The sequence below is a fragment of the Stenella coeruleoalba genome, assembly GCF_951394435.1.
Source record: "Stenella coeruleoalba genome assembly, chromosome: 1".
Taxonomy (NCBI): Eukaryota; Metazoa; Chordata; class Mammalia; order Artiodactyla; family Delphinidae; genus Stenella; species Stenella coeruleoalba.
In genome coordinates this window covers 108,014,898-108,133,964 of record NC_137169.1, presented here as the reverse complement: position 1 = coordinate 108,133,964, position 119,067 = coordinate 108,014,898, and the positions used below count along the sequence as shown (strand labels likewise).

The 119,067-nt window shown below is 37.5% G+C and overlaps 3 protein-coding genes and 1 pseudogene across 8 annotated transcripts; all 4 read left to right on the top strand.

The window, feature by feature from the left end:
- Window positions 1-2,891: 2,891 nt before the first annotated feature.
- Window positions 2,892-5,397, top strand: LOC307196498 (serine/threonine-protein phosphatase PP1-gamma catalytic subunit-like; annotated as a pseudogene). The gene is made up of 2 exons: window positions 2,892-4,371; window positions 4,504-5,397. The product of its transcript is annotated as a serine/threonine-protein phosphatase PP1-gamma catalytic subunit-like (transcript).
- Window positions 5,398-14,877: 9,480 nt separating this feature from the next.
- On the top strand, window positions 14,878-43,546 carry CTSS (cathepsin S). The gene is made up of 8 exons (XM_079934725.1): window positions 14,878-15,004; window positions 15,965-16,091; window positions 18,930-19,052; window positions 19,890-20,039; window positions 21,583-21,810; window positions 22,675-22,840; window positions 23,727-23,829; window positions 42,634-43,546. Exons 1-8 carry the CDS (start codon window positions 14,979-14,981, stop codon window positions 42,731-42,733), a joined length of 1,023 nt encoding a protein of 340 aa, XP_079790851.1. The 5' UTR covers window positions 14,878-14,978; the 3' UTR covers window positions 42,734-43,546.
- A 10,479-nt stretch (window positions 43,547-54,025) lies between these two features.
- On the top strand, window positions 54,026-71,864 carry HORMAD1 (HORMA domain containing 1). Of its 3 annotated transcripts, XM_079940684.1 has the most exons (15): window positions 54,029-54,416; window positions 55,038-55,100; window positions 55,805-55,949; window positions 57,328-57,391; window positions 57,826-57,862; window positions 60,047-60,067; window positions 60,334-60,360; window positions 61,921-61,988; window positions 62,867-63,018; window positions 64,453-64,712; window positions 66,198-66,264; window positions 66,342-66,418; window positions 67,150-67,233; window positions 69,487-69,558; window positions 71,233-71,864. In XM_079940684.1, exons 2-15 carry the CDS (start codon window positions 55,068-55,070, stop codon window positions 71,311-71,313), a joined length of 1,188 nt encoding a protein of 395 aa, XP_079796810.1. In that variant the 5' UTR covers window positions 54,029-54,416; window positions 55,038-55,067; the 3' UTR covers window positions 71,314-71,864. The 3 variants fall into 3 exon arrangements, with proteins under 3 accessions (XP_079796811.1, XP_079796810.1, XP_079796812.1); XM_079940685.1 differs by lacking the exon at window positions 60,334-60,360 and having other exon boundaries at window positions 54,026-54,416; XM_079940686.1 differs by lacking the exon at window positions 55,805-55,949 and having other exon boundaries at window positions 54,030-54,416.
- A 1,217-nt stretch (window positions 71,865-73,081) lies between these two features.
- GOLPH3L (golgi phosphoprotein 3 like) lies at window positions 73,082-110,523 on the top strand. 3 transcript variants are annotated; one of them, XM_079936610.1, is made up of 5 exons: window positions 73,082-73,150; window positions 75,152-75,346; window positions 96,725-96,856; window positions 98,319-98,433; window positions 108,126-110,517. In XM_079936610.1, exons 2-5 carry the CDS (start codon window positions 75,164-75,166, stop codon window positions 108,551-108,553), a joined length of 858 nt encoding a protein of 285 aa, XP_079792736.1. In that variant the 5' UTR covers window positions 73,082-73,150; window positions 75,152-75,163; the 3' UTR covers window positions 108,554-110,517. The 3 variants fall into 3 exon arrangements, with proteins under 3 accessions (XP_079792736.1, XP_079792738.1, XP_079792737.1); XM_079936611.1 differs by lacking the exon at window positions 73,082-73,150 and adding an exon at window positions 73,176-73,743 and having other exon boundaries at window positions 108,126-110,518; XM_079936612.1 differs by lacking the exon at window positions 96,725-96,856 and having other exon boundaries at window positions 108,126-110,523.
- The last annotated feature ends 8,544 nt before the right edge of the window (window positions 110,524-119,067 follow it).

Here is a 119,067-nt window from a genome sequence, read left to right as displayed (position 1 = left end):
ATCTGGGTGAGCAAAGGCACCAAGAAAGCTGTGTGTGTGAATGGTAAGAGCTGCAGTGGCTCTAAATATAGGGTGCACATTCATATACATGGTAGAGCTGAGGACAGAAAGTAGGTTGGAGGTGAGTCCTGGAAGGCCTTGAAAGCCTCTCATGTCCCTAGAAGTTCATATTTTATTTTATAGACACTCAGGCATTTAGTGGGCATCAAATATTTTTTAGTAGGAGAAAGACACTATCAGATCTATATTTTAGCAGTATTCCTCTGGCAGTGGTGTAAAGAACAAATAACAGATGAAGAACAAAATGGAGATGCAAGAAATTGGAAAATCAACATTTAGGAGACACTGCACATACTCTATTTCTTCTCAAAGAAAGAATACTTAATGGAAGAATGACTCCTGAACTTTTTTGAAGCTTGGGTATGGGTTTGGCAGATTGGGAGCTGTAAAATGGCATTCAGACACAAAGAACAGTATACTGAAATGTATAGGCATGAGAGACCACATTCGATAATCTGCAAGTAGTTTTTGTTGAGCTTTGTAAAGACCAAAGACAAGCTTGAGAGATGTCTGACTTCCAACTAGGCAAATTTACACATTTCTATTATTTTGATTTCTTTTTTTTTGTCTTTCTGCCTAAAGAACATCCCTTAGAACTTCCTTTTGTATGGATATGTGGGCAACAAATTTATTTCATTCCTGTATGTATTTGGGTTTATTTCTAGATTTTCTATTCTGGTACATCAATATGTATATCTATCCTTGGCCAGTATCACACATTTATAATGTTTTAATATCTAGTCAGGTTAGTCTTCCTCTTATTACTCTCTTTTTTTAGATTTTTTTCCTGAAGATTCTTGCTTTTTATTTTTTCCATGTGATCTATTGAATTAGCTTGTCAAGTTGTCTAAAATTCTGCTGGTATTTTTATTTGGATGACATTAAATTTATATCTCTAATTAGGGAAAATTGACCTCTTTATACTATTGAACCTTCCTATCTAAGAATAAGAGGTACCTTTATATTTTGTCAAGTATTCTTTTGTGCCCTTCTTATAGATATTGCCCATTTCTTGCTAACCTCTTTTCTAGGGAGTTTATCTTTTATTTTTGCAGTTTAAATGGGGTCTTTTCCAATATAATTTTTAATTGGATGTATATTTGAAAGCTATTGATTTCTATTATATTAGTTTTTGTACTCAGCTACCTTACCTTGAATTCTCTTTTGGTTTATACATTTTTCAGTTGATTCTTTTGATTTTTTTTTTTGAGTATGTAAGCATATCATCCACAGAGGTAAATTTTACCATTTTCTTTCTCATTTTTACCTCTAATTTCTTTCTTGTCTGTTTGCATTATGTAATATCTCCAAATGATGCTAAGTGATAGAATTGATAGGTCTTGACTTAGAAATATGATTATTTTTATAGATGCATGAAATTCCCTTATAAAAATGTATATAATTTATTTAATTAAACTCCAGTAAATGAACATCTATATTGTTTCCAGTGTTCTCAGTTACAAATTATACTGTAATTAATGATTGATATTTTGACACAAAGAAGTTTTAAAATTACTGTAAATCAAATCTGTTATTACATATTTCTTTCATAATAACAACATTAGCTAACATTTATTGAGCTTAACTATGCAGCCCATACTGTGTTAAATGCTTTACATATCCTTATTATTGCCATTTTACAGATATCGAATAGCTTCCCCAAGGTAACCTAGCTAGTAAGAGGCTGAGCCAGGAAGCAGACCAAGTCTTTTTTGTTTCTCTCTCTCCTTTTATATATTTTATTTTTTATTTTTATTTTTAACTTGGTTATAGAATATTTTAAACATATATATGAAAGGTGAGAGAGAGTAGTAGAGTGAAGCGCCATGTACCCATCATCCAGTGTTAACAATTATCAACATTTTCCAGTCTTGTTTCATCTATCCCGCCTCATTTTTTTTTCAGTATTTTAAAGCAAATCCTGGATACTACTTTACTCATATAATGAGGGATTATGTGTAATCCCTCATTATACATCTCTGAGTCAGAAATTTTTTAATATAACCACCATGCCATTAGCACATCCAACAAAATTAATAATTATTTCTCAATATCATTTAATATTTAGTCCATTTAAAAGCCTCTCCAATTGTTTAAGGTGTCTTTTTACTGTTCATTTACTCAAATTAGTATCCAAACAGTTTTACACACTGCATTTAGTTGTTAAGTCTACTGTATTCTTTGACAGTCACCTCCTCACCCTACACTCCCCCCAGACACACATACTTTTTTTTCCCTTGTAATTGATTTTATGGAGAAGCCAGGTCATTTGTCCAGTAGACTCTCTCATGCTCTGGATTTGGCCAATTGCTTGCTCTTTCTGAATCCAAGGTCCTAGTGCTCTTAGCTACCACAGTATACTCTATTTCTCATTATCCTTCATAGATGTTGTGAGGAGTAAATGAAAACTTACAAGTGACAGCCCAGTAACTTTTTTAAATTTAATTTTATTTGTTTAGTTTTGGCTGCTTTTGGTCTTCCTTGCTGCGCGTGGGCTTTCTCTAGTTGTGGTGTGCGGGCTTCTCATTGCAGTGGCTTCTCTTGTTGCAGAGCATGGGCTCTAGGCACACGGGCTTCAGTAGTTGTGGCATGCGGGCTCAGTAGTTGTGGCTTTTAGGCTCTAGAGCGCAGGCTCAGTAGTTGTGGCGTACGGGCTTAGTTGCTCTGCATCACGTGGGATCTTCCCGGACCAGAGATTGAACCCGTGTCCCCTGCACTGGCAGGCGGATTCTTAAGTACTGCACCACCAGGGAAGTCCAGCCCATTAACTTATAGTGGTACAGGTATTATAATACTCCTGGGCAATTTTATTTTTTTACAGTACATATCCTTTTTGCTGAACCTTTAGGCTCTAATGCCATTGAAAAGCCTTTATGAGTCAATGACAGCCTTCATAATACTTACAAACTAAGTTTGTCCACGGACTTCAAGAATCTAATTCTTCACCTCTGGACACTTATAGCCTAAGGTCTTCTTTCCTGTGTCGACTTAAAGAAAAACACACAAGGTAAAAGTTGTGAGTTAAGTTAAGCAGTAAAGAGGCTATTAAGTCATTTATATAGGGCAGTTCTTCGGGGTCTTTGTCTTCCTTCTGGCCAATCCTGTCCCCCCTGGCTTATTTGTTTCAGGACCCTCCCCCTAGGTGCACACATACCTCTCAGCCTAGATGGATCTCGATGAAAAGGCATCTGGGAGAAGCAAGACTCATTATGGCCTGGCATTGTCCCCGGACTTTTGACCCCCGAAGGAGCCTTTCTGCGCATGTATAGTGTCTCCCTTGCCCCAACGAGAGGGGGGGAAGCTGAGACTCTTGATCCTTTACTCAAACGAGGTTTTGCCCCTCTTTGTTAGTGCCATGACTGTTATCTTAAGGTGTCCACAAGAGACAAAGCCTGGCTATTTACCCTGTTTCTGTTGTTACTTCCATTTTGGAGGGCAAACAGGAGGCTGATTGTAAATGCCTAACCTGGAGCCCACCTACCTCCTGTCTCAGGAAATGCAAACAGGAGGCTAGTTGTGAGTGTCCGACCTGAAGCTCGTCTTTTTCTCGCCCCAAGAAATATAAATAGGCGGCCAGTTGTAAATGTCTAACCTGGAGCCCATCTATCTCCTGCCTCATGGGGATATAATGTACAGGATAACAACTATAGTTAATAATACTGTATTGCATATTTGGAAGTTGCTAAGAAAGTAGATCTTAAAAGTTTTCATCACTAGAAAAAAAAATTATGTAACTGTGTATGGTGATGGATGTGAACTAGATTTATTGTGGTGATTATTTTGCAATCCATACAGATGTTGAATCATGACGTTGTACACCTGAAACTAATGTAATGTTGTATGTCAATTATACCTCAATTAAAAAAAGAAGAAAGAAAAAAAGAAGTGCAAAACTTATACTCTGAAAACTACAAAACACTGTTGGAAAGAAATTCAGAAGACCTAAAAAAATGGAAAGACATTGCATGTTCATGGACTACAAGATAATATTAAGATGTCAATACTCTGCAAAATTGATTGATCTATAGGTCCAAAACAATCCCTATCAAAATCCTAGCTGGCTTCGCTCTCGTGGTTCCTCTGGGGAAATAAAGATGAAGCAGGGAGCGGGGCGATTGCACAGGGGGCGGATCCAGCCATGGCTTCTGCCACCTGCGCCACCACCATCTCTGTGCTCGTGGCGTGGGAAGGGAGATGTGAATCCCGGGCGCGAGACGGCGGCTGCGCTGCTGCTGCAGGGTCGGCGGCGGGAAGGCGATGGCGGATACAGATAAACTCAACATCGACAGCATCATCCAACGGCCGCTGAAAGTGAGAGGGTCCAAGCCTGGTAAGAATATGTAGCTACAGGAGAATGAAATCAGAGGACTGTGCTTAAAGTCTGGAGAGGTCTTTCTCAGTCAGCCTATCCTACTAGAACTTGAAGCACCACTCAAAATATGTGGTGATATCCATGGGCAATACTATGAGTTGCTTCACCTTTTTGAGTATGGTGGTTTCCCTCCAGAAAGCAATTACCTGTTTCTTGGGGACTATGTGGACAGGGGAAAGTCTCATTGGAGACTATCTGCCTCTTACTGGCTTACAAAATCAAATATTCCGAGAATTTTTTCTTCTTAGAGGAAACCGTGAATGTGCCAGCATCAATAGAATTTATGGATTTTATGATGAATGTAGAAGAAGATATAACATTAAACTATGGAAAACTTTCACAGTCTGCTTTAACTGTTTATGGATAGCAGCCTTGGTGCATGAGAAAATATTCTGCTGTCATGGAGGTTTATCACCAGATCTTCAATCTATGGAGCAGATTCAGAGAATTATTCGACCAACTGATGTACCAGATCAAGGTCTTCCTTGTGATCTTTTGTGGTCTGAAGCCAATAAAGGTGTCTTAGGCTGGGGTGAAAATGACAGAGGAGTGTTCTTCACATTTGGTGCAGAAGTGGTTGCAAAATTTCTCCATAAGCATGATTTAGATCTTACATGTAGAGCCCATTTGGTGGTTGAAGATGGATATGAATTTTATTTTGCAAAGAGGCAGTTGGTCACTCTGCTTTCTGCACCCAATTATTGTGGAGAGTTTGACAATGTGGGTGCCATGATGAGTGTGGTTGAAACACTAATGTGTTCTTTTCAGATTTTAAAGCCTGCAGAGAAGAAGAAGCGAGATGCCACGAGAACCCGTAACACCTCCAAGAGGTATGATCACAAAGCAAGCAAAGAAATAGATGTCATTTTGACACTCTTTGTTGGGACTTATAATATACAGTATATAACCTTCATTTTTAAAACTGTAATGTGTGTTGGTCAGCTTGCTCAAATAGTGTTTGTGGCCCTGCCCCCTTCCATTTTTGACTTAATAAATGGTATTTGCTGGTTATAATAGCAAATGACTCTCCACTCCCAAGGAAAAATGTTTTGTTTTGTTTAGTTCTTTGTTCCTTTTGCAAACAACTTTAATGAAGGTGTTAAAGCTGTACACCCCAGGACAGTTTATCCTGTCTAAGGGGTGAGTGTACAACTGATCTTTTTTTAATTCAGTACAGCCCATGAATAATGTAAATGCTCATTTTCTTTAGGATATAAAGAGAGCCCTAGGGTGCCCAATCTGTTCCTGTTATTGTCATAAAATGCATACTATTGGATAAAAAAAAAATCCTAGCTGGCTTCTTTGTAGAAATTGACATGCTGACCCTAAAATTCATATGAACATTAAAGGGATCCAGAATAGCCAAAACAATCTTGAAAAAGAATAGAGTTGAAAGAATAAATTTCTTGAAAAAGAATATACTTCCCAGTTTCTAAACTTACTACAAACCAACAGTAGTAACCAAGACCATGTATTACTGGCATAAGGATAGATTTATAGATCAATGGAATAGAATTAAGAATACAGAAATAAACTCTTTTATTTATGTTCAGTTAAGTTTCAGCAAGGGTGCCAAGACAATTTGACAGGGAAAGGAATAGTCTTTTCAACAAATGGCGCTGGGACAACTGGATGACAACATGTAAAAGAATGAAGTTGGAGTGGTACCTCACACCATATATAAAAATTAATTCCAAATGGTTTAAAAAAACTAAATATAAGAGCTAAAACTATAAAACTCTTAGGAAAAAACATAGGGTCTTCCTGACCTTGTCTTAGACATGACACCACAAGTACAAGCAGCAACAAAATAAATTGGACTTCATCAAAATTTAGAACTTTTGTGCATTAAAGTGTCTCAAGTGAGACACTTAAAGTGACTCAAGAGAGTCAAAAGACAACCCACGAAATAAGAGAAAATGTCTGTAAATCATATATCTGACTTTAAAAGTAATATCCGGAATATATAAAGAGCTACAACTCAAAAAACCCAATGCAAAAATGGGCAAAGGATTTGAACAGACTTTTCTCCAAAGATGGACAAATAGTCAATAAGCACGTGAAACTATGCTCATCACTAGCCTTTAGAGAAATGCAAATCAAAACCACGATGAGATATTACTTCACACCCATTATGGTGGCTATTACAAGAAAAGCAAACAATAGCAAGTGTGGGAAGGATGTGGAAAAATTGGAACTCTGGTACATTGCTGGTGGGAAGATAAAGTGGTGCAACTGTTGTGGTTTTGAAGCTTCCTCCCAAAGTTAAACATAGAATTACCTTTTTTTTTTTTTGCCATGCTGCTGGGCTTGTGGGATCCAATTCTCCAACGAGGGATCGAACCCCGGTCTTTGGCAGGAGAGCATGGAGTCCTAACCATTGGACCGCCAGGGAATTCCCTATAAAATTACAATATTGATCTAGCAATTTCACTCCTAGATATACATCCAAAAGAATTGAAAACATGGACTCAGACAGATACTTGTACACCAGTGTTCTTAGCAGCATAATTCACAATAGCCAAAAGGTAGAAACAAAGTGTTCATCACCAGATGAATGGATTAACAAAATGTGGTATATACACACAATGGAATATTATTCAGCCTTAAAAAGGAATGAAGTGTTGATACATACTACAACATGTAAGAACAGTGCAAACATAAGTGAAATAAGCCAAACACAAAAGGACAAATGATTCTACTTACATGAGGCATTTAAAATAGACTAATTCATAGAGACAGAAAGTAGAATAGACTAGAGGTATTATCAGGGGCTTCAGGGGGGTCAAAATAGGGAGTTATTTCTTAAAGGGTGTAAATTTTCTGTTTGGAATGATGAACAATTTCTAAATGAGGGAGGTTATGAGTATGTGGGGTCGAGGAGTATATTGGAACTCTTTGTACTTTCAGCTCAATTTTGCTGTGAACCTAGAACTATTCTAAAAAATAAAGTCTATTTTTTTTTAAAAAAAAGTTCTGGAAATAGACTGTGGCAATAATTATACAATATTGTGAATGTACTTAATGCCACTTAATTGTATACTTAAAAATAGCTAAAATGGTAAATTTTATGTTATGTATTTTTTACTACAATAAAAAAAAGAACCAAAGAGAGAAGTTCTAGTAACTAGTTAAAGCTTTATTATCTAGCCATGTGATTTTGAATTAAACATTGCTGCATGTTTAATAACAACTGTTTTGTTGTTATTCCTGTCTTTTCCGCTTCTCTTACAATCCATATTAGAAAATTCCGTCCCTCTGTCTTCAAAATATAATATGAATCTGGCCACGACTTTACATCCACCACAACCCACACCCTCCAGTTTAAGTCCCCGTCACTTCTCCCCTAGATTCTGTGGTAGGACTACTAACTTCCCTACTTCCACACTACACTTCCTCTACTGTAGGCACACTACAGTCTATTCTCTGGACAGCAAGCAGGTCATATCACTCCCCTGTGCAAAGCCCTTCCATCATACTTTCATTTATTTAACATGCTAGACTGTTCTGGGACAGTGACAAAAATCCATGACCTCATGGAGCTTATATTTTAGTGAATTTAGAATATAATACAAAATTCTTAAGCGACCTACAAGTATGATCTGGTTCCAGCTTACCTCTCTGACTTCATTTTAGCCCATGGCCCTGTGGAGAGCATTTCTCTAAACAAGATTAGAATTCTGTTGGAAAGGAAGTAAGGGGTGAATGGTTGTTAAAAAATGTTCATACCTACATTAAAAAGTGCTTACCAAAGTTCCCTCCCCAGTGAGACAACCCAGGGCCTTATCTGGTTACTGTGTTCAGCTCCAAGACCAGAATTTTTGGCTGATGTATATAGTCTTCCTCGTCAAGTTTGGATATGGCCCCTTGAGGCCTGGCAACCTAAAACTTAAGTTATCTATATCTAAGCTATCTTAAAAATGATGGAGAAGAAGAAATAGTATAACTACAGTGAAAGTCTAATTCTGGAAAGGGGAGAATGGATGAAAAAATAGTTCACAGTTATCATTGATCCATAGCATACCTTATACCAACTAGGCAGGAATACGGAAGACTCCCTCCCTGGGGGTGGAGTGAGTTTTTTGGCCAGCCAATTGGGAACCTCCAAATTTGTTCTCTGTGGGAATCTTCCTTACTGCCACCATGGCCCCTGTTTTTTCCTGCTAGATAGATGGTCTTGCTTGTCCTTATTCTCCATGGCTATACCAGAGGTGGGCATGGAGTAAATGCCTTTTCTGGAGATGGACTACTCAACTTTAGCTGTGGTACAAGTTGGGAGCCTAGAAAGGCAATAGACTGTTAGGCTTAGGGATTCTTTGGCACTAGTTTCTGTGACAGCTCAGTAGCCTTTGGTTCAATTCCTTCTGCTAGTTCCCACAGCCAAAGATTTTTTTTCCTAGTCACTGTAGCCAGAAGGATACAAAGCTCTGATGGGCTAGCCTTGGGACCTACACGTACCACTGGAACTAGGGGAGAATGTTGCTTCTCTCTTAATCCCGTGAGTGTGTGTGGGGGCGAGTTCCCCATTTTAAAATCAGGATGCTATTGCCACAAGAAGAGGAAATGGAGGCTAGGTGGCAAATAATATACACTTAAAGACATGCTTTAGCTCAAGTGTTCTCCACCTCTATAGAGAAGACTGATATTCACATTTGTGACACATTTCCATGGATACACTCACAAAATAATGTCAGTCTCTGGTAGCTATCTATAAACCCCCCTATCCTCTCCCAGAAAGCATATTGAAGTGTACTTATATCAAAGTGATGTTATTACAGAGATAACCTTAATCTACTCTAATTTTTAAATGTGTCACTTGCAAATTTTGACACTTTATCATTACTAACAAATTTCTTGTGACTTACCTTGTGTTACCTTGTGACACAAGTGTGTCACAATTGTTATACATTTGTTGGGGGAAGGGTCTTATCTGTGGCACCCCAGTACTCCTGAGTTATGTCTTGTTTTGATCTCTTAATAAAATTAACCTTCCTTCTTTGAGCACACATTGCCACGTGACAGAGAGAGGCACCCAGGATAATGGGGGATGTCTATTGGGATCAAATATCTCCAGAATAATGCACCAAGCAGATAATCTATACAGAAAGTATTAGAAATACCGTATGTTTTCAATTAAAACATTCCTATCTTTCCCAATGATTCAAGAATCCTATTTTCTTTCTTCAGAAAATATAAACTAGATAATTAATTAATTTTCTAGTCTCCTATACTCTATTAAGGGTGTTCTTCATCTCACATTTGTGTACTTCTTGGGCAAAAGGGTCAGTAACAAGCGAGCTATCTTAACTATAAAAATAATGTACGTTATTAAATTCCTAGCATAAAGTTAGTCACTTGGGTAAATTAACAGAGAGTAAAACTAACATCAGCCTCATCCTAAAATTCAGAGTCCTTTTCTTTAAGACCAAGTAAGATAGTTCCTCAAAGAAACTTGAAGCAGCTAACTTTCAGGGTCCATAAGCCTGAGAGATGGTGACTTTAAACCCTGGAGAAGGGGGATTTCCCTGGTGGTGCAGTGGTTAAGAATCTGCCTGCCAGTGCAAGGGACACAGGTTCAAGCCCTGGCCCAGGAAGATCCTACATGCTGCGGAGTAACTAAGCCCGTTAGCCACAACTACTGAGCCCACATGCCACAACTACTGAAGCCCACACACCTAGAGCCCATGTCCCAACAAGGGAAGCCACCGTAATGAGAAGCCCGCACACCGCAAGGAAAAGTAGCCCCTGCTCACCGTAACCAAAGAAAGCCCTAGCACAGCAATGAAGACCCAATGCAGCCAAAAATAAAAATAAATAATTAAATTAATTAATTAAAAAAAAAAACCTGGAGAAGGCACTAGGCTTCCTTATTTGGCTTTCATTTTCCTTTTTGATATCATTCAGGAAATGTTTCCTCATCTGTGATGGAAGGGAGGCAGCATTCTAGAGAAGATTAAGTACTATACTACTGCAGATTTCCTCTCTTTAAAAAAAAAAATCTCTAGTTAAATTTGCAACAGCAAGTTTGCCCCATTTCAAAGGAAACTAATGTGCAAAAATCCAATTTACAGGTTTAGAATGTTCCAGAATGAGTTTTAATTTTATGAAATGCACTAAGTGTACCTGAGGATAGACTATATAATGATGTGTTCCCCTAATGTTTTTAAATACTGTAGTATGATTGTTTACAGACTTTTATATACGAAGAGGAGAGCAAAAGAAGCAGAGAAACCTAAGGCTAAAAGCCTTAGAAGCCATGGCCGAATGGGTGATGAATCAGAAGTGAAGACAAAACATGTAGAAGATTATAATTAGAAAATTAATCCAATAAATATTTATTTGTTTTTGCCTAAACATGTATTAAACAGAATACAAAGATAAGTAAGACAGGATCCTGTATTCTCAAGTCAGCTGGTGAGATGAAACCATCTTATGTGATGCAAATAGAGAATAAGTTCAAAACTGCATGGTACAATTTGTTTCTTAAAAGTATATAGAATATATGGGCTTCCCTGGTGGTGCAGTGGTTGAGAGTCTGCCTGCCGATGCAGGGGACGCGGGTTCGTGCCCTGGTCCGGGAAGATCCCACATGCCGCGGAGCGGCTGGGCCCGTGAGCCATGGCCGCTGAGCCTGTGCGTCCGGAGCCTGTGCTCCGCAACAGGAGAGGCCACAACAGTGAGAGGCCCGCATACCTCAAAAAAAAAAAAGTATATAGAATATATGTGTATGTATAACTGAATCACTTTGCTGTACACCTGAAACTAACACAACACTGTAAATCAAATATACTCTAATATAAAATAAAAATTAAATTTTAAAAAAGTATATAGAAATGGAAGATGGTGAGGTAGTCAGAGAAGACTGGGAAAGGCGATACTTGAAGTAGAACTTGCAAAGTAGAGAGGCCAAGGAATAGAGAGAGTCATTTCAGAAAGACACGAATGACCGTGCAATGTGGGGGCCCATGAGACCAGCTTGACTACAACAGAGGGTGAAAGTTTAAAAAAATCTACTCTAAATTGAATTAAGTGCCTAAGGATGGGCCAGATTATGGGGAAATGCAGCAGGCAACAGAGAGCGTTTGTAGAAAATAGCTTGATTAAATGTGGTGTTTTTTATTTTATTTATTTATTTATTTATTTTTGGCTGCATTGGGTCTTCGTTGCTGTGCACTAGTTGCTGCAGGTGGGGTCTACTCTTTGTTGCGGTGTGCGGGCTTCTCATTGAGTGGCTTCTCTTTGTTGCAGACCATGGGCTCTAGGCGCGTGGGCTTCAGTAGTTGTGGCACATGGGCTCAGTAGTTGTGGCTTGCAGGCTCTAGAGCGCAGGCTCAGTAGTTGTGGCGTACAGGCTTAGTTGCTCTGAAGCATGTGGGATCTTCCCGGACCAGGGCTTGAACCTGTGTCCTCTGAATTAGCAGGCGGATTCTTAACCACTGCACCACCAGCGAAGTCCCTAAAAATGTGTTTTAAGAGAACAATTTGGCAGTGATGTACAGAATGAGATTGCAAGGTAAGAAGACAAAAGACCTGTATGCAGAAAACTATAAGACACTGATGAAAGAAATTAAAGATGATACCAACAGGTGGAGAGATATACCATGTTCCTGGATTGGAAGAATCAACATTGTGAAAATGACTATACTACCAAAGCAATCTAAAGATTCAATGCAATCCCTGTCAAACTACCAATGGCACTTTTCACAGAACTAGAACAAAAATTTTTACAATTTGTATGGAAACACAAAAGACCCCGAATAGCCAAAGCAATCTTGAGAAAGAAAAACGGAGCTGGAGGAATCAGACTCCCTGACTTCAGACTATACTACAAAGCCACAGTAATCAAGACAATATGGTACTGGCACAAAAACAGAAATATAGATCAATGGAACAGGATAGAAAACCCAGAGATAAACCCACGCACATACGGTCACCTTATCTTTGAAAGGAGGCAAGAATATACAATGGAGAAAAGACAACCTCTTCAATAAGTGGTGCTGGGAAAACTGGACAGCTACATGTAGAAATTAGAACACTTCCTAACACCATACACAAAAATAAACTCAAAATGGATTAAAGACCTAAATGTAAGGCCAGACACTATAAAACTATTAGAGGAAAACATAGGTAGAACACTCTATGACATAAATCACAGCAAGATCCTTTTTGACCCACCTCCTAGAGAAATGGAAATAAAAACAAAAATAAACAAATGGGACCTAATGAAACTTCAAAGCTTTTGCACAGCAAAGGAAACCATAAACAAGATGAAAAAGCAACCCTCAGAATGGGAGAAAATATTTGCAAATGAAGCAACTGACAAAGGATTAATCTCCAAAATATACAAGCAGCTCATGGAGCTCAATATCAAAAAAAACAAACAACTCAATCAAAAAATTGGTGCAAGACCTAAGTAGACTTTTCTCCAAAGAAATATACGGATTGCCAACAAACACATGAAAAGATGCTCAACATCACTAATCATTAGAGAAATGCAAATCAAAACCACAATGAGGTATCACCTCACACCAGTCAGAATGGCCATCATCAAAAAATCTACAAACAATAAATGCTGGAGAGGGTATGGAGAAAAGGGAACCTTCTTGCGCTGTTGGTGGGAATGTAAATTGATACAGCCACTATGGAGAACAGTATGGAGATTCCTTAAAGAACTAAAAATAGAACTACCATATGACCCAGCAATCCCACTACTGGGCATACACCCTGAGAAAACCATAATTCAAAAAGAGACATGTACCCCAGTGTTCATTGCAGCACTATTTACAATAGCCAGGACATGGTGCCAACCTAAATGTCCATCGACAGATGAATGGATATAGAAGATGTGGCACATATATACAATGGAATTTTACTCAGCCATAAGAAGAAATGAAATTGAGTTATTTGTAGTGAGGTGGATGGACCTAGAGTCTGTCATACAGAGTGAAGTAAGTCAGAAAGAGAAAAACAAATACCGTATGCTAACACATATATATGGAATCTAAAAAAAAAATGGTTCTGCTAAACCTAGGGGCAGGACAGGAATAAAGACGTAGATGTAGAGAATGGACTTGAGGACACGGGGAGGGGGAAGGGTAAGCTGGGATGAAGTGAGAGCGTGGCATGGACATATATACACTACCAAATGTAAAATAGATAGCTACTTGGAAGCAGCCGCAGAGCACCGGGAGATCAGCTCGGTGCTTTGTGACCACCTAGAGGGGTGGGAGGGAGACGCAAGAGGGAGGGGATATGGGGATATATGTATACATATAGCTGATTCACTTTGTTATACAGCAGAAGCTAACACAACATTGTAAAGTAATTATACTCCAATAAAGATGTTAAAAAAATTGTTTTCCATAATAAAAATCTTTTTAAAAAAAAAACTAGATGGGGGACTTCCCTGGTGGTCCAGTGGGTAAGACTCCATGCTCCCAATGCAGGGGACCTGGGTTTAATCCTTGGTCAGGGAACTAGATCCCACATGCATGCCACAACTTAGTTCGCATGTTGCAACTAAGAGTCCGCATGCCTCAACTAAGAGTCCACATGCCGCAATGAAGATCCCGCGCGCCGCAACTAAGACCCAGTGCAGCCAAAATAAATAAATAAATAAATAAAAATCTTTTTAAAAAATAAATGAATAAATAAAAATTTAAAAAGCTAGATGGCTACAAACATGAAAATGTCTGCTACAGGTAAGAATATTCAACATTGTAATGATACTGAGTCTCCACAAATTTATCTATATGTATGTGTATTAAACTTTATTTATAATACATATAGTAATTTAATATAAATATATCAATTTAAATAAAAACTCAGAATTTTTCAGGAAGCTTGATAAACTGATTTTTAAAACTCATGGAAAAGTTAACAGGCACAAAATGTTAAGACAACTTTGAAAAAGAAGAACAAACATAGGAGTGGCAGGGGTAACTTACCCTATTAGACATCGAGACATATTCAAAGCTATTTTAATTAAAACTGTATTGAAGGGACAATAGATTAAAAAAACAGATCGGTGGGCTCAGAAACTGACCCATGTATAAATGGGAATTCTCACCTGGGTGAGAATTAGACAACAGTAGATCATGGATGAGTTGTGTTAAAAAGAATAAGGTGGATTTTCCTAGGAAATCATGGAGGAAGCTGGGATTTCAGGAACTTAATCCTAATCTCTTCATAGCTAAAGTTTTCCATCTGAAAATTGTTGTTTCTAGGTAAAGTGAATAATCAAAATGATGAAAAATTAAAGGGTAAACATGTACTGGTGTTATTTTGCTGAGCTTTTTCTACTGATCTCCTCTACTGGGGGCTCTTTTTGATGGTTTACTGCACCTGCTTTATCTCCAAAACTGCAGCAAGAGAGCCAGATGTAGCAAATCTAGTTAGATTTTAAATGAAACTGAAATGAAAGTTCACTTCCTCATTGTGGATACCTCATGTGACAAGTTCCAATTTCTTTTTAAAGTCACTTTAACTGAAGTGTCTTGCTGCCTTTGAAATCTTTGGAGAGAGCCCACCATCAAGCATTCTTAGTATGGGAGCACCTGCTGGTTCTATCATGTACGTACTGTCTGTTCTTTTTCTCCTACTTGGTCCTTAAATCCTTCATTTGTGTTTTTAGCTTACTCTGCCTGCCAGGTTTTACATCGTTTGTTACAGGAAGTAAACTACAAAAATCATTGTTGCTCAATTTGCCTCTTCTTTTTTTGACTAAAAAGAGTCTATTTTTGAAAAGTTAATGTCTGCTTAAACATCTAAAGCCTGAGGCGGACACATAGCTTTCTTTGGAATATAATTTGAAGAGTTACATGGTTAAAAATCCAGCTGTTTTGAATTTTAAAAAGTGGAAAAGAAAGTAGAATCCAGTTTGAGGGAGTTAGTCACTGAATTTCTGTTGAAGTCTCTTTGTATTAAATATACAAGTGGTGTTTTCAAAAGCAGTTAACCTCTTCTTTTGAAATAGATATTTTGATTTTTAGGGGAAAAGAAAGGTTAAAAGGTAAAAATGATCCAAGTATGGGAAAGCAATACACAGGAGTTGTCTTTTAACTATCTCTGAAGGTTGTGGATAGACCAGTTAAGAGGAGCTTGTGTATTCAAAAATTATGAAGATAAACTGATTTTTCAAAGGTATGCCTTCTTCTTAAGGATTTTTTTTTTTTTCTGGAAAGGAGGAAAGAGGATTTCCCTTGGTTAGATTTGTTGTCAAATCCTGTCAAGTCCCTGCTTCCTCATCTCCACATCCCCCCAAACTTAGATGTAAATTTGGCTTACCAGATATCAGGAAACTTTTTGAAAATCACTTTTAAAGTGCTACTAAGAATTGGAAGTGGTATTTCAGACAAAAATCTGCGTTACTCCCTGTCACTGTATAATCCAGAAAGTTTCCTGCATAATTCTGCTTTGTAATATTCTGTCCCCTTGACAGACTCTGCATTCCTACTTTTTGTTGTGAAAAAAATATGGTCACAATAGATGCAGCTAACAGCTACTCTTCCTATGTTACCTTTCCCTTAACAGAATGAAATGGCTGGTGTGGCTGCTCCTGCTGTGCTCCTCTGTGATGGCACAACAGCACAGAGATTCCACTCTGGATCATCACTGGGATCTCTGGAAGAAAACCTATGGGAAACAATACAAGGAACAGGTAGATGGGCTGCCACTTGAGCAATTTGCTTTTACTCAAGTACCCTACATATTGTGACAAGCAGTGTTTTCAATAAATGTTACACACCCCTCTCTTGCCAGATTCTGTTCTTGGTACTAGAGATACAACAGGAAACAAAATAAAGTTCCTATTGTTTTTTTTAAAAAGTAAATTTATTTCTTTTTGGCTGCGTTGGGGCTTTGTTGCTGTGCACGGGCTTTCTCTAGTTGTGGTGAGTGGGGGCTACTCTTTGTTGCGTTGCGTGGGCTTCTCATTGCGGTGGCTTCTCTTGTTGCAGAGCACGGCTTCTAGGTGCGCAGGCTTCAGTAGTTGTGGCATGTGGGGTCAGTAGTTGTGCCTCACAGGCTCTAGAGCTCAGGCTCAGTAGTTGTGGCGCACAGGCTTAGTTGCTCCGCAGCATGTGGGATCTCTCTGGACCAGTGCTCGAACCCGTGACCCCTGCATTGGCAGGCAGATTCTTAACCACTGCGCCACCAGGGAAGTCCCAAAGTTCCTGTTTTTATGGAGCTTATATCCTAAAAGGAGAGACAGGAAAGAAGTAGAGAAAAATAAAGCAAGGCATGGGGGAGTTGGAAGGGTCCTGTGTGATGGCTGTGAGGGGTTGGGAGTGATTATTTTATACATATGATAGAATGGTCAGGGAAGGCTTCACATATAAGGTGACATTTGAGCAGAGAATGGATAGAAGCCAGGGAGCAAGCAAAGTAGAAAACTGGAGTGAGAGTCCCAGGCCAAGAGGGAAGGAGTGCATGTCTGAGGAGCAAAAAAGGCCTCTTTCAGTCCCTGGCATAGAGAAGCACTGGCAGATATTATTTCTTGACTCTCACTTCCCAGTTTTTACTTTTATTTTTATTTCAAAACATACTTCTTGATTGATTTTAAGATTTTAACCCTGGTGCTTCAAATAACTAAGTCCTATAACTGTATAATATTTCTGAGTTTGTAAGCAAGGATTATATATTTACTTATTTGATGTATGGTTTTTGTATAAAAATGGTCTGAGTTGTTTTCTTAGTACTGATGAATTTCACCCTCACCCACTCCCCTTTAGGACCAGACCTCTAATTTCAGCGTTGACTAGAGTTAGATGTGCAGTTAGCACTACTATTTGGTTAAATGAATATTATCTCACTTTTTAATGATTCTAGTCCATCAGGAGGAATGAAAATGACTTTTGATTAGTATCCTACCATTAAAATGTATCTCAAAGTTCTCTTCTTTTTTTTCTTTCCTATACTTCATTAGATTTATTTTTTCTTTATTTCATTTTTTCCCTCTAGTGGTTTGGAAGTATATCTGTACATGTCCATTACTGGGGTAACAGTAAAATCTTGCTCCAAGACAGAGTGACTGCATCCAGACTTACTACCTAGAGCCAGGGCCTAGGCCTGGGTTCTAATACTCAATGAAATGAGGCAGAAAAGAGTTATTGCTGACTGCTCATTGGGCTACGGCTTGTCGTAAACTCCGGCCTTGGGGGTGGAGGTGAGGGTCCGCGATTCTAGGAGGCACCATGTACATTGCATTCTATGTAAATGAAGCTCCTGGAGGGCAACAAAATCAACAGTCTGAATATGAATTCACTCTGGATAAAATTAGGATAATAGGACCAAAATTATTTTTAAAACTATGTATAATGGAATAACATCTGCATGAATGAACAAGAAATTGTGAAATGTATTAGAAATCCAATTAGAAATCTCAGAAATGAAAAAAATATAGTCATTGAAATAAGAACTCAATTAAAGGGATAAACTCCAGACTGGAAAGAGCTGGATAGAATCAGCAATCTGCAAGATAGTACTGAGGCATTCATCAAGAAGGCAGCACACAAAAATAAAAACGAAAAACTATGAAAATGTAGGTAAAGAGATGAAAGAGAGTTTGTGGCTCCATCTGATGGAATGGTAGAGAAGCAATATTTGAAGAGATACTGGTTGAGAATTTTCCAGATATGAAAAAACATGTTCCTGAGTCCTCCAGTCAAAAGTGCTTTCTGGGCATCCCTGGTGGCACAGTGGTTGAGAGTCCGCCTGCCGATGCAGGGGACACGGGTTCGTGCCCTGGGCTGGGAAGATCCAACATGCCGCGGAGCAGCTGGGCCCGTGAGCCATGGCCGCTGAGCCTGCGCGTCCGGAGCCTGTGCTCCGCAAGGCCGCAACAGTGAGAGGCTCGCGTACTGCAAAAAAAAAAAATTAAAAAAAAAAGAGCTAGGAATTTATAATCAGCTAAACTATTTTTCAAGAGTGAGGGTAAAAGAGAAAATATATATATTTATTTTTATTTTTTTTGCAGTACGCGGGCCTCTCACTGTTGTGGCCTCTCCCGTTGCAGAGCACAGGCTCTGGACGCGCAGGCTCAGCAGCCATGGCTCACGGGCCCGGCCGCTCCGCGGCATGTGGGATCTTCCCGGACCGGGGCGCGAACCCGTGTCCCCTGCATCGACAGGCGGACTCTCAACCACTGTGCCACCAGGGAAGCCCAAGAAAATGTTTTTAAAAAACCTATAATCATTAAGTGAGTTACCACTTACAAAGGATATACTTCAACAAACTGCAACTTCTAAAAAAAACTTTTTAGCAAATTGAGGAAGTTCATTGTGTATATCTAAAATGATATTAATCGCCATCAGAGCAATTAAGAGGAAGAGTTAAGATTACTGTGCAATTTTACCAGTTATATTGGATATATTCATTTATTTGTATGCTCCCAAACAGATCCACACTTAATAGAATGCTTCATAATATGTTTATTTTCATTATTGAACACATTTTTGAAGGATTCAGTATAACTATGTTCTTCTTCGTTATATTTTAGAATGAGGAAGTAGCACGGCGTCTCATCTGGGAAAAGAATCTAAAAACTGTGATGCTTCACAATCTAGAGCATTCAATGGGAATGCATTCATATGATCTGGGCATGAACCACCTGGGAGACATGGTAGGTAAATTATAAATAATCCTATTTTATCTCTGGATAAACAGGATTTCTGTCGCCCCAAAGGCAATTTGAAGGCAAACAACAAAGGAGTGTTTTCTGTATGTGTATAAAATTAGAAAACAGAATTTAAGGACATAAGAATTTGTACAGATTGCTTCTTTGGTCCTACTGTGATCACTTTCCTTAACAAATCCCTTCTTTAAAGGAGTATTTTTAACTCGCAGACCACTGTTACTTTTATTTTTAGTAATTCTAGAAAGCATTGCCTAAAGGCTACTCAAAATATTTTAGAATAAGTTAACATAGTTATGTAAGTCTAAATTTATAATTTAATATGGTCCACTTGCTTTCTTAATGGGGGAGTGTGGGTATTTAATATCACAAATCATCTCCCATTAGTTATTAGATTCTGTTCTACCCTACAAAACTTTTTCACTGTGGCCAAAATTAAGAATCATAGTACCCCTTGGAAAGGAACACCCTAAGTAGATTAAATGCAGGAATCTCTTTTATAATTCTTTCTCACAAGGAAAACCAGTTTAGTCCACTTTTTAGACAATGCTTTTATAAAATTCTGCCTTGCTTTGAACCAAAAATCTGCCTCTCTGTAACCTAGTTTTTATCATTTTCTTCTTCTCCTTCCCAATGCCTAACTGTGATGCTAATGGCAAAGTGTAAGACTAAAGAGACCCAGATAATTCACCTACCAGATAGTTACCTATGTTAGTCACAGCTACCACTTGTTTCTCTCAGTTGTTAAATATATTCACAGTTACAGTTATCAGGATATTGAAAAGAAGGGTATAAGTGAAAGGAGCTATGTATATATCTTTGTAGACCAGTGAAGAAGTGATATCTTTGATGAGTTCCCTGAGAGTTCCCAGCCAATGGCAGAGAAATGTCACTTTCAAGTCAAACCCTAATCAGAAATTGCCTGATTCTCTGGACTGGAGAGAGAAGGGGTGTGTTACTGAAGTGAAATACCAGGTGAGTATTGTCATCCCAGGCCTCTGTACCCCAGATAGAGATCTCTCTTCCTTAAATACTGAGTCTAGCTACATAATCTGGCAGTGAATCTCATAGTCCCTTAGGTTCCTTTCTAAGTATGTTTGCTATTCTTGTCTTCCCAACTACATTGTGAGCTCCTGAAGGGCCAGGACCACATATGATACTTTTTGTATTCCCCACAGTGCTGAGAACATCAAAGGTTAGAGCCATCAATATTAGACTAAGCAAAAAACTGTGAATTAAGCAAGTAGGTCTTTAAGACAGACCTTTAGCGTTCATGCTATCCATCAACTGCACTGGACCCTCCACCAAGCCGATTACTTGAGAAATAGTATCATGTGTGTGAGAGAATTTCAATCAGGAAGTTTATTCCTCCAACTCACTTATGAATTTCAGGGTTGAAGGAGAGGAAAAACTAGAGCTAAGGGTGGCCTGTAAATTGTAGTGGTCAAGTTAATTCATGACTAGGCTTATGTTGTTAGAATAAGAAATATGGACTTTATAAATTTGTTCCTATGTTTTTGTATTTCCTTTAATTTGCTTGTAAAAAAAAAAAAAGAAAGAAAGCTACAAAATCCTAAATTAGTTAGGGATATCTAAGGATAAAACACATGTATCACCTTAGAGGTCAGGATAAGGGAAAAGAATCAGTGTCCTGAGCAGCTGCCCCAGCTTGTGACCAAAGAAGAATAGAAAAATTAAGAAGTGAATGATACTGCTAATCTCTTATTCTTTTCCACCTAGATATTTTTCTTTCAACTAGTTTTGGGTTTCTTACTGGAGCTTCCCTAAAACAAAAGTATAAGAAGACCCAATAAACTACATATCTAAGTGTTAACTATAAATAATTTAATGAGATCCTTTCTCTGGGTGCTTGCATTTTAGGGGGTGATTTTGCTTTGACCAAAGGCAAATTGAATTTGCTTCCTTCCACTAGAGAGCAGAGTGGGATGAGGTGGAGAGAGAGAGAACAATTATGATGTGGCTTAGAACACTCTGCACCTTTTTAAACTAAAGCAACTTTGTGTTTTTCTGTTTGTTTATGCTTCCCTGTAAAATATCTTATGACCAAAAAAATTCTATAGCTAAAAATGTCTGAAAAATGCTAACCTTATGTTTCAGGCATTATTTGGCAGAAGGAAGAGTATTTTAGGTCAAGGGAATCATCCCAGTTCCTCTCAAAAATCACTTTACTATTAGCATTTATCTCCCTTACTATGGGGTGAAAATAGCTGGGATTTGGTACATGCTCAGTAAGTACTGTTTCTTAATATATTTGAATATGGCAATTATGCTCTGAGCTCAGCCATTCATAAATATTTATTAAGGTTAGACCTTGCCCAGAGAACAATCAAGTATTTGGTCTTCATTGCCATGGCCTAAGGGAAGAGGAAACTGTAGTGGGGGGAGCTCTTCCTGGATCTGCTGAAAGTGCTGACATGTTGGGAGTTGCCCAGTTTGTGTTATGGAGGTCATCCTTACTGACTCTGTGATTGCCTTTGTGACTTTGTCTCTGTTTTAGGGCGCTTGTGGTGCTTGTTGGGCTTTCAGTGCTGTGGGAGCCCTGGAAGCACAAGTGAAGCTGAAAACAGGAAAGCTGGTGTCCCTGAGTGCACAGAACCTGGTGGATTGCTCAACTGAAAAATATGGGAATAAAGGCTGCAATGGTGGCTTCATGACAGAGGCTTTCCAATATATCATTGATAACAACGGCATCGATTCAGAAGCTTCCTATCCCTACAAAGCCATGGTGTGCCACAAACAAACTTTTTGTGCCGCCCCTTGACCTCATGCTATCCCTCCAACTCACTGTACTAAACTTATCACCAAGCCAATTGCTTGAGAAGCAGTGCTGCTTGGTGTGTGTGTGTGTGTGTGTGTGTGTGTGTGTGTGTGTGTATGAGAGAGAGAGAGAGAGAGAGAGAGAGAGAGAGAGACTGAACCTCCATCAAGAATTCCTAAATTCTCAAGAGTTCTCTTTCTTATGCAGCAGCCTACTTAATTTATCAGTGGCACAATGATTTTTAAACAAGCAAGCAGAGTTCATGATTAAAAATAGATTTTCAGGGACTTCCATGGTCTAGTGGTTGAGAATCCACCTGCCGATGCAGGGGACACGGGTTCGTGCCCCGGTCCGGGAAGATCCCACATGCCGCGGAGCGGCTGGGCCCGTGAGCCATGGCCGCTGAGCCTGCGCGTCCAGAGCCTGTGCTCCGCAACGGGAGAGGCCACAACAGTGAGAGGCCCGCGTACCCCCCAAAAAAAATTTTAAAAAAAAGATCTTAAAGCTCTAGTCTCGAGTCTTGATGTAGTATGCCCCTAACAATCCCCTTAGAGTCTGAGAGACATTACCCTGGCAAATTTGCACATATGAAGATGTATACAATTTAAAGCAATAGAACGGTTCTGTATTTCCTCTTTTATTGGTGAAACACAGAACTATTAGGGTTTGGAAGATTTTATGTTTCTTTCTTTAAAAGGAAGAAGGATCCTTAGACACTTGAGAAGACTAAATGAGGAAAGAAAGCATATTTGAAATCCAGACTTAGGATACTGTCGATTTATAAAGGAAGTTGAAGTATACTTCTTTATCTGATTTATCCTTTTCCCACAGGATGAAAAGTGCCAGTATGATGCAAAAAATCGAGCTGCCACATGTTCAAGGTATATTGAACTTCCCTTCGGCAGTGAAGATGCCTTAAAAGAAGCTGTGGCCATCAAAGGACCTGTGTCTGTTGCTGTAGATGCACGCCATTCTTCTTTCTTCCTCTACAGAAGTGGTAAAAATCCAGACATGTTATCCTCATGCTCTATACTGCCCTTGCACCATAAGAAAGAATATTCTTCTTCCCCATCACTATGTCTCTGGATGCTTAGATTAGGTTAAATGGAATCCTCCACCTCATATCATTTCATATACATATTTTTATACCCAGTTCTAATTAGTAAAGTAACAGTTGTCAAAATTTACTAAGAGTACAGGCCAGGTACTATGCTAAATTCTTTCTGTGCATTATCTCATTTAATCCTTACAATAGCCCTATTTTACAGATGAAAAAATTAAGTCTTAGGTTAACTTGCCTAAAGTCATACAGTCTGCAAGCGGTCAGTTGGAATTAGAAACCGTGCTGCCTGACTCCAGAGCCTGAGCTCCTAGCTGCTGTAGCCGCTGTGGAGTGTAGGTACAACACAGTAGTGTACAAGGAGGGCGCCCACTAAGGGTAGAGAATTGTATTAGACAAACTAGAAGGTTATCATCTTTTTTTTTTTTTTTTTAAACCTCACCTTAAAGATCATTTAATTTAGTAAAGGATGACAATGTATAGAACAAACAATTTAGGAATATATACATAGAAATACAACAATATAAGTTAAAAAATAATCAGGAAAAGGTGGCAGTTCATCAAAGAAGATTTCTGAGGGAGCTGTGATTAGACTGATGCCAAACTTGGCTAAACAAACAAACAGACAAACAAAGCAACAACAACAAAAAAACCCTGACAAATACAGCATTGATGGCAAAGAATCATGAACTCTAAATAGTTTAAATGTGAGAGTATATGTTCCTGACATATACCCAAAACAGTCTAATAAAATAGCATTTTCAAATGTCCTTCATTGCCACACATCACTTACTCTTGTTCTCTACCCATATTTTATTCTCAGGTGTCTACTATGACCCCTTGTGTACTCAGACTGTGAATCATGGTGTACTGGTGATTGGATATGGTAACCTTAACGGGAAAGACTACTGGCTTGTGAAAAACAGGTACTCACACTTTAATGTATATTTAAGTAAAATCAGGAATTTGAGGGAACCTCAACCAATGCTTTCTTGTGATTATGATGATCATCATCATGATACTGAAAATGGTGAATATTTATAGCTTCTTATAAAGTGACATTTTAAATTACTCAGAATTCTTCACTTCCTATTCTGCAGTCAGCTCTTGGTTTTCATGATTTATCTTCTACAATACTTCTCTGATCATTCCTTGTTGGTCTCCTTTATGAATACCCATTCCTCTGCTTAGCCCCCAGTTGTTGGTCTTTCCTCCAGGGCTCCATCCTCTGCCCATTACTCTTCTTATTCTACATCTTTCTTGGATACAATCATTCCATTCTTATGATTTCAGCTATAACTATATGCTGATGGCTTTCAAATCTCTAGCTCTAGCTCTGACCTCTGCCCTGAACTTCAGACTTATTTATCTGGACACTTGCACTTCCACGTATCTTAGTTTCTCCAAACTCAGCATGTCCAGGGAACCCAGTGCCCTCCCTACCATTTCGTTCCTTCTCAGAACTTCCCATCTCACTAAAAAGCAACACCACACAACATAGTTACCCAATTAGGTACTATGGATTTGTCTTAGATCCTCCAGATCCAATCAAGCAACAAGTCAAACTAATTTTACCTCATATCTGTCCTTGATTCTGCCCCCTCTCCATTTCTTCTATTATTGCTCTAGTTGAGACATCTCTTGCCTGGACTCTCCCTGTAGCCATCTAACTGGTCTCCTTTACTCTTTCTTTTTCTTTTTAATTAAAAAAATATTTCATTATTTTACACAATTTTTAAAGGTTACTTTCCATTTACAGTTATTACAAAATATTGGCTATATTCCCTGGCTTGTACAATACACCCTTGAGCCTATCTTACACCCAATACTTAGTACTGCCCACTCCCCCACCCTGCCACTGGTAACCACTACTTTGTTCTCTATATCTATGAGTCTGCTTCTTTTATGTTATACTCACTAGTTTATTGTATTTTTTAGATTCTACATATAAGCCATATCATACAGTATTTATTTTTCTGTCTGCCTTATTTCATTTAGCATAATGTCCTCCAAGTCCATCCACGTTGCTGCAAATGGCATAATTTTCATTCTTTTTTATGGCTGAGTGGTATTCCATTATATATATACCACATCTTCTTTATCCATTCATCTGTTGATGGACACTTATGTTGTTTCCATATCTTGGCTGTTATAAATAATGCTGCTATGAACATTCGGGTGCATGTATCTTTTTGAATTAGTGTTTTTGTTTTGGTTTTGGATATATACCCAGGTCTCCTTTACTCTTTGTTTGTTTTTTTTTTACGGTACGCGGGCCTCTCACTGTTGTAGCCTCTCCTGTTGTGGAGCACAGGCTCCGGACGCGCAGGCTCAGCGGCCATGGTTCACGGGCCCAGCCGCTCCGTGGCATGTGGGATCTTCCCGGACCGGGGCACAAACCCGTGTCCCCTGCATCGGCAGGCGGTCTCTCAACCACTGCGCCACCAGGGAAGCCCTCCTTTACTCTTAAATCTGTCTTTTATACTGCTTCCAATCTGGTTTGTCTAAAATATAAGTCTGGGCTTATACCTCTTATACTTAGTACCATTCATTGTGAGATGAATGTTCCCTAGTAGAAAAGATGAGTCGCCTATGTCTGGTCCCTACCTGTCTTGCCAGCCTCAATTCCTGGCACTTGTCTCACATTTTTCATTCTAGTTATATTGAAACATACACAGTTATAGTTCCCATACATATCATTTTACCTTTAATATCTTCATATCTTGGTTATGCTGGCCCCTCTGCCTGAAACATCCTTTCTCCTCACTTGGTTTATTCCTCCTTTCCCTTCAAAACCAGCTCAGGCATTATCTATACCAGAAAGTTTTCCCTAAATTCTTGGGCTAGGCAAAATGTCTTTTTTTCTATGCTCCTAAAATATCCTATGCATACTGGAATATTTTACACATTATATTTAAATTGTATGTTCACCTGTCACTCCACTATTCTGTATGTGCCTTTGGGGCAGAGATTATGTCTTGTCTTTGAATCCTCAGCACAGTATGTGGCACCTAACAGCCCCTCAATACATGAATTAGCTGACATCCATAAAACCCACAAACAAAAGTAATGTAGCTTTCAGAGGGAAAAAAAGAGGAAATGTGAAGAGTTGAGAATTAAACGTGTCTCCTTGTATTAGTTTCCAAGTTTCTCCTTGTATTAGTTTTCCAGGGCTCCCATAACAAAATATCACAAACTGAGTGGCTTAAACAACAGAAATTTATTGTCTCACAGCTCTAGAGGCTAGAAGTCAGAAGGGCTGTGACTTTCCTCTAGCTTCTGAAGTTTTGCTGGCAGTCTTTGGCTTTCCTTGGCTTGTAGAAGCATCACCTGATCTCTGCCTTCATTTCCACATGACATTCTCCCTGGTGCATGTGTATTTCTGTCCAATGTTCTCTTTTTATAAGACTGGTCATATTGGATTAGGGCCCACCCTAATGACCTGTTCTTGGCTAATTGTATCTGCAATGCTTCTATTTCCAAATAAGGTCACATTCTGAAGTACTGGGGGTTAGGGTTCCAACATATTAATTTGGAAGGGACATAATTCAACCCATAACCCCCCTCAAATCTTTACTGGAAGTACCTAGTCTACAAATCATAAATAAACAAACAAAAAGGTACTTTCTTATCTTTTTCATGTTGTGGCCCACAAAGATTATAATATTTGCATGGCCCATTGGGAACGTAGTTGAGGTGATTAATATCTTGGTTCATTTATAACCCATTCACAGTACTGATCAGCTTGGGTCTAGACCGGTGATAACTTTTTAAAATGGAGCAATACTTTCACTTATATATATATATCTTGTTTACTCCCTACAGTAGGTATTGTAAATCCTCTTCTCTATTGAAGTTTCTTCTTGAAGATTATATATCTTTTAGGGTTTTAATTCAAAACCTCTTCTTAGCACTTACTAATTTAACAAGCATTTTCTAAGCATCTACAATGTGACAGACATTATCTAGTCCTTGGAAATACAAAAATTAATGAGAAATCATCCTATCCTGTAAGGGCTCACAGTCTACTTGGGAATTAGATATCTTTAAGCAATAAAATACAACACATCATGGTATAATATGTCTAAATGGCTATGGGGCCATAGAGGAGATGCCTAACTGCCTAAAGCTCCAGAGAGAAGGCACTACTTGCACCAAGTTTTCAGATGAATGGAACTGCTCATGTGTTGGAGGAGGGAAGTAAGTTGCCCAATGACCCAAAAAGGATATGCAATGGCACAGAAATGTGAGAGACTTCTCTGCTTTATAAACTCTCTATTGCATTTAGTTCTATGATATCTATGACATATCACTTTCCTGGCTTGTTTTGCTATATCAGCTTTAGCCTCATTTCTTAGGTTATTTTCTTCCACCTGTCCCTTACACTCTAGCTCTAGCCATGCCAAAGCAAACTCCTCTGATCCTTGAGCTTCATCTATCACCATTATGTGCATTATACCCAGTTCACAATTTCTAAAAATTACCTTTCTACTAAGCAACAGACTTCTATGTCCAACTTCCAACTTTAGCTCTTCTTTAAAAATCAAAATTCCCCACCCACCTGCCCTACTTCCACTTACAACACACACACACACACACATTCTCTCTCTGTCTCACTCAACAAATCTAAAATCAAATTCCCCCTCTCTGTATCCCAACTTGCCCTAAATCCCCCATCCACAAAAATGATTTCAGAGTAAGTTCAAGGAAAAATTATTCTCTATTTTGAGTAATACATCATCATCTTCAGATCATCAAAGCCTTGGTATCATCTTGGGCTCTTCCTTCTCTCCCTAAACCCACACAGCCCTGTCCTTTAGGCCTCTGAATCATACTTTATATGTATTTTCTCTTTTCCATTCCTAATGACATTAATTCAGATTCTCTTCTCACCCAGCTATGGAAGTATCTTCTTAAAATATGTATCATCCAAACCCAAGGTCAAAATTCTAAACAGTCTACCATTTTCATCAAAATAAAGTCCAAACTCCTGGCCAGGCATTCAAGGGTCTCCACTAGGTAGCTTCCAACGTAGCCGTTTACACTTTTCTTCCACTGTATTCTCATGTACCCATACTCACACTCTGGCCACAGCAAACTACTTTCTCATCATTCTTTAAGTTTAGAGACACTTAGCTATTTCTTTTTTCTTCTATTTTTTTCTAATGATATTTTATTTAATTAATTAATTAATTTTTGGCTGCATTGGGTCTTCGTTGCTGTGCATGGGCTTTCTCTAGTTGCGGCGAGCGGGGGCTGCTCTTTGTGTGGTGCACGGGCTTCTCACTGTGGTGGCTTCTCTTGTTGTGGAGCATGGACTCTAGGTGCAGGCTTCAGTAGTTGTGGCACAAGGGCTCAGTAGTTGTGGCTCGTGGGCTCTAGAGCACAGGTTCAGTAATTGTGGCGCACGGGCTTAGTTGCTCCAAGGCATGTGGGATCTTCCCAGACCAGGGCTCGAACCCGTGTCCCCTGCATTGACAGGCATTTCACCACCAGGAAAGCCCTACTTAGCTATTTCTAATTTGTTACTTGTGCCGTTTCATCTTTCTGAAATGCCCTTAAAGCCCATTGCTGCCTACAGAAACCCCACTGTCTGTGATGAAATGGGCACCCTTATACATTCTGGTGGAAGAGTAAAGTTTTACAATCCTTCTTGAAAGCAGTTTGATAATATGAATCAAGAACTTTTTAAGTGTTCATATTCTTCATCCAATTATTTCCATTTCTTGGAATCTATATGAAGAAAATAATCCTAATTTGGGGCAATCTTCACACCTGACTTATGTAAATTGTATAGCATTCTTCTCCTTTAATAGTGAAAACTAGTAAGCAACCAAAAATGCCTAACAATAGAAATAGTGTTAAATAAATTATGACATAATCATTCCATGTGTTAGAAATTGTATTTATTCAGACCATTATTAATAACCTAATAAAATACTTGGAATATATGTTTAAATGAAAAAATACATATAAATACAACATTTATATACAGTATAAGTATTAAGTTTAAAATAGTATACATCATTTCTCTGATATATGTTATACTAAAGGACCAGAAGGAATTATACCAAATGTTAATAATGGTTGTCTTTGGGACCTCCCTGTTAGTTCAGTGGTTAAGACTCCGCACTTCCACTGCAGGGGGCATGGGTTTGATCCCTGGTCAGGGAACTAAGATCCCACATGCCACAGCTTGGCCAAAAAAAAAAAAAATCTAGGATCCCACCTGCCCCGCGGCACAGCAAGAAAAAACAAAACAAAAAAACAAAGGTTTTCTTTGTCTGCCTATACGTATTTTCAAAATTGTCTTTAACAAACCACTTATTACTTTTAAAATGAAAAAAACCTTAAAAATCCTTAAAATATCATTAAAATCCTATTCATTCTTCAAAAAAATACCTACCTCAAATGCTGTCTCTTCCATACCCCATTCATTTACTCAGAATTGTTTCTCTAACTTCTAAGCTTTAGCAATGCTTCATAAATTCTATTATAGCATTTAACAAATTGTACCTTCTGTTATAGCTATTTCTATAAATCATGTTCCATTCACTAAAATATAAACTCCTCAAAGGTAGAACAGTCTCTTTTGTATCTTTGTTCATACACTGATTCAACAAACATATATTAGTACCTACCATGTGCCAAGCACAGTGCTAGGCAATGAAAAATACAGCCTTCCTATCATCCTTCAAGATACTCACAGTTTAGTATGTAGAGTCAAGGAAACAGGTGTGTGCATGTACAGACAATTGCAATAGAATGTAATAAATGCTAAGATGGAGGTATGCATCCATTGCAGTGGAAGCACAGAATAAGAGTACCTGGCATAGCCTGGGGAGTCTGGGAGAGCCTTTTAGCCAGATTATTTGATTGAATCTTGAAGGATGAGAAAGAAATAACCAGACGAAAAAGGGCAATCAGAACAGAGGAAGGTAAATGTGACAAAGTCTAGAACTGAGAGAAAGTAAATGAGTTAAGGGAACTGCATGTTCTTTTATAAAGGTAGTAGTATAAGAAGCCTATTAGAGAGAGACGTGGGTTAGGAAGGGAACAAATTATGAACGACCACAGCGATCCTGGCACTAAATCCCAGCAAGGACAGATTGGATATGGTCATGAATTCCAGGCTCCACAGAGGTTGACTCAAGCAAAACCCTCTTATATTATCAAACTTGTTCTTAATGATCTCTTAAAAGGTTAGATTCTATGTCATTCCAGTGCTACCAAGTTAACCTTAAGTAAAAGAATGTGGAGTCTTCCTCTATTTGGCCTCTTCTTTTTTATCTTCCTTTTGTTTACACTTAATCTTTTTGGTATATATATAACAATGATCCAATGTCCCTGAATTTTTCTCCCTTTCTGGACATGGGTATTTAGCTTCTTTTTATAATACAGTATAGCATAGCAAGTAAAAGCATTTACTTTGAAGCCAGGCAGAACTTGCTTAGAATCCTAGCTCCTTTACTGTCCATGTGACCTTAGGCAGGTTATTTAATATCTTTAACTTTCAATTTTCCCATTTGTAAAATGGGAATAATAGTTTCAATATTACTATAAGGATTTAACAAGATAATGTATGTAAAACACTTAGCACATAGTGTCTGGCACATAATATGTCCAATAAATCATAGTTATTATTTTTATTATTATTCCTCCTTTGAAGCTGTATAAAGAGAATACAATCTAATGCAGAAAACTATGCCCTTAGTAATATCCCAACAATAAGTGCAGCTAGAAGTTTTACAGAATGCTTTCAGAATGTCTAGCACATAGGCAAATGATTTAATACCAAGCATAACTGAGTAAAAATTATTTTATGGGGACCAAAATAATGCAAAATACCTTATTATACAACCCTCTGATGGTTTGACTTAATTCAGGAATAAAACTAGAGCATCTAAGTGAGGAACGATGAACTACATATTTTTCAGGGACATCTCCCTAAATATTAGGCAGTAGAGATTTTGAGGTTAAACTATCTGAGAAGATCCTTAAGTATTTGGATAGTCTATGTTTCACTGATGGGCAGATCTATAAATTTAGAAAGCTAGCTGAGCTAGAGATACAACTGCTATGTACTTAGAAAAGTTTAGGAGCCTAAACTTGGTCAGAAGGCCACCCCAGTCTAAGGGACTGCCCACAAGATGGGCCAAGATTGTCTTTGCAAAAAAAAGGGAGGAGTTTAATTTAACATACAGATCAATGAGTAATGAAGGTTCCACAGTTACTGGGCATGAGACAACTTTGGCCTGAGGAAAAAATATTAAAGGTATTAACTATGTGCCCATTAGAACCTTAAACTCACACACACACACACACACACGCATGCATGCAAACACAAATACACATTCATGCATGCAAACACACACACCAAAAAACTAAGTAAGCACCCAGGACACCTTTAAGCAATATCTGGTGAACTCTCTAAAATAAACAGTTGCAAAATAGATGGGCCTCTAGGTCATGCGGTAAGTTGATGGATTGAGTTGGGGGTGGGTACAGAAATGACTCTTCTTCATCCATAAGTGGCATTAAGTTATTAAAATATAAGTTAGAAGAAAGAACATATTCCATTTTCCTTCACTGAAAACTGTTGAATGATCTTTCAAGAGAGCCTGATTTTTTTTTTTTTTTTTGGCTGTGTTGGGTCTTTGTTGCTGCATGTGGCCTTTTCTCTAGTTGTGGCGAGCGGGGGCTACTCTTCGCTGGGGTGAGCGGGCTTCTCATTGCAGTGGCTTCTCTTGTTGCGGAGCACGGGCTCTAGGTGCGCAGGCTTCAGTAGTTGCGGCACGTGGGCTCAGTAGTTGTGGTTCACAGGCTCTAGAGCGCAGGCTCAGTAGTTGTGGCGCACGGGCTTAGTTGCTCGGCGGCATGTGGGATCTTCCCAGACCAGGGCTGGAACCTGTGTCCCCTGCATTGGCAGGTGGATTCTTTTTTTTTCTTAATTTTTAAATTTAATTGTATTTATTTTTTTATACAGCAGGTTCTTATTAGTCATCAGTTTTATACACATCAGTGTATACATGTCAATCCGAATCGCCCAATTCATCACACCACCACCACCACCCCCTGCCGCTTTTCCCCTTTGGTGTCCATATGTTTGTTCTCTACATCTGTGTCTCAACTTCTGCCCTGCAAACCAGTTCATCTGTACCATTTTCCTTGGTTACACATACATGCGTTAATATACGGTATTTGTTTTTCTCTTTCTGACTTACTTCACTCTGTATGACAGTCTCTAGATCCATCCACGTCTAAACAAATGACTCAATTTCGTTCCTTTTTATGGCTGAGTAGTATTCCATTATATATATGTACCACATCTTCTTTATCCATGCATCTGTTGATGGGCATCTAGGTTGCTTCCATGACCTGGCTATTGTAAACAGTGCTGCAATGAACATTGGGGTGCATGTGTCTTTTTGAATTATGGTTTTCTCTGGGTATATGCCCAGTAGTGGGATTGCTGGATCATATGATAATTCTATTTTTAGTTTTTTAAGGAACCTCCATGCTGTTCTCCAGAGTGGCTGTATCAATTTACATCCCCACCAACAGTGCAAGAGGGTTCCCTTTTCTCCACACCCTCTCCAGCATTTGTTGTTTGTAGATTTTCTGATGATGCCCATTCTAACTGGTGTGAGGTGATACCTCATTGTAGTTTTGATTTGAATTTCTCTAATAATTAGTGATGTTGAGCAGCTTTTCATGTGCTTCTTGGCCATCTGTATGTCTTCTTTGGTGAAATGTCTATTTAGCTCTTCTGCCCATTTTTGGATTGGGTTGTTTGTTTTTTAATATTGAGCTGCACAAACTGTTTATATATTTTGGAGATAAATGCTTTGTCCGTTGATTCGTTTGCAAATATTTTCTCCCATTCTGAGGGTTGTCTTTTCGTCTTGTTTATGGTTTCCTTTGCTGTGCAAAAGCTTTTTTTCTTTTTTTTTTTTTAAAGTGAATCACGCTGTATGGACACAGCAGGGTTTTTTTGTTTCTTTTGTTGTTGTTTTTTTTAAGAAGATGTTGTGGGTAGGAGTTTATTAATTTATTTATTTATATTTGCTGTGTTCAGTCTTCATTTCTGTGTGAGGGCTTTCTCTAGTTGTGGCAAGTGGGGGCCACTCTTCATCGCGGTGCGCGGGCCTCCCACTATCGCAGCCTCTCTTGTTGCAGAGCACAGGCTCCTGACGCGCAGGCTCAGTAGTTGTGGCTCACGGGCCTAGTTGCTCCGCGGCATGTGGGATCCTCCCAGACCAGGGCTCGAACCCATGTCCCCTGCATTAGCAGGCAGACTCTCACCCACTGTGCCACGAGGGAAGCCCCAGTGCAAAAGCTTTTAAGTTTCATTAGGTCCCACTTGTTTATTTTTGTTTTTATTTCCATTACTCTAGGAGGTGGACCAAAAAAAGATCTTGCTGTGATTTATGTCAAAGAATGTTCTTCCTATGTTTTCCTCTAAGAGTTTTATAGTGTCCAGTCTTACATTTAGGTCTCTAATCCATTTTGAGTTTATTTTTGTGTATGGTGTTAGGGAGTGTCCTAATTTCATTCTTTACATGTAGCTGTCCAGTTTTCCCAGCACCACTTATTGAAGAGACTGTCTTTTCTCCATTGTATATCCTTGCCTCCTTTGTCATAGATTAATTGACCATAGGTGCATGGGTTTATCTCTGGGCTTTCTATCTTGTTCCATTGATATATGTTTCTGTTTTTGTGCCAATACCATATTGTCTTGATTACTGTAGCTTTGTAGTATAGTCTGAAGTCAGGGAGTCTGATTCCTCCAGCTCCATTTTTCTTTCTCAAGATTGCTTTGGCTATTCGGGGTCTTTTGTGTCTCCATACAAATTTTAAGATTTTTTGTTCTAGTTCCGTAAAAAATGCCATTGGTAATTTGATAGGGATTGCATTGAATCTGTAGATTGCTTTGGGTAATATAGTCATTTTCACAATATTGATTCTTCCAATCCAAGAACATGGTATATATCTCTCCATCTGTTGGTATCATCTTTAATTTCTTTCGTCAGTGTCTTATAGTTTTCTGCATAGAGGTCTTTTGTCTCCCTAGGTAGGTTTATTCCTAGGTATTTTATTCTTATTGTTGCAATGGTAAATAGGAGTGTTTCCTTAATTTCTCTTTCAGATTTTTCATCATTAGTGTATAGGAATGCAAGAGATTTCTGTGCATTAATTTTGCATCCTGCAACTTTACCAAATTCATTGATTAGCTCTAGTAGTTTTCTGGTGGCATCTTAAGGATTCTCTATGTATAGTATCATATCATCTGCAAACAGTGACAGTTTTACTTCTTCTTTTCCAAGTTGTATTCCTTTTATTTCTTTTTCTTCTCTGATTGCTGTGGCTAGGACTTCCAAAACTATGTTGAATAATAGTGGTGAGAGTGGACATCCTTGTCTCATTCCTGATCTTAGAGGAAATGCTTTCAGTTTTTCACCATTGAGAATGATGTTTGCTGTGGGTTTGTCATATATGCCCTTTATTATGTTGGGGTAGGTTCCCTCTATGCCCACTTTCTGGAGAGTTTTCTTCATAAATCAGTGTTGAATTTTGTCAAAAGCTTTTTCTGCATCTATTGAGATGATCATATGTTGTTTTTTTTTTTTTGCGGTACACGGGCCTCTCACTGTTGCGGCCTCTCCTGTTGCGGAGCACAGGCTCCGGACACGCAGACTCAGCGGCCATGGCTCACGGGCCCAGCCGCTCTGCGGCATGTGGGATCTTCCCGGACCGGGGCAGAACCCGTGTCCCCAGCATGAGCAGGCAGACTCTCAACCACTGCACCACCAGGGAAGCCCGATCATATGGTTTTTATTCTTCAATTTGTTAATATGGGGTATCACATTGATTGATTTGTGTATATTGAAGAATCCTTGCATCCCTGGGATAAATCCCACTTGATCATGGTGTATGATCCTTTCAATGTGTTGTTGGATTCTGTTTGCTAGTATTTTGTTGAGGATTTTTGCATCTATATTCATCACTGATATTGGTCTGTAATTTTCTTTTTTTGTAGTATCTTTGTCTGCTTTTGGTATCAGGGTGATGGTGGCCTCATAGAATGTGTTTGGGAGTGTGCCTTCCTCTGCAATGTTTTGGAAGAGTTTGAGAAGGATGGGTGTTAGCTCTTCTCTAAATGTTTGATAGAATTCACCTGTGAAACCATCTAGTCCTGGACTTTTCTTTGTTGGAAGATTTTTAATCACAGTTTCAATTTCATTACTTGTGATTGGTCTGTTCATATTTTCTGTTTCTTCTGGTTCAGTCTAGGAAGGTTATACCTTTCTAAGAATTTGTCCATTTCTTTCAGGTTGTCCATTTTATTGGCATAGAGTTGCTTGTAGTAGTCTCTTAGGATGCTTTGTATTTCTGTGGTGTCTGTTGTAATTTCTCCTTTTTCATTTCTAATTTTATTGATTTGAGTCCTCTCCCTCTTTTCTTGATGAGTCTGGCTAATAGTTTATCAATTTTGTTTATCTTTTCAAAGAACCAGCTTTTAGTTTTATTGATCTTTGCTATTGCGTTCTTTGTTTCTATTTCATTTATTTCTGCTCTGATCTTTATGATTTCTTTCCTTCTGCTAACTTTGGGTTTTGTTTGTTCTTCTCTCTCTAGTTCCTTTAGGTGTAAGGTTAGATTGTTTATTTGAGGTTTTTCTTGTCTCTTGAGGTAGGCTTGTATAGCTATAAATTTTCCTCTTAGAACTGCTCTTGCCACATCCCATAGGTTTTGGATCATCGTGTTTTCATTGTCAGTTGTCTCTAGGTATTTTTTGATTTCCTCTTTGATTTCTTCAGTGATCTCTTGGTTATTTAGTAACGTATTGTTTAGCCTCTATGTGTTTGTGTTTTTTTACATTTTTCTCCCTGTAATTCATGTCTAATCTCATAGTGTTGTGGTCAGAAAAGATGCTTGATATGATTTCAATTTTCTTAAATTTACTGAGGCTTGATTTGTGACCCAAGATGTGATCTCTCCTGGAGAATGTTCCATGCACACTTGAGAAGAAAGTGTAATCTGCTGTTTTTGAATGGAATGTCCTATAAATATCAATTAAATCTACCTGGTCTATTGTGTCATTTAAAGCTTCTGTTTCCTTATTTATTTTCATTTTGGATGATCTGTCCATTGGTGTAAGTGAGGTGTTAAAGTCCCCCACTATTATTGTGTTACTGTTGATTTCCTCTTTTAGAGCTGTTAGCAGTTGCCTTATGTATTGAGGTGCTCCTATGTTGGGTGCATATATATTTATCATTGTTATATCTTGTTCTTGGATTGATCCCTTGATCACTATGTAGTGTCCTTCCTTGTCTCTTGTAACATTCATTATTTTAAAGTCTATGTTATCTGATATGAGTATTGCTACTCTAGCTTTCTTTTGATTTCCATTTGCATGGAATATCTTTTTCCATCCCTTCACTTTCAGTCTGTATGTGTCCCTAGGTCTGAAGTGGGTCTCTTGTAGACAGCATATAGATGGGTCTTGTTTTTGTATCCATTCAGCAAGCCTGTGTCTTTTGGTTGGAGCATTTAATCCATTCACGTTTAAGGTAATTATTGATAGGTATGTTCCTATGACCATTTTCTTAATTGTTTTGGGTTTGTTTTTGTAGGTCTTTTTCTTTTCTTGTGTTTCCCACCTAGAGAAGTTCCTTTAGCATTTGTTATAGAGCTGGTTTGGTGGCGCTGAATTCTCTTAGCTTTTGCTTGTCTGTGAAGATTTTGATTTCTCCATCAAATCTGAATAAGATCCTTGACAGGTAGAGTAATCTTGGTTGTAGTTTCTTCCCTTTCATCACTTTAAATATGTCATGCCACTCCCTTCTGGCTTGTAGAGTTTCTGCTGAGAAATCAGCTGTTAACCTTATGGGAGTTCCCTTGTATGTTATTTGTCATTTTTCCCTTGCTGCTTTCAATAATTTTTCTTTGTCTTTAATTTTTGCTAATTTGATTACTATGTGTCTCGGTGTGTTTCTCCTTGGGTTTATCCTGTATGGGACTCACTGCGCTTCCTGGACTTGGGTGGCTATTTCCTTTCCCATGTTAGGGAAGTTTTTGACTATAATCTCTTCAAATATTTTCTTGGGTCCTTTCTCTCTCTCTTCTCCTTCTGGGACCCCTATAATGTGAATGTTGTTGCAATTAATGTTGTCCCAGAGGTCTCTTAGGCTGTCTTCATTTCTTTTCATTCTTTTTTCTTTATTCTGTTCTGCAGCAGTGAATTCCACCATTCTGTCTTCCAGGTCACTTATCCGTTCTTCTGCCTCAGTTATTCTGCTATTGATACCTTCTAGTGCAGTTTTCATTTCAGTTATTGCATTGTTCATCTCTGTTTGTTTGTTCTTTAATTCTTCTAGGTCTTTGTTAAACATTTCTTGCATCTTCTCGATCTTTGCCTCCATTCTGTTTCCAAGGTCCTGGATCATCTTCACTATCATTGTTCTGAATTCTTTTTCTGGAAGGTTTCCTATCTCCACTTCATTTAGTTGTTTTTCTGGGGTTTTATCTTGTTCCTTCATCTGGTACATAGCCTTCTGCCTTTTCATCTTGTCTATCTTTCTGTGAATGTGGTTTTTGTTCCACAGGCTGCAGGATTGTAGTTCTTCTGCTTCTTCTCGCCCTGTAGTCTACTAGTGTTGGAGGGTCTCCTGCAGAGGCAGGGGGTGGCTGTGGCTCACCGCAGGGACAAGGACACTGGCAGCAGAAGTTCTGGGGAGTACTCCTTGGCGTGAGCCCTCCCAGAGTCTGGCAGGTGGATTCTTAACCACTGTGCCACCAGGGAAGCCTGAGCCTGATCCTAAAGTAGAGTTAGGGTAAATGTTTTATACTAAACATTGTAGGAATTTATATTAAATTAATACATACTGCCTCTTCTCCATGGAATCTAAGGCTGAAAAAATGATGTAAAAAGAAAAAAGTTATAGCCTAGTGGTTTTCCTTAGAGATTTCTCTATAAAGAGATTAAGAATGTGCATATTGGTTTATAACTCAGAACAGGTATTTATTACACCACTTCACTGAAATCACTCTTGCCTAGATTGCCACTCACTTCCATCTTGCCTCATTAAACAGTTTTCAAAGTCTCACCTTACCTGTCCTCTTAACATTTGATATATAATTACTCTCTCCTTTCGGAAACACTCTTTATTCGACTTTCAGGGGACCACATTTTCCTGGTTTTCTTCCTGCTCTACTTACTTCTCAGTCTCCTGAGTTCCTTAGTTCCTTTTATTACTTCTTGCTTATAAATATTAGACTTCCCCAGGCCTCAGTTCCCCCTCTCTCTAGGCTCACTCCTTAAGTAATCTCATTTAGTCTCATGGTTTTAAACACCAGGTATGTGCTGATGACTCTCACCTTTGTATCTTTAGCCCTAATCTCTCCCCTGAGCTCCAGATTCCATGTCCAGCAGTCTACCAGCTGTGTGTCTATAGGTCTCTTTAACTTAACATGTTCAAAATAGAACTCTTGACTCCCTGCTACTGCCCCAATTTTCCCCATCTTAGTAAATGCCAACAGTACTTACCCCAGGCCAAAAAACATTGGAGCCATCTCTTCTTTCTTCATATGATACCCTACATCTAAACCATCAGCAAATCCTGTCATTTCTACCATCATTAAATTATCCCAAACCTTATCACTTCTCAGTATCTCTACTGTTACCACTCTAGTTCAGGCCACTGTCCATCTCTCTTTGTCTATTGCAGTATATCTCCCAACTGATAATCACTTTCCCTCTTGTTTGCCTGTAGTCAATCCTCTACACTGTAGCCAGAATGAGCTTTTTTAAATCAGAAAGCAGATGTTATTACTCTCCTACTCCAAACCCTCTAATGGCTTTCCTTCACACTCAGAATAAGACCCACATGTGTTAAAAGTGGGACATTATCTGGTTTCAGCCTGCCTCTCCAACCACCTCTCCAATTGCTTTCCCCTCTCTCACTGATATCTAGGTACACTAGCCTTGTTGTTGTTTCCCAGACACACCAAGCTGATTCCCAACTCTTTTCCCAGATTTTTGCATCACTTGCATCTTCAGTTTACTTAGGTCTTTGCTCAAGTATTTCCTCAGATAAGCATCCCCTGACTACATCATCTAAAATGTAGCCCTGGGGACTTCCCTGGCGGTCCAGTGGTTTGAACTCTGCGCTTTCACTGCTGGGCCCTGGTTCGATCCCTGGTTGGGGAACTAAGATCCTGCAAGCCACACGGCATTGGCCAAATAATAAAATAAAATAAAATAAATAAATAAATTTTTAAAAATGTAGCCCGGATTCCCAACACTCTGTATCCCTTACTCTTTATTTTTCTTTATAGTACTTATCATATCATATCATATCATATCATATTATGTATTTCTTTGTTTATTATATGTTTCCCATATAGAATGCATAGGCTTCAAAAAGACTTTGTCTACCTTGTTTACTTCCATAATCCTAACGCCTAGAATAGTGTCTGGCACAGCCTAAGAAGTTCAAGGCTGCAATTTATTACAAAGGAAATTGGCATATATTTTAGAAGGAATATCTAATAAGTTAGTAGTCTATAATATGCAGGGAGAAGGTAGGGGGACAAACCGTCTTGCTTTGTCACTGACTAAGGGGTTTCCCAGGCCATAGGACTTTATTTTTAAAACCAGGACAATCCTAGGGAAAGTGGAACTGTTGGTCACCCTAGAAAAACACTACATACTTTTAAAGGGGATGGACTCTACTTGAGTCAAATCAGATGGACTTATACTCGGATAAGAACAAAAATAGCTACCTCTACTTGTTGAGCATTTACTACAGACACTGTGCAAGCACTTTAAATACATTTTCTCATTTAATTTTTAAGGTAATCTATGAGATAGCATTTTATCCCCATAACACAGAATAGGAAACTCCTGATACTGAGAGAGTTAAGAAACTTGCCCAGAATTGAACAGTTTGAGTGAAAGGGCTATAGAGTTGATAAAAATAAACAACTTGGTAAGGACTGGAATGAGCATTTGGAACTGACCTTGAACAGTTCTGAAGACAAGAATTTGTCCTCAAATATTTTTTTAGCTTGAGATTTTTAATCAGCTGTATTTTTAAAAGGAGGGTTAGCAGTACTCCGCCAAAAAAGAAGTCTGGGATCTACAAAGTTTGGGACAGTTGATCTTGTCCAGATACAGAGTGGGATCTAGGACTCCTAGCTCTCACTGACTGAGTTCATATTACTACTCCTAAGAGCCTCAATTCAACTTTCATTACCAGAACTTAAGTCTAAACTCAGCTTATCTAAAATTTTTTACCTTGTTTTTAGGCAGTGAAATAACTATATAGTAAGATATAGCAATATACTAATTATATAAGATCCTGGATGTTCTAGTTTGAATTTCATTCCCCATACTACCTCTCTCACAGGAAGAGAGTATAAAAGTTAGAGTAGGCTTTGGAATAAAACAACCCTAGATTTGAACCCTTGATTCACAATTAACCATCTGTGTGACTTTGGGCAAGCCACTTTACCTCTGCCAGTTTTTCTCTTTAGTAAAAAGAAGATAATACCTACCTCACAGGATGATGATTAAATGAGATAATATATGTTAAGCTGCTTAGCACAGAGTAAGTGCTCAATAAGTGGTGGCTATTGATATTAATAATAATAGCTTAGCCAGAATTTATTATTGCTTTTGCTTATCAAACTGGATACTAAAAAAGCACTGCACATCCATTGATGAGAGGTGACAGCAGAGTTTGGATTTGATTCTCAAGGTGTTGGTGAGGCATTAAAGGATTTTGAGCAGGGGAGTGGCAATAAATGAAAGGAATCAAAAAAAGGAGCCCAGGGAATTCCCTGGAGGTCCAGTGGTTAGGACTTGGCACTTTCACTGCTGAGGGCCCTGGTTCAATTGCTGGTCAATCCCATAAGACGCTTGGCGCGGCCAAAAAAAGAAAAAGAAGGGAGCCCATAAGAGAGTTTAAGAAAGAGTGACCATAGAGAGAAGAGAAAATCAGGACACAGTAGTATCTTAAAGCCAAGAGAGAAGTGAGGTGAGAGTAGACAACTGTGTTAAATGGTACAAGAGAGAGACAAATAAGACCAGAAGAGTCCAGTGAATGGCTGATACATAGAACATTTAAGGCCTATTGAAGCACAGTTATTTTAAATTATGCCACTTGTCTTCTTCCAATAGTCCAGCATTTCTTAGTTTCTCCACTGCATGCAAAAACACAACCTTCCTTTGAGTCCTGAGCAAAAGTTTGCAATGGCTTCCCTCTGCCTATGGACTTAAACAAGTTCCTCAGTCTGCTGTTCTAAGCTCCGCACAATACGGCCCCAAACCAACTTTCTATCTTCTTTTCACACTACTCCCCTAAAGATGTTGTTTTCCCTTCAACTAAATTTCCTGTTGCTCTCCAAATACCAACACAGTATTTCATGCTTTTATTTGTATACTAGTTATAGCACAATTCATACAGAATATGAATTCTGCCTCATATTATAATTATTTGTACACCTACAATTATAAAATCTCAGAATCATAAAAAACTTCACAAGTCATTTCTCTTACAAGAATTTTGTCAATTTTTTCACTAGTATGTGAAAAAGGGAGAAAAAAGAATATTTTGGTAAATCTTTCATAAATCTAAATTTATTTGTCTCAAAGGACTATACTTAAATTAGAGGTTATGTCCTCTTAAGTTTTGTTTTTGGTGTTAACATGTCCTTTCTTTTACAATTTGATGGTGATAATAAAGGGTTTTGGTTTTTTTAATGTCTGTACTTGCTAACTTAAAAACTGGTAACTTGATGTCAATCTGCAAAATTTTTTGAAATTCTCAAAGTCCATGAAATGAAAAAGTGAGGAACCACTGATCTCCTCTAACCCTTATCTGACCCATGAATTCCCCCTGCAACATCTCTGACAAATTATGTACATCTCTAATTGAACACTTCCAGTGCCACGGAGCTCATCTTTTCCCAAGGTAGCATATTCCATTTTTACAGCTTTAACTATGAGCAAGTCTTACCTTATCTCAGCTCCACTTCCAGGTCAAAAAGGTGTTTGAGGGCTTCCCTGGTGGCGCAGTGGTTGAGAATCCGCCTGCAGATGCAGGGGACATGGGTTCGTGCCCTCGTCCGGGAAGATCCCACATGCTGCAGAGCGGCTGGGCCCGGCCCCGCTGAGCTTGCGCGTCCGGAGCCTGTGGGAGAGGCCACAACAGGGAGAGGCCCGCGTACCGCAAAAAAAAAAAAAAAAAAAAAAAAAAAAGGTGTTTGAGAGCTCTCTTTTTGAGAATCCCCTGCCCTGCGCCTTTTCCATAGTGGTCTCTCAAAAATCTTTCTTAATTGACACTCTCTAAAGAAATTGAAGTTTGACAGAGAATCATCACCTATGATCCTATTATGCAAAAACACTTAAAGATGGGGTCTTGGAAAGGATAATAAAACTCTTTCCCTGCAGAAGTAGGAGGATTTAAAGGTTTAGGATGGAGCTTATATTGTTTTCCTTAGGTATTAAATCTATTCATTAATATAGCATTAAAACCTACCAAACCATCCTTTGAAAATTGCCTAAAAGCCCTGGGGAAATTATTATATTATTTTGTTCTAACTTTGTTTTACAGCTTTTCATATATAATCTCTTTAGGAGAAAAGCAATCTAAGAGATAAAAAGTTGATAATGTGATTTGATTATATTCATTTGTAATTTTGTGTTACTTCTTTTTCTAAAGCTGGGGCCTCAACTTTGGTGACCAAGGATATATACGGATGGCAAGAAATAGTGGAAATCACTGTGGGATTGCTAGTTATCCCTCTTACCCGGAAATCTAGAGGACCTCTTTGTTTTATAACAATTCAAGAAAGAAGAAACACTTTCTCACAATTTAATTTTACCTGCTGTAACCAGTAGAAATGTGTGTCATGATCAATGTATATTTACTGTACTAACAGAAAATATAGTTTGATTCATCTACTTTTTTAACTTTGCAGATCTTGGGGAAAAGTTTGCTAAGTAAATTAATAATGTACTATAGATATAACTGTATGAAAATTGGTCAACCTGAGATAATCTGTCATGTTTTTCATTGTCTTATTTTATTTGTCCTTTTAAGTCCCTGATATCCTGCTGAACCTCGATGGCATATAGATGCTTAATAAATAACTGCCTTTTCAACTTTGTATCATTACCATGAGGCAGGAGACAGATGGGCCCCCAGGGCATGGGAATAACAGGACAATTGAGAGAGGAGTCTGGGCCCTGCCCAGATAGAAGATAAGAGACCACATATTTCTCATTCCTGAAGTCAGGAGAACCCCCCCCCCCCCACTACACATGCGCAGAAAGGCTCCTTGGAGGTCAAAAGGAGAGTGATGCCAAGTGGCCAAATCTACCCATAGGCCTCTTCGGTAGAATCCATCTTGGCTAAGAGATGTGCATGCACACATGGGAAAATCCTGAGCTATACCAAATTCAGACTTTGAATCAGGCAAATCAAAATGATTGGCCTAAGGAAACCTGGAAAAAATGCCCCATGTAAGTGATTTAAACTGCCACCAGGGCACGACTCTTTCTGAGCCCGCTCGTGTGTCTATCCACACGTACTGCACTTTTTTCTGCAAATAAATACTTGTTTCACTACTTTCCATCTTTGTGGGAATTCCTTTTCTGCAACGGCGCAGGGCCCGGGCCTTTCACTGACCACTGATCTAGTGCCTAGGATTCAGTGCTCTCACCACCGCGACCCGACCTCAATCACAGGCCTGGAACCAAAACCCTGCATCAAGCTGCTGCAGGCCGAGGCCACCCAAGATCAACCACATACCATTCTTTTCTTATTCGTAGGTAACTATTATAATCTATCATGAGAATATAAATTGTAGTATGCTGGTGATATGCTATGACAACTTTTTTTCTTTTAATAGATCTTTAACGGAGTATAATTGCTTCACAATACTGTGTTAGTTTCTGTTGTACACCAAAATGAATCAGCCATATGCATACATATGTCCCCATATTCCCACTCTCTTGAACCTCCCTCCCACCCTCTCTATCCCACTCCTCTAGGACATTGCAAAGCACTGAGCTGATCTCCCTGTGCTATGCTGCTTCTTCCCACTAGCTACCTATTTTACATTTGGTAGTGCATATATGTCAATGCTACTCTCACTTCGCCCCAGCTTCCCCCTCCCACCCCGTGTCCTCAAGTCCATTATCAATGTCTACATCTTTATTCCTGCCCTGCAACTAGGTTCATCAGTACCTTTTTTTTTTATATTCCATATATATGCATTAGCATATGGTATTTGTTTTTCTCTTTCTGACTTACTTCACTCTGTATGACAGACTCTAGGTCCATCCACCTCACTACAAATAACTCAATTTCATTTCTTTTTATGGCTGAGTAATATTCCATTGTATATATGCACCACATCTTCTTTATCCATTCATCTGTTGATGGACATTTAGGTTAGTTCCATGTCCTGGCTATTGTAAATAGTGCTGCAATGAACATCGGGGTGCATGTCTCTTTTTGAATTATGGTTTTCTCTGGGTATATGCCCAGTAGTGGGATTGCTGGGTCATATGGTAGTTCTATTTTTAGTTTTTAAAGGAAGCTCCATACTGTTTTCCATAGCAGTTGTATCAATTTACATTCTCACAAACAGTGCAGGAGGATCCCCTTTTCACCACACCCTTTCCAGCATTTATTGTTTCTAGATTTTTTTATAATGGCCATCTGACCGGCGTGAGGTGATACCTCATTGCAGGTTTGAATTGCATTTCTCTAATAATTAGTGATGCTGAGCATCTTTTCATGTGCCTCTTGGCCATCTGTATGTCTTCCTTGGTGAAATGTCTATTTAGGACTTCCACCCATTTTTTAATTGGATTGTTTGTTTTTTTGATATTGAGCTCCATGAGCTGTTTGTATATTTTGGAGATTAATCCTTTGTCTGTTGTTTCATTTGCAAATATTTTCTCCCATTCTGAGGGTTGTCTTTTCCTCTTGTTTATGGTTTCCTTTGCTGTGCAAAAGCTTTTAAGTTTCATGAGGTCCCATTCGTTTATTTTTTGTTTTTATTTCCATTACTCTAGGAGGTGGGTCAAAAAAGATCTTGCTGTGATATATGTCAAAGAGTGTTTTTTCTATGTTTTCCTCTAAGTTTTATAGTGTCCAGTCTTACATTTAGGCCTTTAATCCATTTTGAGTTTATTTTTGTGTATGGTGTTAGGAAGTGTTCTAATTTCATTCTTTTACATGTAGCTGTCCCGTTTTCCCAGCACCACTTATTGAAGAGGCTATCTTTTCTCCATTGTATGTTCGTGCCTCCTTTGTCGTAAATTAGGTGACCATATGTGCATGGGTTTATCTCTGGACATTCTATCCTGTACCATTGATCTATATTTCTGTTTCTGTACCAGTACCATACTGTCTTGATTACTGTAGCTTTGTGGTCTAGTTTGAAGTTGGGGAGCCTGATTCCTCCAATTCTGTTTTTCTTTCTCAAGATTGCTTTGGCTATTCGGGGTCTTTTGTGTTTCCATACAAATTGTAAAATTTTTTGTTCTAATTCTATGAAGAATACTAAAGAATTCTGTGAAGCATGCCATGGTTTGATAGGGATTGCATTGGGTAGTATAGTCATTTTCACAATACTGACTCTTCCAATCCAAGAACATGGTATATTTCTCCATCCGTTTAGGTCATCTTTGATTTCTTTCATCAGTGTTTTATAGTTTTCTGAGAACAAGTCTTTCACTTCCTTAGGTGGGTTTATTCCTAGGTATTTTATTCTTTTTGTTGCGATGGTAAATGGGATTGTTTCCTTAATTTCTCTTTCAGATTTTTCATCATTAGTGTATAGGAATACAAGAGATTTCTGTGCATTAATTTCGTATCATGAAACCTTACCAAATTCATTGATTAGCTCTAGTAGTTTTCTGGTGGCATCTTTAGGATTTTCTACGTATAGTAGCATGTCATCTGCAACCAGTGACAGTTTTATTTCTTTTCCAATTTGTATTCCTTTTATTTCTTTTTCTTCTCTGATTGCCGTGGCTAGGACTTCCACAACTCTGCTGAATAAGAGTGGCGAGAGTGGACATCTTTGTCTTGTTCCTGATCTTAGTGGAAATGCTTTCAGTTTTTCACCATTGAGTATGATGCTTGCTGTGGGTTTGTCATATATGGCCTTTATTATGTTGAGGTAGGTTCCCTCTATGCCCATTTTCTGGAGAGTTTTTATCATAAATGCGTGTTGAATTTTGTCACAAGCTTTTTCTGCCTCTATTGAGATGATCATATGGTTTCTATTCCTTAATTTGTTAGTGTGGTGTATCATATTGATTGATTTGCATATATTGAAGAATCCTTGCATCCCTGGGATAAATCCCACTTGATCATGGTGTATGATCCTTTTAATGTGTTGTTGGATTCTGTTTGTTAGTATTTTGTTGAGGATTTTTGCATCTATATTCATGAGTGATATCGGTCTTCCCTCCACAGCCTCCTCCAGGCCGCATGGGTCCTGGGGGCATAAGAGGGAGGCTGAGGAGATCAGGAGAGGCAGGCAGAAGGGGCCCTTTGGGAGGAGCAGGAGAGGAGTAGATGGTGTTTGCCCCGCCCACTCGAGCCCAGGAAGGCTGCTGGGCTCCCAGGTGAGGTTCCTCCACCCTCTGAGACCAGGGGTGGGGGGTATACCTGGGCCCCTTCTGTTCCTGTTGAGCCTATGCCCTATCCCCCACAGCCCCCAGCGCCTTTTCCAGCCTTGTGGATCCCAAGCATAGGCCCCACCCACCACCCAAACCTCACCCTTGCTTAGGCCCTGCCCTCCACAGCCAAGCCTTCCCCCCACCTTTTTTTTTTTTCCCCTCCTCCTCTTTTTTACTATTGTGGTACTGTTTTACCTTCTGGTTTTTGATTCATCTATATTTTTATTTTTATATTGTTTCTAACATATCTGTTAGTTTCCTAGTCTAATTTTATTTTTTACTTTGGTACTGTTCTCTTTTTTTTTTTTTTGCTGCCCCACATGGCTTGCAGGATCTTGGTTCATGAGCTGGGGGTGGGGCCGAAGCTCCTGTGGTGGGAGCTCTGTGTCCGAAACACTGGACTAACAGAGAACTTCAGATCCCAGGGACTATTCATCAGAGTGAGGTCTCATGGAGGTCCTCACCTCAGCACCAAGACCCAGCTCTACCCAACAGCTTACAAACTCCAATGTTGGAAGCCTCAGGCCAAACAACCAGGAAGAAAGGAACACAATCCCACTCATAAAAGAAAAAAAAAAGAAAGAAAGAAAAATGAGTGAGCAAAAAAAAATATATGTTACAGATGAAGGAGCAAGGTAAAAACCTACAAGACCAAATAAATGAAGAGGAAATAGGCAATCTACCTGAAAAAGAATTCAGAGTAATGATAGTAAAGATGACCCAGAATCTCGGAAATAAAATGGAGGCACAGATTGAGAAAATACAAGAAATGTTTAACAAACATCTAGAAGAACTAAAGAACAAACAAACTGAGATGAACAACACAATAACTGAAACAAAAAATACACTAGAAGGAATCAATAATAGAATAACTGAGGCAGAAGAATGAATAAGTGAGCTGAAAGACAAAATGGAGGAAATAACTGCTGAGGAGCAAAATAAAGAAAAAAATAATGAAAAGAATTGAAGACAATCTCAGAGACCTCTGGGACAATACTAAACGCACCAACATTTGAATTATAGAGGTCCCAGAAGAAGAAGAGAAAAAGAAAGGGTCTGAAAAATATTTCAAGAGATTATAGGCAAAAACTTCCCTAACCTGGGAAAGGAAATAGTTACCCAAGTCCAGGAAGCACAGAGAATCCCATACAGGATAAACCCTAGGAAAAACACACCAAGACACACATTAATCAAACTAATAAAAATTAAATTCAAAAAAAAATATTAAAAGCAGCAAGGATAGGGGCTTCCCTGGTGGCGCAGTGAGAGTCCACCTGCCAATGCAGGGGACATGGGTTCGTGTCCCAGTCCGGGAAGATCCCACATGCCGCGGAGCAGCTAGGCCCGTGAGCCATGGCCGCTGAGCCTGCGTGTCCGGAGCCTGTGCTCCGCAACGGGAGAGGCCACAACAGTGAGAGGCCCATGTACCCCTCTCCCCGCAAAAAAAAAAAGAAAAGAAATCACAGCTGACACTGCAGAAATACGAAGGATTATAAGAGACTACTACAAACAACTATATGCCAATAAAATGGACAACCATGAAGAAATGGACAAATTCTCGGAAAGGTACAGTTTTCCAAGACTGAACCAGGAAAAATTAGAAAATATAAACAGGGCTTCCCTGGTGGTGCAGTAGTTAAGAGTCCGCCTGCTAATGCAGGGGACACAGGTTTGAGCCCTGGTCCGGGAAGATCCCACATGCCGCGGAGCGGCTAGGCCTGTGCACCACAACTACTGAGTCTGCGTGACACAACTACTGAGGCCCATGTGCCTGGAGCCTGTGCTCCGCAAAGGGGGAGGCCACTGCAATGGGGGGCCCACCCACCGCAGGGAGGAATGGCCCCCGCTCGCCACAACTGGGGAGGGCCTGCGCGCAACAACAAAGAGCCAATGCAGCCAAATAAATAAATAAAAGAAATTTTTTAAAAATAGAAAAGCATTAAAAATATACATATATCTTAAAAAATATATATATATATATATAAACAGACCTATCACAAGTAACGAAATTGAAACTGTGATTAAAAATCTTCCAACAAACAAAATTCCAGGACCAGATGGCTTCACAGGCGAATTCTACCAAACATTTAGAGAAGAGCTAACACTGATCCTTCTCAAACTCTTCCAAAAAATTGCAGAGGGAGAAACACTCCCAAAGTCATTCTACAAAGCCACCATCACCCTGATACCAAAACCAGAAAAAGACGTCACAAAAAAAGAAAATTATAGACCAGTATAACTGATGAACACAGATGCAAAAATCCTGAACAAAATACTAGCAAACAGAATCCAAGAACACATTAAAAGGATCATATACCATGATCAAGTGAGATTTATCCCAGGGATGCAAGGATTCTTCAATATATACAAATCAATCAATGCGATACATCACATGCTATGGCAACTTTTTTAAAAAAATACATTTATTTATTTATTTTTGACTGCATTGGGTCTTCATTGCTGCACGCGGGCTTTCTCTAGTTTTGGCAAGCGGGGGCTACTCTTCATTGCGGTGCGTGGGCTTCCCATTGCGGTGGCTTCTCTTTGTTGCGGAGCATGGGCTGTAGGCACATAGGCTCAGTAGTTGTGGCACACGGGCTTAGTTGCTCCATGGCACGTGGGATCTTCCCATCCCAGGGCTTGAACCCATGTCCCCTGCATTGGCAGGTGGATTCTTAACCACTGCGCACTATGGCAAGTTTAATGGAAGAAACTATTAGGTTCTTCATGTCCTGAGATTGTATCTTTTCACATAAAAGGATTCAGTAAATGTTTTTAAATAAATAATGTCAAAGTAGACACATGCTAAAGAGACAATCTATTTTCAAGCGTTTTGTAATAATTATTTTAATGATCAACAGTAATTATACTAATTCAAATTATTTTTACCTAGTCATTAGCAATGGGCCAGTATCTTTTGGGGACAAATTATTAGTCATCCTGAAAAAATAACCAAACTGCATTTCTTTAAAAATATTCCATTACTCACATTTTTATGAGTAATTAGATTGCTGCTCTAGATTAGTAGACAGGTTCTGAAGAGGTAGCAGGAATTTTAAATTTTATAAGTTCATGTCTATGACATGAAAAATGTATGGGATGATGTCATTAATATATATTAAACTGAACTTAAACTAATTTTACTATCTTTGGTTCCCTTTCCACAAAGTACATTTTAAAGAACAAGAATTGCTCACTATAAAAACATGGTAATAATATATGAATATTATCAAAAGTGTAGAGAAATATTGTAGTTAAAAAGTATTTAGTTGGACTTCCCTGGTGGCACAGTGGTTTAGAATCTGCCTGCCAACGCAGAGCACACAGGTTCGATCCCTGGTCTGGGAAGATCCCACATGCCCAGAGCAACCAAGCCTGTGTGCCACAACTACTGAGGCCATGTGCCGCAACTACTGAAGCTCGTGCACCTACAACCCATGCCCCGCAACAAGAGAAGCCACTGCAATGAGAAGCCCACACACCACAACGAAGAGTAGCCCCCACTAGCCACAACTAGAGAAAGCCCGTGCACTGCAGCGAAGACCCAATGCAGACAAAATAAATAAATAAAATTAAAATAAAAAGTGTTTAGTTGATTATTCTTTAATTTTTATTTTGCCCACAATTTTTCAAGCACTGTAAATGGAACAAAAACATAGGTTCTTAACCTTTGTCAGTCTCATTAAGCCTATGGACACCTTCTCAGAATAATGTTTTTAAATCCATAAAATAAAATACATAGAATTACAAAGGATGCTGATTATATTGAAATACAGTTATTAAAAATTTTAAATATAACTTTGTGCTATAGTAATAAACATGTTTCTTTTTTTTTTCAAGAATGCTTTCACCTTGATTTTTCTTGATATACTCAAGATATAGACATTTCATACAAACAGGGTTAAGTGACGTGTGTATGTTTTACATAAACCGGAGGCACAACCATGGCTAAAATAACACTTGGCTCAGCAACTTACATCACTGAGAAGGATCCTAGGAAGTTCACCATAAACATGCTTCTTTAAAAATGCATTAAATAACAAGAGTTAATAACTATCTTAAATTTAAAAGAGTGACAAGTATAAATGATATTTGAAGATACCTGAAAAAACTGTAATGTGATACAAAAATATCTGAGTTTTCTTTGGGTGATAGAATTACAAGTATTGCTAATATTACTGTGTTTTATGAACTATGTTCAGAATTGAAGGAAATGCTTTCAGTTAGAGGTTGATGAAAATAAAGATGTTATTGTTTTCCCCATAAAAATCCACAGATTTTCTGAATTCTATCCATGGATCCTTTAGGAATCCGTGGATCCCAGGTGAAGAACCTCTGAACTAGTAAGTAGAATAATGAAATATTTAACAAAAATCTTTATTGTATGTGTAATATAAGGAGAAATTTTTAGCCGTAAGTAATTTCAAACTTACAGAAATAAAAAGCCTTTTTTTTAAAAATAAAATAGTTTACACAAAAAATAAAATAAAATAAAAATGTTAAATCAAAAAAGAAATTAAAAAAAGTCTTACTCTGGAAACTGTATATAGGATGATTTGAAGAAAATAAAAAGAATACCAGCTTGAAGGTACTACAGCAAGTATATGTGTGGCGCTAAAACTCTGGACAAAATTTGTAACTGTGAATAAAGGAAAAAAATTACAAACAAATCAAAAACAAAGAGCAAGTCTGGGAGACACCATAGAAGTTGACAAAACTTTTAACTGGATAAAAAAAAAGGTAAAGAAACAAGAGGACTTAAACATTCCAGAACTAGGAGTCCACTGGACAATGCCATTAAAAATATATATGACTCTTTGGGGCTATTCAGACCCCGAATAGCCAAAGCAGTCTCGAGGGAAAAAAAAGGAGCTGGAGGAATCAGACTCCCTGACTTCAGACTATACTACAAAGCTACAGTAACCAAGGCAATATGGTACTGGCACAAAAACAGAAATATAGATCAATGGAACAGGATAGAAAACCCAGAGATAAACCCATGCACCTATGGTCAACTAATCTATGACAAAGGAGGCAAGGATATACAATGGAGAAAAGACAGTCTCTTCAATAAGTGGTGCTGGGGAAACTGGACAGCTACATGTAAAAGAATGAAATTAGGACACTCCCTAACACCATACACAAAAATAAACTCAAAATGGATTAAGATGTAAATGTAAGACCAGACACTATAAAACTCTTAGAGGAAAACATAGGAAGAACACTCTTTGACATAAATCACAGCAAGATCTTTTTTGATCCACCTCCTAGAATAATGGAAATAAAAACAAAAATAAACAAATGGGACCTAATGAAACGTAAAAGCTTTTGCAAAGCAAAGGAAACTACAAACAAGAGGAAAAGACAACCCTCAGAATGGGAGAAAATATTTGCAAACGAATAAACAAAGGATTAATCTCCAAAATATATAAACAGTTCGTGCAGCTCAATATTAAAAAAACAGACAACCCAGTCCAAAAATGGGCAGAAGAGTTAAATAGACATTTCTCCAAAGAAGACATACAGATGTCCAGTAAGCACATGAAAAACTGCTCAACATCAGTAATTATTAGAGAAATGCAAATCAGAACTAAATGAGGTATCACCTCACACCAGTTAGAATGGGCATCATCAGAAAATCTACAAACAACAAATGCTGGAGAGGGTGTGGAGAAAAGGGAACCCTCTTGCACTGTTGGTGGGAATGTAAATTGATACAGCCACTGTGGAGAACAGTATGGAGGTCCCTTAAAAAACTAAAAACAGAACTACCATGTGACCCAGCAATCCCACTACTGGGCATATGCCCAGAGAAAACCATAATTCAAAAAGACACATGCACCCCAATGTTCATTGCAGCACTATTTACAATAGCCAGGTCATGGAAGCAACATAAATGCCCATCAACAGACGAATGGATAAAGAAGATGTGGTACATATATACAATAGAATATTACTCAGCCATAAAAAGGAATGAAATTGGGTCATTTGTAGAGACTGTCATGCAGAGTGAAGTAAATCAGAAAGAGAAAAACAAATATCATATATTAACACATATATGTGGAACCTAGAAAAATGGTACAGATAACCGGTTTGCAGGGCAGAAATTGAGACACAGATGTAGAGAACAAATGTATGGACTCCAAGGGGGGAAAGCCGTGGGGCGTGGGGGTGGGGGTGTGATAAATTGGGAGATTGGGATTGACATGTATACACTGATGTGTATAAAATTAATGACTAATAGGGACCTGCTGTACAAAAAAAATAAATAAAATTAAAATTTTAAAAAACCTGCTGTATAAAAAAATAAATAAAATTAAATTAAAAAAAAAAACCAAACATATGAGACTCCCTCTTGCGAGAACACCAGAATCACAACTAACGCTGAACAGTCATCCACAGGAAGACACTGGAACTCACCAAAAAAGATCCCCACATCCAAAGACAAAGGAGAAGCCACAATGAAACGGTAGGAGGGACGCAATCACAATAAAATCAAATCCCATAACCACTGGGTGGGTGACTCACTAACTGGAGAACAATTATACCACAGAAGCCCACCCACTGGAGTGAAGGTTCTGAGCCCCACGTCAGGCTTCCCAACCTGGGGGTCCGGCAACGGGAGGAGGAATTCCTAAAGAATCAGACTTTGAAGCCTAGTGGGATTTGACTGCAGGACTTGGACAAGACTGGGGGAAACAGAGACTCCACTCTTGGAGGGCACACACAAAGTAGTGTGTGCATCAGGACCCAGGGGGAAGGAGCAGTGACCCCATAGGAGACTGAACCATACCTACCTGCTAGTGTTGGGGGTTGTCCTGCAGAGGCAGAGGGTGGCTGTGGCTCACCATGGGGACAAGGACACTGGCAGCAGAAGTCCTGGGAAGTACTCTTTGGAGTCCTTCCTATTGGACTCTGCTCCCTCTCAGGGCATGAGAACTCCCCATTCTGATCTCCCAACTCTATTTAATTGAGGTTTCTGTTTAATTATTTACAAAACTTTAAGTGTAAGGGAAATATGAAGCAAAATAAATAGACCAGGGGATTTTCACTATTTTTGACCCTGAAAACAGGGTTCTGGTCTTCATTCCTCTCCTAATTGACTCTGGGAAAATCTTTTCATATCTGGGGTGGCTGTTTTCTAACTGGTAATGCAGACATACCAAAGTTTATGAGAAATTAATATATATCTACACTACTAACACAACTTATTTGCATGTATAACAATCTGCAAACTAAGAAGTTTGTATTACTAAACATTCTCCAACTACCTACCAGCTCTGAGTTTTATTTTGCTTCTAAATGAGACATTAATTACAGTAAAGCTAACACTGTCCCCACAGATATAGCACAGTGGAAACATCTAGGTAGGAGACTGCTAGGGCAGCTGGTTTCCTGAAGACACAGGAACTGTAAAGCGTGAATGCAGTATGTGGTAGATCCAATAACAAAATCAAAAGTTAGAAAACAATCAGAAATTAATTTGACTAATTAAATGGCCGTTGAGAACACCTTGGTCACTGTAAGACGGCTATGTATATCGGGAATTCTTCGCACATGCTGTTAACCTTCCCCCGCTGACGTGCGGCTTTTCTGGCTGAGAGGAGTCCTTCAGGCTCTTGGTGTTCCCAGCGCACCTTGCGCTGCTCTTGGCGGGAAAGGTGACCCCGACCAAAGGTCAAAAGCCTACTGAGTCGCCTCTGCCGGCTACCGTAGAAGGAAGGCGCAAGCGCATCGGGCAAAGCGCATGCCACGTCGTGCCTCTCTCCTGGTCGCTGCCGCCGGACCCTCAGAGCTTACGTAATACATGTTTGTTTCGTTTTTGTTTTCTTTGTTTCCTTTCTTTCCCTTTTCTTTTATTCTTTTACTTTTTAATATCTTTTCCTGTTACCTCCCACCTCCCACCTCCCACGGGAGAGGCCACAACGGTGAGAGGCCCGCGTACCACACACACACAAAAGAGGTCTCTTAAAGAGCTTTCTTTTTTTTTTTTTTGCAGTACGCGGGCATTTCACTGTTGTGGCCTCTCCGTTGCGGAGCACAGGCTCCGGACGTGCAGGCTTAGTGGTCATGGCTCACGGGCCTAGCCGCTCCACGGCATGTGGGATCTTCGCGGGCCGGGACCCGAACCCGTGGCCCTTGCATTGACAGGCGGACTCTCAACCACTGTGCCACCAGGGAAGCTCTAAAGAGCTTTATTAATAACCCTTTTATGTGAGGGTTGCTAGTCAAATGGTTTAAACTTAGCACTTTACTCAAAAGAGTTCTATAGAAAAATGAATATGTTTTCGAAGATTCTATTTTAAGTTAAAAAAAATCCTGTCATTTAGTCACATAAAATTCTTTCTGACTTTACATATAGTAAACCAAATTAGTGATAAAAATAAGATCTGAAGTTAAAGCTTGTATTTGTGTCACAAGGTTGAATGAAAGAAAATACTTTATCAGAGGATGGCCACTGCACAATTGCACAGAACCTCCATGGTATGATTTCTTGTATTTTTTTTATGATCTTGTATTTTAATATATTTTAATTTAGCTAATTTTATTGTTTCTTGAAGTCTCACCTATTTTTATGTTAGAAAGTTAGAGTCACCTCTTTGAGGGTTTAGTGATATCAGTAAACTCAATGTTTTAAGAATGAAGATATTTGCTAAACTAAGTTGAATTAATGGAGAATTCTATTGGATGCTTGATGCATTGTATTAAATTGCTGGTTCAAATTCAGTTCACATTAGGTATCAATGAATGCTATTAGGTTCCTTTGATGAAATTATCACTAATAGCAGTCCGCTTCTAGAAAATGAATTTTTATGCCCCACAAAGATAAAATTGTCTTCCCTTCACAGATCTTGCATTACAGTTACCTGTGTTAAACCCAGTCAGTGACTAAAGAGAAAAATCAGTGTTATCTATCCATGTATTATGCAGTTACAGACAGTTAATGTGCAAGGGATTTCTAACACGATTCTTAAGCACTTTTTGCATGTTACCTTTAGGCTGCTACCCTGCAAACACCCTCACATTTTAGAAGCCACTCTGATTTGGGGGGGATTACTAACTGCTATGGTTAAGAATTCTTTGGGAAAGTACCATGCTTGTGCAAAAAATTAGATCTACTTTTAAGTTCAGGAAGACTGTATTTTTAGTAAATCTAAATAAAATGTTTTAATTTCCCTTGAATTTAGAGTACGTTTGTACTTCCCAGTAAGATATCAACTGAGCAGCAGTCTTTAGTGTTAGTGAAGAGGCTTCTAGCAGTTTCAATATCCTGCATCACGTATTTGAGAGGAATATTCCCAGAATGTGCTTATGGAACAAGATATCTATATGGTAATATAATGTTTATTTAAAGACTTTCTTTAAAGATGTTATTTTTATTTTGGCTTGCTCTAAAATGATAATTTTTGACTTAGAGATTTTGTTTTTATAATGACAGCTTTATTGAGATATGATTTGCATATCTAACAATTCACTCATTTAAAGTGCACAATTCACTGATTTTGGGTATATTCACCACAGTCAGTTATAGAACATTTCATCACCTTAAAAGGAAACCCCATACCCATTAAGTCACTCTCCACTTCCCCCACTTCCCAGTCCTAGGCAACCACTGATCTGCTTTCTGTCTTTATGGATTTACCTATTCTAGCCATTTCAAATAAATGAAATCATACAATATGTGGTCCCTTGTGACTGGCTTCTTTCACTTGGCATAATGTTTTTAAGGTTCATCCATTTTGTAGCATGGATTAGTACTTCATTTTTTATGGCCAAATAATATTCCATTATATGAATATACCACATTTTATTTATCCACTCATCAGTTGATGAACATTGGGTTGTTTCCACTTTTTGGCTATTATAAATAATGCCACATTCCTGTACAAGTTTTTGTGTGGCCATCTAAGTGATTTTTTTTAAAGTATATTCAATACCTTTGAAAGCACTTAATCATAAAAATTTCCCTTAATCTCTCAAGTATAATATCACCTGACATTATTCTTATAATGATGAAGTAAATAGCAAAAACATCCTATTTATAGCCTCCTACAGTGGTAGTGTATGTTCTTGTGTTATTTTAAAGAAGTAAAATAGAGCCAGTTTATACTATAATAATAACTTATTGCCTAGCACATAATGTATACCTAACATTGTACACCAACTCTGTGGGCAATATGTTAAGCACCATGTTATGTATGATATCTTGTTAGTTCACATTACAGACCTATGAGTTAGATATTACTCCTATTTTTCTGATAAGGAACCTGAGACTGAGAGACCTCATCCTTTCCACTATATTACTTATTGCTTCCTTACAGGGCTCTATCTGATAGCCTGTTAACTTCTTGGCCTTTTACAAGTATTTTACTGGGATAAGAGTCCATAGCAAATATGCTAAGACTCTTGGATGACAATGGCATGAAAGTGTTATATCTAAGTTTCTATAGCTTTGAAAATGGAAAAATTTTTCTACCCATCAACATACATCCTAATCATTATGATGCAATTTTATAAAAAGGATAAAAAGATTATTTGTTTCCATGTAAACTTTCTTCCTTTAATTATATTAACATCAATCATCTGGAAGTTAATTACCATTAATAATAAACCTGTAATACACAGCTGAAGAAAATAATCTTCATTTAAATTTCTATTTGTTTGCTAATCTTAAGTAGCTCTATATTTATATCATTATTTTTGCATTTAGATATGTGTGTCAGAATTCTGAGAGAACAGAAGGATTGTCCAGGATCTACACAGTTATTGAAGTGGTAAGTGAAATACCTAATGAAAGAAAATTATTTTTTCTTAAATCACATTTTTTTGTGCCTTGGATACCTTTAAGTGTTTAACCCAGTTTTAGTGATTCCCTCTTTAACTCTGTATACCATTTTTGCAGGTCTTTGGATTTTTGCATTAAAATTTTACTTTATTTCATGCTCCATGTGAGCAGGCTTCACTTTCCTATTATTGTTCCTCACAAATAGCTGCCAGATACTTTCTATCTTCCTTTCCTTCCATCCACTATTGACATTTTATATTTCTGCCACATTGTTTTGTTTTATTATTTTAAGCTAGTTAATAAGAAGGAAGCTTTAATAATAAAACCGTGTATTATTTAGTAATGAGATAATATGGAGACATTAAAAGAACTGTTTTCTGGAAGTGCATTCAGTCTAAAAATGAATCCTTGATTATTTTTTAGGATGTCCGGATGCTATGATGCTTTAGAGAAAAAATATGTAAGTCGGTATCTCTTTATCCTTTTTTTCTACAGTTTATATTCTACAAATGTAACAGCCGTTACATGTAGTAAAAGATTAACTTAAACTAACTTGGGCATAGGCCAGTCCAAAGCTGAAAATTTGAATATTTTAAAGACTGATTTTCAACTCATTTAAAGCAAACAGAATTAGTACTTAACGAATTTTGCCAAGTTTTGGTTGTTAACACTCATTTGTATTAATAACACATATTAACTTACAAAAACTTAATGAATTAAAAAGTTTTTTAAAATAGTTTATTCATTAGTTTCACATGCCTTCTATTATCATGTTTATACTAATAATTTAATAAGTTATTTCTTCATGAGAGTTCAGAAATAAATTTACATGTAGTCTAGGTTAAATTGTGACAAGCCTTTTTGTATAGTTACTTAGCTTATGTTTGTATCAATATATACAAAGAAGTCCAACTCTAAAAAAAATTATGAAAAAGATAAAATTTTATCCATGGTCACCAACCTCCCTCATTAAGACATAATGTATTTAATATTCATTAAATATTGAGTGCCTCCTCTGTGCTAGGCACGTATTCTAGGTAGGAGCTGGGTAAGCTAACAGTGGTCAACAAGACGAAGAGGGTCCCTTCTATAATGGGAAAATAGTCAATAAAACAAGGAAATTAGATAACATCCAATAGTGTTAACTGCCATTAACATTTTAAGAAAAAGTATGTGGCAAATGGAGAGATGGGGTAACTTTAGATAGGGTAGTCTGAGGAGCTTCTCTGAGGGGGTGATATTTAAGCTGAGACTTGAATTAGAAGAAACCAGCTAGGCACTGATTTTGGGAGAATATTCCTGACAGAGCAGCAAATGCAAAGAGTTGGAGGGGAGTTTGGAGAGTTCAAGGAACAAACAGAAGGCCAGAATGATTAGAGTGTGGTGAGCAGTGCAAGAGAGCAGCAGGAGATGAACCTGTGGAGATGGACAGGGCCAGAGCATTCAGAGCTGTGTAGGTAAAGAGTTTGGATTTTGGGACTTCCCTGGAGGTCCAGTGGTTGTGGTTAAGACTTCGCTTTCCAATGCAGCGGGTGTGGGTTCAATCCCTGATCAGGGAGCTAAGACCCCACGTGCCTCAGGGCCAAAAAACCAAAACATAAAACAGAAGCAATATTGTAACAAATTCAATAAAGAGTTTAAAAATGGTCCACATCAAAAAAAGAAAAAAAAAGTCTTTAAAAAAAAAAGAGTTTGGATTTTATTTTAGGTGTAAATAAAAGCCATTTGAAGGTTTTGAGTAGAAATGTAACATCATTTGATTTATATTCTAAATTAAAAGAAAAATCACTCTGAACTGCTATTTAGAGAATGTACTGTAGAAGGAGAATAAGATTGGAATTAAGGAGAATGACACTTAATCCATTACTACAGTACTGATAAAAAATAATGGTGGCTTAGACCAGGATGGCTAAGGAGAAAAATGAGAAGATTCAGGATATATCTGGCAGAACTGAGTGGACTTGTTGACGATTGGTTCTGGAATATAAGGAAAAGATCCAAATCAAGGATGACTCAGATTTTGGCAGATTACTTGAGTGAATGATTTCCTGTGATTCTCTTTTCCTATAGTCTCCAAAGCCTCTTCCCTTTACTAAATGAGCAGGGCTCTGAACTCTCTTTTTCTCTTTTCAGAATCAGTTCTCATATTGGTAATATTTAATGTGTTATTTCACAATACATATTTTCCTTGTAACTGGCAGTAATGCCCGTTTGCTTAAGTTAGCGATATGAATTTCAACTTTCAGTAAGTCAACTAGAAATAGATATTTTGGGGAATAGAGAAAGATATCTGAGGTATTGCTTTACATGCATCATATGAAGTCTATTTAATGTAAGATTATTTTTATTAGGAATAAATGTTGAAAAAGGACAAAGAATTCTTATGGTCCATCATGCACAAATATTTCATAGAATAAAAATAAGATTTTTATAAACTACTATGTATAAAATAAATAAGCTGTAAGGATATATTGTACAGCACAGGGAATATAGCCAATATTTTATAATAACTATAAATGGAGTATAACCTTTAAAAATTGTGAGTCACTATGTTGTACACCTGAAACATATAATATTTAAACTATGATAATAAAAATTTAATTAATTAAAAAAAGTAAGATTTTTGTTCTTTGTTTTGTTTCAGCTAAGGTTGGTTGTTCTAGCTGTAAGTATTTTTAAATTGTATATTCTTTTTTAAAGACTGTCAAATTCAGCCTTGCTTAATTAAATAACATTAAAACCACCTATTGATCATGTCACTTGATACAAACTACTGATCTATTCAATGGAAAAGTAGCTAATATTTTGAGGGGGTCGTTTTGTATTTTGTTTTACTGAATTCATTTAATATTTTAGTCTAAACATCCAATTTAGTTCTCCTTGAATACTTAGCCTCTACAATTTACTAAATTGTAAATTATTTTTAAATAGGTATATAGTAATCCAGAAGACCCTCAGGTAAGTATGCTTAAGTTATTAAAAAAAAATAATGCCAAAAAACCCCCATAATGCTTCTAATATCTATAAGTAACATAAAAATATAATAATATCCAGTGCTTTTAACTGTGCTTTTATCAATGCACTTTCACATATATTTTCAAAATTTGAACCTCATAAAGACTTTTTTGAGGTAAGACAGGGCTTGTATTGTTATATTTAAACAGATTAATACACTTACTACAAGAGAGATTACGTGACTGAGCCTAGGCCACAAAGACAAACCACTAGAAATAACCTAAATCTCCTGACTTCTGGTTCTTTGCAATATTTTTTAATTATATTCTTGTTTTAGAATTATAAAATGTTTGAGTTTGAGAAAAATAAGATACTCATCCTTAATCTTTGAATATTCACTCCAATCCAGTCACATCTACCTGTTCATCTGACAGTTAAAGGAAAGAAAGTGTTATAATAAATGAAAGGGAAAACCAGAAGACAAGAAACAAAGGGGAAAGATCTACTGAGTGCTTACTATTCCTAGGCTCTGTTCTTTGGGGTTTCATGTGCATTATCTCATTTATTCATTATAACCATTATGAGGTAATATATCATTACCATCTCCACTCTATAGATGAGGAAACCTAGACACAAGGTTTCTTGTGTAAGGTCATAGTGGCAGAACCAGAATTTGGACCTAAGAAGGCCAGTTCATGATCTGAGTGCTTACCCATTACACTATAGCTGTTACAATATCATGTTTCCTTCACTCATGGAGAAGCAGATTTTTAAAAAAGAAAGAGAAAGCTAACCCCATCCCTAAGTGAGCAATGGAATATAAAGAAAGCAATAAAAGTATTAGAGCTTCAAGAGAGCTAGGAATGTCTTTTCTTTGATACTACAAATTAAGCCTACAATTAATGCTTAATATATGCCCATGGTGACAAAATCATATGGGCAAAGGCTATGAATTATTTGATTACTCAGAAACTAACTGTTCAGAAAATGTACAGAAAATGTACATCTGAAGATGTTTTATAGTTGCACATTTTTTCTTTCAGTAAAAGAGCAACATTGCTGATGCACTAATATTTATTGAATGCTTAGTGTGCCAGATACTTTATTAAGGGCTCTATATAAATTATCCCATTTGATAAATATTCATAGGCACCAATGAGATAGGTACTATTTTCAACCCCTTTTATTAGCTGGGGAAACTGAGACTTAGTGGGCTTAAATGACTTGCTTGTGGTTACCAAGGATTGAAGCCCTGTGCTTAGTCATTCTGTTAGAGGAAGAGATGTGCTGCCTCCCTCACCTGCCTGCTAAGGAGTTCCTTCCCTCTGGTATGTAAAACATACATTGCAATGACCGAGGGAATAACTATCTCTCCAACACTGAAGCCCCAAATCCCAGACCCTGGGAATTGACTATTAGGACTGGAAAGTTTCAATGGATGAATAGGGATTAACATGCAGAAGAAATTATTAAATAAATGGTGAGTCATACAAAAGCTATATATAGCTACTTGGCCACCAGTACTGTATATCAGATTCATAACTGCAGTATTTTCTATTTAAGACAATTTCAGAATGTTACCAGTTTAAATTCAAGTACACCAGTAATGGACCAATCATGGACTTCATAAGGTATTGTTCTATAGTTTTCTTTTTGTATTACAGATTACCACTTATTAATACTATATAGCTAAACTTCAGGAATAATTCTGAAACTTCTCAAACATCCCCAATTAACCATCAAGGATACAAAATATTCTTGGAGTGGCTGCAAGCCAGAATTCTGTGGCTAATTATATACTGTTTTGATTGTGAAACAGAGCCAAAGCGTAGGAAAGCCACTGTATGCTTAAGTTATTAGAAATACAGTAAAGGGCTTCCCTGGTGGCGCAGTGCTTAAGAATCCGCCTGACAATGCAGGGGACACAGGTTCGATCCCTGGTCCAGGAAGATCCCACGTGCCACGGAGCAACTAAGCCCGTGCACCACACTACTGAGCCTGCTTTCTAGAGCCTGTGGGCAACAACTACTGAGCCCATGTGCCACAACTACTGAAGCCTGCATGCCTAGAGCCCGTGTTCCACAAGAGAACCCACCGCAATGAGAAGCCCACACACCGCAACGAAGAGTAGCCCCCTGCTCGCTGCAACCAGAGAAAAGCCCATGCACAGCAATGAAGACCCAGTGCAGCCAAAAATAAAATAAATAAAATAAAATAAATTTTTAAAAATTAAAATAAAAGAAATACAATAAAAGTCCATCATTCGTTTTCTTTAAACATCTTGTATAAAATGCATATTAATTTAATATATGTAAATTAGTTTATAATAATAATATTAACAGTGATATTAATTTTTATAATAGTGGCATTAAAACACATTATATCACAATTTTTAACTTAACAACTTAATGCTTTAATGGGAATAAGAATCTCAAGTAGTAAAATGTGAAGTTATGTTATTAGAAGCTATGGGTGCTATAAAAGAAATTAATGTGTGATTCTCTTCCAGTAAAAACCAAAGCAGTGAATCTAGTATGTCATCTGCTGACACCAAGAAAGCAAGTATTCTTCTCATTCGCAAGATTTATGTTCTAATGCAAAATCTGGGACCTTTACCTAATGATGTTTGTTTGACCATGAAACTTTTTTACTACGATGAAGGTACTATTTCCAGTTCATCCTGTTTCAGTTGATATCTGTATATTTTCTTGTCATCGAAACAGTTTCCATCCCAAATGTTTGTAAGCACCTAAATTGTTATATATTTTTTGAAATTATAAAATTTATATTTAATATCAGTATTTGAAAAAATATACACAACTTCTCCAGTGGTCTGAACATGTCCATGTGAAGTTCAACCTCATTCATAACTAAGGAAGTGAAGCAATGAGATACCATTTTTCAGTTATCAGATCAGTAAAACTTGTAAAATCATTGTTGGCAAGGGTGTGGGAGTAAGCAGGTACTTTTGTATACTCTTGAGGGAATGTATATAGGTGCCATGTAACATTTTAAGAGGACAGTTTGGCAGTATCAAAATTTGGCACATTCTCTTTAATCCAGAAATTCTGTAGCTAGAAGAGTATCTTGCGAATATACTTAGACAACCTTGCAAGGTTATAGGTTTATGAGGATTTTCATAATGTATTGGTTAAACCAGGAACAAACTGGAAACAACCTTGAGTTGTTTATTGGAGGACTGAGTAAATAAATTATGGTGCATCTATATAGTAGTGCTGTGCAAGCTATTTAAAAGAATGTGCTGATAAATTGTTATCCAAAAAATATTAAAAACAGATTAAAAGGTGATGTTAAAGGGCTTCCCTGGTGGCGCAGTGGTTAAGAATCCGCCTGCCAATGCAGGGGACACGGGTTTGAGCCCTGGCCCACATGCCGCGGAGCAACTAAGCCCATGCGCTACAACTACTGAAGCCCACGTGCCGTGCTCCACAATAAGAGAAGCCACTGCAATGAGAAGCCCACGCACTGCAACGAAGACCCAACTCAGCCAAAAATAAAAATAAATTAAATAAATTTTTTAAAAAAAAGGTGATGTTAAAAACAGCTAGGTACAGAAGAGTATGACCTCATTTGTGTTTTTTAAAGAGATATACATGTATTTATTATATAATTTAAATATTATATATTATATTTATTATATAAATATATAAAATATATACTTTACATGCATCGTATCTTCTAGAAGAACATAAAGCATCAACAATAATAACTAACATTTATTGAATACTTAACTCTGTGCCAGTTCTGTTCTGAGCATTTTACAGACTTTAATACCACAGTGACCCTATGAGGTAGGTACTAGTATTTACCCCACTTGACGGATGAGGAAACCAAATCAAGGATGACAAGTAGTTTCCTCAAGGTCACATAGTCAGTCAAGTGTAGGGAAAAAAGTTTACCCTTAAGGAATAAAATAGGAACTTGGAGATAGTAGGAGAGTGATTTTTACTTTTTATTATATGTTCTTCTATACTGTTTGAAATTTCTTTAATCTGCATATATTTTATAATAATAAAAATTAATGTATTTTCTTCAGTTTCATGAACAGCACAGTTTATACTTACTTTTCTGCAGTTACACCCCCAGGTTACCAGCCTCCTGGTTTTAAGGATGGTAATTGTGAAGGAGTGATATTTGAAGGGGAGCCTATGTACTTAAATGTGGGAGAAATCCCAACACCTTTTCACACCTTCAAAGTAAAAGTGACCACTGACAAAGAACGAATAGAAAATATTGATTCATCTGTATTAACACCAAAACAATTAAGAACACCACTTCAAAAAATTCTTATGGACAAAGATGATTTCAAAGATGAACAGGAGCATTACATAAGTGTAAGTATATTCAAAGAGTTATGAAGAACAAGAGTAATGAATGTTTGATTCAATTCTGAGGACTTTAATAGCTATAAATATTTATTACAATTATAAACTCAAGTTTGGAAGGGACCTTAAAGAAGGTTAAGGTTTGTGGTTTTAAAACTTTTTACCTGGATGCAAACAACATTATTCTCAGAAATTTAAAAGCACAACTACTGTGAATGAAGTAGGGAATGGTCCTGGAGGCCGAGCCACTCACCACCTCACCTACCCTCATGGTGGACTCTGAGGAAACCCCTTGGTCTGGAGTGTAATTTGAAAATCACGGAATTCCCTAGTGCTGCAGTGTTTAGGACTCAGCGCTTTCACTGCCAGGGCCTGGGTTCAGTCCCTGGTTGGGGAGCTAAGATCCTGCGGCGCGGCCAAAAAAGAAAGAAAAGAAGTCCACTGAACTACTCTAATCCCCCAACGAATGCTGGAATCTTTTCTACCATACAACACCCCTACTAAGTGCTCATGCTTGAATTTCTTCAGGGCCTGGAAATTCAGTGTCCTGAAGCAGCCTGGAAGTTCCTGGAAGGCAGGAAAAGTGTCTTATCTTTTTAATCCTCCTGTCCCTAACACTTAGATTTACGGAATGCATTCTCAGTATTGGTTGAATGAATGGATGAATTGAAGTATAAAAAAAGCTTTTTTTGTTATAGCCTCACTCCCAGAAAATCTTTCATCATTAATATAATTGTTCTTTAATCTCATCTTTGTTGTCTTCTCTTGTCTCATTTTATTCTAAATTATGACCACAGTTCTTATGTATAGAGATTGACTATTCTGATTTAGGTTCTGTGGCCACATCCTTAAAGTAGAAAATTCAGTTTTTAACCATTTCAGTCAAAGAATAAGGAATTTTCTTCCTAAAACCTAAATCCCAGTCTTGCCTTATAAACAAATATGGCTCGGATTTATGAAGCGTTCTTTAAAATATTTAAAGCTCTTTGACAAATGTCACAAAAGGAATAATAATTATAGACATTAAACCTTTGCTATTTCTACCATACCATAACTGTGCTTATCCTTCCCCAACTCCCTGAAGAGGGTTGGGTCATATTCAGAGTTTATGCTAATATCTATACAGAAATTCCAGAGCTACAGAAGCAGTAGCTTGTTGTGTGACCATGTCTAATTCAGTGTTCTCAAACAATAGTAAGATCTAAGTGTTCTTAGAACCATCATACATTTTTGAGAAAGTTGTATATTTTTATCATCTGCCTTAAAGCAACCCTGCAAAGTAAAAAAAAAAAAATAGGATTTTATACTTTGGATAAATAAGTTGCCTTATTATAGTAATTATAGGGCCACTTTATTTCTAGCAAGTGTAAGGTCATTGTAGTGTTATGTTATATTTAACCTTCACATAAAACAAATTTGCTCATAAATATTCTACCCAGTTGTTTTAGTTTCTTTTTGAAATATGTCCATTTTTTCCTTCATGTAATTATGTAGAATGATTTTGACATTGAAACTAAAATGGAAGAGCAGAAAAAAAACCCTGGATCTTCTGAACTTGGAGGTAAGGAGTTAATGAAAATGTAAATTAATTCACTTCCAATTCAATTTTATACCATTTTAACTATTTTTTTTTAACAGAACCAGGTGTAGTTTGTGAAGAAGATGAAGCTATGAGGTCTAAAGAAAGTCCAGATCTTTCAATTTCCCATTCTCAGGTATAAATTTGACAGTTCTGTCTCACTTCTAATTTTATTTTTTTCAAAAGGCAGATGCTTATATGCTTATTTAGTTATTTCTCAGATTTTCTTATATTCTAGGTCTTTTAGAAGAAAATTAGGTATTAAGAATGCTTATTAATAAAATTCGAGAATTATACATTGAAAAGTTTTAAGTATTTTATTGGTTGATTTGTTTAGTAATGAACCTAAATACTGTTCAGAGAATCTCAGAATTTCAGAGCTAAATAAAATCTTAAGCAATTATTAACTCCACAGCCCTTTGTATTTACAAATGGACTATATAATACATTTTTGTTGCCTTGGAGCAGAACATGTTTAATTTTGTTTTCTACACACAGTAAAATCCTGAAATAACATTTAGATAAAATCAACATGAAAATAATGGGACTGATGATTGTCTGCCTTCCTTCGCGCAGCCTTTCTTCAATGGGGGTGGGCTGAAGTTCTTATCTTCTGGAAGAGTGGTGCCTAGTGATAATTTGGGACTTTCTGAATTCAGTGAATGGTCAATTGTGTACAGTGTCAGTTTCACTATCTTTACCTTTGCACTTTTTATGACAGAACCAACACAAAATTATTGGTTTTCATTAACCCAACATAGCAAGACCCTAAATTTTATGTGATTGAATTTTTGACCCCCATTATTGTTACGAAAAACTTTTATTATATTATTTTATGTGGTTTTGTGTAATTATTTTCTTTTCTAGGTTGAGCAGTTAGTCAGTAAAACATCTGAACTTGATGTGTCTCAAAGCAAAACAAGAAGTGGAAAAATCTTTCAGAATAAAATGGTAAAAGCATCTCTTTAGATTTGTTTTCCATTCTAACCTTGTAATTTCCCCCCATATTTGAGTTTATTTTGCTTTTAATACTTCATTTATTGGACCAACGTTTGGTAAGCACATACTATGTTTCAGGTACTTTACTAGGTGCTGGAGGTATAACTTGTTCTTAGATGAAAATGTAGTAATTGGAGGTCAACAAGCAGTGATACAGGGCCATAATAACAGTCTGAATAGGCTACATAGAGGCACAAAGGAAAGAATGGTTAATTTTACTGAAGGTACAGTAGAGAGGGGAGGGACTTCCCTGGTGGCGCAGTGGCTAAGAATCCGCCTGCCAATGCAGGGGACACAGGTTCAAGCCCTGGTCCAGGAAGATCCCACATGCCCTGGAGCAGCTAAGCCCGTGCACCACAACTACTGAGCCTATGCTCTACAGCCCGCGAGCCACAACTACAGAGCCTACGTGCCACAACTACTGAAGCCCGCGCGCCTAGAACCCGTGCTCTGCAACAAGAGAAGCCACCCTAATGAAAAGCCTGCGTGTCGCAACGAAGAGTAGCCCCCTCTTGCCCCAACTAGAGAAAGCCCGCGTGCAGCAATGAAGACCCAACACAGCCAAAAATAAATAAATTTATTTTAAAAAAATAGAAAGGGGAATCCAGGAAAGGCTTTGAGAAGTGATGCTATCATCCAGACTCCCAAGGAAATTTCCTAGAACACCAAACTGTTCCCATGTTCTATCTTGTAAATGGACTATCGTGTTAATAAGACATTAAAAATGACTGTTTTATGAGTTGTACTGAATAGAAATTTGTATTTTATTTAGACCCTTAAGTTACTCTCAAAGGTTCAGAGGTGAAGAAAAAGCATTCTGTAAAACGTAAGGAAACAAATAGCACACTCTAACAGTGGTACGCTGGAGCATTTGTTTCCAACTCTTTATTCAGTGACATCATGTTGACAGCTTGAAACTGGACATGATGAGAGTATTCATAGCATGGAAATCAGCAAATGCCTCATCTCAGGATTTCTTTCTCCCAGAGAACTGGTTGTTAAACATTTACCAGAACACCATTGATGATAGTGCCATTTTTAGGCATCCTTTTTTTCCACATTCTCGATGGGAAGTTAAGAACTGGTAGAAGGCAGCGTTCAAACTAGTGTGCTGAGAAAAGCAAGAGATAAAAGAATTTCAAAAATTACTACCTCTAGCAGCAAAATGTTCTTCCTAGGCAGCTTCTGTTTAGGATGAGTATCCTTTACTATCCTTTACTCCACCAAAGTACTCCTGTATTTGAGAATAATGACTGAATTATGGTTAGAAAAGGGCAGGAAATGAAAATATTTAATAATATATACACTAAGGAAGTTATCATTGAAAAGGACATTGCAAGCATCAGAAAATAAGTATGTACTTTTAGAGAATAATACTATAGCAGCTAATAATTTGTCACCATCCAATATTCATTTTAAAAACCGCATATGTAGCATTATTCACAATAGGCAAAAGGTGGGGAAAAAAACCTAAATGTAACAGATGAATGGATAAACAAAATGTGGTATTCTTTTTTTTTTTTTTTTTCTGTACGCGGGCCTCTCACTGTTGTGGCCTCTCCCGTTGCGGAGCACAGGCTCCAGACGCACAGGCTCTGTGGCCATGGCTCACGGGCCCAGCCGCTCCGTGGCATGTGGGATCTTCCCAGACCGGGGCACGAACCCGTGTCCCCTGCATCGGCAGGCGGACTCTCAACCACTGCGCCACCAGGGAAGCCCCAAAATGTGGTATTCATACAGCAGACTATTATTCAGCCATAAAAAGGAATGAAGTACCAGTACGTTTCTTTAAGTGAAAGAACCCAGTCACACACACACACACACACACTATATATATATATATATATATATTATATGGTTCCCTTTATATGAAAGCCCAGAATAGGGATTTGTATAGAAACAGAAAGTCTTAATGCTGGCGGGAGGATGGGGGAATAGGGGAGTGATAGCTATAAGGGTACAGGATTTCTTTTTGGAGGATGAAAGTGCTGTAAAATTGACTGTGGTGATGGTTGCACAACTCTGTGAATATACTTAAAATCACTTAATTTTGTACACTTTTAAATGGATGAATTGTATGGTATCTGAATTATATCGCAGTAAAGTTGTTCTTTTAAAAACCGCATATAGCTGCCTGCGGTTGAAAAAGCATGTTTGTTGTTCTTTAAGAAATAACCAATTAGTAATTATTCTATCTTTGTGGAGGCTAATGGAAATCAACAAGTAAAATCTTCTAAGGAAAATCGGAAGAGAAGTCAGCTTGAATCTGCGAAAACAGTGAGTCTTATATATAGGCTGAATAAAATAGCAAGTATCAGAATATCATTACTATAGATTAAATTTAATGATAAATATGATTATATTCCTGGATATACCTCAGAGCTCTGATATCTAAATCTTGTTTAAATATATTTGATTCTAAAAAATGGGGTGATTTTAAAATAAAATATGCTATGTGGTTTATTAATTTTTCCATGTAAACATTTACTGTCTTATTCCATGAATGATCTGAAATAGTTGGAGGAATTTATAAAATAAAAATCAACATCAGGGAACTTCCCTGGTGCGCAGTGGTTAAGAATCCGCCTGCCAATGCAGGGGACACAGGTTTGATCACTGGTCCAGGAAGATCCCACATGCCGCGGACCAACTAGGTCCGTGCACCACAACTACTGAGCCTGCACTCTAGAGCCCGCGTGCCACAACTACTGAAGCCCGCGCGCCTAGAGCCCATGCTCTGCAACAAGAGAAGCCACTGCAGTGAGAAGCCCGCACACCGCAACTAGAGAAAGCCTACGCGCAGCAACAAAGACCCAATGCAGCCAAAAATAAATAAAAATAAAATAAAAATTTAAAAGATCTATGTCAGGAAAAATATGAATAGAATGAGAAAATGAGAGTACAAGAATATTCAGGCCATTTTATTTATATAGAATTAGAATTGGGCCACAGGTTTGATCTGAGCTTTCTAGAGAAAGTAGAAACAAGGTAAGTTACCAAATCCACATGTTCTCTAAAAATATAGCATCTCCTCCTAGTACCTTAGAAGAAGGAAAATTTTCCTGACCTAAATCTTGTAACAGTTGTCTTATATTTGGAACCTTATTTTACCAAATCAGATAATGTATTTGTCATTTCTGAGATAAATATTTATACTTTTTCAACCAGAATTTTTATTATTAGTAGTAGGTTAAAATTAGATAACTGAAAACTTAAGATTCTTTTTAGAAATCAAGTGTTAAAGGGGTAATCTCAAAAATATACTAGTTGGTTAATACTGTTTTCAATTTATATATCTTAAGAAGGGAATGGAATAACCTGATATATTAGGTTCTTTAATTTTTTCCCCAGTGTATTAAGCCTTGATTTTTTTCTGCAAAATCATAATCCAATTTGTATCATTAGTGAGTTTTACCAGAAAAATAAAAGTTTGATAACTCAGAATCTTGTTAGCAATTTTCCTAATTCACCCTCCCATTCATTCAAGGGTGCAATGAATTTCTAAAATCTATCGGGCACTGCTAAGCACCATATACAAAAACAAAACATGATTTAAATCTTACATGTTGCCAAAGTGGAATGTTTCTCTATTTGCAGCTCATTTTTTAATCTCTCCCCCCTCATTCCCCTCAAAATATTTTACTATTTTGAGAACATAATGTCAAATCTATCTTTCTAACTACTCCAACATCCCTAATGAAAACCTTATACTTTGTAAGGCTATACTTTCAGCGGCCATCAGGATATATAAATATGTCAATAATAAAATTTACCTACTTTTAGAGAACCCAGCTATCCTATCTTAGGAAATGGTATGTTAGTTACAATTTTTTAAAAGAAGAAAGGAAAGAAGGAAGGAAGGAAGGGACCTCAGAGACATGAAAAAGCTCAAAACTTAAAGACATTTAAACTGGAAAGTATCTATTCTTAGTAGTTGTTTTCTTTTGACAGGTCCTTCATCACCTTGATTCTTCTAGTCAAGAGTCAGTGCCAAAAAGAAGAAAGCTTAGTGAACCAAAGAAAAATACATAAAAAAATTTATTTCTGGGCTTCCCTGGTGGCACAGTGGTTGAGAGTCCGCCTGCCGATGCAGGGGACACGGGTTCGTGCCCCGGTCCTGGAGGATCCCACATGCCGCAGAGCGGCTGGGCCCGTGAGCCATGGCCGCTGAGCCTGCGCGTCCGGAGCCTGTGCTCCGCAACGGGAGAGGCCACGGCAGTGAGAGGCCCACGCACAGCAAAAAAAAAAAAAAAAATTTATTTCTGCATGTTTGCAAAGTTCTTCACAACATTTAAAGGACATTATATTACTGTTTTAAGGTGTGTTTGCCCTACCTCTGAAAACTTACATGTAGTCTTAAGAAGTTAGTACACTAAAATTAATCCTTAGCTGACTATCATATTGTGATCCTTAATCTTATCTGAGACAAACTCAGGAGAACTTTTGAATTAAAAGTACCAGTGTCATAATTTGTTATGTTAATTATCTACTCAATATTGATCTATCTTCCATTTTGGTGGACACTTTCTTTTAACATATATTAACGTTTAAGGTCCTCTAAAGCCATTTTTGAAGTAAATAATGTTTATTTTGGTATTAAATTTTGATAGTAATTCACTTTTTACTTGTATTAAAACTATACAATTTAACTGGCTATGTCTGTCATGTTATTAAAACAATGTTCTTCAGTACTTTGATATAGTGTATTAACATGATAATATATAATGTACAATTAAAAATCGGTGCTTTAACTTTTAACATTTTTTACTACAAGAGAAAATGATTTTAAAGTCTGCCATTTTTGGCAGCATAAATAAAATGTTCAGCATCTAGACTCTTTCATGGCTTCTAATTTTTATTTAAATAGCAGAAAATTTTTAGGCACTAATTTTGAGATCATTTCAGTAGATGTTACTTTGCAAGAGTTGAGCACGCTTTCTAGAACTTTTGAGTGGTAGTGAAAGATACTGTGCTTTTAGTGAGAAACCTGGGACCCGGTTCCAGACTTGACTGTTTTCTGTGCTCTAGAAAAGAAAAGCTTAAAACTTGGTCTGTTTGCCTCTTGCATTTTCAGCAGCCATATTCTAAAAACATATTATTATCCGTGGGCTTGCCAGTAACAAGCACTAATAGCGAATGTTAGAATGAATGCTATGGTAGAAATGTGCCTATTCTGTTTAATGTAAACCAAGTAAACGTCCACAAACTGACCCAGATCGGTTTTTTCTGGAACAGGAAAGTTAGGGATAGGCTAACTGTCGAAAACAACCAATTTTTAAATGTTTATGTATTCTTAGCTTTATTGGATCCCAACCCATCTCACCTAATTGTCACAGTACAGTATACACTGCTACAGTAACACACCTGCTACACTGAGGTTGACCAACAGAAACCTTTGTAGATCGGCAGCTGGTGATAGCTCACCGAACGCTTTGATTGGCCGGTTTAATGGAGGGTGGGGAGCGCAGCCCTCTTTCCTTTCTCTACCAAGGTTCCTTCATTGGATTGACCAGCTGTCAGGTTGAGCCCAAACCTGCCTCCTTTTGGTGGTGTTTGTCTGGATCGCAACGCAGTAGCCGGGCGGGGGGAGAGCCTCCCCTCGTAAGCTCCGATTGGCTGAACTCAACCTTGGAGGTTTCTGATTGGTCCAATGAAGAAACCAAGGTAGGTTGCTTAGTGATCCTGAGGAAGCTGATGTGTTATTCCTTCTGTGCATCGAAGGATCAGGAAGTTTGTTCTCTCTGCGTGGCTGAGAAGTTTTTCACCTACTCGGTCGGGGGTGGGGGGGTGGGGGTGGGGACAGGTGTCCCCCTGAAATAGAGCGCAAGCTGCAGCCTGAGTTTGGCCGTAACCCAGGAAATAACGTCAGGTAAGCAACGGGGGAAATATCAATACATTTTCTAACGTCGAAAAAAAAAAACCTCCAAATTTTTCATTTTGTGGGGAGAGGGAGGTTTTTATTTATTTAATTTTGGGGCCCTTGGGTTTTTTTTTCCAAATAGGGTCTTTAACTAGTAAATGTCCAAGGGCGATTAATTTTTCAAAGAAGATGCCCCATTATTTTTTTGCCCTGAAGATTTAAAGTTTCTTGGATTGGGTTAGGATATGAGCTCTATTCACCGTGCCAGATAGGGTTAGTGCCTTTAAGCATTTATTTCATGCTTCTCTTCCTCTTTCACTCTTCTTCCCACCTCCCGCCAAGAATTATTTGAAATATAGCCTTGTACAAAGAATCTTTTGTAAGTCACTTCATTTGTATTTCTTTTTTAAACGTTTACATGTATTTCTGAGTATTCATTTTAATCAGTATATATTTATCGAGCAGTTACAACGTTAAAGACATTGTGCTAGTTGCTATGGAGAATATAAAAACCCAAGAAGACAATATCCCTGCCCTCAAGAAGTTTACAGTTGAGAGACAGCCATACCAAAAGAAAGACTATAATAAATACTTTAAAGGAAGTAAGTATAAATAAAGTTGTGTGAACGTACAGCTGAGGAGAGACCTATTCTGGCTATGGGACATAGGGGTAATGGAGAAGCAGATTCACTGAAGGCTTTACAGTGGGTCCTCAATAGGACTTTGAAGAATGTGTAGAATTTAGAAAGGAAGGGAAAAGGGAGAGAACTCCAGCCTGTACAAAGGAGAGAGGTGGAAGGCATGGACATGTTTGAGAAATGGTTTAACAGTACATAATTGGGAGTAATGGAAGATATTACTAGAAGATAGAATGGGATCCAGTCTCTTGAATGCATTCTTTTGATCTTGAAAAAGCTATTTTCAGTAATTGCTGATTTAAAATATTTATTGTATTTCATCTTAAAAATGACATTTAGATATATCTAAAGTATGCTAACTTTAAACTTTATCACACATGGTAGTGTAATTTCTCTTGACTGTAGATTTTAAAAAAACTATAGTGCATGGTATAAAAGGGCTTGTGCTCTGATTTTTTTTGTACTTGAGAAAGAATCTGCTAATCTTTTAACATTCTCTTGCCAGTGCTTTCTGTTGTCAGCTGTTTGTGTATTTGCAAGGTGGCTAGCCTAGGGATAGAGATGAAAGTTACTACACATGATCTTCTGAGTGTTATTCTGTAGACTGGTAATCTCCAAAGTGAATGCATGAAATGAGTCATTAGGGTTTGGGAAGGAAATATTAGAACATATATTTCTATTTAGTTTTTCTTAATTTTTTTCACTATTTTTTTGTATGTTTTATAATGAACTGTTGAATATTTATAGAAATTGCACATAAATTACTGTATGCTCTTCGGAGCTGGATGCTCACAATTTTTTGCTGTTCCATATTATTTAACTTGGGGAGAATCCATTTTGTGAAAGGAATCACAATGATTATGTGATTAGGTTATGCACAAGAAATCAGCACACTTAAAAGTCGGTCCTGGGCTTCCCTTGTGGCGCAGTGGTTGAGAGTCCACTTGCCGATGCAGGGGACACGGGTTCGTGCCCCGGTCCGGGAAGATCCCACATGCCGCGGAGCGGCTGGGCCCGTGAGCCATGGCCGCTGAGCCTGTGCGTCCGGAGCCTGTGCTCCGCAATGGGAGAGGCCACAACAGTGAGAGGCCCGCGTACCACAAAAAAAGAAAAAAAAAAAGTCGGTCCTTTCTACTGGTCTTTAGAATTAATGATTTGATTTCTTGTCAATGCCTCCAGTGGAGTTCAACCTATTTTACTTTGGAAAAGATATTGTTATCCACCTAATTTTTTCTGGTCATTACTCTTTCCTTTCTTTATTTAAGTTTGTAAATATTTCTTACCTATATGTATTTTTAGTATGCATTTATGAATATCTAGATGTTTATTTACATAAGCACACATATAGATATTTTTTCATCACCCCCTCCAGAGACAGGTAAGAATGACCACTTTAACTCACCGGGCCCGTCGTACAGAAGGAGGGAAGAACTCTGAAAAGAAGGTGGAAAGTGAGGAAGACACTAATCAAGACAGAAGTCAAGACAATGAGGACACTGAAGACTCTAAGGATATCCGCCTCACGCTTATGGAAGAAGTATTGCTCCTGGGACTAAAAGATAAAGAGGTAATGCAATTGGATTTGCTATGCTGTCTCAAAGACTTAAATATTGGAATGTTTTTAGGAAGTAATCTGATAAAATATTTTCATTAATACTAAATTGGCCTTAGAATTGTGCTTCAGCCATCTGGGGGATGGGGGAGTTTGGGAGGATGGTTGATACTTGGAGGGTAAAATCCAGAAGTATAATTCTTGAAGTATAATTTAATTACAAAATTACTCCAGAATTTTAGAAGATGTAACACAGTATAAAGTGTTTGTACTTGTAGTTTCCCAAGTGAGATTGATGGTGAAATAACCTCTTATTAAACTAAGAAAGAGGGCTCACACATTGAAGTCTTCTTGAGCTTTGGGGAGAAAAGTCTTTTAAATGAGAAGACAAGGAACATGTATGATTAGCTGTCTTACAAAAATAAACAGGGGTTGGTTTCTTATAATACAGAAGAATAACTCGTATTCTATTCTGTGTATCTTTATTTTTATTAGTGGTTTTGGACAAGCAGAGCAGCTATTTTTTAAAAAAATTTTATTTATTTATTTGGCTGCGCCGGGTCTTAGCTGCAGCATGTGGGATCTTTGTTGCCGCGTGCAGGATCTTTAGTTGATGGCACGTGGGATCTTTAATTGCAGCATGAAAACCTTAGTTGTGGCCTGTGGGATCTAGTTCCCTGACCAGGAACCTGGACCCCTTGCACTGGGAGCGAGGAGTCTTAACCACTGGACCACCAGGGAAGTCCCTCTATTCTGTGGATTTTTAGAAGTTAAATATCAACAATTGATGAGGATTATTTTAGAAAATGTTTTAAAATTAATTACAGCTTTCCCTTTTTTCTAATTTTTCCCTTATTAACAGAACATCTATTTTATAATGAAATTAGTCGAGATAGCAAATCTTGTGATACAACCAAATATTTTCTTGGCTTTTCTATTAGTAGTATACATTATCCTTCACTTGTAATTTAACTTTTTATTGTGTTTTCCCATCACTTTCTTCGCTAATGAAGAGGTTATAAAAATATACAAATAGGGGCTTCCCTGGTGGTCCAGTGGTTAAGACTCCGCGCTTCCAAAGTAGGGGGCGAAGGTTTGATCCCTGGTTGGGGAACTAAGATCTCACATGCTGTGCAGTGCAGCCAAAAAAAAAAGGATATACAAATAATATTTTAAATAATCTACTTCCTTGTTAAGAAGACTTTGGTGAGTACAAAAAGAGGCATATTTATTATTGGCCTCAGTTTTGAAAACTTATCAAATTAAAATGTTACTTTATATTAAAAAAATACTAAATGTGGCTTTGATTGTTGTTCTTAGAAATGAATTGGTTACATACATCCAGTAATATCTGTTCTTTTCTACATTGACTCCTCAACTTGAGAATACCCTTATTTTAGTTTAGTTTAGTTTTTCTTTACCATTTTTCCCTTCTCTGATTTTTGTCATGTTAAATTACCAACTTGAACAGAAATTAAAAGACTTGTTATAGCCTGTGTATTATTAAAACTAACGTTAGAGACATTCCCATGTGTACTTGGCCAAGATGCAAATATATCATAAAATCTTACCCGGAAGAATATATTCCTGTTTGCTGAGAAAGTTGGTGAGAGTCTAGTTTTATAAAAGTCAAATAAATGAAAAAGCAAAACTGACTCTCTAAGAGAAAGTCAGAGTAGGTCTGAAGATTAGGTGGTATAAATACTATTTTGAGATGTTTACACGGTGCCTAGGAAACATTCAATCACTAAAACAGAAGAGCATATTAGATCTAAAATGCTGTTTTGTTTGTTTCAGTTTTGAATAGGAATGATTAATTTCCTGCTGAACCTAGGTACTAGAATTTTTGCTTCTGTTCTGTAGCAAAACTGCCTTTGGACTTGTCTTTGTGTTCCTAAATTTATAATAGTTAATATAAACTTAAGGAAATAAGATAAAAAAATAAAGGAGCTTGTTTAGAGCTATGATCGTAGTGCGTATTCAACATATTGGTGAAATACTGTATAAAGATGGGCAGATAATATCCACCTTTTGAATTGTTTGAATTTTATTTTTGGAGATAGCTGATAAATTAAGTTTTTAGCTTTCAGTTGGCTCAGAAAGAATGAGAAATGATAAATCCTTAGGCGTACATAAATAGGAGAGGTCAAACCTTCTGATTTATTAAAGTAGTAATAGTTGTTCCAAAATGCCAGTTACATAACTTTCTCTAAAAAATACTACATTGATTTCCAGCTCAACTTATTTTCTTCTTATCTCTCAAACCACTTGTTGATTTATTTAATCAATGTTTAATGTGCTTAGCATTATACAAATACTAAGGTAAATATAAAATAGTATAATATTTTATACTATAAAACAAATAATATGTCTATATATACTATAAAACAAATAATACGTCTTTTTAAAAATTAAGTAACCCAAAAAAAAAAAATTAAGTAACCCAAAGCTCCATCAACAGAAGAGTGGATAAAAATGAATCGTTCATTTATTTAAATGAGTATAAATATATTTTTATATAGAATGAAAATGAACATTGTTACAAAACATGTATGATTCTCATATATGTTCAACAAAGGAAGCCAGACACAAAAGAATACATATTGTATGATTATGTGTATATAAAATTCAAAAAACTAAACTGTGGTATCTGGGATTGCATATTTAGGCAGAAAAGCAAGAAGGGGATTACCATAGTTGTTAGGGTAGTGAGGAGCAGGGGAGGAGGGGAGTTTTAGTGATTAGACAAGAGCATGAAGGGGTTTCTGGGTGCTAACAGTTTTCTATTTCTCTACTTGGGGAACGTTTCATGGATATGCACTTGGGGATAAATCATTGAGCTTTTCACTTTTGTGTACTCTTCTGTGTGTGCATTACATTTCACAATTCAAAAGATTTTTAAAGAAGTAAACGACAATTAAAAAACAGCAAGTGTTTCCAAGTTAGAACAGTAAGAGCAGAGGAAGTTGGAGGAAGGAGAGATCATCATAAGTGGAAATAATCTGGGGAAGAACAGAAGGCAGTAAAACCAGCTGGGCCTGTAAGAATGGATAGGATTTACATAAATGGAAGAAGGGAAGGGAACACATTCTGGATGAGTGAGCAGAGGTTTCATGAGCTTGATGAATTTGGGAGATAATTGAGTACCAGTATGACTGAAGTAGATGGTGTTTTTAGAAAAACATGAGATTCAGAATTGACAAATTAGACTCAGATCAGAGTAGGAATGATTTTAAATGCCAGGCGAGACTTAGACTCTTTCCTTTAAGTAAAAGAGGATCAGCCTGATGAAAACAGCAACGTCCATTTCATTTTTGTATACAATTGAAGGATATTTTTGCTCTGTGTTCTTTGTGAGTATATGTTTTGGTATATATGTAATTTCTTGTTTTTTCATGGTTTATTTGTGACATGTCAAAAAAAAATTGCCAAATGTTAAACTTTGCATCCCAATGTCTCAAAGTTCACTTTTGCTGAAGAGTTTCATAAAGTTTAAAGTATAGAACCTAATGCTATAATTTTTTAAATTATGTTTTAAAAAGCCTATATGTAGAAAATAACATAATGAGACTAATATTTCAAGAATTGTAGGCCTAGAAAAAAATGACAGCAGGTCATATAGTCAGATTGCTCGTGAAATATTACTGTCATCCTTTCTTAAGAGTCTTCTGAGTAGTAGCTGCCACAGACAGACTAGTTTAAAATATTAAGCTTCATTGTCTTGTGAAATAATCAAGAAATTTTTATGTTGAAGAGTCTAACCTTTCAAATATGTTTAAAATTAGATGTTACCTCAGTTCAGTAACACTGACCTCAACTGAGAAAATTAAACTTGAGCACCAGCCTGACCAAAATAAAATAGATTTATTTCCTGTTGAAATCAAGATCCTGTTTATTTGTCATTATTGCCTTTGTTAAGAGTTTTGATATAGATATTTGTATTGATTCACGGACAGTTAATGCTTTAATTAAATTACTAATATATTTAAAACTTCTTTATGAAAATCTTTATAATTAAGTTACCTGTAAGAGGAGTGAACCTACTAATGCTTTTGACTTTTGGCCATAATCTTTTAAATTTGGATAGTGTTTTTTAGCCCTCTTCCCTTCCTTGCAAAGCTCTTGCTTAATAATGCCATTTATTGAGTGCTTACTAAGCACTGTGACATAAAAGCTTTTCACCATATTTCTCATGTCACTGGAGTAAAAATCGACAAGAAGTATTGTTCATTGGTATTAGGGAAATATATTTTCATTCATTTGTTTAGTCACCAAAAATTTATTGAATGCCTCATATATGTCAAGTGCTGAATATTAGAAGAGAACAAAAACAATAGTCCCTGCTTTTGAGATTACTTATAGTCTAGTGGCCTGGGAATGGCTGGAGAAGTTAGGAGGGGGTCAGGAAAGTCAGTGGACTGTTGGAGTACAGTGCGATATATGCATAACTATGTTCTGAGTACTGTGGAAAGTAGTAGGTGGGAGAGGGAAGGAGAAGATATACTGGGAAAGACTTCTGGGAGGGGATAACTCTTAACCTGAATTCTGAAGATAAGCAAGAGTTAGTCTGTGAAGAGAGACAGTTTCTAGGAAAAAAGAACATGAGCTGGATGTTTGTAATAATTTCAGTGATTTGCAGCTAGAAAAATCACAAATATTTGAAAAAATCCCATCTCCTTTAAATGAACTCAGATGTTTTGAAACAAGTACCAGAGCTGGACATCCAGTTGTGTGTTTTATTGTTTAACTTTTCAAAAATTGTGAAATATAGCACATTCCAAAAAGTGTATAAAATACATATGTAAAATTTAACAAGCAATTTTAAAGCAAACACTCATGTAACCACCATCAATAGAACATTATCAGAATCCTGGAGGCATCATCTTGTGCCCTTCCCTAATCACATGCTGTCCTACCTCCCTGTAGTTTTAACATGTGTATATATCCCTAAACAATATATTTTAGTTTTGCCTGTTTTTAAACTTTATGTTTTGAGATTAATACTGTCATGTAGTCTTTTGTCCAATATGTTTGAAATTCATCCATGTTGTTGCATATAATTTAATTCAGTTTATTGCAAGATAGTATTTCATTATATGGATATATGACCATTCATTCTACTGGTAGATGGACATTCAGGAGTCCATTATGAATAGTGCTGCTAACAATATTCTTGTACTTACTAATTATGTTCTTTCAAACAATGTCACTCTTCATACGTATATAAAAATGATAAATCAAACTGAATAAAACTTTCATTTTAAATTATAAAATATGTTAATGCTAAGCTTTTCAAGCTTACTAATGATCCTTCATCAGTTATAATTTACTCATTGTAATTTATTAGCGATGGGAGATTGGAAGTGCAAACATTTTTAAAGCTGGTAAAAAAATCTCAGTGAACAATCAGTAAGTTAAAAAAAATCAGTCACAATAAGTCAGTAAACAACTTGTGGATGAATGGCTATAGAGGGAGAAAATTGCTCCTCTTTGAAAGTTGCTCAGTTCTAAAACATTTTATTAAAATCAAAAGATTAAAAGTGTAATTTATAATTTAGGTCACGACCTGGTCTTTTAGTTTCCTGATAGCACAAAATGAACAGTAAATCTCTTGTCACTAGTATTGCCATTGTGAATAGGGCAAGTGTATCAGAAAGACTCGTTTGTCAGGTTTTGTGGTTTTTATTAACACAGGCTGTTATTAAAAAAGAAAAACTTTTGTTTTGCTTTTTAAAAATTATATCTAGTCATATAACCACAAAGAATTATTTACTATTGGTACAAAAGGAAATAAACTGGGAGACCAATGTCCTATTTTAACAGTAGGAAAATATAGTTTAAGCTGTTTTCATTGAGAGCCTGCCTCTCTGTATGCTCCCCCAACCACCAGTGGCACACTGTTGTCTTCTAAAATATCTGGTATTGATATTAAGACAAAACCCACCCACTTAAATTTGGACTTCTGGCAGTAACCACTGACTCTGTAAACTTGATGGGAGCCATTTCATCTCTTTTGTCTCCCTCTTCATATTTTATTGGTATAACATAAAGTTTTCAAAACATTTTGCACTTTCTCTTGCTTGATCCTGTAAGGCAAATATTATCCTCTCTTTATGGGAGTCAAAGTTAAACTGGTCAACAAATTGTGGAATTTATGTTCAAACCAAACATAAATATACTGAAATGTTTTAATTCTCTTCTCATTTCCTTTTCTATATATTCTGTAACTATTTTCTTTGTTGTTGCCATGGGGACTACATTTAACATCCTAAAGTTATAACACTTTAATTTGAATTTATACCAACTTAACTTGAATAAAATAGGAAAACTCTGCTTCTGTATAGCTCTATCCCACCCCTTTTAGTTCTTGATGTTACAGAATTACATCTTTATACATTTTGTGCCCCGAAAGTTAAACTAATTATGATGCATTAGTCTCTTAAATTATGTACAAAACAGAATGTAGAGTAACAAACCAAAGTTATACTAATACTCATTTTTAGACTAATGTTTTAAAGTGTATTAGTCTCAAAAAAAAGAAAGTATATACCTCATTGGGAAAAAAAATAATAAAGTGTATTAGTCTCTTAAATCATGTAGAAAACAAAAAATGGAGTTACAAACCATTTTTACTATAATACTAGCTTTTGTAATTGCCCATATGTTTATCTTTACTGACATCTTTATTTCTTCATACTTCTTTGGGTTACTGTCCAGTGTCCTTTCATTTCTGCCTGTAGGACTCTATTTAGCGTTTCTTGCAGGACAGGCCTAGTGGTAAAGACTCCCTGAGCTTTTGTTTATCTGGGAATGTCTTAATTTCTCCTTCACTTTTGAAAGATAGTTTTGCCAGATATAGAATTATTGGTTGACAGGTTTGTTGTTTTTTTTTCTTTTAGCACTTTGAATATATCAGCTCATTGTCTTCTGGCCTCCAACGTTTCTGATGAGAAATTTGTTGATAATCTTATTGAGCATCTCTTGTATGGGACAAGTGGCTTATCTTCTGTTGCTTTCAAGGTCTCTCTTTGTCTTTGACTTTCAACAGTTTGATTTTAATGTGACTCAGTGTGTGTCTCTTTGAGTTCATCCTATTTGGAGTTCATTGAGCTTTTGGATATTTATATGTATATCTTTCATCAAACTTGGGAAGTTTTTGGCCATTATTTCTTCAAATAATCTCTCTGCCCCTTTTGCTTTCTCTTCTGGAAGGCCCAAAATGTATACGTTGGTTCACTTTTGTTGATATCCCACAGTTCCCTAGGATCTGTTCATCATTCTTCAATCTTTTTTCTTTCTGTTCCTCAGACTCAATAATTTCAATTTGTCCTGTCTCCAAGTTTGTTAATTCTTTTGTCTGCTCAAATCTGCCTTTGAATCCCTCTAGTAAATTTTTTAATTTCAGTTATTATACTTTCAGCTCTAGAATTCCTTTTTGATTTCTAAGTTTTCAACCTCTTTACTGATATTTCCATTTTGTTCATACATCATTTTCCTGACTTTCTCCACATCTTCCTTTAGTTCTTTGGGAATCTTTAAGATAGTTGTTTTAAAGTCTTTGTCTACTAGGTCTGCCATCTGGTCTTTCTGGGACAGTTTCTGTCTTTTTTTTTTTCCTTTGAGTCAGCATACTGAACTGTTTATATGTCTTATGATTTTTTTTTTTTTTGCGGTACACGGGCCTCTCACCACTGTGGCCTCTCCTGTTGCGGAGCACAGGCCCCGGACACGCAGGCCCAGTGGCCGTGGCTCACAGGCCCAGCCGCTCCGTGGCATGCAGGATCCTCCCGAACCAGGGCACAAACCCGCGTCCTCTGCATCGGCAGGGGGGCTCTCAACCACTGCGCCACCAGGGAAGCCCGTCTTATGATTTTCTGGACTGAAAATTAGACATTTGAATCTAATGATATGGTAACTCTGGAAATCAGATTATGTCCCTTACCCAGAGTTTGCTGGGGTTTTTTTTTTTCAGATTTATTTAGGTATAACTGACAAAATTATAAAATATTTAAAGTATACAACATGATGATTTGATATATGTGTACACTGCGATAAGATTCCCCCCATCATGTTAATTAACACATCCATCACCTAACATATATTTACCTTTGTGTGTGTGTGAGAGAGAACATTTATGATCTATTCTCTTAGCAGATTTCAATTGTACAATACAGTGTTATCAGATACACATCACCATATATAAAATAAACAAGTATTTACTGTAACAGTGCAGGGAACTATATTCAGCATCTGTAATAACCTATAATAGGAAAGAATCAGAAAAAAAGAATATATCTATCTATATCTATATCAATCTATCTATCTAACTGAATCACTTTGTTGTATACCTGAAACTAACACAATATTGTAAATCAACTCTACTTAAAAAAAAAAAAAGTAGGTAGCAATACAGTGTTATCAACTATAGTCACCACGTTGTACATTAGACCCTCAAACCTTATTCATCGTGTAACTGAAAGTTTGTACCCTTTTACCAACCTCTCCCTATTTCCCCCCACCCCCCAGTCCCTGGCAAACATTTTTCTACTTTCTGTTTCTAGGAGCTCAGTTTTTTTAGATTTTACATTAAGTGATACTATGCAATGTTTGTCTTTCTTTCTGACTTATTTCACCTCCAGGTGAAATATCTCCAGTGCATAATGCCCTCCAGATTCTTCCATGTTGTCACAAATGACAGGATTTCTGTCTTAAAAAGACTGAGTAACATTTTTTTTCCTTGATCCATTTATCTATTGATGGATACTTATATTGTTTCTATACTTTGGCTACTGTGAAAAATGCTGCCATAAACATGACAATACAGATATCTCTTTGAAATAATGATTTTTTTCCTTTGGATGTACACCCAGAAACGGGGTTGTTAGATCATATGGTAGTTCTATTTTTAATTTCTTGAGAAACCTCCATATTGTTTTCCATAGTGGCTATACCACTTTACATTCCCACCAAGTGTACAAAGTTTCCCTTTTATCCACATTCTTGCTAGCATTTGTTATCTCTTATCTTTTTGATAATACCATCCTAACAGGTATGAAGCATTATCTTATTGTGGTTTTGATTTGTATTTCCCTGATGATTAGTGATGTTGAGCACCTTGTCCTATACCTGTTGGTCACTTATATGTTTTCTTTGGAAAAATGTCTGTTCCGGTCCTTTGCCCATTTTTAAATTGGGTATTTGGTTTTTTGCTGTTGAGTTATTAATATGTGTGTTCCTTGTGTATTTTAGATATTAATCACTTATTGGATATGTGGTTTGTAAATATTTTCTCCCATTCCATGTGTTGCTTTTTCATTTTATTGATGGTTTCCTTTGCTGTGCAGAAGCTTTTTAGTTTGATGTAGTTCTACTTGTTGATTTTTTTGCTTTTGTTGCTTGTACTTTTGGTGTCAAGTCCAAAAAAAACATTGCCAAGACCAATGTCAAGGAGCTTACCCTCTGTTTTCTTCTTGTAGTTTTACTGTTTCAGAAGTTACGGTCAAGTCTTTAATCCATTTTGAGTTGATTTTTGTGTATGGTGTAATGCTTTTTTTTTTTAATTGTTGTAGGCTATTTTTGTGCTGAGGATCAGCCTAAAGTGTAAAACTAAGGTCTTCTCAAGTCTTTTCTGAGCCTGTGCCTTTCCTTGGGCATTTACAATAACCTTCTAATTTCCCCTGTGTATGTAGTTACTTTTGAATGTCCTAGTCTTTGGTATCTGGCTCCAAAAAGAGGGGAAAGGAAAATGAAGAGGAGGGAAAAGACATAAGCCCTTTAAATCACCTGGAAGTCACCAGAAGGGGAAAGGCTTGCAGCAAACCAGGGAGGTTATAATAATGGCCTCTGTGTCTGCACCTCCATGATCAGAATGCAGATCCCTGATATCTGATATTTGGAGGACAGGGTCCTTATTGCCCACCCTAGCTCCTAGTAAGGGGCATGTAAGCTGCTCTAAGAACACATGCATGGCTGCCTGCCATGGGGTGAGGGAATGGGAGATGGGTAGCCTCTGCTAAACTAAGATTTGAAATTGACTGGAATTAACTGTAATTTATGATCCACGTCTTCCCCTGGAAGTTGCAAGCCTTCAATAGCCTCCAGAGTTCCGAAATAATTATGTCAGACAGATTCTACTGATACAGTTGTTGTCTAGGTGGGAAGACAAATTTCTGGTGCTTCCTACTCTGCAACTTCCCAGAATCCCCACATTTGTTTTTTATATATTCCTACCATGTTACCGTCCCCATAATTTGTTTTAATTTAAATTCTACATTTCCTTTCAAAGCCTATCACAAATCAAACAGTGATCTTTGCATTCTCTAAATTCCCTTGCATTTATCATACATCTCAATGTGCTTAGTTACTGCATTTTCTAATTTTCTTATAGGCAGTGTTTAAAGACACAGGCTTTGGGGGCTTCCCTGGTGGTGCAGTGGTTAAGAATCCGCCTGCCAGTGCAGGGGACATGGGTTCGAGCCCTGGTCCGGGAAGATCCCACATGCCGTGGGGCAACTAAACCCATGCGCTACAACTACTGAGCCTGTGCTCTAGAGCCCACGAGCCACAACTACTGAGCCCACACACCACAACTACTGAGCCCGCATGCCTGGAGCCCGTGCTCCACAACAAGAGAAGCAACTGCAATGAGAAGCCCACGCACCACAACGAAGAGTAGTAGCCCCCACTCGCTGCAACTAGAGAAAGCCTGCATGCAGCAACGAAGACCCAATGTGGCCAAAAATAAATAAATAAATTTATTAAAAAAAAAAAACAAACACACAGGCTTTGGAAGCAGACATAGCTACATTAAAATGCAAAGTCTACCACTTACTAAATATTTGACTTGGCCTCGGTTTCCACATTATTTCCTTATACTCATTTTATAGAGATAATAATATTGACTTCATAGTGCTATTGTAAGAATTAAATGACTTCTATAAAATGTTTAAATCAGCCTGACACATATAAATACTCAATAAATAATAACCAAACTGAATTGAAATAAGTCAGTCAAAAGATACTGTATGATCTCACTTATATGAAGAATTAAAAAAAAAAACACATAGACACATAGCACAGATTGATGGTTGCCAGAGGTAGGGATTGGGGGTGGGTAGGTGAAATGAGTGAAGGTAATCAAAAAGGTACAAACTTCCAGTTATAAAATAAATAAGTCCTGGAGATGTAATCTTTGGCATGATACCTATAGTTAATAATACTGTATTGTATATATTAAAGTTGCTGAGAGAGTAGATATTAAAAGTTCTCATCACAAGAAAAAATTTGTAATTAACTATGTTTGATGATGGATGTTAAGTAGATTTATTGTGAGGATCATTTCACAATATATACATATATAGAATCATGTTGTACACCTGAAACTAATATAAAGTTATATGTCAATTATATCAATAAAAAATAATAATAGCCATATAAATTTATAATTTAAAAATTGGGAAGTAAAGGAATAAAGATCGGAGAAAGCATAGGAGAAATATTAACTTTTATTTTTTATAGTGAGAAGTCAATTAGATGTGTCTAATATTGAAACATTTACTTTAAACAAAAAACTCAACCTCTTAAATCTATTTTCTTAACCTTAGAAATGAGTCTTTTAGGAAAATCTCATGTAATAAGGAAATGTTTGAAGTTCAGTAATTCCTTCAGTTTCAGTTCATTTTCTTTTTATGTTAAATTTAAGTAAAATTATATTTATTACATTTTACTTTAAAAATAGCACATGTAGGGCTTCCCTGGTGGCGCAGTGGTAGGGAGTCCGCCTGCCGATGCAGGGGACGCGCGTTCGTGCCCCGGTGCGGGAGGATCCCACGTGCCTCGGAGTGGCTGGGCCCGTGAGCCATGGCCGCTGAGCCTGTGTGTCTGGAGCCTGTGCTCTGCAACGGGAGAAGCCACAACAGTGAGATGCCTGCGTACCGCAAAAAAAAAAAAAAAAAAAAAAATAGCACATGTAGTATGATTTACTCCATTTTTAAAAAATGTTGAGTGTAATGTTACTTGAATTTGACATAAAAGGGAAATTGAGGTTAAACTGAATATTGCTTTTCTTCAAAACAAGATATCATTTACTAAAAGGCCCCACTAAGGTTAAAAAAGAGCTTATGAAAAAAATAAGACTATGTGTGGACCTTGTTTGGCTCCTAGTTCAAACAAACCAGGTATTCTAAAAATGCATGAAATAATTGATGGAATTTGAATGCTTACTGAATACTTGATAATATTAAGGAATTTTTTTTTTTTTTTTTTTTTTTTTTTTGGCGGTACATGGGCCTCTCACTGTTGTGGCCTCTCCCATTGCGGAGCACAGGCCCCAGACGCGCAGGCTCAGCGGCCATGGCTCACGGGCCCAGCCGCTCCGCGGCATGTGGGATCTTCCCGGACCGGGGCACAAACCCGTGTCCCCTGCATCGGCAGGCGGACTCTCAACCACTGCGCCACCAGGGAAGGCCCTATTAATTTTTTTTAGGTGTGAAGTATTGCATTTTTTTTCCTTCATCTCTTGGGGAAAGTATTGTAATATTTTATGGATGATATGTTACAGCAGCTGGGATTTGCACTGAAATAATCTGGAGTTGGGGTGAGAGGTATAGATGAAAGATTGTACTGGTAGCTATTGAAGCTAGATGATGGATACATAGAGGTTAATAATCTCTATAGTTTGTGTATGTTTGGAAATGTTAAACCAAAAATGTGTTTAGAAAATGGTGTTGGGGTCATGTTTTCTTAAACCACATGATTCCAATTTAGGCAATATCCTATTGATTCCCTGTTATGAAAGATTAAGAAATTACCTCTCTCACAGTTTCTTTTACTTCTACTTCCCAATATTTTATGAAAATTTATAATGTATATGTTCTGTTCCATAATTTACACAAAGCTGTTCTATGAAGGGAAGCCCCACAACTGGGGTGGGGGGAGAAGCAGATGGGAAAATTGGTGGGTATGAGAGAAGATATGTGTATTGCATATATAAAGAAAAATCTGGTTTTACATACACCAAAATGATAATAGGATGATAGAATTATGAGCAATTTTTATTTTATTTTTTATGATTCTTTTTTTCTTTCCATATTTTCTAAAATATATGTATATTACTTTTTAATCAGGGAGAAAAGATCTATTTGAAGACAAAAGATATATCTGCATTTACCTAGCTTGGCTCTTCTGAGGTTTGAACATACCATAAATGCCTTTATGTGTTTCTAAATCTATTTTAAATCATTTGAGGAGTTGTAGGGAAGTAGATTTAGCACCTTAGACACATTTTCAGATTTTTTACTCCCCCTTTTCAACTTTCTTTGGATGGTGTGTAGCAATGAAAATTCCATTTTCTCATAAGTAACAGATTGTGGGAAAAGAAAGGCATGTAAGTTACTGTTACTGTTTTTGGTGCTAACAATCATTTAAACATTTTTTAGAATAAAAAATTGAGGACAGTTTTACTGGCCAAAATGAGATTTAAAGCTTATGTAGGAATATTCGAAGATTACCAGTTGCTTTCCTTTATTTTGTATTTCCTTTTCACTGACAAGGCATTTCCATGTTGTTTTTATTTTCTGAACTTTTGATAGTGGTTTTTATTTTAAAAAGGGTGCAGGGAGAGTTCCCTGATGGCCTAGTGATTAGGATTCCTGGCTTTCGCGGCTTGAGAAATTGCATCCATTTGTCTAGGTTTATAATCCATTCTTCCCAATCATGCTGAAATGATCTGTTAAACCAGAATAACATCCAGGTCACAGTTCCTTATTCCCCATTATGATTAAGCAGAGTGAGCTTTTATTAATGCTTAATCTCTTTTCTAAAATGTCTCTTTTGACATGGATGGACCTAGTGACTGTCATACACAGTGAAGTAAGGCAGAAAGAGAAAAACAAATATCATATATTAATGCATGTATTTGGAATCTGAAAAAATTGGTATAGATGATCTTATTTACAAAGCAGAAATAGAGACACAGACCTAGAGAACAAATGTATGGATACCAAGGTGGAAGGTGGGGGGATGAATTGGGAGATTGGGATTGACATATAGTGTAGCACAGGGAACTCTACTCAGTGCTCTGTGGTGACCTAAATGAGAAGGAAATCCAAAAAAAAAGAGGGGATATATGTATACGTATAGCTGATTCACTTTGCTGAACAGTATAAGCTAATACAATATTGCAAAGCAACTATACTCCAATAAAAATAAATAAATAAAATGTCTCTTTTGGCTCTGTGGACATAGAAATATTAATTGGAGTTAGAATGAATCACATTAATTTATAAAAGAGGAATTTAGATCAAATCCTGGAAGCCACTCTTTTTATAGAGCACATCAAAGGAAAATAGTAAATTAACTCTTCTTAAAGGAATTTTTTAGAGGAAAAAAATGAAATAAAATTTGTTTTGCTTGTAAAACTTTTTTTCGTGTATAATTTTTGATAACACTGGAGATCATCATGCAGACATTGGGCTGTGGAACTGGGCATATAGAAAAGGCTTCAAGAAGACACAGTAAAATTCTTTCTCTCATGGAAAGTGAAGCAATTTTTATGTTGAATCTTCAGATTTGGTCGGGGAGAAAGAGTTTTTTTTCAGTGTAGATAATTTGGAAAAATTAGAAAACCACTTTTTTGGTTGGTTTGTAGACATTATTTTACATAATTATGATAATCCTGAATATACAATTATGTATTTGCCTGTTTTTCATTCAAATTTATCGTAAGGATTTTCGAACTATATTTTTAAAAACTCCTTTTAATGATGCTTTAAGTTTCTTTGCTTTCTTTCCTCTTTTTACCCCAAGCAGGCAATTTTAAGATCTTTAACCTTCATTGTTGTTTTAAGGTGTGTCTATAAAGAGGTTTGAATACTTCACTAGGCAGAAATTCAGTGCAAAGTGTTGACTGTCTGAATTTATTGAAATCTTATTGTCCAACCTTTTACAAGAATAAAATAGCATTATCAAAAATTTCTATGTGTATAATCTTTGACTCAAAAATTTCTTCTAGGAATTTATTCAACAGAAATATACATACAAATGAATTTCTTTATAGCATTTTTTTATAATGGCAAAAAATTGTAAACAACCGATACATACATCAGTAAGGACTTGGGCAGATAAACTATAGTGCATTTAGGGGCTTCCCTCGTGGAGCAGTTTTTGAGAATCTGCCTGCCAATGCAGGGGACACAGTTTCGAGCCATGGTCCAGGAAGATCCCACATACCATGGAGCAACTAAGCCCGTGCGCCACAACTGCTGAGCCTGCGCTCTAGAGCCTGCGGGCCACAACTGCTGAAGTCCGTGCGCCTTGAGCCCGTGCTCCGCAACAGGAGAAGCCACCACAATGAGAAGCCCACGCACTGCAACGAAGAGTAGCCCCCGCTCACCGCAACTAGAGAAAGCCCAGAGGCAGCAACAAAGACCCAACGCAGCCAAAAATAAATAAATAAATTTACTAACAAAAACAAAAAACTATAGTGCATCTAAAATGCAGTACTGGGCTTCCCTGGTGGCGCAGTGAGAGAGTCCGCCTGCCGATGCAGGGGACATAGGTTCGTGCCCTGGTCTGGGAAGATCCCACACGCCGCGGAGCGGCTGGGCCCGTGAGCCATGGCCGATGAGCCTGCGCGTCCGGAGCCTGTGCTCCGCAGCGGGAGAGGCCACAACAGTGAGAGGCCCGCGTACCGCAAAAACAATTTAAGTTAAAAAAAATAAAAATTAAAATGCAATACTGTGCAGTCATAACAATGATTGAGGTAGCTCTGTGTTTAGTGATGTGGAAAGATATCCAAAATAATGGCTAAGTGGAAAAGTTGCCACTCAATATGATCTTATTTCTGTATGTAATATTAACAAATATATAATAGACTATGTATGTAAAATCTAGAAGATATCCACTAAACTGTTATGTGGAGGTGATAAGATTATAGGAGACTTTTACTTTCTAAATTATACATTTCTAAAATATGATCTTTTCTTTTTTTTTTTTTGACAATCATCTATTACGTTTATAATCAAGACAAAAAATCTACTATCCAAAGATCTCATTCTGCCAATCCTCCAATAGTCTCTGTTGGTCATGAAGTAGTGTGCAATTTTGGTATTTTTAGTAGATCCTAAAATTTTTCTTTTTCTCTTTTCCCTCATGTATATAGCCTTTGGTAATTAAATCTAATGACTGAATGGTGAATTTCAGTATACATGTGCTAGATCATCCTGTATACTAAAGCAGTGGCCCTTTAACACAGCATCTTTATTATAGATGGTTTGAGAATTTACCAAGACAGCTCCATGTATTTAGAGCAAAATGGACTTACAGTTATAATCATTTTTAAAACTCTTCATGTGTATTTTTATACTTTTTTCTATTATGGCATATGATTCAATAAAAAGTTAAAAAACATTTGAAGAGTTTTATATAATATGAGATACTATTATGGGAAAGGGTGTTATTGAAAAACATACAGTTTATACATCCTGGTCTCCATTGCTGCTTTTTTTTTTTTTTTAATTCATTTTTGGCTGCCTTGGGTCTTCACTGCTGCGCACGGGCTTTCTCTAGTTGCAGCAGGTGGGGGCTACTCTTCCTAGCAGTGCGCCGGCTTCTCATTGTGGTGGCTTCTCTTGTTGCAGAGCACAGGCTCTAGGCCTGCGGGCTTCAGTAGTTGTGGCACGCAGGCTCAGGGATTCTCATTTATGGTTCTGTTGACAATCTGACATCACTGTTACTGAAACAGAAGTTATATGGTCAGGCAGAAAGGAAAAAACAAGAAAAACTTTCCTCTAATTGCTTTAATACTGGCTGAAATGTTTGCACACCTGTTGAGATTCATAAAGTCATCAGGATTATATAAAAGTTATGCCTAAGTATGTTATATATTATAAAGTAAAGTTATAGTTTAACCTTAACGAGGCAGCTAACTTGTATAAACCAAGTATTAATTGGGAAATAAAAGGCTTACTCCCTCCTTAAAGAGGAGTTACAAGTATTACTCCTGAAGTAGCCACGAGGCGGGCAGTGGAGAGAATTAATCCCAGGTTTTAGTCTAAGATCAGGCCCTCAGGAAATTTGGATATGTCTAGGGATGCTTATGATTCAAGCTGACCTTTTGCCAGGTTAACATATTTACTCTCAATCATAAATTTATGCTTTCAAAAAACATTTATTGAGAAATACTGTATATCAGTCATATACTCTCTCCCTAAGGAATTTATAGTCTACTGAGGACAAGCAGTTGGTTGCAGTGTGATATAATAAATGATAGGGGAGAAGTAGACACACACACACATACACCCAGGTGAGGAATCTAACCCAAAGGATGGAGTGGAGGGAAAGATAATGTTGGAGAAGGTGACGTGGAAGATGTGACCCTTGTACTCAATCCTTAAGAACAAGGAGGAGTTGAGTAAAGAAGAGTATTGGTTCTTCTAGACAGAGAGAACTGTGTGTGCAAAGGCCAGTAGGCAAAAATGATGCATTAAGAGTACTTAAAATGGTTCCAGAAAGCTGGGGCATAGTGTTCTAGGGGAAAGAAGCCAGAGAGAGACTAGTAAGCAGCCTCCTGATTTAAGAGCTATTACTAAAAAATTTGGATTTGACTGGGAGGAGCATTTGAAAGATTTTTAAGCAGAAGGGAAGGGAGTTATATGATTAGCTTTGAGCTTAAAGATCATCCTGGCTGTGGGAAAAATGGAATTAGAAGACCTCTACTTCTGGCAGTATAGTGGTAAGACTTAATTTTTAATGTATTGTTGGGCCTTTGGAATGGAAAGGAAATCTTCAGAGCCCCCAAACAAACACCAAAATTAAAATCCTAGACTTGAGCAAAAAACAAACATGAAAACCAGATTGCTCTGGGGCAAATTACCAGATCAGTACAGAGATTCAGGAATAAACTTTTGGGTTGAAATAAAATGTAGAAGATAGGTTTAAATGTGGTCCCTGTTGTGTGGCAGTCTCCCAGTCCACCATGCCTTACTCTCAGCAGAAGCAAGTGCAGATCTTCCTCTCTAGAGGAAAATATCCTCAATTTAGGCCTCCAGAATCTCGTAGATTCAAAAAAAATTAAATATGGACCTCTTAATCAAATATCATCAAACATACAAAGAAAAATACACGTGAGAAAGAATCAGCAGAAATAACAAATAATAGGTCATTCAAGGACCTTAGATATTAAAATGATCAACCAATATGAAGTATCTATGATATTTTTAAAGAAATATAAGAATCACAAAATGAACAAGAAGAAATGATCACAAATGACCAGGCAAATGTGAAAAATAACTAAATAAAACTTTTAGAGATGAAAAATAGTTGAAATCAAAATCTCAGGGATAGTTTAACATATTAAATATAAATGGAGAGAGTAAATTGGAAGCCAGATATGAACTAACTCTTGTGAAATCAATTTAGAGACAAAGGAAATGGAAAATATAAAGGAGAGATTAAAAGACATGGAGGTTAGAATAAGAAAGATTGAAAGAAAGAAAAAAGGAAATGAAGGAAAGCCAAAATTCTTAGAGATAAGAATTGAGAATTTTTGAGAAGTAAAAAATGAACGTAGAGGGCTTCCCTGGTGGCGCAGTGGTTGAGAGTCCGCCTGCCGATGCAGGGGACACGGGTTCGTGCCCCCGTCCGGGAGGATCCCACATGCCGCGGAGCGGCTGGGCCCGTGAGCCATGGCCGCTAGGCCTGCGCGTCCGGAGCCTGTGCTCCGCAACGGGAGAGGCCACAACAGTGAGAGGCCCGCGTACCGCAAAAAAAAAAAATGAACGTACAGACACAGGAAGCATGTTACCAAATAGGATGCGTAAGTTCACACAGAGTCTTGTTGTAGTCAAACTGCAAAACACCAAGAGAGAAGACCTTAAAGGACCAAAGAAAAAAGTCAAATCGCCTACCACAATCAATAAGAGTGATAGATTTCTCACTGTAACAGTGGAAGTTAGGAGGGCATAATATCTTCAATGTGATAAAGAGAAAACTATCAACCTAGAATTTTATGTCCGGAGAAGCAGTATTTTAAAAACAATGGTAAAATAAAGACATTTCATATAAACAAAATAGAGTTTGCCTCCAACAGACTTTCATTTAAGGAAATTCTACTTTAGGAGGAAGGAAAATGGTACCAGAAAGGAGGTCTGAGATGCATGAAGGAATGGTCAGCAAAGAATTTGGTAAGCAACCGAGTAAATCTAAACAAGGGCTACCTGTATAAAATAACGATGATGCTAATAATGATGTCTAATTTGTGAGGTTAAAAAAAAGATAAAATATTGGCAAACTAGGAGAGTGATTAATATATTGATTTGTTTTAAAAATAAATTCGATCTTGTATGAATTTTAAATGATCATGCATGTTAAAATTTCAAAAATAACTTCCTAAAGAAAAGTGAATGTACAACTTCCAAATCAATAAAGTGGAAAACTGGAATTTTTAAAAGATGTTTTTTAATTCTTTGCCACCACTTAGCTTTGTGACCTCTATCATATTACATGACCTCCATAAGCCTTAATTTCCTCATCTTTAAAATGTGGATAATAGTAATAACCTCCCTTATAAGATTGTTGTGAAGATGTAATCATATAATGCATGCAGAAAAGCTTAGCACAAATCTACTGCATAATAAGTGTTCAATAAATATTAGACATTACTGTTATTACTAGTGACTTAGTCTTGGTGATGCTTTAAAGCCATGCTAGAATCTGCCAACATCACACCCACCTTCTCTCCAGTGAGAGGGAACGCTACACACAAAGATAGCTAAAGAGTGTTAAACAGTTCTGATAACACTGATGGGTCTTCCTTGTGTTAATCATAGCTCCTTGTTCAGAACCTTCAGAATTTAATATTGCCTTTCTATAAAAAGTTCAGAGCATCAAGGCTTTCCACAGCCTAGCCCAACCAACTTGATCTCATGAGTTCTCTTTAAATTCTTGAGTTAAATCTGTAAACATATTTGAGGTCTCCTTCCTTGACACTTTTACTTGGAACGCCCTTTTGAAGAATAGGTAAAATTTGGATGACTTCCTTCATCTGGAAAATCCACCTTCTCTGCTAAATTCAACCTATTCTTCAAACCCCAGCTCAAGTCCCATAAGAGTTTCTGACTACTCTAGCCCAAAAGTGATTTATAATTTGAAAAACTATCATCTAAACCAAACTTCCGGGACTTCCCTGGTGGTGCAGCGGTTAAGAATCCACCTGCCAGTGCAGGGGACACGGGTTCGAGCCCTGGTCAGGGAAGATTCCACATGCTTTGGAGCAACTAAACCCGTGCGCCACAACTACTGAGTCTGCACTCTAGAGCCTGCAAGCCACAACTACTGAGTCTGCATTCTAGAGCCCACAAGCCACAACTACTGAGCCTGCGTGCCGCAACTACTGAAGCCCACATGCCTAGAGCCCGTGCTTCACAGCAAGAGAAGCCACTGCAATGAGAAGCCCACACACCACAACGAAGAGCAGCCCCCGCTCGCTGCAACTAGAGAAAGCCTGCGCAACAACAAAGACCAAATGCCACCAATAAATAAATAAATAAATAGATTGATTAATTAAAAATAAATAAACAAACAAGCCAAATTTCCTATAGTGATTTATGCCTGTCTCTTCTACTCCATTTTCGGTTGAGCTTTTATTTAAATTTTATATTATCACAGAAAATTTTCCTGGAGTTTGTATGGTCTTTCCAGCTACATTTTCAGCTCCTTAAGACAGTGGCTATTAACTATATACCTTTGTATTCCCTATAGTTCCTAGGGAAGAGAAACTAACATTTAAGTGCCCATGATATGCCAGGTACCATACTAAATGGTTTCTTGTATATATCTCACTTATTCCTCACAATAAACTTATAAGGATAGATATCAGTGCCCCCATTTTACAGATGAGGACATTGCACTTGAGAAAGGCTAAGTAACATACCCACGGCATTTAACTAGTCAGTGGCAGAGCTGACTACACCACCCATCAAAATAGCTTGCAAATAATACATGTCTTGGAGGCGTAAAAGGCTCAAATGATTTATACATTTTTCTACTTGACCTATTTGTATTCCACTCTGAAATTTAGAGTGTCATGGAAACAGATATCAAAGAAACCAAAAGTCTTCTCAAAAATTAAAATTTGGCATGCCAATTGTTAACTAACAGCCAAACCACAGGAATTCACAAAGACCTTGAAGTTAGACAGAAAGTCATACTTTGGGGTAGGGGGGTTAGATTAAGGGACTTAAAGAGATTTTTTTCATTTATTTTATACGTTGCCTTGAGTTCATGTAATGTGAAGTGAAATGAATCACACAACAAAGTGGACCATTCTTTGGGTGCTTACCGCAAGTCCATATCCCTTTCAGAACATTCTTTCTCTTCTCTTTTCCCCTTTCCTAGGGTTACACATCTTTCTGGAATGACTGCATATCATCTGGCCTGCGAGGGGGCATCCTGATAGAGCTGGCCATGCGAGGTCGAATCTATCTAGAACCCCCCACCATGCGTAAGAAGCGACTACTAGACAGAAAGGTAGAGCGTCCTCTGCGAACATCCTCTTATGAAAGGGCAGATATCAACAGTCCATTTTGGATGAATAGGAAGATTTGAGTAGTGAGACAATATAAATATTACTTATTCAGTTGTCCCATTGTCTAGCAGGTTTAATTATCCTGTAGCAGGGAAAGAAATCCAAGTATCCATGGTCAAAAGAGTTATAAGAAATTCATGATTTTGTCTTCCATTTTTATGCAGAAAAATCACATTAGGATGGTGTTGATTATTTTTCTCTATATATCTGTACCTATAATATTATGAAATAGAGTATTGTATATGAAGAGGCAAACGTGGGTCAAGTGCAGTCTTTACTTAACTCTGATCATCCTCAGATAACCATTCAATTTCCCTCCTTCCAAGTATTTTGCAAGTTCTCTCTAGCCTATGAGGTATACCGCTCTCTCCATTTTCTTACTACTCATTTTTCCACTCACAACTTCACTGTCATACTCAGCAGTCTACTGAAACTACATTCTTAGGTGTCACCAGCTAATTTTCAGGCTTCCATTTATTTTTCTCTTTTAACCTATATGTGGTGTTCAACACTTTTGACTACCTCTTACTTGAAACTTTCTGTTCTTTTAAAAAATTATTTATTTATTTATTTGTTTGTTTTTATTTGGCTGCGTCGGGTCTTAGTTGCAGCATGCGGGATCCTCATTGCACCATGCGGGCTTCTCTAGTTGTGGTGCCTGGGCTTCTCTCTAGTTGTGGCATGTGGGCTCAGTAGTTGCAGTGCACGGGCTTAATTGCCCCACAGCATGTGGGATCTTAGTTCCACGACCAGGGATCAAACCTGCATCCCCTGCATTGGAAGGTAGATTCTTAACCACTGGACCGCTAGGAAAGTCCCATCTGTTTTTGACCTTTGTTATATTACATCTTCTTGCTTCTCTGGCTGTACCCTATTTCCTTTACTTTTCCATTCCTTAACATCTAAGTCTCAGTTTGTATCACTTTGTATAACTTTTGGAGATATCATTTACTTTTACAGCTTCATCTATCACCCCCATGATATATTAACTCCCAAATTTCTAGGCCTGTCTTCTTTTTCCACCCCCAGGAACATAGTTAAGTATTGTCCAGACATTTCAACTTGGCTTTCCCATATCAGTTAAAACCAAACTTCATCAACTTTTCCTGACTTTCCTATCTTTACTAATTGTTTCACAAGTTGGTTTTCCAGGCTCAAAGAGTTATTGAATCTTTTCTCCATTATCATTTATATCCAGTTTGTCATTGGGGCCCACTTCAAATGTTTTTTTATCTCCCTATTATCACCCCATACTAGATTTTAAATTTCTGAGGACAGAGAAAATATGTTATGCTGCTTTGCATTTCCTTTGACTTAACCAATAATATATGTATAGCATATTGAATAACTTTAATTTGAATGAAGTATATCAACCAGGGTCTCTTGTTTCTTCTTTTCTGAAAGGTACTACTAAAGTCAGACAGCCCAACGGGTGATGTTTTACTGGATGAAACTCTCAAACACATCAAAGCAACTGAACCCACAGAAACTGTCCAAACATGGATAGAGCTACTCACTGGTAAGATGACTCAGAATGATTTAAAAATCCCACATTTTATAATTTTTATCCTACTCTTAAGGTTGGGAGAAGAAGTATAGAAGGTCAGGGTGCTGCGTAAGATATATATGGTTCACTGTTTAACTGTACTAATGAGGGACAAAAAAGACATGATTAATCAGTACATAAAGTTTTCCAGAGCTTCATCTTACCTCTTTCCACCTCATAAGCTCACAAGAAATTTTTTAACAACCATGTTGATGTATAATTCACATCCCATACAGATGACCCATTTAAAGTATACAATTAAATGGATTTTAGTATATTCACACAATTGTGCAACCATCATCACAACCTAAGTTTAGAACATTTTCATCATCCCCAAAATAAACCCCATACTCATTAGCAGTTTTCCCCACATTTCTCCAACCCTCCTGCCCAGCTACAGGCAACCACTAATCTACGTTCTATCTCTGTAGATTTGCCTATTCTGGATATTCCATATAAATGAAATCATACAACTTATGGTTTTTTGTGACTAACTTCTGAGGATAATATTTTCAAGGTTCATCCATGTTGTGGCATGTATTAGCACTTCATTCCTTTTTTTCTCAAGGGCAAGTTCAAAAACTTTAATATGAATAATCAAGCCTAAGGCATAATATTTTAGGAGAATATTCCACAGGGCACTTTGAGATCCCAGCCAGTGTCACCTTCTGGAACAATTTTTTTTTTTTTTTTTTGCGGGCCTCTCACTGCCACGGCCTCTCCCGTTGCAGAGCACAGGCTCCAGACGCGCAGGCTCAGTGGCCATGGCTCACAGGCCCAGCAGCTCCGCGGCATGTGGGATCTTCCCGGACTGGGGCACGAACCCGTGTCCCCTGCATCAGCAGGCGGACTCTCAACCACTGCGCCACCAGGGAAGACCTGGAACAATTTTTTTAACTGAAGGTTTTATTGAGACATTTGTATATTCACATGCAGTTGCAAGAAATAATACAGAAAGATCCCTTTATATGCTTTGTCCAGAATCCCCCATTGGTAACATTTCTCAAAATTTTAAAATATGACAACCAGGATACTGAAATTGATACAATCCACCAATCTTATTAGAATTTCCCCCGCTTTTTTTTTTTGGCCACACTGCATAGCATGCAGAATCTTAGTTCCCCAACCAAGGATCAAACTTGTGCCCCCTGCAATGGAAGTGCAGAGTCTTAACCACTGGACCACCAGGGAAGTCCCAAGAATTTCCCGTTTTAATTTGACTCCTTTTTATTGCCAAATAATATTTCATTGTATGGTTATACAACTTTAATTACTTATTCATCAGTTGATGGACATTTGAGTTATTTCCACTTTTTGGCTATTATGAATAGTGCTGCTATGAACATTCATAGACAAGTTTTTGTGTGGACATGTTTTAACTTTGGGGGGGTATATAGTTAACTTTTTATTGTGGTAAAATATACATATTTATTATCTTAATCATAAGTGTACAATTCAGTGACATTAAATACAGGCACAGTGTTATATAACCATCACTTCTCTCTACACTCAAAGCTTTCACATCATTGCAAACACCCCTCTTCCTCCCTCCCCTCATTCCATCTACTTTCTGTCTCTATGAATTTGCCTGTACTAAGTAACTCATATAAGTGGAATCATATAATATTCTCCTTCTATGTCTGGCTTATTTCACTAAGCATGTTTTCAAGATCCATTCATTTTGTAGCATACATCAAAATCTCATTCCTTTTTATGGTTGAATAATATTCTACTGTATGTGTATACCACATTTTGTTCATTTCATCTGTTGATGTACACTTGGGTGTTTCCATCTTTTGGCTATTGTGGATAATGCTCCTGGGAACATTTTTGTACATATATCTGTTCAAGTCACTGCTTTCCATTCTTTTGGATGTATATCTTGGAGTAGAATTACTGGGTATGTGATAGTTCAATGTTTTGAGAAACCACCAAACTGTTTTCTACAGAGGCTGCACTCTTTTACATTCTTACCAGCCAAGTGTGAAGGTTGCAGTTTCTCCACATCCTCATCAGCACTTTTTATATTCTAATTTTTGTTTTGTTTTGTTTTGTTTTTAATTATAGCCATCCTAGTAGGTGTGAAGTGGTATTTCACTGTGGTTTTGATTTGCATTTCCCTAATGATTAATGATGTTGAGCATCTTTTCATGGACCATTTATATATCTTCTTTGGAGAAATGTCTATTCAGGTACTTTGCCCATTTTTGAATTGGCTTCTGTTGTTGTTGTTGAGTTTTAGAAGCTCTTTCTATATTCTAGATAGTAATCCCTTATCAGATATATGATTTGCAAATATTTTCTCTCATTCTGTTATTTCTTCATTTTATTGATAATAACTCTTGATGTACAAAAGTTCTTAATTTTGATGAAGTCCAACTTATCTACTTGTTGCCTGTACTTTTGGTGTCATATCCATGAAATCTTTGCCAAATCTAATGTCATAAAGATTTTCCCCAGTGCTTTATTCTAAGAGTTTTATAGTTTTAGTTCTTAAATTTGGTTCTTTGATCCATTTTTACTTAATTTTTGTATATGATATAAGGTAAAGGTTCAGCTTCATTCTTTTGCATGTGGATATGAAGTTTCTCAGAACCATTTGTTAAAAATACTATTCTTTCCCCCTTGAATGGTGTTGGCAGCCTTGTTGAAAAATCAGTTGACCATATCTGTGAGGGTTTATTTCTGGGCTCTCTATTCTATTGCATTAATCTGTATGTTTGTCCTTATGCCAGTACCATACTGTTTTACTTACTGTAGCTTGGTAGTAAGTTTTGAAGTTGGGAAAGTATGAGTCCACTAACTTTATTCTTCTTTTTCAAGTTATTTTGGCTGTTCTGGGTCCCTTGCAATTCCATATGAATTTGAGGATCAGCTTTTCCACTTCTGTGGAAAAGGCTGTTAGAATTTGATAGGGATTGTGTTGAACCTGTAGATCTCTTCGGGTGGTATTGCCATTTTAACAGTGTTAAGTCTTCCTGTCCATTAAAAGAAGCTCAGTCTGTCTTTCCATTATTTATGTGTTCTTTAATTTCTTTAAGCAGTGTTTTATAGTTTTCAGTGTACAAATCTTCCACCTCCCTGGTTAGACTTATTCCTAAATATTTAATTTTCTTAGACACTATTATAAATGAGATTGCTTTCTTAATTTCATTTTCAGATTATTCATTTCTGATATATAGAAACAACTGATTTTTTGTGTGTTCATCTTGTACCCTGCAACTTAGCTGTGTTTATTAGCTCTAGTAGCTTTTTGTGTACTTTGGGGGATTTTCTATCTGCAAACAGAGATAGTTTTAGTTTTTCCTTTACAATTTAGACGCCTTTAATTTTTTCTTTCTTGTCTACTAGCTCTGGCCAGAACTTCCAGTAAATTGTTGAATAGCAGTGGTAAAAGCAGGCATCCTTGTCTTTCTTGTTCCTTGACCTTTGGGGGATCTTTTACAATTAGCTTTGAGGTTTTCATAAATACTCTTTATCATGTTGAGGAATTTTTCTTTTACTCCTAGTTTCCTAGAAGTTTTTATCATGAAATGGTGTTTGTTTTTCTCAAGTTGCTTTTCTGAGTCAAGTGAGATGATCATGTGGGGTTTTTTTTCATTCTGTTAAATGATGTATTACATTGTTTGACTTTTTATTGAGTTAAAATTGGCATAAACATTATATTAATTTCAGGTGTACATCATATTGATTCAATATTTGTACATATTATGAAATGATCACCACAATAATTCTAGTTAGTATCCATCATCACACATAGGTAGTTTTTTTTTCTTGTGTGAGAACTTTTTAAAAAAAATATTTATTTCTTTGGCTGCACTGGGTCTTAGTTGCAGCACATGGGATCTTCATTGCTGCATGCAGGATCTTCATTGCGGCATACGGGACCTTTTAGTTGTGGCAAGTAGGATCTTTAGTTGTGGCATGTGAGCTCTTCGTTGTGTCATGTGGGATCTAGTTCTCCAACCAGGGATCGAACGTGGGCCCCCTGTGTTGGAAGCATGGAGTCTTAACCACTGGACCACCAGGGAAGTCCTGAGAACTTTTAAGATCTGTTTTCTTGGAACTTTCAAATATATAATACAGTGTTATTAACTATAATCACCATGCTGTACATTACATCCCCAGGATTTATTTATTTTAAAACTAGAATTTTGTATCTTTTGATCTCCTTCACCCATTCTGTCATTCTCCCCCTCCCTGCCCCTAGCAACTACCAATCTGTTCTCTGTATCTATGATTTTGGAATTTTTTGTTTTTGTTTTACATTCCACATACAAGTGAGATCATAATAGTATTTGTCTTTCTCTGTCTGACTTTTTTTTTTTTATAGATTTATGTGGGCATTCAGCCTCACTTATTTATTTTATTTTATTTTATTTTTTAAAAAATATTTATTTATTTATTTGGTTGTGCTGGGTCTTTGTTGCAGCAGGCAGGCTCCTTAGTTGCAGCTCGCAGCCTCCTTAGTTGCAGCAGGAGGACTCCTTAGTTGCGGCTCGCAGGCTCATTAGTTGCGGCAGGCAGGCTCCTTAGTTGCAGCTCAAGGGCTCCTTAGTTGCAGCATGTAACTCTTAGTTGTGGCATGCATGTGGGATCTAGTTCCCTGACCAGGGATTGAACCCAGGCCCCCTGCATTGGGAGCACGGAGTCTTCACCACTGTACCACCAGGGAAGTCCCTCTGTCTGACTTACTTCACTTAGCATAATGCCCTCAAGGTCCATCCAGGTTGTCATGAATGGCAAGATTTCCTGTTTTTTATGGTTGAATAATATTCTGTTATATGTATATGTGTTCATATATGTATGTGTGTGGTGTGTGTATATACATATACCACATTTTCTTTATCCATTCATCCATAATTGATATTTAAGTTGCTTCCATGTCTTGGCTATTATAAATAATGCTGCAGTGAACATGGGGTGCATATATCTTTTCAATTCTACTCAGAAGTAGAATTACTAGATTATATGGTAGTTGTAATTTTAAGTTTTTGAGAAACCTCTATACTGTTTTCTTTTTTTGTAATTAAAAAAATTTTTTTTAATTTTATTTATTTTTTTGGCTACATTGGGTCTTCATTGCTGCACGTGGGCTTTCTCTAGTTGCGGTGAGTGGGGGCTACTTTTCATTGCAGTGCGTGGACTTCTCATTGCAGTGGCTTCTCTTGTGGAGCATGGGCTCTAGGCGCGCAGGCTTCAGTAGTTGTGGCACGCGGGCTCAGTAATTGTGGCTCATGGGCTGTAGAGCACAGGCTCAGTAGTTGTGGCGCACGGGCTTAGGTGCTCCGCGGCATGTGGGATTTTCCCAGACCAGGGATTAAACCATGTCCCCTGCATTGGCAGGTGGATTCTCAACCACTGCACCACCGGGGAAGTCCTATACTGTTTTCTGTAGTGACTGGGCCAACTTACATGTTCACTAACAGTACACAAGGGTTCCCTTTTCTCTATATCCTCACCAACAGTTGTTATTCTTGGTCTTTTTAATATTAGCCATCTTAACAAATGTGGAATGATATCACACTATGGTTTTGATTTGCATTTCCTTGATGATTAGTGATGTTGAGCGCATTTTCATGTGTCTTTTGGCCATTTGTATGTCTTCTTTAGAAAAATGTCTATTCAGGTCCTCAGCCCATTTGATTTTCTGTTACATTCCTGGGATAAATTTTACTTGATCAAGGTGAATAATCATTTTATTACGCTGTTGGATTCAGTTTGCTAATATTTTATTAAGAATTTTGCATCTATATTCATAGGACTTATTAGTCTGTAACTTTCTTTTCTTGTGATGTATTTTTTTAATTTATTAATTTATTATTATTTTTTGGCTGCATTGGGTCTTTGTTGCTGCGCGCGGGCTTTCTCTAGTTATGTCGAGTGGGGGCTACTCTTCATTACGATTCACAGGCTTCTCATTGCGGTGGCTTCTCTTGTTGTGGAGCACAGGCTCTAGGCGCACAGGCTTCAGTAGTTGTGGCACACAGACTCGGTAGTTGTGGCTCACGAGCTAGGCTTAGTTGCTCCACCTCATGTGGAATCTTCCCAGACCAGGACTCAAACCCATGTCCCCCTGCATTGACAGGCAGATTCCTAACCACTGTGCCACCAGTGAAGTCCTCTTGTGATGTCTTTATCTGGCTTTAGTATCAGGATAATCCTTGCCTCACAGAATGAGTTAGGAGGCATTCCCTCTTCAGTTTTTTGGAAGACTTTGAGAAGGATTTGTGTTAATTCTTGTTTAAATGTTAGGTAGAATTCACTGATGAAGCCATCTGGTCCAGGACTTTTCTTTTTGGGGAGGTTTTTGATTACTGATTTCATCTTTTTTTTTTTTTTTTTTTGCGGTACGTGGGCCTCTCACTGTTGTGGCCTCTCCCGTTACGGAGCACAGGCTTCGGACGCGCAGGCTCAGCGGCCATGGCTCACGGGCCCAGCCGCTCTGTGGCATGTGGGACCCTCCCGGACCGGGGCACGAACCCGTGTCCCCTTCATCGGCAGGCGGACTCCCAACCACTGCGCCACCAGGGAAGCCCTGATTTCATCTTTTTACTTGCTATAAATCTGTTGAAATTTTCTATTTCTTCATCAGTCAGTTTAGATAATTTGAGTGTTTCAGGGACTTTGTCCATTTCTTCTAGGTTATATAATTTATTGGCTTACCATTATTCATAGTATTCTCTTATAATCCTTTTTTTAATCTTTGCAAGGTTAGTTGTAATGTCCCCACTTTAATTTCTCATTTTAGTTGTTTGTATCTTTTCTCTTTTTCTTTGGCAGTCTACCTAAAAGTTTGTGAATTTTGTTGATCTTTTCAAAAAACCAACTCTTTGTTTCTTTGGTCTTCTTTGTTGTTTTTCTGATCTCTCTTTTTGTTCATCTCTTCTCTAATCTTTATTTCATTCCTTCTGTTAGCTTTGGGTTTACTTTGCTCTTCTTTTTCTAGTCCATTAAAGTGTAAAGTTAGGTGATTGATTTGAGACTTACTTTTTTAATTTAGGCATTTACAGCTATAAATTTCCCTCTGAGCACTGCTTTCACTATATCCCATACATTTTAGTGCATTGTGTTTTCATCCATTTCTAAGTATTTTCTAATTTCCCTTGTAATTTCTTCTTTGACCCATTGGTTGTTTAAGCTTGTTTAATTTACACATATAGGCAAATTTTCATTTTCCTTCTTTTACTTATTTCTAATTTCATCCCATTGTTGTCAGAGAAGGTACTTTGTATGTATCTTTTGAAATCTGTTGAGATTTATTTTATGGCCTAACAAGTGGTGTGTCCTGGAGAATGTGCCATGTACACTTGAGAAGAATGTGTATTCTGCTGTTAGGTGGAGTGTTCTGTATATGTCTGTTAGGCTTAATGAGTTTATTATGTTGTTGAATCTTCTATTTTTTAATTATTTTCAGTCTACTTGATCTAAGTCTCATTGAAAATGGGGTGTTATAAAACTGTCTACTTCTGACTGTTCTGCCCATTTTGCTTCATATATTTTGAGCCTGTTCTTAGGAGTGTAAATATTTATACTTGTTATATCTTCTTGTTGTACTGAACGTTTTATTAATATATAATGTCTTTCTCTGTCTGTCTTACCTTACATAATTTTAAATCTATTTTGTCCAAAATTAGTATAGCCACCCCTGCTGTCTTTTGGTTACTATTTGAATGGAATATCTTTTTCTATCCATTCACTTTCAGCCTATCTGTGTCCTTTGATCTAAAGTGAATCTCTCATAGACAGCATATAATTGGATTATGTTTTTTAACCCATTCTGCCAATTTTTTCGTACTATTAAGTAGTTTAATCCATTTATATTTAAAGTAATTACTGATAAGGAGACAGTCAATTCTGCCATTTTGCTGTTTGTTTTCTTTTTTAAATTAAAAAAAATTTTTAATTAATTTTTTTATTTATTTTATTTTTGGCTGCATTTGGTCTTCATTGCTGCACACAGGCTTTCTTTAGTTGTGGAGTGGGGGCTACTCTTCGTTGTGGCACACGAGCTTCTCATTGCAGTGGCTTCTCTTGTGGAGCATGGGCTCTAGGCCCACGGGCTTCAATAGTTGTGGCACACGGGCTCAGTAGTTGTGGCTCGCAGGCTGTAGAGTGCAGGCTCAGTAGTTGCGGCACACGGGCTTAGTTGCTCCACAGCATGTGGGATTTTCCCAGACCAGGGCATGAACCTGTGTCCCCTGCATTGGCAGGCGGATTCTTAACCACTGCACCACCAGGGAAGTCCCTTTTTTTTTGTTTTTTGTTTGTTTTTTCCTTCAGCCTCGCCACACAGCTTTCAGGATCTTAGTTCCCTGACCAGGGATTGAACCCACACCCTTGGCAGTGAAAGCACAGAGTCCTAACCACTGGAACACCAGGAAATTCCCTACATAGTGTTTATTATATGTTGCTAGATTTGTTTGCTAGTATTTTGTTGAGCATTTTTGTACCTATATTCATAAGGGGTATTGGTCTATAGTTTTCTTGTGAAGTCTGTCTCCAGTGAATAAACTGGGTGAACCAACACACACCCAATAAATAAACATTTTCTCTCATTTCTTGGTTTACTTCCATCTAGTGTGCTTTTGCATTAGCAGGAATATCTAAGTGAGAGTAATCAGAAATTACTCTGATTTCCTTATCAGAGTAATACTGTGTAGACTAAGGAAGTGTTCCCTCCTCTTCCTCTTCTTTTTTTTTAAGCATTTGTGAAGGATTGGCATTAATTCTTCATTAATGTTTGGTAGAATTACCAGTAAAGCCATCTTGACCACACTTTTCTTTGTGGGAAGTTTTAAAGTTACTATTCAATCTATTTACTTGTTATATATTCAAACTCTCTCTTTCTTGTTGAGTTGGTTTAGGTAATTTCTGTATTTCAAAGAATTTGTCCATTCTTCTAGGTTGTCTAATTTGTTGGCATCCTGTTTTTCATAGTATTTCCTTATAATTCTTTTTATTTTTGTAAGGTCAGTAGTGATGTCTCCTCTTTCATTCCTAATTTTAGTAATTTTGAGTCTTCTCTCTTTTTTCCTTGGTCACTCTAGGTTTGTCCTTTTTTTTATCTTTTCATTGAACCAAGTTTTGATTTGATTTTCTCTGTTTCCTCTCTAATCTTTATTATTTCCTTTCTCCTGCTTGCTTTGGGTTTAGTATGATCTTCTTTTTCTAGTTTTTTAAGATAGAATGTTAGGTTATTGATTTGACATCTCCTTTTCTAATATAGCATTTGGATCATAAATTTCCCTCTTCGTACTGCTTTAAGCTGCATCCCATAAGTTTTGGTATGTTGTGGGGTTTCTTTCATTCAACTCAAAAGTATTTTTTAAATTTTCCTTGTGATTTCTTCTTTGACTCATTGGTTATTTCAGATTGTGTTGTGTAATTTCCACATATTTTTTAATTTCCCAGATTTCCTTCTGTTATTAATTTCTAGTTTAATTCCATTGTGATTGGATAGCATACTTTGTATGTTTTCAGTCCTTTTAAATTTATTAAGGTTTGTTTTATGGCCTGGCATATGGTCTATCCTGGAGAATGTTTCATGTGCACTTAAGAAGAATGTACATTCTACTGTTATAGGGTAGAATATTCTATAGATGTCTTCTTAGGTCTAGTTGGTTTATAATGTTGTTCAAGCCTTCTATTTATTTTTCCCATAGGTGAGACCTGGAACCCTTTCAAATTACAGTACCAGCTGAGAAATGTAAGAGAGAGAATTGCAAAGAACCTAGTAGAGAAGGGTATTCTAACCACTGAGAAGCAGAATTTCCTCCTATTTGACATGACTACTCACCCAGTGACCAATACAACAGAGAAGCAGCGACTAGTGAAAAAGCTTCAAGACAGTGTCCTAGAGCGGTGGGTAAATGACCCTCAGCGTATGGACAAGCGAACACTAGCACTACTGGTGCTAGCCCACTCCTCTGACGTGCTAGAGAATGTCTTCTCCTCTCTGACAGATGACAAGTATGATGTGGCAATGAATCGGGCCAAGGACCTAGTGGAACTGGACCCTGAGGTGGAGGGGACAAAGCACAGTGCCACAGAGATGATCTGGGCTGTGCTGGCAGCCTTCAATAAATCCTAAAGCCAGCAGGTGGGTTTCTCCTTTTCCCTTACTGGCCAGTGACTGTCAGAGACACCATCAGCAAGCTTTGTGTGATGAGATGTTTTCCATCATGTTTTTTCCTTCTCTTGAATCAAACTCGTTATTTGGGGAGAGCAACTTCAAGGCTCCTGTATAGACCTTGACTATTATAAGCAGACTTTATTTTTCCCTATACTTCCACTCCAGAGGTGAATAAACTGGGTGAACCAACACACACCCAATAAATAAACATTTTCTCTCATTTCTTGGTTTACTTCCATCTAGTGTGCTTTTGCATTAGCAGGAATATCTAAGTGAGATTTGGATTTCTCTAGCCACAGAATGTGAATGAGATGTAGAGCAAACCATTTATCATATTTTTAAAATTTTATTTTCCATTTTAAGTATATGTTTTCAGTCTGTCTCTCAGGCTCTGCTAAGTAATGTAGCTTGTTGAAGTAACCATCTCTTTGAATAAGGGGCAATGGAAACAAAACTAATTTTCGGAGCATATGGTCTCTGGGATATAAATGTGTGTCCCGCTAGTGGTTTTCTCATTTTTCCTTTTCTAACCTAATGAGAATATTCCAAATGTGATTACCTGGTTCTCACAGTCCTAGAACCAGAAATATATTCTCTACTCTCTCTCAGCATTATCCTACTCCATCATTCATTAGAACAGAAGTCTAAATGAAAAAAATGTATCTCTCAACCACCTTCTTCAAGCAGTCAGCAATACAATTTGCAAAGGGAGGTGGCATCAGAATTTCCTCTCTTTAGCACATGACTATCCTGATTCCTCCTGACTACTTTAAATGTCCCTGCTCTGATTGAATTTAGGGAGTTGTAAATTTCAATTGCAGAAAGCAGCATCCTGAGTCCAGACAATATATCTAAACTCTAGATCTTCTTGTTCCCTATTTTGGCTTCCTACATAAATTGATAGATTCTGTCTATATTTAAGGGTTCTGGAGGTACTTTTATCTATATTTAATCCACAGATACCCTTCTAGTCATTAGTCTTGTCTCAACACAACCATCTGTCTAACCAAATCGCTAAAACATTTTTTAATTCAGTAGTGAATGCAAACAGAAGCTTATTAAGAAAAATCCTGTTTAGAAGGGCAATTTGTTCTTAAAAGCATCCTGATATAAAGTCCAGTATTTGGGAATATAAAGAGGACAGGCACCAGACTGTGCTAATGTCAAGCATTTGTTATGCTGATACTTTTAATGGATCTTGCCTCTTGACAGCTACAGAGAAACGGGCTATCAAAGGGCTAATACAGATGATCCAGACCTGACATCAAATCTTCCTGATCAGAAGTAATTAAATGAATGATTGTAACTTTCATCTTCTCCCCTAAACCTGTCTAGCTCCACAAAATTCCCAACTCAATTAACTTTCTTTTTTCACTTTTAGGTATCACTTAGGTGACTGGAGATATAAATTTTAAAGTGAAACAAATTCTTAAATGTGAAGCTGAGTAGAGCTTCAGTCTGGCTCTCTAAAAGTATAAAAACCAGTCCCTGGTTGCCTCTACCTGACTTAGTTTTTTCTTTCCATATGAAAACAATTCAGCATGAATTGAAACCAGGTTTTCCTGTGGAAAGTTTCAGCTTGATTGGGAGAGTAGAAGTTGAGTTCTTTCTAGCAACTCTTGGTCAGTGTTTATTTTTATATTGTATCTCGATAAGATGAAGATGTCTTCAGTTTGAATCTGCATAATGTTCACTGCAAAACACCTTTTCATTTAATGCATATGGCCTTCACATTTCTGTATAATAAAGATTATTGTCTCTGGTATCTCTGTGCAGTTTTACAACTTCAGTTATTTTAACTGGAAATGAGAAGTTTTCACACAATGCCAGTAACACTCCCGGTTTACACTAGGATACTAGCCTCTGTTTCATCCTGTGTGGAAAATTAGGCATACACAAATATTACAATTGTAACATATATATACTGGAGGGCAGGGCATGTTAAGTCTAACCCGAACACCAGCTAATGTAAAGTCTGAATAGTGTCTCCATCTCAAGCAAAATAAGTTACCCAATTACACCATTATTACCATGAAAATAATGAGTATATTCTATCCTATTAATAACTACTTGCACGTGACACGTGAACTTACTGAAGAGCTGAAAGCCTTAGGTTGCAAGTGTAGGTAACATACCTAACTATAACAGAGTTAACAATGTGTGAAAAGAAAGATAATTGAGCTTGTAATTGGCTTCTTGTTCTTCACTTTTATAATGTCTACAGCATAAAGGACAATAAGAAATGTATTTACTAGGATTGTTTATACTTGTTATTTTTATTTCAGAAAAAGTATATTGTTTTCCCATAAGTCATCCTTTGTAACAATGTTTCTCAAAATGTGGTGCATCAAAATAACCTTTGTGGGAGTGAGTACTTTGCCAAAATACAGGTTCCTAGTAAATCAGTCTCTGGGGTTGGGGGCTTAGGAAGCTGCATTTTAAACATAGTCTTACACGTTAAAATAAGCTTACACGTTAAAATTTGGGAACACTGCTTTATATTTTATTGCCTATAATTCATTCATCCAAAAAAATATTGAGTACTTACAAATTAAATGGCACTTGCTAGGTGTGACAATAAAAAATTGTGTAGGACACAATTTCGGCCCCCAAGAACTCACATTTAAGTGGGCAAATAAGATACTTTGTGATAAATGCTCATGTGGAAGTAGAAACTTAATTTTTTTTTTTTTTTTTTTTTTTTTGCGGTACGCAGGCCTCTCACTGTTGTGGCCTCTCCCGTTGCGGAGCACATGCTCCGGACGCACAGGCTCAGCGGCCATGGCTCACGGGCCCAGCCACTCCACGGCATGTGGGATCTTCCCAGACTGGGGCACGAACCTGTGTCCCCTGCATCAGCAGGCGGACTCTCAACCACTGCGCCACCAGGGAAGCCCAAACTTAACTTTTAGAAGCACAAAGAAGTAGCATTCTTCCTGGGAACACTAGGAAAGACTTAGAAGAGGTTATTTATTATAGTGGCTTTCATGTATTGAGTACTTTTCTTGTGAGGTACTATTCTAACCACTTCATATATTTTCTCATTTAGTCCTCAACACTAAAAAACCATAGAAGATTATTTTAAAGAAAATTCAGAGAGGTAGTGAGGCTTGCCTAAGGACACTGTGCAGAGCTTGAGTTCAAACACAGGCTTTTAACCGCTACTCTCTCCTGCCTTCATTTAAGCTCAATCTTGAAGAATCTTCTCAGGTTGAAAAGGAAGAGCCAAGGCTATGCTGGGCTAGGGAAACAAAATACAGAATGTACAAAGTAATTTGTTATGCGCTAGAATTTCATGAATGTGTGTGCTTTTCACATATCTATCTCTCAAAAGAGATTGTTCTAAGAGAGTATATTCAAGTTGTAGACTAAAGAAGGGTTTTTGGAACTAGCAAATTATCTGTTTTTGTTTACCTTCATTTATTCCTTCTCTGATGCTTTTCTTACATAAAACTTTTCTGGCATATCATTTTCCTTCTCCCTTAACTTCTTTTAACACTTCTTACAGGGCAAGTGTGCTGGACATAAATTCCCTCAGTTTTTATCTGAGAAAGTATTTATCCTTCGATTTTGAAGGATAATTTTACTGGATATAGAATTCTAGATTGCTGGGTGTTTTTTTGTTTTTGTTTTACAATACTATTTTATTTTTTTAAATATGTATTTATTTATTTGGCTCTGCCGGGTGTTCATTGTAGCATGCCAGATGAGGGATTTTTAGTTGCGGCATGCAGAATCTAGTTCCCTGACCAGGGATCGAACCCAGGCCTCCTGCATTGGGAGAGCAGAATCTTAACCACTGGACCACCAGGGAAGTCCCCAACACTTTAAATATTTCACTGTACTCACTTCTTGCATGAGTGTTTTCTGATATCAAATTTTAACAAAACTGGGCTTCCCTGGTGGCGCAGTGGTTGAGAATCTGCCTGCCAATGCAGGGGACACGGGTTCGAGCCCTGGTCTTGGAAGATCCCACATGCCGCGGAGCAACTAGGCCTGTGAGCAACAACTACTGAGCCTGCGCATCTGGAGCCTGTGCTCTGCAACAAGAGAGGCTGCGATAGTGAGAGGCCCGCACACCGCAATGAAGAGTGGCCCCCGTTTGCCCCAACTAGAGAAAGCCCTCGCACAGAAACGAAGACCCAACACAGCCAAAAATAAATTAATTTTAAAAATTTTTAACAAAACTATAAAGAGAATTCTAATTGAAAGATGTTTTAAATGTTCTTTACCTTTTCCATACAGCTAAAATGCACAGATTATATATTCATATAATTTCTAAGAATGTGTTTTACTCCCTAAAGAATAAAAATAATTGCTTTAATGCTGAAATAAGTTAAGTAGAATGGATTTTTTATATTTTCCTATTACCTATTACATGTGTACATGAATCTTTGTTCCTGTGTCCCCAGTTCTTCTCAAGGCCTTGGTCTGCCTTCCTTTTCTCCTCAGTGAGTTCCAGGTGTGTACATAATTTGGAAAGAGACAGACTAGACATGACTTCTTATTGATAAGTGAGAAAGGGAGCCATCCCTCCCAGAAAGCAATAAAATTCTACGGAATGCAAGTCAGAAAAGCAAGGGTCACTTCCTGGCAGAAATCTTTTTCTAGCAGCCCCACTCACTGCTGTTAGTTTTTCTTTACATTCCAGATTGTAAAAAAGTAGATTCAATTTGGGTGGAAGGTGGGGAACAAATACTCCATAAGAACTCTTCAAATAGATGTGTTTTGTGTAGATTTTTGTTCCCTGAATATCAGTACTCTGCCCACCACTTTGTTTTTCTCAACTAAGTGAACATTCCCAAGAATAATAGCATATTTTATCTGAACTTACTTTAGAAACTCAGCTAGGAATCTAGAGGCTTCTGCCCCATCAGAAGGACTGCTTGACCAAATCGCCATGTTTCTGCCCCATATGCAAGCCCAATAGATGTATGTTATTCTCCTGATTTGATGGGAAAAAATTCAAAGCCAAAGTTTTTCTCATATATTTCAGAGATGCTGAGATCCCACTCCCAATCTAAAGATGAGTACTTCTTCAAAGATTTCTGGACATTTAAAGCCATAATACAACACCTCAAAATACTTATGGGTTAGCCTTAATAATAATTTTTCAAAAAAACTTTTTCCCCTAGCTCTGTCACCCCAGCCTTTCTTGAACTCCTAAGTGGAGGCCAGAAGGGTCTTAGATAACTTAGTTTAAACTGATTTATATTAAACTAAATTGGATTCCTATCATTTGAGAGCAGGGAGGAAGAGATGTTTATGATCAAAGAGGGGAAGACTAGAGAAGGTAACAGAATAGTTGACTAGATTCTTAACATTATGAACATTTAAAAGACTGAACAAACACTTTTTATTTTAAAATGTTCATGTTTTAAAAATTAGATGACCTAATTCAGTCTTTCATTTCTCTCCTCCATCTTACTCTTCACATTTAGATACCTTTTAAAACTTTTTATGGAATCATAACCAGAGAAAATTGCTTAAATCAAAATAAATAAAAATGTATGAATGACTCAGTAATGAATAGTGAGCATTCCTATGTAACTAGCACCCAAGTCAAGAAACAAAACATTACCAGCTCGCCAAAAGCCCCCTTCATGCCCTCTCCCAGTCACTATATCCCTCCTTCAAGCTAACTACAATCCTGACTTTTAATACAATAGATTGGTTTTGCTTTTGAACGTTATATAAATGAAATCATCCAATATGTATTTTTTGTGACGGTTGATTATTTTATTTTGAACATTTGGGTGGTTCTAGTTTGGAGCAATTATAAATAGAGCTGCTGTGAATACTTGTTTTGGTGAACATGAGAATGCATTTCAGTTGGATATATGTACCTAGGAGTGGAATTGTTGGACTATAGGGTTTCAATTACATTTAGCTTTAGTATATAGTGCCACCAGTTTTCCCAAGTATGGTTGTACCAATTTACACTCCCACCAACCATACTACAGAGCTTTTAAATTGTCAAATCATAAATTTGGGGCACATAACTGAACACAAATCTGAATAAATGAAAATCACTGTAAATTCCTGTGACAATGCTTTAATTTATGGAAACAACTTCTCTGGTGGGCTTCAGTGGGTCTCTGTACACCCTGAAAATATGTACAATATTTTTGCATGTATGCATGTGTCTATACATGCACTTTGAGGAGAGAAGAAACACAGCTTGTATTAGATTCTCAAAGATCAGATTTTCCATACTTTGGAAAACTGGTGGCTGTGTATACTAAAGCTAATCATAATCCAGTCCTTCACACACACACACACACACACACACACACGTTAAGAATGATTGCTTTATGGGAGCCCAGCAATCAAGAAGCTATTTGCGGGCTTCCCTAGTGGCGCAGTGGTTGAGAGTCCGCCTGCCGATGCAGGGGACAGGGGTTCGTGCCCCGGTCCGGGAAGATCCCACATGCCGTGGAGCGGCTGGGCCCGTGAGCCATGGCCGCTGAGCCTGCGCGTCCGGAGCCTGTGCTCCGCAACGGGAGAGGCCACAACAGTGAGAGGCCCGCGTACCGCAAAAAAAAAAGAAGAAGCTATTTGCTTGCTATTAGCAAACTGTTCTACGTTGGTTATGGTGCATTGACATAGACAGTCTGAATAGGCAGGTTTCCTGTGGTTAACAGAGAAGGATTAGCACCCTTGACCACTTAATTTTCCTTTTATTTTTAGCAGGTTAAAATCCTTTATTAAAATAGCTTCATAATGTTTTGATAACTACATATTTTGAAAAGTTTTTTTTTTTTTTTTTTTTTTTGCGGTACTTGGGCCTCTTACTGTTGCGGCCTCTCCCATTGCGGAGCACAGGCCCCGGACGCGCAGGCTCAGTGGCCATGGCTCACGGGCCCAGCAGCTCCGCGGCATGTGGGATCTTCCCGGACCGGGGCACGAACCCGTGTCCCCTGCGTCGGCAGGCGGACTCTCAACCACTGTGCCACCAGGGAAGCCCCTGATAACTATTTTTATAACAGCTTTATTGATATAAAATGCACATACCATATAACATACCTACTTAAAGTGAATAATTTGATGGTTTTTTAGTATATTCACAGCATCATGCTATCACCACAATTTTAGAACATGTCATCACCCTAGAAAAAAACACATACCCATTAGCAGTCATTCCCCATTTCCCTCAGTCCTAGGCAAACACTAATGTACTTTCTGTCTCTGCAGATTTGCCTATTCTGGACATTTCATATAAATGGAATCATACAATATGTGTCTTTTGTGACTGCTTCTTTCACTTAGCATAATGTTTTCAAGGTTCATCCATGTTGTAGTATGTATCAGTGCTTCATTTATTTTTATTGGCAAATAATATTACACTGTATAGAAATACCACATTTTTGGACTTCCCTGGTGGTCCAGTGGTTGAGACTCCATGCTTCCACTGCAGGGGGCATGGGTTCAATCCCTGGTCGGGGAAGTTCCACAGTCCGTGTGATGCCTCCAAAACAAAAGTGCTCTCCTCACCAGTGTGTCAAAAAATAAATAAATAAAGCAATGTGGATATTAAAAAAAAAAAAACTCTTAAAAAAAAAGAAATACCATATTTTAAATGATGTCTTTAGAGAATATAATGTGTCCAAAACAAAATCTATATTTCTTCTCCTAAACCTCCTCCTTTCATATTTCCCCATATTAGTAAATGGTGCCATCATTCACCTAGCTGCTCAGGCCAAAAGCTTTGAAGTTATCCTGGATTCTCATAACAGCAAATTCTGTTGGTTGTACCTTCAAAACTCCACATCCAGCCATTTTCAACCTTCTCTGTAGCTACTACCTCCTAGTCCAAACCACTGTCATCTCTCCTAATTGGTGTCCTGCTGCTGCTTCCACTTCAATGCAGTGTACGGCAGAGGTAAGATATTTATGATGAGAGGCTTTTCTGTTCTCAGGGGGGAAATCATTTTTAAAACTTTGAAATGGGAAAAAACATTATTGGGTATTGTCTAGAGGAGTCTTTGGCATAATCGATCTATGGCTTTCATTGTCTTTGAACTACTTTACAATTTGTAAATTGAGAAAACTGATGGCAGTGCAAATGATTCTTATACATAGAGAGACAAATGAATTTTGGCCAGTGAGATACAATTTCCACCCTGTGAAAAAGATAACTCCAAACATAATATTTTATGCCCTGTAGATATTGGCCAATTTTATATCTATTAGCAATTTCAGCATTCTTAATTGCCTATATATGTGTCTGTCTTCAGATTCTCTTTTGAACCAGTTTAACATCTTACTAGTTCCCTCATTTGTATGAGTTATGATTTTACTTTTTTGAAAATTATCTTTAACACTGTGTTATTCTGATCATTTAGCTACTTTTCTTAGGCTACACTTAAGGCCAGCCCTAAGAGTATACATTTCTAAAAGAGACAAGGAGAGGATTGAGCTTGGTTAATTCCCTGGTATTCTAAGTCTGGCCCATCAGAGAGTGCTAATGGCATGTGTCTTAAACCCAGATATTTCTGCAGTTTTCTGGCCACGCTGTGCGGCATGTGGGATCTTAGTTCCCCAACCAGGGATCGACGAGGGATGGAACCCATGCCCCTGCATTGGAAGCATGGAGTCTTATCCAGTGGACCACCAGGGAAGTCCCCAGTTTCACTTTCTATATTCTTTTTATATTCCATTCTTCTGTAGAACCTTGCTTAAGCACTGATGAATTTTACAGTGTTATTCCAAGATATCTCATCTCTCATACTCTGAAAAGATTTAGGTCTTCCCCTGAAAAATTCAAACATAAACAAGAAAAAAGACCAACAGACTAGGAATAAACAAGAAGTTCAGGTCCTCTTCTCTCCTCACTTTCCCCCCTCCAATCTGCTCTTCTCCCTGTATTTGCTTTTTGGTAAATGGCACCACCATTTACTCAGCAATTTGGGATTCATCCTTAATTCTCCGTCACCTTCATTCCCTACATCCAATATCATTTGTCTCTTCAGCTTCTCTTCATTCACACGGCCCTGCCTTTCATCAGGCCTTTCAAGTCTTGCCTGGATTACTGCAATCCTGGAGTCTCCCTCTCCATTTCAGTCCAATCTCCACATGGCTACTGTTGTCAAAAAACCTTGGCTCTCTGTGCACCGATGCTGAACAGAAATACGGAGATAGAGATTTTGAAGGATAAGGCTTTGAAGGCTTTATTCCTCTGCCATGCAAAGGGAAGACAGATCAGGCTAGCGCCTCAAGAACTGTGCCCCCCTCCCTGGGGAACTGAGAGAGGTTATATAGGCAGGGCTCATAGTCTATGGTAGGTGATAAGACTCTAGTAATGAAGCTCTTGTATACTTCTTCCTGAGTTAGTTCAAAACAGTCACAGCTGGCTCAGGCAAGCCCGGTAATTGGGTCCGTTTGTCTCTGGGTTATCTGCCTGCAACCTTCTTTCTGAAATGCAATTGCTACAAGGAGTGATTTGCTACAGGGGAGTGCAGGGTGTAATTCACATAGTGTTAAGGAGTGATAGGTTAGCTTCATGAAGTACAAATCTAGTTACAGACACTATAGATTAGTAACAGTTAAAATAAAACTAGGAGTGATTGACTCAGGCCAGTTTGTTTCTTCTCTAGCCTGTTCACTGTTCCCTTGTTTTCTTTTTTTTAATTAATTAATTAATTAATCTGGCTGCATCGGGTCTTAGTTACGGCGCACGGGCTCTTTGTTGTGGCACGCAGGCCCCAGAGCAAGCAGGCTCAGTAGTTGCAGCACACAGGGTTAGTTGCTCCGCGGCATGTGGGATCTTAGTTCCTGGGCCAGGGATCGAACCCGCGTCCCCTGCACTGGAAGGCAGATTCTCAACCACTGGACCACCAGGAAAGTCCCCTCTTGTTTTCTTTGTTTATCAGAAAAGTCTCATTTCTCTTCTTGCTGCAACACTACCACAGTTATATCTTTCCAAACCCCAAGTCTAACAATACCATTTCCCTGCTTGAAATCAGAGGTTCCCCCTTTGGCTTCATGAAACCCCAACACTTTAGCATGACTTACAAGTCTCCCCAGGACCCCAGCAACCTGAACAGTGTCATGTCTTGCTGCTCCACAGGGGTTCCAAATCAGCCTTATTTGCAGTCTCTCCTTAGGGAGCTTTTTAAAAGTATAGATTTCCAGGCCCCAGCCCAGAGATGCTGATTCAACTGGGGTGAAAGAGGGCTGAGGAAATCTGTATTTTTATAAAGTTCTCTGGGAACTTCTAATCAACCGAGTCTGAGAACCAAGGATCCAGAACATGGAGTTTCTTATGGCTCTATGTCTTTTCACATGAGGCTCCTTCTGCTTGAAAAGGTCTTCTCCACACTCTCTTTTTTTTTACCTTGAGTATTCCTATACTTCCTTAAATGTCATCTCCTCCAAGAAACTGCTTTTAATAGTCTTTGCCGGTGTAAACCGTCTTCATCTCTTATCTTCTTAGTCATCTGTGAACAGCTTGAAGGCAGGGACTGACCTTT

What these genes read in the sequence shown, in the direction of transcription:
- CTSS (XM_079934725.1), top strand. Translation starts at nt 14,979, where the DNA reads ATGGGAGCACCTGCTGGTTCTATCAT. An exon ending in GGAAACAATACAAGGAACAG is followed by an intron (nt 16,092 to 18,929) that starts GTAGATGGGCTG and finishes GTTATATTTTAG; the next exon opens with AATGAGGAAGTAGCACGGCG. An exon ending in CCTATCCCTACAAAGCCATG is followed by an intron (nt 21,811 to 22,674) that starts GTGTGCCACAAA and finishes CTTTTCCCACAG; the next exon opens with GATGAAAAGTGCCAGTATGA.
- GOLPH3L (XM_079936611.1), top strand. Translation starts at nt 75,164, where the DNA reads ATGACCACTTTAACTCACCGGGCCCGTCGTACAGAAGGAGGGAAGAAC. An exon ending in AGCGACTACTAGACAGAAAG is followed by an intron (nt 96,857 to 98,318) that starts GTAGAGCGTCCT and finishes CTTTTCTGAAAG; the next exon opens with GTACTACTAAAGTCAGACAG. An exon ending in ATGGATAGAGCTACTCACTG is followed by an intron (nt 98,434 to 108,125) that starts GTAAGATGACTC and finishes TTTTTCCCATAG; the next exon opens with GTGAGACCTGGAACCCTTTC.
- HORMAD1 (XM_079940684.1), top strand. Translation starts at nt 55,068, where the DNA reads ATGGCCACTGCACAATTGCACAGAACCTCCATG. An exon ending in AATTGCACAGAACCTCCATG is followed by an intron (nt 55,101 to 55,804) that starts GTATGATTTCTT and finishes CCTTGAATTTAG; the next exon opens with AGTACGTTTGTACTTCCCAG. An exon ending in AAATCTTTCAGAATAAAATG is followed by an intron (nt 67,234 to 69,486) that starts GTAAAAGCATCT and finishes ATCTTTGTGGAG; the next exon opens with GCTAATGGAAATCAACAAGT.